Source organism: Carlito syrichta, unplaced genomic scaffold (assembly GCF_000164805.1).
Source record: "Carlito syrichta isolate Samal-C Ts95f unplaced genomic scaffold, Tarsius_syrichta-2.0.1 Scaffold310954, whole genome shotgun sequence".
Taxonomy (NCBI): Eukaryota; Metazoa; Chordata; class Mammalia; order Primates; family Tarsiidae; genus Carlito; species Carlito syrichta.
This window is the reverse complement of record NW_007255050.1, coordinates 406,146-527,062: the sequence shown is the minus strand read 5'-3', so window position 1 is coordinate 527,062 and position 120,917 is coordinate 406,146. Positions and strand designations below refer to the sequence as shown.

At 40.6% G+C, this 120,917-nt stretch overlaps 1 protein-coding gene across 1 annotated transcript; it reads left to right on the top strand.

Moving 5' to 3' along the window:
- Positions 1-54,414: 54,414 nt before the first annotated feature.
- Positions 54,415-118,114, top strand: PCP4 (Purkinje cell protein 4). Its single transcript, XM_008068449.1, has 3 exons — positions 54,415-54,608; positions 87,121-87,172; positions 117,710-118,114. Exons 1-3 carry the CDS (start codon positions 54,600-54,602, stop codon positions 117,835-117,837), a joined length of 189 nt encoding a protein of 62 aa, XP_008066640.1. The 5' UTR covers positions 54,415-54,599; the 3' UTR covers positions 117,838-118,114.
- The last annotated feature ends 2,803 nt before the right edge of the window (positions 118,115-120,917 follow it).

Here is a 120,917-nt window from a genome sequence, read left to right as displayed (position 1 = left end):
TGTAGCGCATGCCTGTGATTCCGGCTACTTGAAGGTGAGGCGGAAGGATCACCGGAGCCCAGCAGGTCGAGGCTGCGGTGGCCAGGAGCGGCCACTGCACTCCAGTCTGGGTGACAGAGTGAGACTCCAACTCAAAAAAAAAAAAAAAAAAAGAATATGGAAATTTTTGCAGTGTTGCTTATGAACATGCCCTTACAATATATCTTAGTCCAGGAGTTAGGCTCCCTAAAGGGTTCTCCAGACCGGTTTTTATTTCACAGGACATAGATATGTTATTTGAATAGAACCATCTAGAAATGCACTAACACCAAAGCCACATAGGACTGTTTTAATTTAAATTAAAAAAACTTCTTTTTGAGTCAAAGTCTTACCCTGCTGCCCAGGTGGAGTGCAGTGGCACAATCACAGCTACTGCAGCCTTGACCTCCGCACTTGTCTAATATTTATTTATTTATTTATTTATTTATTTATTTATTTATTTATTTATTTATGTAAGACGAAGTCTTGCCATGTTGTCCAGGCTGGTCTCAAACTCCTGGGCTTAGACAATTCTCTTACCTTGGCCTCCTTAAGTGCTGGATTTACAGACATGAGCCACCACCTTTGGCCATAAATTTAAAAGATTTAAGTTAAATAAAATATGAGATTCATTTCCTCAATCAAACCAGACACATTTCAAGTACTCAGTCGACACATGTGACCAGTGGCTACTATATTGGACAATGCAGATGATAGATTTCTATTGTTGTAAAACATTCTACAGGACAGGGCTTATCTAGAGATAGTTACTTGGAAATGACCTTGATGTGTCAAGGATGGGCTCTTTTACACAAACACACAATCTGTGTCTTATTTGTGTACTCAGGCAGTTTCTATTTAGGAATCCTGCAACCCCCAAGGCAGCTCTCAACTGAAAATGGTGTTTTGCTGATGTGGTGCATTCTTCTCTCACTTCTGCAATGCCGAGAGCCACGGCAGGCTCAGGGGGGTGGGGTGAGAAGAGTCAATCACAGCAGAACATCATGGTCAAGGTTGTTTTTTAGAAAGGTAGATGCAGCTTTCTGCTAATGAATGGCTGATGAGGCTGCAAATCTATTTAAACAAAACCCACCAAAACCCTGCACCATAAATTTCTAGCTAGGGAAACAACACCTGCCCATCTCTCCCAGGGTCTTTGACCTTGGTTGATCAGTCAGATTTCAAGACTGCTCCATGAAGTCAAAGATCTTCTGTAGTTTACTGAGGATAAGACGCAAGTGGTAATGTCAATACCTCAAAGATAACTAGAAGAGCTTGAATAGAAGTACTTTTTTTGCTTGGTGTGGCCCTGGCCTTGGAAAAATGGTTAGGAGCATTAAAATTTGGTTGCATGTTTCTAAGAGTTTGAGGACCTAAAAGGTCAATAGATACAGAGAGCAAATGAGATGCTGTGCCAACCTACAAGCCCTGCCACTTACATGCTTGTGATGTCTTTGGGGGAAAACACTTCACCATGTGTAAAGATGGAGGGGATAGTCCTCCCTGTTGGACAGATGAAAACTTGAAGAATTCAGAGATGAGAAAGTTAGGTGAGAACAGGACAGGAAGCAAGGATTTGGGAAAAGGTAGAATAGGATAAGATATTGAGAAATGGGTGGTCCAGTAGGGCTGGAGTCGTGCCCATAGGCCTGAGGAGTGGTACCATTCATTGAACCTACTGGCAGGGAGCGATTGATGTTGACTGCTGCTGTAGCCAAACCGTGGAAACCTGGTGGGGAAGGAGTCAGTGTCAAGACATCAGTCACCCACTCTATCTTCGCAGTCTCCTGCTTGTGCCTCCTCTTGATCAATCATACCTAACCAGAACCCTGAGGTCCCAGGAGCGCATTGATGTGGTTCATATGGGTCAGTGTCCTATGAGAAGGTGAAAATGAATGAGGAAGAGCAAGCAGAATATTTAGGAACCAGAACTGATGAATGGAGAATGTGTTTGTAAAGTCAGAAGGAAAGACATTTGCCTCATAGCATTCTACTGCTTTTTTTCTTTGAGAATGAAGCCATTTACTGAGAGAAGTATAGGGGCCAAGGGCTTAGCCTTCTGAAGTTTCTTGAAAATCACTGACAAGATGCAGATTAATAGGAAAAAATGCATACAAGTTTACTTAACGTGCATACATAGGGGTCTTCAGAATGAAGACTGAATGGTACAGGGGAAATTGTATATTTTTATTCTTAGACTTAACAAAGTGTAGATAGCTTTGCAGAAACATGAGTGGATAAGAAGGCTATGATCCAACGTCAATGGACTGAGTGGGAAAACTCAGCAAGGCCTGTCTATCTAGACTCTTCTTGACCTCTCTGAACATGCATTACTTCTTTCTGAGTGTGGGGCTTCTATCTGGGTCTCTGGAATGGATGTTTTATGATCTATAGTTGAACAAGGTGGGTCAGATCAGTTCTTTATAGCCAGATTTTACATAGAATATTTTTAGGTTTTCTGGCTGACTTTTGTTCTGGTTCCTATGACCTGCTTGGAGAAGAGGGATTTTAGTCTCTGTGGCTAAACTCAGGAGAGAATGAGAGACAGGAGGGCAGGAGAAGGTCAGAGAAAAACTTTTGCTATTGAGGTTGCTCCTGAGGTCTTCAACTTGGGGTATTGTTTTCTGAGCCCCAGCAGAGGGCATCTTTGGGAGGAAAGGAATTTGACTTCATTGAACTTGAGTGGATCTTTGGTGCCCAGTTCCATCTCAGCAGAACAAAAGAATGGGATAGTGGACCCCAGAAGTTCTTCTGGCATTACCTTCATAGAAATGTACACACACACACACACACACACACACACACATACTGTCCTCCCCTGGCGTTGCCCAGCTGTAAGGACCAAGGACCGAACCTGCTCCGTCTGTGTGCGTGCAGGCATCTCTCGTCCCTGCTGCCTAGGGGAGGAGCTGTGTTTTGGCAGATGGTAAATATTTAATTCTCACCTAGCACAGCCTGTAAAACATGCCTCAGATAGTGATGGCTTTCGGGGGAGGAAACTCACTCTCCAACATTTATAACGCAGGTGCTCTGACCTCGCAGCCCAGACTTTGACAAAACACAGAGTATGAGGCTGCAGGCTGGGTCCTCAGCTGAAAGGAACCCCATAATTGTCTTTCCTCTTCTCTTGGAGGCACCGTGTCATTTCTAAAAATACAATGGGATTCTGAACCTGCGGGCTGGTGGGCAGATTTGTGAGAATTATGGCCCAATCAACGACTTCAGACTGAGACATTCGTGCCCTGCTTCATAATAATACTGGGCTGACACAGTAGAAAATTGATAAGGTTCCAGGAAACTATGGGGAAAACTAGCAAGAATGTATTGATTGTATTTCTCTTCAGAAAACTTAAGAATGTATGCCATTTCACAGGGTAACTTAATTTGGGAACAATTGGTAATACGATGCTTCAATTTCATGGATAATAAAGTCTGAGGTAGTTCAAGTAACAGCAAATTATTGTCTAAATCAAACATGAATTTAAAAAATCATAATTGATTTTTTTTTCTAGAAAGTACAAATAAGACTGGAGTAGATGAAAGGCAGTCAGCCTGAAGTCTCCAATCGAGGCAGCAGCCGGCAATGGAGGAATATGGTCACCCTTCTGCCTCCTCACAGTTTCTGTGGTGTGTGTGTGTGTATGTGTTTATGTGTGTATGTGTGTTTATGTGCATGTTTGAGTGTGTGCTTCTGTGAGTATTACCTGTGTTTATGTGAGTATATGGTATGCATGTGTGTGTCCATGTGTGTGTAATGAGTATTGTGTATACATCAACTTAAGAAAAAACACAACGTATACACTTAGAAAAAGAGAGAGGAGACTTCATTTATTATACAGGGTTATGGCCTGCAAGGTGGCCATTCCACAGACTGGGAGGTGTGGTTCTGACCAAGACCAGAAACAGGTGTGACTGACCTCCCATCCCATCATGGCCAGGAACTCAGTTTTAAGGTTTTTCTGGTATCCCTTTGACCAAGAGGTGGGTTCACTCAGTCTGTGGGGAGTTTAGGATTTTGTTTTTAGTTTACACTGTGTATGTACCACATATAATAGTATGTATGTGTGTGCATGGTGTTTATGTGTATGTCTGTGTATATGATGTGCATTGTGTGTATGTGCATATATGTGTGTATACATGATATGTGTGTTTGAGTGTGTGACTGTGTATGTTTGCATATTGTATGTATGGGCATGTATGTACATATATGTTATGTGTGTATAAATGGTGTGTATGTATCCATAGGTTTGTGTGACTCTGTGTGCATATATAGTGTGTATATGTATGTGGGGATTTGTGTGTTTGTGAATTTGTGTTGTGTCTACCACAGCCCACAAGCCAAATGCAGCCTGATGCTTATTTTTATATGATCCACAAACTAAGAATGGTTTGTGCATTTTAAGTGGTTAAAAAAATCAAAAGCAGCCGGGCTCGGTGGCTCAGCCTGTAATCCCAGCGCTTTGGGAGGCTGAGGTGAGTGGATTGCCTGAGCCCGCGGGTTCGAGACCCGCCTGGGCAGGTGAGACCTTATCTCTACAATAAATCAAAAATTAGCCGGGCGTGGTAGCTTGCGCCTATAGTTCCACCTACTGGAAGGCTGAGGCGGAAGGATCGCCGGAGCCCAGCAAGTCGAGGCTGCGGTGGCCGGGAGCGGCCACTGCACTCTAGTCTGGGCAACTGAGTGAGACTCCAACTCAAAAAAAAAAAATCAAAAGCAGAATATTTAATGACATGTGAAAATTATATTAAGTTCAAATTTTGGTGTCTCACTAGTGAAGTTTGTGGGAATGTGGCCAGTGCTCATTTCTGGGTAGTCTACAGCTATTGCCATGAGATAGCAGCACAGTCAAGTAAATGTGACTGAGATTGTATAGTCTATAAAGTCTAAAAATGGACTTTTGCAGAGAAGTGTGTCCCCCACACAAAACTTTTCATGGTTTATCTCACTTAATCCTCCCTTAATCCTGTGGAGCTTTTTTTGCCTCCATTGCACCAATAAGTGAGGTAAGCTCAGGGACCTGTGGTCACGTGGCTTTTGGCCCTGGTCTTTCTGAGTCTAAAGTGGGTGCAGTGTCTAATCTTCCTGCCAGGTAACACTTTCCTCTGGATCTCCATCACTCTTAAGATAAAATCTAAAGTCCCATTGTGGCCTAGGAGGCCTAACTGGGTCTTGCCCCAGCCCTCTCCTGGCCATGCTCCTTTCCCTCCCAACAAATCATACTCTAACCCCTGCAGGGCAGAAAGTTCCACTGGGCTTCATGCCCAACCTGTCTCAGAACCTTGGCACATCCTGACACTTCTACTTGGGCACCTCCCATTCCTCTACCTCCCAGCTGCAAAGGCAGCAGCTCATCCCCAGCATGTCTTATGATTGTGTGAAGGCTAATTCCTAGCATAGATTCCTTACTTCATGTCACTCATGCCATTATGCTTCCCTGGGGACTCTCACTGATGTACCCCTCATCCCTTCCCAACCCCATACTGTGTTAGTGCCTCTGTTAATCTGTCACCTTAGACTTTTTCATACTGATCACTGATAACATCATTGTTTGCATAATTATTGATTGAATGTCTATTTTCCTATTACATTCCATGACAGCAGTAGCCTCCATGTCAGCCTTTTCCCCTCGTTGCCTTGCAGCTGCTTAGATCAGGGCACATTCCATGTAGTCAATATATATGTATAGAATGGATGATTTATTCCAAAAGCAGAGAGAGGATGTGAAAATCAATTTTGTTGTTAAGCAGTCATTCACATGGCTTTTAGAATCTCTAGCCTGTCCAGGCCCATTGACAAATATACATTAGTGTCCACTTTCTACTCCTTGACTCATCTGGTGCCATAGCATCTTAATACAGTGGAACTCAAGCACTCACAAGTGGCAGAAAGACACACCTGCAGGTGCATCATGATTTATTTATTTTTTTTGGTTAGGAGACCACTGTAGAGTGGAGTTTCCCTTTTTGGAGTTTGGAATCCTCCAAAAACATGATATAAAGGAATGAGCTAGAAAGAAGAGACTGAGCTTCATTTCTATTTGCTGTGTGGCTTTGGGTACGTCACCTGACTTGCCTGAGCAACGGGCTCATTGGTAAAAAGTCTGGCTCTTCTCCTAATTGCCTGTAGGTGCTTACGCTTCTTAATGATTGACAGTTGCTTGTGACTTTTAGTTGGCAGGAGGATTTCTGGATGCTCTACAATATTTAAGAAAACCCTACAGGAATTTCATCCAGAATTGTTTGCCATTTTGGAAAACTATGTCACCAATAGCACTGTCACCTGTAGTCTTTGAGTTGACAAAAGGACACACAAAGATCCATTTGAATTTATAGCTGTTACATTTCTATTCTGGGTATACATTTGGTGACTTCACAGATCTGCTGATATAGTCCTACTGAGCATTGCATTTGCTAGATCATAAATAGCCTCCCTTGTATGTCTCTTTTATATCACTTATAGGGCATCGTGCTGGAGTTTTTGGTATACAGGTACATTGAATCATCTATGACTTTTATTTCAGAATAGTAAATTGGGCGTTGCAAAATAACTGTGAATCAAACAGCACTGCATTTGAAAGAGTTGGAGACTTTAGACTATCTGATTGTGAATATCCTTTTAGCTTTAAAACATTCCTGCCTTTTCCTCATTCCACAATGCCCCTTTTAACTTTTAAAAGAGATTTAACAAAGGGAAAAGAGGGAAAATCCAAAATCAGCACGCACAGGTATTGATTTATTTTTCTTCTATCTGTTCTTCCTCTTAACTGAATATTAACATTTTTTCTAAAAATTTTTTAGAACAATGGAGTATCAGCAACATCAAAGCTTCATGGTAATTGTATGGTTGTGTTTACATTGTCTTTTTTGCAAAATAGATTTTTCCAGGTGCTAAATATAGCATTTATATGCAACCAAACCTGCCATTTAAAATGGAATATGCATTCTGCTTCTGCCTAGGATGTAGAAAAATGGAAAAAGCACCACTCAGACTTTACTGAGAGGAGCCAAATAAGCTACCAAACTGTGTTTTTTTCTGAACCCCTCAGAGAGCCAGGGAGCTGAGAGCAAGAGGAAGTCAAGTAGCTGGACATCTATGAAGGGGAGTCTCTCCATGCAGAAAAGGCAGTGCATAAGCACCTGTGCCATAAGAGGGTTTCCAAAAAAACAGGCTAAAATGTTATCTACTTGCTAAGGCCTAGTGTTACTAGCAGGATAATAGAGAAAGGCAGCAAATGAAAATTCTTTATGAAAGTTGTGATATCTGTTTATATCTGTGTGTCTCAGTGTCTATATGTCTATATGTGGTGTGTAAGTCATTATATTTGGTAAATAAACCTAGTTTTAAAATTGTTGATAAAATAAAATAGAAATTACATCAGAATTTTCAATTAAATATGATGCAGACATTTTTGCCTGAGTCTAATAGTTACACGAGTTTATGTAGTCTTTGATACATGTTTAAAGGCTATAAAACTGCTACTTCAGTAGTATTTTTGATACTTGCTTAATTTGTCTGTGAGCTTGTGCTTTTGGTTTTGAACCTCTGGGTTCTGAGATCTATATGGGTGGCCATGGTGAGGGCTAGGAACATGTTATCAGCACCCAGAATACCAGCTGCAAGGCAAAGTGAAACCCAATATAGCCCCTTCATCTCTGGTCCAGCCTTGCCTCCTAGCTGTTCCGGGAGAGGTTTGATGATACAGGCATCATCTTCACAGCTCTGTCTTCTGTCTTGAGTGCTACACCTGATATGTAGCTTCAGAGTCTAGACAGGCACTGCCCTTCATAGTTGTTTTAGGTGTTGTGTGCCTACTTGAGACCCAGTATGACTGGAGAAGACAACATGTTTTTATTTGTAATTTAAAGCCTTAAAGCCATGTTGTGTTAAATTAAGCAGTAGATATTCATAGAATGTTTGAGTTCTTTGTAAGTAAGTTAAAATACTGAAACATTAATTATTAAACACAAGTTTAAGTTTATATACTTTGGCATCTTATTTTTATATGGTATTCAAAAGTTAAGTATATTTAGATTACTAATAAACAAAAATTTGTGGAAATATCTTTCTAAAAGATTGTACAATGGTTTTTATCCACAAATACTGATATAAATCAGTTCAAAATTACTTCCTAAAAATTAGGGTTACTAAGAGTTAAAAATTGGAGTCAATAAATGTAATTAAAACTGCTAGATATAAGAAAAACAGAGTGTAAAAGCAAAAGGAAGATAAGCTTTTAGTGAGGAAAGTTTTAAAGGCATGAAAATGTGTACTGAGAAAAATAATTTTGTATCTTTTAGGAAAAAAAAGCTACAATAATCAAAACAACCTGGTATTGGTATAAGAACAGGCATATAGACCAGTGGAATAGGGTAGAGATTCCAGAAGCAAGACATCAATTTTGCAACCAACTCATCTTCGACAAAATCTCCACCATCAACCACTGGGGAGAGGAGAACCTACTCAGTAAATGGTGCTGGGAAAACTGGCTGACCACATGCAGAATATTGAAACAGGGCCCCTACCTATCACCATACACAAAAATCAACTCTAAATGGATTAAAGGCCTAAATGGAAAACCTCAAACTATAAGAACCTTAGAAAATGCGGTAGATACCCTTATGGAAATTGGAACTGGCAACCAATTCCTAATTAAAACTCCAAGTGCCCGTGCCATAAGAGATAAGATAGACAAGTGGGATCTCATCAAACTGACAAGCTTTTGCATAGTTATAGAAACCATTGAGAGAGTGGGGAGACAGCCCACAGACTGGGAAAAAATATTTGCCAACTGTATATCTGACAGGGAAAAAATATTTGCCAACTGCATATCTGACAAAGTCCTAACATTTAGGATCTACAAGGAACTCAAACGTGCCAAAAAGGAAAAAAAAAAAAACAGCCCCATTACAAAGTGGGCAAAAGATATGAATAGACACTTTTCAAAAGAAGACATACGAGCAGCCAACAGATACATGAAAAAATGCTCAGCTTCACTAGTCATCAAAGAAATGCAAATAAAAACCACACTGAGATACCACCTAACTCCAGTCAGGATGCCACTTATCAATAACTCAAAAAACAACAGATGCTGGAGAGGATGTGGCGAAAAGGAAACACTCCTACACTGTTGGTGGGAGTGTAAACTAGTACAGCCTCTGGAAAACTGTGTGGCAACTTCTAAAAGATCTAAAAATTGACCTCCCATATGACCCAAAATCCCCTTACTGGGAATATACCCAGAGGAACTCAAATCACTCTATGAAAAAGACACCTGCACATTTATTGCAGGTTTATTGCAGCATTATTTACAATAGTAAAAACATGGAACCAACCATGTTGCCCGTCAAAAGAGGACTGGAATTTTAAAAATGTGGTACATATACACTATGAAATGTTATGCAGTCATAAAGAAGAACAAAATTATGAACTTTGCAGCAACTTGGATGGACTCAGAGGCTATAATACTGAGTGATCTATCACAGAAACAAAGAACCAGTTTTCACGTATTTTCACTCGTAAGCCCACCTTGAACAATTATAATAATACTGTAAGAAAGAGATTGGCAATAGTGGGAATCTGCCAGGGTGGGGGAATACCTCGTTAACAAGGGTACCTGCATAATGAACATTTGTATTCCTAATCCTGAATTGTACCCATATTTAAAATTAAAAATTAAAAAAAGAATTTACTTAACAATTATTTCAAATGGAAAGAATTAAAAATATAGATAAAACTAAATAGAGAAAGTTGGGAAGAGAAAGAATAAAAAAATTGTAAGAGATTATAAAACGTTTATGGAAATCTTGTGTGGTTAAAATTGACTGAGATTGGATAAATTTGTTTATAAGATTTTATTAAAATTGGCTTTTGCATTGGTAATACACTAATACAAAAGTAAAATTTTTTTTTTCTCTCATTACTAAAAGCTCTGCTTTCCATGATTCATCATAGAAGAGATAAAACAAATCACTATATATATGGGTGTGGTGACTGTTCTATATTGCTAAAATGGTTTATGACCAAGATTTGTTTTATCAAACCCATAAGCCTGGGGAGACAACCAAAACTTCAGGTATATTTCTGTCACCTGATAGACCATTTGAACATTTATAGAGGGGTTTCATTCAATTTTCATTTTCAGTGCTTTTGTTTTTTTGGTTGCACAGAAGCTTTCCAATGCTAGAGGGCCAATGCTATAACAGTAGTTAAATGGTTATTAGGCAATGTGTTTCTCTCAGAGGACATACCTGGAAAAATATCCAGTGGTAAGTGGTGCATGTTTACTTGGATAAGTGGTAAAACAGTTAAATAAATTATTGTGGATATAATAGCATTAGGCAAAGTTAACTAAATTTATCTATTTGATTTTAGTTGGTTTGGTTCATGCCTAAGGAGCATACTCTAAACTCTTGGTATTATCCTTTTGAAAGTCATTAAGGTAGTCTCCCTAGTGTGCTATATTTTTTCAAAAGTTTTAAATGTTTGCATGCAGCTATCTGTAAGAATGTAAAATGGTCTCTCTTTTACTAAAACAATAAAACTCAAAGAAATGTGTGCCATGAGAGTCTGGTAACCTACCCAGGATGTGCTGAGACTGGAAACCCAAAGTGATGGCAACTGAGAGTGGCACTAAAGTCTTAGGTTTTGATCACACTCTCACTTAAGTGAGTACCAGATCAAAAAGGAAATTTTTTAAACACCAAATTATGAGAGGCACTAGGCCTCATGCACTAGGCCTCATCAGACCAGACCAAACCAAAATAGAGTCACTCATGGTAAATGTGATGTAATTAAACTGAAACTTTAGGGAAATAGTTCCTAAAAGAGAACAGGTTTTGTTTTTCTCCTGAGAATAGGTGATTACAGCACAAGAAGATCCCCTTTACTCTAGACCTTAAAAAAATTATCTGAAATCTTTGTTTCCACCTTACAAAGCCTGTTCTTCTATTTTCCAGTGGGATTTGAGATCAAATACATTTTTGATGGTGACAGAGTGACATCAATGCCTAAAGTTTTAGCCAACCTCTTAGACTGTTACCTGCTTGTTTATCAGTCACTGAGTTTTATCCAATCGAAGACAATCAACAGTTCAAACTATGGTCAAATAAGGCAAACTCCAAGCTGTAACCAGTCCAGCTGTTTCTGTAACTTACTTCCTTTTTATGTATCTCACTTTACTTTTTCTGTCCACAAATCCTTTCCCACCATATGGCGGTACAGAATCTCTCTGAACCTATTCTGGTTCAGAGGAGGCTCAATTCAAGAATTGTTATTTGCTCAATTAAACTCTACACATTTAATTTGTTTAAGATTTTTCTCTTAACACCATGACAACCAGCAGATGCAGAAAAATACAGATACAGAGCAAAGTTTTTTTTTTGTAAAGGAAGTTTACGTTTATAGATAAAGTTTCCATTTGTAAAACCAACTTCTTCTGCCTTACCAGGAATAGAAAGACTTTTAACAACTTATCAAGGAGAAGACGCTGATTTAAATTTTGCTTAACAAGTCTTTATTAAATAACACTTGTTTACCATACTTATCCTAGTCATTTTTCCATAACTTGCCACCTTTCCTCTCCCCAGATGTCTGAAACTCATTTTCCTTTGTTTAACCTAAGATGGTATAAACCTCAATAATCTGGTGTCTTCTTGACATGCATTTTTTCTTTGTGAACTCTCAAGCATACATTTATAATTAAAAGTGTTTATTTTTTCTCTTGTTAATTTGTGTTTTATCAGTTTGATTCTCTGGTCCCAGCCATTGAACTAGGAAAGGTAGAGAGAAAAAGATTTTTTCCTCCCTACACTGCACTCTTAGGTTTTAAACATACAAGGCCATTATCTAAGATTGATGCAGGACTAGGACTACAGGGATTTCTCTGCAACCTACCTGTAGCCTACCAAGCACTGAGTAACAAACAGCAGTATCTAATGGTGAGGAAGAAGCTGAACTTGAAGAAATATCCTCTGTGGAAGAACAGTTCTGGAGGTTGGAAATCTGAGATCAAGGTGTTGGCAAGGTTGGTTTTCTTTGTGGCCTCTTTCTTTGTCTTGCAGATAGCCATCTTCTCTCTTTCACATACCAGGAAACATACACTCAAACAAGTCTCAAGCCTCCAAACCAAAAAAACTCCTAAAGTTACCAAAAATCATGCATAATCTTTATAAATATTTAAACATAGATATCTTCCAAAGTTTATTTATATGTATCTTAATACTCCCAGAATGTTATTTAAATACTTGTTGCTATGAAATAATTTGTCTTAGTTTAAAAAAGAAAAACTTCAATAAAACATTCTTCTATCATTTGAGTCAGCACATACTGTGAGTAAAAATCATATAAAAATTAGAAATGAATAACCAAGGAGAGAGTTACCATAGTAGGATGATTTGATCTCTAGGTAAACCTTTGATTCACACTAGGATATGACCTCTCTGGGACCATAGAAGTATCTCATAATAGGAAGGCCAAATTTGCTTCAGAACATTTATTTGTTGTCTTTGATAGAAGCTTCAAAGTCAGGCAATAAACATTAGTTGATTTTCCAGAGTTTCTTAGGGCACAAAGAATAAAGTGCTATCCTCATAGAATTTTTAAGTTATTGGTCTGTCAAAGTGCTGTTTAGGGTTGAATGCTGATTACAATTTTTCTCTGTGGACTCTCATTTGAGTTCTCACATGAATTAATATTATCTGAAAGAGAGAAACATCATTGCTTATCAGATCTGTCTATATTTCTTCAAAGACTTAATTCTATGTTGCAGACAATGAGCAGTTCATAACTTTTTAAGGTATTTGTAAAATTTTTAGAAAATCCAAAATTGTCACTGCCTTAGTGTATTTTGTGTTGCTGTAATGGAATACATGAGACTGGGTAACTTAAAATGAACACAAATTTATTTGGTTTATAGTTATTGAGACTGGGAAGTCTAAGAGCATGACACCAACAACTAGTAAGGGCCTTCATGCTGCATCATCTCCTGGTGGAAGGTGGAACAGCAAGAGGGGAAGACAGTGAGCATGACAGCATGCCTGGAAGACACACACACGCACACACACACACACACGCACATGCACACGCGTACACATACACACAAAGAGAGAGAGAGAGAGTAAGAGACGGGGGGGTAGACAGAGGAAGAGAAAGAGAGACAAGGGGGAGAGAGAGGAAGAGGGACTAACTAACTCTTTTATCAGTAGCAGTTATTTGCTAACTAGCCCATTCCTGTGATAATGGCATTAATCCATTCATGAGGGCAGAGCCCTCATGACTTAATCACCGCTTAAAAGTCTCACCTCTCAACACTGATGCACTGAGGATTACATTTCCAACATATAAACTTTGGGATACATATTCAAACCTTAGTAGTCACTTAGAATTACAGTTGGGTCACAAATTTAATTACCTCACCATTCAATTTCCTGACTTTATGTATGACCCAGTAGTAGCAAAATTGATAGAGATGATTTTGGTTTTGAGTTTTCGTCCTTATCAAAAAGGATGATTTCAGGAAGCAGAAATTAGGGAGTAGAAAGAATGAGACAGAGAGGGCATAAAGGCCAGCATGAGTTACCATATGTTACCAATGTAATACATAAAGCAAACGGGTTGCTTCTGTGGACAATGGAGGCCCACATCTGGTGAAGCCCCTGCAAGGAGTATGTAATGCCTTCAAAAAAGGTCTACTTGAAGGACAGGAGGCTGAAGCATTTATTTATCTATTTCCATTCCCACTGATTGGGGATATCAACCTCTTCCTCCCTCCCTCCCAACTATTAAGAAGACTCTAAAACCCAAAAAGGAAAAGATCCAAGGTGACCACCTCATGTGGGATGCTACAAAGTGCCAGATGGGTTTGAGCTCACTTCAAACTTTTCACCATGTCTGGGGACATTGAGTCAAGTGGATGAGACTTGGAGAACCAAAGGCATCTGCTTCAGAAAGTGTCACTTCCCCCTTCCCCTTTTCCTGTTTGACTCCTCTATCACACAAGCAAATATCAGGGGAAGAATAGAAGCAGAAGATTTGAAAAACCCCAAATTTTGAATACTACAACTTCTGGCACCAATAATTGACTTCTTTACATCTTCCTGCTTGGGCAAACCACTGAGAAATCATACAGTACTTGAAGCTACTCTTTAATTATGATAACTATAAGGAACCAAATTAATCTTCTTTAATATTGGTATCTGGGGATATCAATGAGCATTCTTCCATTGATATTGGTATGCACTGATATGCAATTGGCTGTTCTCTTACATAACTATAGAAATAGCTAGACTTAAAATTAATGTGTGCTACACACTTTAAACTTATTTATCTTTTCAGAGGAAATGTGGGCAAATACAATAGTGACTAGCAAAATAGAAAATAATTTTAGATTCTGGAAAATACACAACTCTAAGTTTCTAAGACCAAGACAAATTGTAGCAAGAGTATTGGCTATGGTTGGCCATATTTTAGGATAGCATCCACATACTCTTTATTTTTTGTTTGATCATGAAGATAAAAATAATTATTCACATCTGAGTGTGACACTACATAAAATAAAGCTGTGATTTATGTATTTTTAAAAGCTTAAAATATAGAACAGATCACTGAGGTGAGAGACTAAATACTGTAGAGTCAAACGTGTAAACATTTGTATGAATGTTTTAAAAAGTGAACTATTAGCATCATTATCAAATAGCAAGGTAGTTAGTATGGTTATTATATTTCATGTTCACTTTGGGGAGGGTGGCTGGGAGATTTTGCTATTATTGTCATATAGTAGTATGTTTTCTGGAGAGAGTTGGGAGACAACCCACAGAATGGGAAGAAATGGATTTTAAGGACAGTTTAAATTTAGGAAAAGATAATGATAAGAGAAAGGACTGGGGATGAGTAGATTGAAATCCCAAAGATGATTTGTAGGTGCAATTGTGACAAAGTGCATTGAGTGCATTTTCCAGAGGAGAATTCTAGGCATTTTAGAAAGTTGTTACTCTTAATAATGTAGAATTAATGAATAAAGAGAGATGATATGCAAAATGAAGAAGCCCAGGGAAGGCTGGAGAAATACATCGAGGTGATAGATTTTGTACTTATTCACTATGGGAGGGAAGGACATTGGAGAAATCTGAGGGAAAGAAGTTACAAGAAAAGGAAGAAACAACACCAGGAGTAAGAGTATAGCTTGAGAGAAGGTCAAACAGCAGACAAATGGTCTACTGAAGAATAGGTTTCAATGAAGAGCAGAGATGAAGCAGAATAAAGAATAAGGAAAATATTATTAAAGACTTACCCTTGGGCTGATTCTTTGATCATTAATGGGTAATGTGTTACTGTGGATCTTCTGAGGGAGTGATTTTGAGTGACTAGATTCTCTTCAGATCACTTTTACCATAAATTATCTTCCATTATGTAATCAAAGAACTGAGTTTCGATTCCCATTTTCTTGGTTGTAAAAGCAATTATTGATGACCTGAGTAGAGTCCGCATGGAAATAGAAAGAGACTCCCAGAAAGAGTCTCCTCAGTCCTGTCAAATGTACAGTCAATGATTTACCCAGGAAAGACTGCTTCTCTCTAGCACATGTCTTGCTGAAGTATTTAAAGGGAAATAACCCACAGGACACAGTAATTTGGGTAGGACTTCTTATTCCCTAGCATCTCTACCTCTATCAGCTGCCTGAGAATAGATTTAGAGCCACTAGCCCACTTTCTCCCAAAAGACCATTAGGAATAATATTATCACTCTGTACTTCTCAGTCGCCACCAGAACACCAAGTCTTTGAGATGGCCCTTTTCCACCTTGACTTTTGCCCTCATGAGGTTCTTTATATTCCTTAATAAAATTTAATCTTTTACTCACTTCTTGTCATTCAAAATTTTCCACTATGTTCACTGTAACAAAACTACCATCAGCAAAATTCCCTGTACTTTCAACATCTTCTCAGAAAGTCCTTTTTTACTTTGAGATTTGTTTTCCCCTGGGGACATACTCTCTCCTATAGTTCTCTTGAATCTTGGCTGTTTCCTCTTCCATTCCCCATAGGGTACAGAGCTGGGAAGTGAGGTAGTTATCCTTTCTGATTTTCATGGCCTCTTCTCTCTTTCCTAAAAAATGCTGGTTCTTTGAGGTAATTGTGATTACAATATGCATTAGTCTGTGTTCTCTAGAGAATCAGAATCAATAGGATATCTCTATCTATCTATCTATCTATCTATCTATCTATCTATCTATCTATCTATCATTTGTCTATCATCATCTATTAGGAGATTTACTATAGGAAATTGACTCATGCTATTATGGAAGCTAAGTTTGAGATCTATGCTTAGCAAGCTGCAGACCCAGGAAAATCAATGGTATAGCTCCTTCCTATGTTGGAAAATCTGAGAATCAGAAGAGACAATGGTACGAGTTACAGGCCAAGTCCAAGGGTCTGACAACCAAGAGAGGTAATGGCATAACTTTTAGTCTGAATCCAAGTTGGAAGGCAGAAGACAAATGTCTCATCTTGAAGACAAGTAAGCAGGGAGAAAGAATTCTTTCTTAGTGAGCCTTTTCTATTGAGATGAGGCCCACCCATGTTATGGAAGTTGGTCTCTTTACTCAGTCTGCCAATTCAAATGTTAACCTCATCCAGAAATACTCTCACAGGCTCTCAGAATCAGGTTTATACAAATATCTAGGCACCCTGTGGCCCAGTCAAGTAGAAATATTAAAGTTAACTATCATACACCATAGTTGTCACAGTCCTCATTTCATCTTCTGGTCACTTTTCATTGTTCACTGAAGTTTACAACACTCAGGTCACTCTTACTAGCTGGGGAATTGTATTTTTAGTGATTCTGAAGTTAGGGCATTCTAAGCAAATTTTGTTAAAACTTGGGATTAGGCTTAAAGAACGAGACTTTAAAGCTAAAGAGTGATTAGAGACTTTCCAGAGTGATTTACCTCCCTGGAAGCATGTGTTTACATTTTAAGGTGGATGGGACACAGGACAGTGGGCTTATTCCTGGGGTCTCAACCTAAAAGTGCTATTCTTCTCTTCCTCCTAGAGATATTTATTCACATTCCAAAGGATGAAATTCCCAGGGTCCAGGAGAATTTATTGAACTAGGGAAATTAGTTTTATTTCCCTTTCTCAGAAGGGGACCGGAGGTACTCTGTAAGTCATCCTATGTAACTACTCAGGTGTATATTGCCAACCATAGTATATGGAGGGTGACATCTGATCTGACTTTCAATGCACCACTCCAGGGGAAAGAATTGGGCATGGGAGGAAAAGGTATGGTTATTATCAGTAAATAATTATTAATCTGTTCTTGCTCTGGAACTCATATGTATTTTCAAGTTATTATGAACAAATATAGATATTAACACTGTACTTTGTTTTCGCTATTCCTAGCATTTTTGGTGATTCAATATTCATTCAAACCACCACAATGGCTTTCCCATTTCTTCATTTCCTCACTGATCACACACAAGTTTTTCTTTACTCCACCTCAGCCATGCCCCACTCCTTTGGTCATTCTTCTCAGACTCCCATAACTTTTTCTTCTATTTCTTAAAAAAAAGTGAGTCATGGTCTCACTCTGTCACCTTGTCTGGAGTGCAGTGGCACAATCACAGCTCACCACAGTTTTAACCTCCTGGGCTCAAGTGATCCTTGCACCTTAGCCTCCTGAGTAGCTGGGGCTACAGGTGCATGCCATAATGCCTGGCTTATTTATTTATTTATTTATTTTTTAAGAGATGAGGTCTTACTATGTTGCTTAGGCTAGTCTTGAACACTTGGGCTCAAACAAGACTTTAAAGCTAAAGAGTGATTGGAGACTTTCCAGAGTGATTTATCTCCCTGGAAGTAAGTGTTTACATTTCGAGGGGGATGAGACACGGGACAGTGGGTTTATTCCTGGGATCCCAATCTAAAGGTGCTATTCTTCTCTTCCAGGCATGAGCTGCCACATCTGGACAAGGGAGTTTACTTCTTATCTACTTATGTTAGTCCTTTTTTCCAACAATGCTTAGTCTACTTTGGGAACATCAATTTATCAAATATCCTTCTTTTTCACTTATCATTACCTCTCATGTCTGATCTTCCTTTTAAACTCTGTTTAAAGTTTGTGGCCCTTAAATATAATCACTCTTTTGCAAACACCCTCAGCTGAATCCTTTATCAGACTGATCACCACATCAGTGGACTTACTGCGTAAAGGGTCTCTGTAGAGCTGTGAAAGATAGTGGTACTGGACTGGGCTGTTGGTACACTATGCATCCCCCAACATGGCAAAATCAAGGCCCAAGGGATAAGTCAATTGAGGAACCTCTGATGGGCTGGTCAGCTGCTGCCTCAGGGCTTTGGGGATTCGGGGGTACACAGGTTCATGGCATTTTGCTAATTCCTTTGGTTTTCTGCTGAACTCACATACTTCTTGAATGTAATAATAGCTGGAAGAAGTTTTTCTCCTCTTCATCTTCACAAAATAAGCTCTTCTCATGCTATCACAATCTGGAAGAGAGGTCACTGAGCATGACCTGATTAAGTCATGCATCTAGCATCTCTCATTTATGATGACATCACTGAAGATTTGTGATCACCTTGACAGGGCAATGATGGAAAAAATACTTATTCACAGAACAACTCCCTTTCTTTAGAGAAGAGAGTCCAATAGGTGAGTCTTTGTGCCTATATGACAAGGAGGACTTTTCAATCTCACTGCCCACTTTGTCCCTCCCATGCTTCAGGAGCAGATTTGAACAGCAGGACTCAAGCTTGTGTAGACTTCTCCTTTGTTCATATCATCAGTTTGAAAGTTTGACCAAACATTTTTTCTATGACTATAAAATAGAAATTTACTTTACCTTTCTTTGATAGTTGCTTTGTTCTGGTCAAATTCTTTTGTTGCCACCCTTTTTCTAAATGAAGTAGCATTTTGTAGTGCACGTTGACTTTAGAATTTCTATCTGGAGTGATCTACAATCCAGAAGTCATGTGAAATTGCATACAAGAAGTGTCTTGTGATGGCTAAACATAAGCTCTAGCATTTATTGAAACTTACTATGTGCCATGTTCTGTATAAGAACAGCACTTTATACTCACAATCCCTCCTCCTCCATTCTCTTTCCATCCACTTCATTCCAGCTTCTGTTCCCATCACAGCATCGAATCAGTTACTACTATCTTGTCAGGATTTAAGAGAACCATGTGGATTCCCTCTCTTGTCTATTCAGCAGCGTTTGATTCAATTGACCACTGCATCTTCTGAAACTCTTGTGTTTTTGGCTTCTATGTTGCCTCATTGACTTGACTTTCCTGCTATTTCAAATTGTCTTCTTTACTGCGTGTTTTATAAGTTGGTATGCTGCAGAATCCCCATTCTTTGCCTTCTTTCCCTCTTTGTTTGCACTCTCTCATTAGGTGACTTTTCATGATGCTATAGCTTTACATCTATCTGGCCATGATTTCCAAGTTTATCTTAGCCTTTTATATAAAATGCTTCCTTGACATCTCTATTCATATGTCTACTAAGCTGCTCTAACCAAAAAGTCCAAAACAGAACTTTTGGACTTCCCCCATCTACAAGATATGGAAAAAAGTCTGGAAGCAGTCCTTGACTCTTCTCTTCCAATAATTGTCGCATCCAGATCCATCAGAATGGCCTACCAACTCTGCCTTCCTCATTCTTGACCCATTCACTTGGCTCAGCTCCCACCCTGGTCCAAACCACCACCACCTCTTGTTCAAACCACCACCACCTCTTGTTCAGATAACTACCCCGGCCTCTTTCTGGTCTGCTTGCTTTCACTCTAACTCTAGTATGTGACATTCTCTTAGGAGAAAGAATAATCTTTAAAAATGTAAATTAGACAATTTTTAAAGGTTAAAACCATTCAATGGTTTCTCATTATACTTAAGGAAAAAAAATTCTCTAAACTCTCTCAACCTGACTTTGCCTTATTATTCTGACTTCAGTTGGCTCCTCCTACCCCTGTCCTATCCATCACCACACAAAAACACCGGAAGATCATGCTGTAGTCTCTTGGACCTGCATTCTTTAGTTTAATGTTACTTTTAAATAATCCTAGTAGGTATTGGTTGAAGTAGAAATATCTAAACCTGATGACTGACACCATCATGGGATCAGGATTGAACAGGAAAAGACCAAAGGAATAATAATGGAAGAGTGGATATTAACTCTCTTGTTAGGTCATTTTGGTATACCTTTTGAGTACCCCAATATCCCAGGGAGAAAAAAAAGAGAGGAGGCTCCTATTATGGGACCAGGAAAGAGGATAACTACATAAGCACACTGGAACACCAGCATAATCTTCAGTGCATGCACTAAGTTTAGAGTCTTCTAAAATTCATGACCATTTAGAACACATGGCTGTGACCTTATTTGGAAATAGGACCTTTGCTGATGTGGTCTAGTTAAGGTGAAATCGTTAAGGTGGGCCCTAAATCCAATATGACTAGTTCCTTGCAAAGGAGAGATTTGAATACACAGACACACATACAGGGAGAAACCATATGGAGGCAGAAGAAGCAGTGAATGAAGTGATACATCTATAAGACAGGGAGCACCAAGAATTGCCGTCAACCGCTAGAAGCTGGAAGGGGCAAGGAAGGATTCTCCTCTAGAGACTTCAGAGAGAACAGAGCCCTGCTGGCATTGTTATTTCAGACTTCTGGCCTTCAGGACTGTGAGAGTTAACAAATGTCTCTTTTTATAAATCATCCTGTTTGTGGTAATTTGTTAAGGCAGCTCTAGGACACTAATACACTAATAATTGACCACTATTAGGTGCTTGCTATGAAGAAGCAAAACCCAGGATTCTCTTACTAACAAGTTGTGAATTTATCCTTACATGTTTAAATGTCAGGAGTACTCTCCATGTGATGCATTGCACACATTAAGATGTTTTTTCCATTGCTCAAAACATTTTTTGAACTCGTCAATTTTGATGCCTTTTGGTGCTTCTGCTGTTTTTTGTTTCACCTCTTATAATTTGGTAAAACATTTCCTTTGAGAACTTTATTTTTTTCACAAAAAAGAGTAGGTTGGGATGAGATTGGGTGAATAGGGAGGGTGGGACGTGAGGGTCATGCCATTTTTGGTCAAAAACTATTGAACACTCACTGCGGTATGGGCAGGTGTGTTTGTAAATCACCCATCATGAAATGGGCAAATGCATTGAAAGAATCTCCAAAAAAAAAAAAATTCACTAAAGTTAAACACAGCCTCTCATAACAACGCTAGCTGGTTCACTGATGCTGATAGTTCCTGAAACATTTACCTAGCAGGAAAAGCTTGTACTACAAGAGGCCTGCTCTCCAAAAGATAATTCATTTTGGGGGGCGGGATTCCCCCTCATATAAGTACAAAATTCCCTATAATTACTTTTTTTGTTGAAATCGCTTATGTTTATTTTTAAAAGTAGTTTTAAAAAATCTGTATAAATAGACAATGCAATCACACAGTTCCCAAATAAATACTAAGCAGGGAAAGGCATGAAAAGCCTCCCTTCTTCCCCTGCCCCCATTTCCACTCTTCATAGTCAATATTTTTATTAATTTCTTGTGTATTCTTCTTGGATAACTTTGTGCAGCTATGCACGGTCCAAGGAAATATTCTCCTCCATTTTAAAAAACACAAATTATAGCATTCTACACTCTGTTTTGCACCTTGCTTTTTCTTTCCACTCAAGTATATGTCTTGGAAAACCTTCCATATGAGTATATAAAGAGCATCTTAATTCATTTTTACAGTTGCAAAAACTTCCACTGCATGCGTGGAATGATAATTTATTCAGTTGGTCTTCTCATGAAGGTCTTTTAGGTAGCTTCCAACATTTTACTATTATAAACGAAGCTGCAACAGATAACCTTATATACTCAATGCTCATTGACTTACCATGAGGCTATGTCCCAACAAACCCATTGTAAGTCGAAAAATTGTAAATCAAACCACAGCAACTCAGTGACTGTCTTATGTGTTTAGGATTTAAAATGTAAGAAAAATTCCGCAAAAGAGAAATAGAGCATGTAAATTTATTTATTTTATTGTGGTAAAATATTTATAACATAAATGTGACATTTTAAGGGTTTTTAAATCTTACAGTTCAGTGTTATTAAGTATATTCACATTATTGTGCAACTATCTTCAACCTCCATCTCCAGAACTTTTCTGTCTTCCAGATTGAAAGTCTGTACCCTTTAAACACTACTTTCGCATTTTCTTCCACCACTCAGTACCTGGCAACTATAATTTTACTGTCTGTCTCTATGAATTTGACCACTCTAGATATCTCCTGCAAGTGGAATCACATAATATATTCCTATGAGTCTTGCTTATTTGACTTAGTATAATGTCTTTAAGTCTCATTCATGTTGTAGCAGATGTCAGAATTTCCTTTTTAAAGGCTGAATTATATTCCATTATTTGCATATACATATCTTATTTATCCATTTATTCATTGATGGACACTTGAATTGTTTCCACCTCTTGGTTATTGTGAATAATGTTGCTAAGAATATTAGTACAAATATTTATTTCAGTCTCTTCTTTAAATTCTTTTTAGTATACTTCCATAATTAAAATAACTGGATCATATAGTAATTCTATTTTTAATTTTTTGAAGACTCACCATACTGTTTTCAAAGTGGTTATACATTCCCACTAGTAATGGAGAGAGCTTCAATTTCTCTACATCTTTGCCAATATTTGTTTTTTTCTATTTTTAAAAATAGCATTATTAATGGGTGTGAAGTGGTTTATTGTTATCTTGAGCTGCTATAACAAATATACCATAAACGATGTGACTCAATAAACATTTATTTCTTCAGTTCTGGAGGCTGGGACATCCAAGATTAAGGTGCCAGCATGTTTGGTGTCCTGGTTTACAGATGACCAGCTTCTCTTTGTATTCTCACAAGGCAGAGAACAGGGAGAGAGAGCAAGCTCTTGAGTCTTTTCTTAAAAGGGCACTAAATCTATTCATGAGAATTCCACCCTCATGGCCTAATCACATTCCAAACATCCTACTTCCTAATACCTTCATATTGGGAGTTAGTATTACAACATATGAATTTTCAGGGGACACAAACTTCCAGTCCAGAACACATCTTGTGATTATGATGTGCATTTTCCTAATGATTAGTGATTTTGAGCATCTTTTCATTTGCTCATTCATTATTTGCATTTCTTTTTTAGAAAAATTTCTATTCAAGTCATTTGCTCATTTTTTGATTGAGATTTTTGTTGTTGTTGCTGTTGATGAAATCTCCACAATTGCTTTTTACATATTTAAACTTTACAGTCTTTTTGTGCTATTTTTGATAAAAAATTATGATAGGCATTTACTATTTTTCTGCCTTATGCTGAATATAATTTATCTTTTTATTTCTAGTTCAGAGATGCCTCAGTTATTCTACTACTCTGTAATATGGGGAAAACTAAGAAGTCACCTGTAGTTCAAATATCTGTTGCTATTGTTAAGCCAATAGTTCTACCTCTTGGTGTAAAATTTTCAGTTCATTTACTTAATTAACATTGTTAATGCTAATTTAATGTAGCAGGCATTGTTCTCATGGTTGACAGAACAAAAATGAATTAGAAATCATTACTGTCTCTGCAAAACTTGCAGATAGATGATCATAAGAGTGTGGTAAGTGTTGTTATGAGTGAACACAGAAAAACTTCTTGGACATAATTTAAATCAGGAATTTCTTGAACTCTATTGCATGAATCAGAAGACTTAGAGAAGTATCACCCTATTGGATGATTGCAAATGTGAATCAGAACAAAGGCCATTTGCAATCTGTTCATCCTAAGGTCATAACCTTCCCATAGATGCTTCAGTTGCAAAATGGCACAAAAGTGTGGCATGAACCTCATAAAGTGAACATTGATAGAATAGAGACTAATCAATCTAATTAAATTTTTCTTGAGCACTGACCGTATGCCCAACACTGATCTCCTCTGATCTCCTCCATGTTAGCCCTGTAGTAGTGTTTACCTCCTAGGGAAGGATGGACAAAATATGGCATGTGGCAACAATGGAAGACATCACTAATTGATGGCGGCCTTTCCACTCAGTCCTGTAGTGTCTTTCCAACATGTGGCTTGAGTAGAACATTACCATTCAATAGGAGTTGGCACTGGAATTTGAACCCACTAGTTATTTGGTTGTAGCAGGTCTCTATGTATAATAAAAATTGCAGTGTCTATTAATATCTACTGCTTGGGGGAAGAAAAATTTGGGGTTACAGGGAGTGAAATCAGAAAACCTGCTCCCCTCTGGGCCTGGATACTGGTGAGGCAAGGCTGCACTCTCTTTTGTCTCTTCTTAAACTGACAATTTCTTTCTTTCTTCATATTGTGCTGTAAGTGAAAAATTCAATACGTTTGCTCCTGAAAAGAGACAGTTGTTGGGGGTAGGTTTGATTAGACTGAGCTAATTTATATGTGTTCTGTTTGTCTTTGTCTCCCCAGCTCCTGCCATAGTCCTTGAGGCATGGGAAAGATTCAGAGAATGGGAGCTAGATGAATTAATGAATTTACAAAAAGCTCGAGTCTTGAATCTACTCACTTGGTTAAGTAAATATCCAGGTAAACTGCAGATTCAGCTACCAATGTTAGGTAAGGAGAAAAACTCTCAGGTAGGATGGCTGCTTGGAAGTCATTCACTCACTCATTCATTCATTCATTCAGCAAATGCTTATCTTTCATATACTCTGTGGTAGGCTTAGGTGCTGGGTTCCTAGTGGCAGACAAAAAGCTTGATCCTCTTCCTCGTGGAACTTCTATACAGTGGAGAAGACATGCCCTGGACAAAAAAAATACATAACTAAAAACTATGATAAATGTTAGGAAAGCATGCAGGAAGAACATAGTTTATTTATCATCTTGTAGTTGGTCAAGATGCTCTGCTCTGACATGCCTCTCTGGGGGAAAGACTCCAAACCTGTTTGTCAGCTGCTTATGTGGTATCAGAGGCCCCCGAGTACTTGCAGCAAAGTTCTCCCCACTGTGAGCACGTGGTCTGTCATCCAACACGCTCCACCAGGCAGAGCCCGTAATGTCCTAGGGAGTCCTTTCTAACATCATTAAAGTCTGAGCAACTGAAACTTTGGTTCCAAAAAGGCAATAAACTAAATATTTAAGAGAGCTCAGAATTAAAATTGACGGTGAGACCCAAAGAAGTCTCCTGCTTTGTAGTTATAAAATTTAGCACAATTTCCACTTCATAAAAATGTACACTCAAGCAGGGCTTAATAGTTTTTATTTTCTTATGGTTAGGTATATAAATGGCTTAACTCAATCTGAGCCCTCAGAGTTTGGATTTCAAACAATTTCATAAAAATAGTGACTTCATTCTGTTCATTTTAAACCTTTAATTTCTTCCCTCATTTTATAAAATGATGGGCTGGATTTCAAATCCTAATAAGACCCTGGAATTCTTATTTTATTCCTATGGATTTCTCTGTTGAATGTTTTCTCTCTATTAATCTCTTGCTCTCTCTCTGCAAAATACAGAATTGAAACCCTAAAAAAGGTTAGAATCTATCTTTTCTAACATGCCTCATGAAGTATCTAGTTATCTCGAGGATAAGACAAAGAAGACCATTTTAGAAACTTTTCTACCAGTAAGGATATTACATGAAGTAAGTGTTTAGATATTTAATTGTTAGTAATTCTCCCTTCACATGAGAATGACATTGAGCCCAAAACATTCAATATTTGTACAATTAATTCTGCCCCTTGTCCATTTTTCCTCCCTGATATCTGATGTTTGTGGTTCACTCATTGCTTCGTTGACTCTGATCATGTTTCTTGGATGCTCTCACTGTTGTCTTTGCAGAATAAAAAAGATGTGTGTTCCTGGGATTGTGGAGGCTAACCAAAGCCCAGCATGGCTTACCAAAAGCACATTTTTTATGACATCTCATGTTTTAGCTTAACATTTTGCCTGCAATTTGTGTTCTAATCATATTCCTACTTGTTTTAATACAAAATATCTGTTTCCCCCAAACTTTTAAGTTGCATTGATGCCTTGGAGTGCTGCTGTATTAAGCACATTTACTGAACAGTTGGATGTCCAAGGAATGTGAAGCTATATAACCCAGAAGAGCTGCACGGTACCAAGAGATGGGGTTCATGAAGCACATGTTTTATTGAGCACTCCACACATTAGGGCAATGACCAGAGCCTGACCCTCTTAAGTTGCCTCAGAAGCCTAGCAACCTATTTCCCTGATTATGAACACAGTTCTAGTTTCACCTCCTCCTCCCGTATGGCTCCTCACATGAGTCCATACAAATTAGTGGATGTGAACGAATATCTGGGGAAAGGAAGACACCTAAGCCCAGTACAACAAGGACATCCCATTTGGATTTTGAGGGAATAACTGTTTCCCAATATAAAGCATCAAATACAACTTTTTAGGTCTTCTTCCACATCTCCAAATGCTATCTCCTTCCCAAGGTTTCCTTCATTACCCCAGCAAGAGATGGAGTCTTACTCCCCTTCAATTCAGATGACTTAAAGCCAGGAATTTGAGATCAGACCAGGTAACTTAGTATGACTTTGTCTCAACAAACAATTAAAAAAATTAGCTGGGCATGGTTGTGCACAAGTACAGTCCCAGATACTTGGGAGGCTCAAGAGGGAGGATCACTTGAGCCCAAGAGTTCGAGGCTGCTGCAGTGAGCTATGATCTTGCCACTAAACTCCAGCCTGGGTGACAGAGTGAGACCCTGTTTAAAAAAACAAAAAATCCATATGGTGAAAGCAAAACAAAACAACAGAAGGAATTAGAAAGAAACTGATGGAATGAGATGATTATTAATTTGTAACTACCACCGTAACTGAGTCAGGTGAAAAAATCATGGAATGAACAACTGTTGATGAACAGGATAGCCACATAGTCTCAGAGTATCACTCCCCAAGTTATTTATTAATTACAAGGAAAAATGTTCTTTCCCAGTGGAGAGGACTCGACAACACTTAGCATAGCCATCTGTCGACATCATGGTCACAGGAGAAGCTGACGTCATGGACCTCCTGCTCTGATGCAAAAGGAAGGGCACAGCATCAAATATTTAACATTCTGACCCGAAATGCTTAACCTGAATCTAACAAGAAGGACACAATCCAACAAATCCAGACTGAAGCACATGCTGTAGAACAACTGGCCTGGACTCTTAAATTATGTGTTACAACAAACAAAAACAAAACAAACAACAGACAAAGGATCTATTCTAGGTAAAAGGAGACCAAAGAGATAAGATGATCAAGCACATTGAATTATCCTTGATAGGGCCTTGTATAACTAGGACATCTGAACATGGACTGTATATTTGATAATATGACTTATTGTCAATGTCAAATTTCTTGGATATGATAATGATATTCAAGTTATGTAGGAAATGTATTTTTTCTTAGAAACATTTGAAGATGAAGTATTACAATGACTGCAACTTACTTTCAAATGCTTTAGTGAGAGAGAGAAGAAAGGGAAGGAGGGAGAGAAGGGAAGGAGAAAGCAAATATGAAAAAAAAGTTAATTGGTGAATCGGGATCAAAGGCACATGTGTGTTTATTGTAATCTTTGACTTTTTTCATAGGTTTGAAGTTTTTTGAGCTTTTGCAGAAAAACATTCATATAGCAAACTACCCACCTACAACACTTTCTTGGCAATGTTAATCTTGTACTCTTGTTATTTGTGGGTTCTACTTTCCCTAATTTGTGGGATGCTGGCTTTTCTAGGATGGGATCCTATCTCCTACATTCTACAAGCACAGAGGTTAGTGCTTGACTTTCCACATAATATGCATTTAATAAGTATTACTCTCAAGAGTGCTAGGTGCTAGTATCTCATACCTGTGCATTGAGTGGGCCTTTACCCTTGCTGGAGTAGTAAAGTGGTCTCTCCCTGTTGAAAAGGGTAAAGAATTTTAAACCTCATGAGTCATGAAGACCTTGTGAATCTTTCTGGTCTGCAAGTCCCACATCTAGGATGCTGGACTTTTTGGCCTTGTGTGAGAAAGTTATACTGATCAGTTCAGAAAGATGCACTAGCAAGGTTTTTATAATAGAGGAGGAATGCTGCACAAGACTTTGGGTGATAAAGTGTTTATGAAGTTATGTTCTAAGGATACAGGACACCAACAATAGGAATCAAGAACATATTTAAGTTATGTATGTTTTCCAGAACTATGTATTTTTTGTTTAAGGTTCAGGGACATTGTGTATTTTTCTTATTTTCATTTGATTTGGGAAGCATGGATTTATCTTATAAAGGGGTTTGGTGATGGTGAGGAGAGACCTGCAAACTTTGCATCAAATCCCAACAAAGTTTCTGGAGCTTTTACCATCTTTTTCTTGAGTATCTGTGGTGTGTTGTTTTTCTGAACCCATACTAGATGGTGAAGGAGGTATGCAGAGCTTTTTTTTTTTTTAATGGAAGAGTTGGGTTGATGTGAAAGAGCAGGGCAGGTGGGAAGAAGGGAGGCTGAGATTTTGTCTAACTGGGACTTTGTTTTTACCTGCCATGGGAGAGCCTTGAGGACTTGACCTTAGAGAGGAGGCTGTCCAATGTGGAGATCCCTCCCCCTTCCTGCTCCCCATTTTTATAACACGGACCTCTCATGAGGCCTTCAACCCAATGCACCCACATTTCTCCTGGAGGCTTCTGAGTTCCCCTTACAAGGACTGGGTTGCTTCCTTCTTGTAGTCCCCTCATGAGTCTTGATTTCTGAGTGCCTTCAGATTGGGCTAGATGTGGCCCAGGCCCCAGGTGGAGGAGTCTATGCTGTTCCAGGGTAAGTGAAACAGATGCTCCAATTGCAGTTCAGTCCCACAACTAGCCAGATGGGCAGCTGACCGCCTCCTGCTCACCTGCGAAGTAGGCACACCTTGTCAAGTGAGCACTGTTTCTTCTTGGGGATGATGCAGTCAGTGTCCCACAATGTGAAAGGAATATCACTCCTGTTCCATGACCTTGACATTGTCCCTTGCAAACCAGAAGCCCTGGTATCACTGTGCCCTGGAGCTTTTGGTGCCTTCCAGGACGGTACCTCCTCATTGGCTGTGAACGAGTCTCTCTTTCTCACCCAGGGAGGAGGACATTGCTCTAAGATTGTTTTACCACCAAACCTTCCCTAGAAATCAGAGCAGTGGCAGTGTTTGTCAATTCACATGCTTGCAATGTATTGGGGGTGTAATAAAGTAAGACCCTATGCCACCTTCCATACTCAGTACTGCTCTTTGATTTTGTTTTTATATTCTAATTTTTTGATTATTCACTGGGGCATGGAGAGATTCTCCCCTCTTCCTTTCATGGACTAAAGGGGAAGGGGGTAGATGGATGCAATTTCACAAGACTTACTCTTGTCTTTGTCATCCTGGATCCCATTGGGTCCCAATGATCGACTTATTGGAATATTTTAGCTTTATATTAATTTTTTGAACAGGGAACACATTTGCACGTTTAAGAATTACAAGCAATATAAAAAGTGTATGTGGAGAGATTCCATGACCATCTGTCTCCCGTTGGCCCTGGGCTGTGATTTCCTCCTTGTCCTCCATATCCATTCTCCACCCTCTGTCACCTGCTCAGCACAGGAAGTTGTTCTCATGGAGTGCGTGGATCCCACTTCTTGGGCTCCGTTTAGCCAATGGATGATGTTGATGAGGAATAAAGCAGAGTGTGAAAAGAGAGAGTCTAGAGTGCTCTAGAACTTTGGGGGTGGCTGCGTTCTTGCAGTCACGGCTTCTCCAGGGTGGTCTTTCTCAGTCAATCTCTTTCTTATGGGACTCAGGTAATTGTTTCTGCCCCTCAGGCAGGCGTGGGATGGGAGGAGGCAGGGGTGGTGAAAGCAGCGTTCTGAAGTTATTCATCTGTGTCTGTTTAATTTTCTCTTCTGTACTCTTAATCTTGCCTACAGGATTGGTATGTAATCTCTACATTAAATTGGTATTAATTGGGTGTATAATCTCTACATTAAACTCTTCAGTTGAAGACATCTGATTGGGCCAACAACTTGTGATCTGACTCTGAATGATACATAGATCATTCTGTTTACCCTATAGTTAAGTGCTGTTACTAGTTTCTGTTTGTGTAAATATGAAACATTTACATATATCTTCTTATTTCCCCCTTCCTTAGATGAAAGGTAGCATACTTTTCCCTGACAATATATCCTGGAAGTGCACTCATATCAGTGCATAAAAAGCCTACTCTTTACTTTATCACTCCTTCCCTCCCTTTTTGACAGTTGCATAGTGTTCCAGTTTGTGGATTTATCATTGTTTACTCAATAAGTCCTCTGTTGATGAGCACTTCCCAAGTTCTTTTGCCAGTGCAAACAATGCACAACCTTGTACAGAGGGATTTCACACGTGTGTGGGAATAGATATGGTGTCAGTTCCCAGAAGTGGGAAGATGCATTTAAGGTTTTTTTATTGTTGAGTCAGGGTCTCACTCTGTCACCCAGGCTGGAGTGCTGTGCCACAATCAGGACTCATTGTAACCTCGACCTCTTGGGCTCAGGCAATCATTCTGCCTCAGCCTCCCAAGTAACTGGGACTACAGGCATGCACAACTAATTTTTTTATTTTTATTTTTTGTAGAGATGAGGTCGTACTAATGTTACTTAGGCTGATCTTGAACTCCTGAGCTCAAGAGATCCTCTGCCTCGAACTCCCAAAGTGCTGGGATGACAGGTGTGAGCCACTGTGTCCAGTCACGTGCCTGGCCATGAGGCACTTAAAGTGTTTTCTTAAAATCAGCACTGCCAAATGCTCACCATTCCTCTGCTGACATCTCTCCCACCCTTTAAGTTTGTCTTTCACACTTGCCAAGATAGTTTCTCCTTAAAATACTTCAGAACAGTCAGTGATTGTTCCCCAAGTTGCCTTCATGAGAAGTCATAGGTGATGGTTTTCTCCCCCTGATTCCAGATTCTCTTTTCAATCTGAGTGGCTTCTGCCTCCACTGTGCACCAGGGCCTCTGCCCCTAGAACTGTTGGAGATAACTGAACACTGGGGTTGTCAGTCTTCCGTGTCTTTGGTCACTGTGGTCACCGTACCTGCAATTTTCCTTTCTGTTCCACATCTTTCACCTTATTCTTCCTATATTTCTAAATAACAGAATACAACATAACTCTGTAATAGATATTAAACATATTAAAATACCATGTAACTCTGGATGTCTCTGCACCCCAGCTCAGATGGTCAGGTTTCTGACCCTTGCAGGACATCTGGTTGTTCCTTAGCCCTACCCTGTTATAATGCCATCCAGATTGCACTTGTTCATCAGTACATGTACTGTCCTCAAAACCTCATGTGAATTCATAAGGGAAACAATGGAGGCTTATTCTCATTTTCTAGCAAGGAGTCTGGCACAAAGTAGATGTTCTTGAAATTTGTTTTTTCTTATTTGGTTGTTTTTCAAATAGTAATTTTTTAAACTGTTATCTAAACTCTTCATTTTCAGAAAAACAGAGACAGAAGTTAGAAAGACATGATCTAAATAAGAAGTCAAAAGCTGAGAAGAAAACCTAAGGTCCCCAGTGTTGTCCATCTGTGTGGAGGGCACCATAAAGCTCTGGGGGCCTTGTTGGTCTAGGTAGTGGTACAGCTCCAATCCTTCTTGAATTAAGTGTCTGTTCTCACCTACTCTCTGTGTGTATGTGTCAGTGTGTATGTTTTGTCATTTAGAAGCGTAGGTTGGAAGTTTGTTGCTCTGCTCTTGTGGTCCCACTTGGTGACCAGAAAAGGAGTCTCTGATCAGGTGTGAGTGCTCCCAGATTTACCATCTTAGGGGGCTCAATAGCAGATGATTTGAGATTCACAGAGGAAAATAGATTGGGAGAGTGGCAGGCAAAGAGGGAGTGGAAGGGGAGTGAGATGGGAGGGAAAGTAGAGGGGAGGGAGAAGAAAGGGGAAGGAGTGGGGCCTTATATAATCACCACTCATCTGGAGTGTTATCCATGATTTGGGGGTTTAGCAACTGTTTTAGTGGTGCCGCAACACAGAGGAACTTAGAATATGAGGTTTTTCTATTAAGGACCGGGATTAGGTACAGAACATGTTTTATTTTTTAACACACCTGAGAAAATACTCCTTTGCACTGACTAGGAGACACGTGTTCTATTTAGCAAGAGAAAAATATGAATCATATACAGAGGGTACCAAAAATATATAAACATTTTAAGAAAGAAATAATCTATTGAAACTGTAATAAATATATACCCATAACAAAAGATGAGTACAAGTCACCTTTGACTTCTGCATTTATAAGAGGTGCTCAAAGTGGTTACAATTAGCATCCAGACACTTCTGATTACAGCAAACTACTGCAGGACTTGCTGCTGTGTTAGGGCTCCCAGATCTTCCCTCATGAACATCACACACAGTACAATGCATCTCAAACTTATCACAGACGTCTGCAATTGTCTAACAATTGTGTTGGAGGCTCTGTTGCACACTCATCCCGCCATTGTCGTTGTACTTCCACAGCGGTCTCAAATTTCAAATACCACTTCAAAATGGTCTTACACTCCTCGAATGACAACTGTGCTCCTGCCATTTTCTTTGATTGTCTTGCCTATCACATGGTGATGCTGGCATTCATTTGATTAACTCCATCTTTTGAGTGAACGTCATACTTTATATAGTTACTATAATTCAATTCAACTTTGAAAAATAATACATAGATAACATCTCTTAAAATGTGAATACTTTTGTTGTTGTTGTTGGCACCCCTGGTGTGTGCTTGATAAGCCTAGAATCAAGGCAAAGTGAACTGGATCATTTTATTCAATATTCTACCTGGGATTTTCTTTGTCGTCTTGAGACGTTGTGGTTCTGGATGTATTTTTTGAGGGTTTGGGTGGGTTCATTGATTGGGTCTTTACTAAATACACTATCATGTGTTTGATCAGTTCTTGGGACTAAGGATACAGAGATGAAGTGGGCATGTTCTCAGGACTCGAAGTGTGGGGGGGAAGGGAAACTAAGATGCGTTGACTCTCTGCTCTGTGGAAGTTCCCTTGATTCTCCTATGTGGTTAATATTTCTAGTTCTGGTTGACTGAAGGGAAGAAGAGTGGGACTCAGAGAGGTCACACAGATCCCCCAAAGTCACACAGCTCCCAAAGTCCAGGAAGTCCTGTATATCTGACTGACTCAGACTTCTCCCTCTTCCTGAAGATGGCACTGAGGGGAACAGGTTTGTGGGATGTAGCATGGGAAGGCCTGTAATCCAGAAATAAATCCTCGTTCTGGTGCTGACTTGGTGGCGATGTGAGCACCTCAGCGAGAGGCTGCAGCTCCCAGTTCTTTGAGGAGGCAGCGGTGGTGATAGAGGAGGAGGAGAGAACACTCGGGTAGGCGTTAGATACAGTTGGACCAGGCTGAAGGAGCTGCTCATGTACACAGAGGCCCTCATTTGTTTGAAATGCGTTTCTCCTCCGTCTGAGGAATGAGTATCTTTGACAACAGGGGTTTGATACTGTCTTTTACTTCACTTTTGCAAAACTTCCTCCTCAGCCCTTTGTCCTGCAAGGGAGTCCTCAGTTCCGTGACCTCAAACTGTGCTTCTGGTCTTGTGGAGGGGCTAAAAGACCAACCTACTTTGGGATCTTTCAAATAAAAAAATTTTTTTCTTTGTTGTGTGTGACCCAGGTTTTAATTTATTCATGGGAGATGACCTCACAGTGTGCTGCCCATCTGGCGTAGCTATCTTGGAGCAATATTTAATCCGAGGAGCTTAAAGCCTTTGATCTCCCTTCTACTTTCCATTCTCAGCGGCTGAATAATTCAAGCAAGACTTACCAGTTCAATTTTCCTTGCAAGGAAAGAAAGAAAGGAAAGAAAATGACCTTTCTGGAAAAAAGTGGGAGAATATCTCAGAAGGAGGTTTTAGGGGTGGAGGGGGGAGTCACAAGGTATAAATAGCTCAATAAAAGCAATAGGAAATCACTGTCCTCCACCAAGAAGCTCTGTCAATGTACTAACTATAAGGTCATGATGATAAGAGAATCTCCTTTTTTCACTTCCTGAGAACATTTTTCTTTGAACTCTAGAAAGTTTTTGAGTGTGCCAAAAATCTATCTTGACTTAGAGGTGAGCAGCAACAGCCATTTTTACCTGCACTTGGAAAGCCAAACTCTATGGGGACCAGGCAAGAATAAACTGCAGAAGGGTGTCCTTTGCAGAGTCTAGGCTTACCAAGACAAATAAAACTGATGGTGATGAGTCTGCAGACACCTTCCCTTTCTGCTGCATTTATAATGTGGATCTTAAAGTCAGAGTCCTGGCAAACAGGTGCTGGTTATGGCTGTCTTTGCACCAAGTTTCCAGAACTCAGAAGAGAAGAATGAGGGGCAGAGGTATATTTTTATCTTCCCCCTGCTTTTCTAAACTTCAAGAAATAATTATCAAGGACTTAAAAAACACATTAATACCTTTGTCTGAATAGAGATTGAAATTTATTAACTGATAATTAATGTCTCTTTTGCCATTTAATTAAAAATTAACTGCCAGTGGAAAGTGCCAAGGAAAATCTTTGTGCTGTACCTGAATGGTTCATGGACTTGGTGCTGTGTTGGTTCACTGGGGTTCAGAACTGGAGCCAGTGGAGGGTCAGAGGGTGGTATGTATGTAAGTGACAGGTTAGAGACTTGGGGAGCTTGAAATAAATGTTATTTCTTTTAAGCAAAATTAATGGTGAGGCTGAAACAATGAAAACTGAACAAAATCAACCACCCTGTCAGCTACCAATCTCTGTCCCCCACTTCCTGCTTGCTGGAGAGCAAGGCTTTGTGCTGTTTTTCTGGGGATGACTGATGAGTCATAAAGCATAACTACTTTCTCCAGTATCTTTCTTTTTTCTTTTTTTTTTTTGAGTTGGAGTCTCACTCTGTCGCCCAGACTGGAGTGCAATGGCCGCTCCCGGTCACCGCAGCCTCACCTGCTGGGCTCCGGCGATACTTCTGCCTCAGCCTTCCAAGTAACCGGAATTACAGGTATGTGCTATCACGCCCGACTGATTTTTGATTTATTGTAGAGATGAGGTCTTGCTGCCCAGGCAGGTCTCGAACCCGCGGGCTCAGGCAATCCACTCACCTTAGCCTCCCAAAGGCGTGGGATTATAGGATGAGCCACCGAGCCTGGCTTCTCCAGTATCTTTCTAACACAGGAGACACCAGGCACCAGGTTCTATGACTCCATTGGAATGTACCTACTTTTGCCCTTCTTGTGGCCATTCAGCTGCCTTTCTCTGAGCTGTCACATATGGCATTGAATTAAAACTTCCCCAAAGGATACTTTCTTCCCACTATTGTTTCTACCTTCGTTAATGTCATGGACTATGTCTGCCCAAGGCTGGGGGTGGGTGTGGGAATACAGTGCTCTTAAGTAGAAGTTATTTTTATTTTTATTTTTTGAGTTGGGGTCTCACTGTATCACCCAGGCTGGAGTGCAGTGGCTCACTCATGGCCACCCCAGTGTCAACCTGCTGGGCTCCAGTGATCCTTCTGCCTCAGCCTTCCAAGTAACTAGAACTACAGGTATGCGCTACAATGCCCTGTTAATTTTTTTCTTTTTTACTGTAGAGATGAGGTCTCACCAAGTTGCCCAGGTTGATCTCAAACCCGTGGGCTCAGGCAATCCTCTCACCTCGGCCTCCCAAAGTGCTGGGATTACAGGCTTGAGCCGCTGCACCCTGCCTAAATTATTTTTTTATTATGTTTTGCACAGTCCATGGTGTTTAATTTGCATCTTTGTAGGATTCATATTTATCATTTATTGAACTCTTACTGTGTGCCAGGCACCATGCTAAAGCTCTTACATGTTTGAACCATGTGAAATTGAAGATGTTCAACTGACCTAAAAAGCAGGCGCTTTATACAGTTCAATCTAATATTTGATTTCACTTAATCTTCACAATAAGTCGAAGAAAGAAGTATTATTAAATTCAGTTTTTGGATGGTGAACAGCCACGGTTCGTGGAGGTTAAGATATTTGCTAATGTCACAGGCGCAGACGTCTTATGCTAAATGGCTTATGCAGCACTGCACCTTGCTCTGAGTCCTGAAACCCCCACCCGTGCATTTCAAAAGGCTTGGACTAAAACCTAGTTCTTTTCAACAGGATGCAATACTGTGCTCTTAGGAGGTACTTCAACTGAAGTTGGGCTGGTTTGGTGTCACAATGACTGGGGAGGGGATCCTCTGACATGTAGTCAGTGGGCTAGAGGTGCCAAGCATCCTGCACAGTGTGGATCAAGCCCAACTGATGGTCACTCATTCTGCATTCTGCTTCAAATGCCTATTGCTTCCTATTTAGGAACATGGACTCACTTAAACCCCAGGTTTCTTCGGACAATAGAATCCAGTCATTCAGAGACTTCACTGAGCTCCCAGCTGACATGGGAGCTTCTCTTTGTGGATTGCTAACCAATTGCCTGAGCAACCCCTTTTTGAGGTCCTGCTGGTCCTGTCAGGCTCAGAGCTGGCTCTTGAGCCATGATTCTGTTGTGTGCCCACATCCTCCAGGTATGGTCAATCCAGCCATAGGTGGGTACCTACCCAAGCCTGGCTAATTTTAGGAAAATCTGACCACATGTACAAATGAGAACCACTGCATGTAAACTTGGGGGTTGTGTGTAGTCGTCTTTTATCTACTATGTGGCCTTGAGTGGCTGAGAAGGCCAGTTTGCAAAGAGGGTACAAATCCATAATCAATTCTTCCTGGTTTCCTTGGGGTCTTCCGGTCCCAAATCCAGTCTTCCTTGTTTGCCTTCCTGTCCTTGGGATCCGAGAAGCAGCCCAGCCTCCCTGAGATCACTCCTCTTTGATTTAAGCCAGCAGGGAATGTTTGCTGTTTTTGGAAACTAGAATAAGCCTAAACAAGAGAACTCTGTCTACCCTTGCTCACCTATGAGTAGAACGTGAAAAATGAGCCACACTCCAGACACCCCTTTAGAAAATAAAGTTATACTTAATGCAGATGTGAAGATGCTCATTTTAATTTGACTCCACAGGAGGTTAATATTATTAGAGTAGAAAAATTTAGCTTTCATTGTTCAAGGTGAATTTTCCATAATTAAAAAAGAAAATTATCTATGAAACTAGAAACTATTATTAATTAAAACAATTTCAATAAGATAATTTTCTGGCTTCCCAACTTTTAAGATTTTTTTCCCTGTGAACCTGGTCTTGTCATATGTCTTGAAAATATTTACCTATTTATTGTGCAGCTACTATTATTAGCATGGAAATGTCTTATCATAATTGAACTACATTCTGAAGTTAGAACCTGGGTGTTTCTTATGTCAGATAACTATTACCTGTGAATGCTTTTCAATTCTGTATAATTTTCATGGCAAGAACAGCTATTTTCCTTGTATTCATATCCTCATTGTTTAAATATTCCAGTCTAATTATCTTTTATAAAAGTCATTGAACTACTTGGAAATAATAGTTTCAGCATTGACTATAACAGAATTACACATAAAAAATTTTCATTCTCTGATGCTGAAAGGAATCATGACAACATTAGACATCTACACTACCCTTTTTTATATTTATAATTCTAATTATGAAATCCCATCATGTGGAAAAATAATACATTTAATTTATTAGGAAAAACTGTGTCTTTGCACAATAAGAATCAGATTATCAACTCATCAAACACGTAGAGAAATTCTTTGAGATATAAGAATTTCCTGAAATTTTTTTTTTGCCAGGGTTGACTTTCAAGGTGGGTCATCCACAGTCTAGATAACTTCAAGTACTTTGGAACTATAACCCACCTTTTGCAGAGGCCCCTGCTGTACTCCAGGGCTCAGTCTGAATTATTCATGTCTGAATCTTCTTCATTCACTTAATCGTTTTCCTTATACCTCTGGGGGCCAAAAGAAGGACTTATTTATTAGAGTGTAAAGTTGGATTTCTTGTGGTCCAAAGCCTTATGTTGCCAACGTGCATGTGTAGGTGTGTATAGGGAAAGGGGGGGGGGGGGGAGAGAGAGAGAGAGAGAGAGAGAGAGAGAGAGAGAGAGAGAGAGAAAGCAGGAGAATAAATGGGTATAAAAGTAACCTATGCTGGTGGCTCTCTCTGCCCAGAAAGTCTGATGCACCATATCTATGCAGGTACCTTCTCAAGCACCAGGCATTTTAGCTGTTGTTAGATTAGCTCCTTGTTCTTTTGTTTCTGAGTTGTGGGACTTGGGTACTGTAGTCAGCAGAATAATGGCTTCCTTACATGTGACCACATATGAATTATTGGAGCCTACGAATATGAGCCTTTACATGGTAAAAAGGGACTTTGCAGGCGTGATTAAGTTAAAGAGATTAGGTGACAGATTTTCTGGATTATCCAGGTAGGATCAGTATAATTACAAGGGTTCTTTAGATAGAAGAGGGAAGCAGAAAGGTCTAGAGGAGATGAAACAGCAGAGGCTGATGTCAGAGTGACATAAGCAGGACCCAAGCCAAGGAAAGAGATGGCATTAAGCTGGAAAAGACAAGGAAACAAGTTCTCTCCTAGGGCCTCCAGAATAAAGTCAGGCCTATGGATACATTTTAGGCTTCTGACACCCAGAACTAAAAGATAATGAATGTGTGTTGTTTTAAGCCACTACATTTGTGGTAATTTGTTACAGCAGAAATGGAAAACTTGTATAGACAGTTCACAAAACATCAGCTTTTTTAATATTTAAAAATGGGATTAACTATGCCTGAATCATTGTGGGAGTCAATGTCATAAGACATATGAACGTGATTTAGAAATGAAAGCAGGATACCTGGCAGCTACAATCTTTACCGTGTGCTTTTTCTTTGATGCCAAGAGATCATCAGGAGTAGTCCTGGAATCAAATCATGGGACGTTGATGGTGTAATGGCTGGCTTCCATGTTGGTTTAGTGGAGCTTAAACTACATTCAAAAAACAAGCAGGCAGGGACAAAGACAAACAAACACGCAAAGACTGCAGAGGCTGAGACAGGCTGAGGCAGAATCACACAGTGGGGAGCTGAGGCCTCAGAGCAGACTGCCTGGCCTTGAAACCCAGCCCCACCCACCAGCTCTGAGGCCACAGGCATGATTACCAGCTTTGAACCTCGGTTTCCTCTGTAGGAAGCGCTGAGTGCAGAAGATACTCCATAGGAACTGACAGTTTTTATTACCTATCCCACATACATCCTCTGCTCCAAGGCCCTCACTGTCATTCCCACCCTCGCCCGAGGTTTTAAGCACCACCTTCTCCCAATTCTACTGAACTGGAGGCTATGGGGGTGGCTGGGTGATGAAGATGAAACGGTGTCACCAGCTCCCTCAGGGGAATGGTTATCCTCTTAGTGTGCATCACAGATGTGACAAAGAAATGCCATCCTGCCGAATAAAGCTAAATAAAACCCAGAGCCCCCAGGACTGACATTAGAAGAATAAAGTCATATTTCCTTTTTCAGAAGAATTCATCTTTCCTTGAGATCTCCAGCAGAATTCCAACTGCCCATGCAGGTCTTTGGGCACAATTTGTCATCTGTAGATTAAAAAAAAATCCTTTCCTACAATCTCTGTTGCCTCTGTTGCAGGAAATTAATGTTCAAATGATTACTTTAAAAGGCTGGCAGATATCATAATGGGAATAAACTCAGAAGGACCAGGAGTCTACCTGAATTGTGAGACAGGTAGGACCTGCCCATCCCCTATGGGATTTGACCTCATCTATTCCAGCTCCTGGCCTGTGCAGAAGACACAGACATCTGAGGACTCAGCAGCCTGGGGCTTAAAAAATGATGTCACACCCCCTTGCAATGATCAGTTTTGATCACTTAAGTCCTGCTGGCCTCATGGCTAGACGTGAACAGTTATCCACGTGTCCTCCAGGAGTTCCTGGGAGTCTCTGAAGGGTGGCTTGGATGGCTCATGGCTGAACAAGTTTATGCATCTGTTCTTCCTTTCCTCTCTGGCTCTGGCTCACTCCTGTCCACAACTGCCACCTGCAATTCATGTATGTGTCACAGGTTCACTAAGGCCACCACCCACCACAGAAGGCAATTTTTAAGCTAAGGAGATCTCTCTCCAGATGCGTTAAGAAGCTCATTCCCTTCAGGTGCTGGCTCCACACCCAGGCAAGAATGGCCACTGCTCTGGCTCTGAGTCACTCACTGTTATCCAGCTCCTAAGACAGCCCTGCTCTGCACTTAGCTTCATCAAGTCTCCTTTGAATGGGTGCAGCCGATACTGACTCTCCATTGCTCTTTGTCTAGGATCCCACCAAGACAGTTCATGGGGAAGACGGTGTAGCTCTTGGGGATGGTGGTGCAACTGAATAGAGACTCTCCTTGATCACACTCTAGTCAGGCTTTCTGAGCTCTTATCTTGAATAGGCCTCAACCTTGGCCTATATACTGCAGCCATCCAACAGAAATGATTTCATAATCCCCAACCACTAAGACTTAAATAAACACTAGCATGGTTCCTAATAATTCAAGGCCATGTCCCCTGGCATGATAACTCCAGCTCCCTTAAATTCCTGACTGGGAAAGCTTAAGGCTGCCAAAAGAACTTATTATTTTTTCCAACCAAAACCTGGAGCTTGGCAGTTGGGCCCCTGAGCTCTCTCTTGGAATAGTTACTTTAGAAGTATGCAATTGTAAATCCTTTCTCTGCCCCTTTGAGATGCAAATCTTCTACAACAGAGAACTGTGTTCTTAATGACCTGGGAGTTGACTCTTGGAAATGTAAACATTCAGGGAGATCACTCACTCCCTTCCTGATCTCAGTCCCTATAAGAGGGTGATGGCCTGGTTTTGGAGCGCACCTTGCTCTAATGTGTACCACTGGCTCAGGTCTCAAAGACTAAACATTTGTGTGTCCTCTGGATAAGTGCCTATGAACAAACCAAGGTGTCCTGATTACAGGGACCAAACCACCCTAAACACTCCGCAGCACACTCCAGCCTTTACAAAGACACCTAATAATTGCTCTGGCAAAGTTGGGCTTAATTAAGGCTAGATGTCTTACCCATTGAAATGTTTTTACTGAATAAAATCTACCTTTACCACTTTAACAACCATTTGGTTTTGTTTATCCTTGACAAGTTCATGGAGAAGACAGTGCAGTTCCATCAGTTTCTGGCTCCTACACCACTAACCCTCAGATCTCCAGACCTGACAGGGACAGACTCATACCACATTCTTTGTCCAGAGCCACTTCTCCTCGGTCCCTCCTCAACACAAAAAGTCTCACTCCACTTGAAGCTTCAAACCAAAGCCCCTTCACATGTGAATAAGGTGAGCATACCTTAGTCACTGTGGGAGTGAAGGTAAGAGCTAATGCAACCAGGCATTCATTATCTCCTCGTTTCCTACGCTTCTGGGTCCAGAGGTTCCTTTTTGTCTGCTCTGGTAATGCAGTCTGGGTCTCATGACTTCCTGGATGAGTGGCACCAGAGCTACGCTGGTATAATATGATAACCACAGCACACATTCTTCTGGAGTAATAGGATAGCCAGCCACAGACGACTCATTTTTCATCCAATCATAGATATCTAATTCTTAGCAGATGTCGCTGGGCCAGCTCTCAGCCAGCCAGTACCAGTGTCCATGGATTCCTCTCCCTGCCCCAGTTAACCCAGCTTTCTCTTGTAAGAATTCTCCATATCTAATAGGACAATCCAATGTCTCAAAGGATGAAGCTCCTCTTCTTCAGATCAAAGTCCCAAATTGCCTCACTTCTACTCCTCACATTGCAACTTTGTCTCCTTCCTTGGAGATGCTGACCTACTGGTTTTTTCCCTTACTCCTCTCATTTAAAGTATAAATGAGATATTACTCATAATCTGAGATTTTTCTATGTCTTGACTTTGGGTCTCTTTTCCTCTTCCATACTCATTGATTCTTGGAGAGACTTTTTGGTAATTTCCCCTGGATATTTCCTTTCTTTGTCTTGACCTAATGCTTCTGTCAGTCTCCTATTGTCTTGGGTCCATCCAATGCAGATTTTACATAGGACGAGAACCACTGGCCATCCACAGAGCCTCTCTCCCTCTCCACTCTGGAGCCCTTCCCTCTTCCCAAGGGTAAATTCCCTTCTTGTGGCTATTCATGTATTCCTTGGTCTTCTAGACTTGTATTCTCAAATGTTTCTGACCCACATCTAGAGTAGTTTTAGTTTATTAGTAGTTTTGGGTATTTTTCCATGGTCCTGGAGATCAAGGGATACACAGGACCCTGAAGAATTACATGTCCCTGTGGACCATATTAAAGGCATTACGAGTATTATTAGGGAATGTGTGTTTATGGCAGAGTGGGTAGCGAGCTTGTCTACACTCTAATGTCTCAGATAGGGATAATGTATAGATGACATTCTGGCCCTTAGAATATTCAGGCCCAAATAGTGCCACTGGATTGAATGTTATCATTCTCAGTATCTTTGAGTAATACTTGCAGGTAACTGGTTGCAAACGCTATTTCTCAGAAGAGAATTATGTTTGTTTGTTTTGGCTAATTTATCTTCATGATGAAAATGATTTTGAGGATACAAATATATAATGGCGTTTATGCATTTTTAAGCTATGTCCTTCACAATTGTGCCTTAGTAGAAATATCCCATTTACGAGGTTAGTAATTTTGTCATTGTTCTGGTAGGAAGATTGCTGCAAGTCTACACTTGAAGTTCCTCACCCCTCAGCTGCTTAATTAGGGAATTAAATTTTTCTAAAGACTTTGAGTTCACTGAATTTAATTGACTGAGAATTTTTCTAAATCAGTAATACATTCTTCAGCATAATTTAGCATTTGGAATTATTTAAAGCAAGTATTCATATTAACTGGAATGAACTTATTACTTTAATCACTTTATATGCTAATGTTTTATAGTCCTGAAATAGCTAAAATGATATGAATGTTTTGCAGGACATCAATTTTGGATATCATTTTTGCTTTTGTTCATTAAGGTGTTTGCGTAGTTTCACAGCGTTTTATTGATGTATGTATTAAGCCCAGATAGTGGCAACTGTTTATAGTTCTTTTGTGACCCATTTAAATGCTGTACAATTTAGTACAGTAGGAGGTGCCATTAGGGATATATTGTGATTGTTTCCATTTTATCTACCCCTTTCTCCAGCTTCTACCCCTGATATACACACAAACACACACACACACACACACACACACACACACACACACACACACACACTTCTGTCTTGTTTGCCTGGCATAACTCCTAATAAAGGAAAGGGTCTCTGTTACAGAATATCTAAGAACAATGTTTTCCATCACATTAACATATGCAAGAGGGGGAAAATGATAAAATTAAAAAAAAAAAATTAACACTCTCTCTTGGGAGAAAATAGATTGTCTGAATTTGGGGGATTGGAAGTTAATATTGTGGGTAACAGCAGTCAAACCACCTGTTTCACTGGTATTTTAAAATCTTGGGTCATTTGGGATCCTCGTATAGACCTTCTTTTTGAGATGTGACCCTCTATTTGTCTCTCATGACCCACACTGCTTTATCCTGTATGCTCTTGTGACCATGGACTGAGCGAGTCCTTAGTATTTATAAATTATTTTAATTCCTCTATAGTCCCTGGACTTTTTCTTTGACACCAAGTGGTCCAAGACTATTATCAAGTGTGCTGCTGTGCAGTCAAACATACACACATTGGAGTCAGACTGCTTGCCTCTGAAAACAAGCCTTTGCAGTCACATACTGGGATTTGGGGCAATGTACTAACACTTGAACCACGTGGTCTTTATCTGTAACAAGAAGTTAATATAATTACTTACCTCATTAAGTCTGGTGTGAACACTAAGCATAATCATGCACAGAAAGGGCTATAGGTAGGCTCCTAGGAGGCAGAAACTACATCAGTTTTTTCCCCCCAGACAGAATTTAACATGAAAATTGATAATGAAATATAAACTTGTTGACTAGTTGACCAAAGTGGCAAAAATATAATTTTAAGCTACCATAAAGTTAGATATTGCAGGAAGCAGCTACCACCCTTTGGGATGGGGAGATAAGAGGAAGAATTGGGTTATTAAAATGTAGACACTGGCTAGAAAGACCTCAGGGAGCTAAAGTACAGACTTCTGAAGTGGCAGTGTAGTTGGGCTGGTGCTGGTGTCTCTAGGGCAGTGTCATGAAGGCTGAAGAAGTGCTGCCTCCGACAGCAACAGGAATCAAGCAGGAAGGAGCAAGAATACATCAGGAAGAAGTAAAACTCGAACAGGGAGAAACAAGAAGACAGCAAGGAGCAAGAGGAAAACAGGAAAGAGCAAGAATCAAACAGGAAGTAGTAAGAAATCAGGAAGGAGCATGCCTCTCCTTCTTCCTCCAGTCTTGAAGATTTCCTACTGAATCCTTTCTTCTAGCAAACCTTGGAAAGGAGTGTCTCTCCATGCAGAAACATCATTGAAGAGTCCCAGATCCAGGATCATAGGGCAGAAGTATAGGAGGGAGTTTCATTCTGTCTTCTCAGCCAATAGTTTTTATGAAATAAATGGATTGTATTTTTTTCTTTGTTTTTCTTTCCCTCTCTCCTTCCCTCCCTCCCTCCCTCCCTTCATCCCTTCCTTCCTTCCTTCCTTTCTTTCTTCTTTCCTTCCTTTTGCTAGTCATTTTTAGATGCCAGACATTGTGAAGTTCATTTTTTATTGTAAAGAATAAAAAAAGTAATCCAAGACTCTTTAAGAGAGTCTTGGATTACTTTTCTGGGATGTAATTAAGTAATTCATGGATCAGTCTGATTCTGTTGTGGTTTGATCTTAGGTTTTGTGTAGAGAGTCAAAAGTTGCCTTTATTCTAGGACTAAATCAACCCTAATATGAAGGCAAGTAGGGCCTCTACTCAATGCCTGAGTGTTTTGAGGTTGATCTACTTTGGCTGATGGAAACATGAATGATTTCCAATTCTGTAGGAGCTCTGGGAATTCACTAGGCTTTATTTCTGGCCTTTGGAGGTTTCCTCCACTTTGGCTTCAGGGAGTTTCCTACCATAGATCAATATTCAGTTAAGGACTCAAGGGAACTTTCTTCAGATCTCTGCGGCTCTCTCTATACCTCCTTTTTAAATTAAATTAAATTTTTTTTTTGCTCGGTCTTGCAAACATTAGTCTCCTTGGTTCCTGAGGTGAAGTTGATGCCTTAACTACATTTTCCAGACTTAAAAGGTATACCCATTCTACCACACCCTCTGTCATATCTCTGTTAAAATGGGACTCTTGGTCCAAGGTGATATAATACAATATCCTGTGTCTGTGGGTCAAACACTCTTTAAGCCCTGGATTTGGAGAGACAGAGGCCTACAACTGAAAAGGAAACTCAAACTAGAATGTATGTCATTTCCAGCTAAAATGCATTATTGTGTCTTCCAGGGTAGAAGGTGTTTATTGGCCTCAATTTGAAACCAAATGCTGGTCTCTTTGCAAGCTGGTGTCATATCAAGGTCTTATACCTTCTGCTCTTCATTCCTGATGATAAAGGAAAAGGAGTTATTTGCCAGATCAGTGACCATATGCCACGCACCTGAGGCCATGTTGCTCTCCTCTAGCGAAGATACCACATCTGGCACAGCAGATGCAATTGAGGCTGCTATTTGATTGAGTTGAAAATATTTTACTGACAATCTCCAGGGGGCTGTCTGGTTTTTGTAGAGGCCAGACTGGTGAGCTAAATAAAGATAAGTTGGAGATCACCACTCCAGCATACTTTAGGTGTTTAAGAGTGGCATTGATCTCTTGCTGTTCCATTGGAATTTTGTGGGGGGTTTTTGGGCAGAAATAGGGGCAGTTTTAGAACTTCTACTTGGCCTTCCCAACTAATGGAGCTCTATGGCCCATGCCATAAATCCAGTATGTAGATTCTGCCAACTGCTCAATATGTCTATTTTCAGCAGATCCACTTGATGTTGAACCTCTGCCAGGATCCATTTACACTTGGCTGTGTGCCCCCACTCTAACGGGGATGCTAATGCTTTGGGTCCCCAATTTCCACTTGGACTCCATAGTCAATAATCTTTAAAATGTTTGGGTGTTCTCCTTTCCTAGTGTACTGTTACTCAAGTAAATGGCTATGGGTCCTTTTGAGGAATAACCAGGAAAATAAATATTCCAGGCAGTGGCTTTGATGTTGGTAGCTCCTTTCTTCTGGGAACTTGGCCTTCTTTTCAATCAGTTGCTTCTGGATCTGAAAACTGGCTCAGACCTTAAAACTGAGCAAGGAATCTTGACTTTTTATTGAGACATCTGCCCTTGGCCTCTGATTATTCAGCTTTTTTTTTTTGTATAGATTTATAAATTCTTGTATAGATGTGTTTGTATAGGCAGGGTTTTTCAGTCTTGGTGTTATTAGCATATATCCCCTAGATAATTTTTATTTTTTGCAGTGGGAGGCAGTTCTGAATATTGTATAATATTTAGTGGTTTCCTTGGTCTCTATGTACTAGATGTCAGTAAAACCCCCTCCTTGCTCAGGGTTCCACAACCAAGAATATTTCCCCCGGTTGTGACGACACCAAATGTCTCCAGACATTGCCAATGTCCCCTGGGTGCGGGAGGGGATGGGAATCGCCCTACTCCTTCTTTGAGAATCACAAGTATAGATTGAGGGCTATACTTGTTGCCTGCCCTCTATCCTGTCTTTGTGGGTCCTGTGGTCCACTAACATCTAGTAACATGGTGCAGTGCAAGTCAAGCCTACTGGCTGCCCTCAGACTTTTCTACTCACTATGCTTATTGCATTTTTCTTGCTTTTTATGGTTGATTGTTACCACTCGGCTTCTGTTATTTATAGTTACTCCTATTCCTGATGCTATCAGCATGGTTTTATATTGGCTTCCCCTACCACCAGTCCCAGCCTGTGGAGAATGGACACCGCTGAGTTACTCGGTAATTCTGGGGCCCTTCTCATCAGCACGTTCCTTTTTGCTTTGGTATAGGTGATGCCTTCACTGCGTTTTTCCACACTTACATGGCATGTCAGCTCTGGCATGCCCTCTATTCTCAGCTTTTGGCTTCCTCTCCCACTTTTCACCTTTGCAGTTCTAGCATTTCTACCTCAGTCAGTGTGGGACACCAACTTCTCCAGGGTTCCAAAAGCAATCTTAGCAGTTGTTGGTATCATCTTCGGGAGGCCTATCTAGAGTACTAAGTCACATATCATAGGATAATTTTCCCATATAACTTGCTGTTGTTCAACTTTATTTTCTGCTCCCACCCATGCCTTCCTGCCTTGATCCCAATACTCAGAATCTACCCCCATACAAATTCTCACGACTCTGGCCAGTGTATGTCCTGTAGCAGCTTTGGGGAGAGCCCCTTTCTTCCCTTCTCTGTCTTTGCACATTTCTCACCAGTTTAGGTGGTAACTTAACCTTAATCCTGAGGGGAGGTGGAGCATCTTCTGGGATAGAAGTGAATAATTTAACCAGATAGATGCCTCTACGTCATCTTAAAGCACCAGGGGACTAGCTTTCAATAAGGGGAAGGAGGCCAGTCCTGTAGCCCCAGAGGAACCAGAGGCATCTGTGAATTCAAGATCTCCAAGCACAACCACCTAAGACTCACAATCCCTTTTCCTTTCAATCAGACCCTGACCTCGGCATAGTTTACCTGCTGATGCTAAGCATTTAGCTTTGTCTGGAGTTCTACTCATGATTAAGCCTTAGGCCTTCCTTCAGCTTTGACTGCATGAAGCCCATAGAAAATGAGAGTCCTCTTCTTCTTTGTCTTTTAAATTTTTTTATATGCTCCACAAAATACCCTTGGTTTCATAATTGGCCTTGCATTCCTGATTAACCACTCTCAGCTTGCCCTTGTTTTTGTCCATAGCCTTGACTTTCCTAGCAGTAGCTGTCCCATTACTTTGTCCTCCTAACTAGTCTTTCCCAGATACTTCCCGGGTGGCTGACATGTGTCTCCTATGCTATGCACTCCTTCCATAGGCATACCATACCACTTCCCTAGGGGGAGTGTTTTAATATTTGCATGCTGCTGCACTTCATTGGGTTTCCATGCTGCACCTGAGGGGTCCACACTGCCAGCTGGCTGGCAGGTGATTCAGCTCCAAAAGCTGTGCTAAGGTCTGCTTTCTCCCACTGCTCCTGGTGTGACTGTGTCAGGTCAGCTCACCTGGAGGTAGGCTCTGAGGTAGAGATTAGAATGAAGAATGCCAGCAATTACACCCATGTAAGAATGAAAGGGGCATGATGGGACAGAGAGAGAATTTAGGTCAAGATCCAGGTAGAACAACACCTCAGTTGATCTCATAGGAAGCTTTGGAGCTGAGATGGTTGATCTTGTAGAGTTAACCCAAATTAGAACAAGGGGGTCAGGACTATATTGAATATGAACAGCTCTCTACATGGTGATGTTGAGCAATGCAGCTCCCTTCAGGTGAGAATACTCTTTCTGTTGGGAATGAATTGAGAGTTAGTTCATCACTCACACTGTCATTAGCTGAGAGAGTGAGCCCTTACGTCCCCAGAGCATGGGGGATTTGGGTGGTCTACTACAGTGTCCACTATAGAAACCAACCTTAGCTGTTGTCCACATCTTAGTAAGCTCGGGATGCCATACCAGAATACCACAGACTGGTTGGCTAAACAACAGAAATTTATTTTCTAACACTTTTGGAGGCTGGAATTCTGAGGTCAAGGTGTTAGTAGGACTGGCTCTTTCTGAAGACTTTCTCCTTGCCTGTAGATGGCCCTCTTCTCCCTGTGTCCTCACATAGTCATTCCCCTGTGTGTGACTGTGCCCTCTTCCTGGGGCTTCTCTCCCTGCCTGAGATGACCCTCTTTTCCCTGTGTCCTCACATGGCCATTCCTCTGTGTCTTCAACTCCTCTCCTTATAAAGATACCAATCACAATGGATTAGGGCCCCACCCTTGTGACCTCATGCAATCCTAATTACCTCTTTAAAGGCTCTATCTCCAAATACAATCAGATAGACAGGTTAAAGCTCCCACATATGCATTTCTGAGGAACACAGTCTAGTCTATAGCACCAGATGAGCACACTGGCTCTGCAGAAAGAATCACGGCTCTGAAATTTTGGGAACAATTGCTGGAGAGTGAATTGAAGGATTTCACCTGTGCAGAAAGTGGGGACAGGGAAAATAATTAAGGACTTGTCAAAGCACAATTCTGAAAGTTGTCAGGCTGCTGAGAATCGGGAAGTCCTATCAGTGAACCCACAATGTTGCCTTCAGTGCCAGGCAGAGGCTTCTTGGATACAAATACCCACTGACCTTTTCATTAAAGAGAGGGGCTGCAGAGGATGACACATGGGCTCTGTGTGCAAGCCAGACAGTCCTTATCTGCAGGATAGGCTTGGATGTTTAATTGGGCTGGAAAGGACTGCAGGTTGTAAAATGACCTTTTCATCCACACACAGGGAATAATATAAACCTTAAGAATAGCATTGGCTTCAGATAAGACTGTAGCTCTTGGAATTAAGAGATGAGACAAGATGGAGGACCACAGAACTATGGTGGGTGGATTTTACTTGTCACTGTCTGTCTCCCATCATTCCCTTCTTTTCTGTTAGCTGCTGCTTTTTAGAAGAAAGAGCCACCTCATCCAGTAGCAGGTTGGGATAGAAGGTGCAAGCATAAAACACAAGTTATTTGGGAGACATAGATGTGAATGGGAGAAGGGGGTGAGAGAGAGAGAGAGAGAGAAGAGAGAGAAGGGGCTGGGGGTGGGGGGAGAGGAGAGAGAGAGAGCACACAGCTCAAATATATCAAGTTTTCAATAACTTTAAAAATTATAAAACCTACACATCTATTATATGGAGTGGCCAATTAAGAGTGATTAATAGCATGGAGAAGAGATGGGAGCAGGAATGGCAGCTGTGCAATATTACTACTGCCAAAATCCTGGAAGGCCAAGCCTAATATTTCTGTTAATTAATTTTTTTCTTCAAAAAGGCTGTGAAACCTAATTATTTAGGTTTGAAACAGCTCATTATGCCAGAAATTTTTTTAATGTTTTAGAAAGCTGGATTAACAGTTGACAGCAGAAAGATATTTGAAATACCCTTCTTTCTCATTTTCAAAAGAGAAAGAAAATGCTTACCTATTGGCATTGGAAAGCAAATCTAACTTTATACAAAAGGAGATTTATTTTTTCTTATAGCAATATTCACAATGAATGACCACTAGGATATTTATTTATTCAAAAGTAGTTTTGGGTGCTGGCTTGGTGTCAAGCACCCTGCCATGTTCGGGCAATGAAGGAATGAGGGGTGGTGTGGCCTGACCTCTCCCTCTCTCCCTCTCTCAAGGGGCTTAAAGTCCAGGAGAGGAGAGACAAGATGAGTAAACAAGTGCATGCATTAATGCATCATGAAAATAAATCAGTAAATCCTTCCAGGAAGGGTTATGAAATTATGCTGCATGTCCACATACATAGCTAGAACCAGGGTCACCTCTTGGCTTGGGGCCACATCAAACACAGCATGTTTGAGAATTTGGCTAGAATCTGTAGGGAAGACTCAAGTTCAAAGCAGCAAAAGAGTCAGGCTCAAGGAGGTGCAGTCAAAGACAGGAGCCCCTAGGTTCACTCATTAAAGAGGGGATTGTTAAGGCTTGAGGGGGATGAATAGACACTCAGAGTCTATACTTGACATCTGTTTGGAGAATAGTAGAGGCAGAAAATAGGGAGGAAGCTGGTCACTGAGGCTGGGCTGTGCCCTCTCTCTTCAAGGAAGGATGACCACATTCTCCGTCCTTGTGGAATTATGACAACACGTGATGAGCACCAGGGGCCATGAAGCCTGAGGAGGCATAGCTACAAAGGTGAAGAAATGAAGCAGGAAGAAGATTCTTTTTAAAAATCCCACAACCCTGAAATCATACACAAATGACACATTTGGTGTAAGAACTGATGAAAAGCCCAAGGTTCATCCATGTATAGTGTCCCTATAAATAATCTCAAAGGTTGCCTGGCCCAACTCTGCACCTTCAGGCAGGATCAAGCTTCCAAGAAGAAAATAGTCTGTCCATATTATTTATACAGATTATATATATCTCCATATATATTTATATCCATATATATTTCCATAAATTATAGAGCCACATATCTGTCTTTCAATTCAGCAGGGCTGAAGTATTCCCTAAGATCTAATATATGAAGCTGTAGATCTAATTCTCCTGAAGTTCCTTCAAAATTTATTTCCCAGCTCAATATATTTAGTGTATATATTTTTGCTTAGGTTGGCAGATGCAATGCTTTAATATTTCTATTTTACCAATGGAGGAAATAAGACACTAGGAAATGGAGAGAATTTGCCAAGGTCATACAGAAAACTCTTCCTCACATGAAGAATGCAAGTTCAAGCTTCTGGTTCATGATTCCATCTACCATGCAATAGAGTTATAGGCTTATCTGAGGAGACTTGTGTAATGGGGCATGTTGGAGCTGTTTAGATAAGATATATATATGCTTTATATCTTAAAAAATATTTAAGTGTATTATATATGTAAACAATAGCCAAGCAGACCCTAAAAGGAAGTAGTAGAAGGGGAGAGAGTGTGACTGCGTCAAGTAGGGATTCTCAAACTTGACTGCTTATTAGAATGATACCGAAAGGTTTAAAGGCCACACATTTATTGGGTATCCTGGGAAGAGGTCCAGGTGGTCTTTGCAATTCTTGGTCTGGTGGCTGGTCTTGTTGGGGGGCACGACTGCCCCAAGAGAATCGATGGGGCTGAGAACTGTGGTCCGAGGACCCACCTGTCAGGAGATGATGAAAGGTTTATTCAGGCCAGAGTGCTGCACACACAGCTTTGCAGTCACCACATGTGGGATTGGGTGGGGTGCTCACTCAGACTTGTTCTGTGTCACCCATGAACGCCAGTCTCCCAGGTCAACTTGGTGCTCCCTTTGTGGTCATACTAAATATCTATTTTGTGTCTTCTAAAACAAGACAACTTCATAACTCAGTAATGGGAGATTGTTATTTTACTGTAGATATCTGGGGGAAATAAATAGGGTTCAATTGTGTGCTATAAGGCAAACATTGAGGAAATTCCCCCTAAGGCGCTTTAAGTCTCTCTCTGAAATACATCTCCAAGAACTTGCAGTGTCATTTGTATTAGTTTCCTGTGGTTGCCATAACAAAGTACCAAGAATGAGTGGCTTCAACAACAGACATTTATTCTCTCACAGTCCCAGAGGCTAGAAGTGTGAGGTCAAGGTGTGTCAGGGCTGGTTCTCTGAAGCCTCTTTCCTTGGCATGTAGATGCTGTCTTCTTCCTGTGTCCTCACAGCATCATCCCTCTGTGTGTCTGTGTCCTCATCTCCTCTTTTTATAAGGACACCACTCACATTAGATCAGGGTCCACCTTAGTGACCTCGTTTTAACTTAAGGACCTCTTTAAAAACCCTATCTCCAAATGAGGTCACATTTTGAGGTATTGAGGGTTAATACTTCAGCATATGAATTTTGTGGGGAATGTAAGAAACCCAGGGCATGACTATCTCTCCCCCATAGCTTTTAGAACCCTCTAGTTAGTTCCAAATAATTGCACACTCTACTCAGCAAAGCTTCAGCCCAGCCCAGCACCTCCAATCTTGGCCTCGCCCCTGGGACCCCCAGCACTGTTGCAGTTTCCCAACCCCAGGTTGCTGCAGACCTGTTATGTTTCTTTATGTTAATAGAAAATTCAGGTCTGTTCCAGGGCCAGTCAACAGAGCATAGGCTGCTTCTCTATGTCTTCTTAGCTTGTCTCCTCTGCACAGCCTGCAAAACCACATCTGGGACCCTGTGGAAGTTACCCCTTGGAGATTCCATCATATACCTCAAGGCACTGGTTGCTCCAATCCCCAACAAGACTGGTGTCTCTAAGGAGGGTGTGGTCCTGCTCCTGAGAAATCACAGGTTTCTCCTACTGTGGACAAGCAAGTTCCCCTTCCTCTGGCCCATAGTACATCTCAGATGACGCTGTGGTTCTTGTTCCTGACCTCGGCCCTCCTTTTCCTCATCATCTCCCACTTCTAATCACCCGGGATGTCCTAAAGGTGTCCTGCCTGGACCTTCACAACTGTGACACAGGGCAGAGAGGAGATGGGGAGTAGGATGATACCGAGGATGCTGCCTTTATTAGTTTGCAAATGATATGTGTGGTCAGGCTATATAAATATATAGCTTATTTACACACAATGTTTATATTTACATACATAATACACATAATGTTCATTTGTGTTGCTCTGTGAACTATGAGTTATATTATAATAACTCATGTACCAAACTTCCCGTTGGAAGGGGCTCATCTGTAGCCGCGATCCCATGTGACATAGCTGTAAGTTGAGAAGATTGCTCCCCACAGGAAGCCACTGGAGACACTCAGTCTTGCTGCCTCGAGTTCACACTCTCTCTGACAAGGGCTCCTGGCCTGTGCCTCTGTGGACAGCCTGCAATCACTGGTGCTTGTTTGGAGTGTGTGGCCTTTCACTCACTGTCCGAGTTGGACTAAAAAGGTGGCTGCAATGCCAGGACTGGGCTTGGAAGGAGTGTGGTCCAGGGGAGGAGGGCACAGTAGATGTTGAGTTGGGGAGCAGAGAGGATTGGATGGCTGGGGTCAGGTGGCCCGCTCTATCCAGGGAGAAGAGAGGCCCCAGTGAGGGTGTCAGGGGACACTTGAACCTTCTTGCCAAGCTTGTCAAGTCACATGCCAGGACTAGGTAATAGGATGCGAATGCTCCTTGAGTCTGTACAATATCTCCCATGGGAAGCTAGAGAGTCCACTCTGATGCCCTGAAGGCTCTTCAGAGTCTCACGAGCTCAGGACTGAGAAAGGACTGAGCCTCTTCCCAGAAAGCCTGAGCAGGGCTGAGGCAAGGAGACATTCAGGGTTGAAGCTGAGACTCCTTTTCAGTGCTGCTGTAACTGTGAAAAGCACACACCAATAAAGCTGACGGTTACTTTCTTTGCTTGTAGAAATCATGAGAACTCAAATCCATGCCCAGGTCTGTCTGCTTATGTCCTTCCAGCTCAGGGCACAGACAGGCTCACAGATTCAAGATGGGGGAGAGGGAGTGGAAATATTAAAGTCTTAAGGCTGAGGTTTGTGTCACAAAGGGCAAGGAAAATACAGCTCCTGTTTTCAGAACCCCTCTTCCTTAGAAAAGCAAACCTCCTTCCGATTGTAAATCCTATACCACTTGAGAAAACACACAATGGCATTCCTGTGATGATCTTTGTGCCTCTGCCTTTTCCTTCTTTACATTTATTTTTAAGACAGGGTCTTGCTCTGTTGCCCAGGCTGGAGTGCCTTACTTTATTATTATTATTATTTTAAATCTAGCATTTCTTCTCTCCCTGGTGGAATTTGGAGCAGTGACCTAGAGTGCCGTTCTTCTCTGCACCACTAGGTGGCCCCTGGTGCTCTCAGATGTATGCCAGGCGTTCAGACAGGTGAATGCATCTCATTGGCTCACGGGAGGCATGATGCTACCCGGCAGCTCTTTTTAAGAGAAAAGCCAGGACCGGTGGAGCATCGACCCCTGAGCATTGATCTCTGTGCTGAGTCGCCGGACCGAGCTGTCGAGTTTGAGCCAACATGAGCGAGGTGAGTGATGCTTCAACCTACTCAGGGAAACTTGGGAGCGAGGAGAAAGGACCTCTGTTGCACGGTTAGAATAAAAAAAATGTGAAGGGTTTAGCAGAGGCGCTGGAGAACAAATTAATGCTGCAATTATTTGCTCGGAGGACTGTTGCTGTTGATGGTACTGCTTTGAGCATCAAGTGCAGAAATTGGTGGAATTTGCAACTTTTGAAATTAACCTTAGAAAGGGAAAGAGCTTTGCTGTTTGTTTCTGATTGGATTGGGACGTTGAAAAGTACTTTGGGTTGTAGACCCTAGAAGAAAAAGCCAACTGTTTTATTCATGAAGGTTTGTGCTACCTCTGTCAAGCGTGTGTGTCTTTGCATGATTCCCTTAGTGAAACCTTTTAGGGTGTGATCATTTAGTGAGAGCAAGCCTTGGGAAAGATGTGGAGATGGTGGGGAAAGGATTCTATGTTGCGCGGCATTTCATGGCCCAGACTTGTAGAAGCATTGTCTGTGCAAACTACACCTGCAGTTCATCAGAGCATTGAAAGCAATACAAACAATAGTATGAACCTGGAAAAATTCCCATGTCTAGATATGTGGCTTTAAAACAGGAGGTGGCTTTGGTAGGAGAGGAGGAGCCACAGTTTCAAATAGAAAGTCATTTCTCTGAATTTGTCTATACAGAATGTGTTTTGTTGGGGCAAGCTGATAGTTTGTTTATTTTTAAAAGGATCATCATATCTCTCTTTCTCTTCTGTGAAGCAGATTTACGATTGTTCAACACCATCCTCTAATTCGACTCAATAAACGAACCAAGTGCATATTCATTTCCTCTCAGTTGGCACTTAAATAATTACTTTTAAAAATCTTTTATCTTCTTTGTATTTTTTTTGACAGATGGGTGATCCTTTTTTTGGAAGTCTAGAGTAAAATTAACAACTTCAGAAATAAAATGCCTTCTCATTGCTTTTGTCTGTGAATTTTGATATAAACATGACAGGAACAAGGGCAAAGCACTATAAAATTTAGGAATGAGATCTGGGACAGAGCCAAAAGCTTGAGGTAGGAAGAGGGTAACTATAGGATAGATGAGGGGATGTCTCCTGACAATACCACCAATGGTAATTACAACATCTGCCAACATTTGCCTGATGGTCTAAGTACCAACATGGTGTCTGGTGTTCTCTACTCCTGTCACCTTCTTTGAGTCTCCCAACAATTCTGTGCAGTAGGTGGCATTATTATTCATAACTGACAGATGAAGAAACAGGTACAGAGACATGAACTAACTGATTCAAGGTCATCTGAACAGCAGAGCCAAGATTGGGCTGCAGTGGTGGGTGGTCAACCACCAAGTGGATCTCACTGTCCAAATGTGTATGGAATTTTCTGAATAGTTGGGAACTGGGGGTTGGGAGGGCAGGAGGAGGGTAAGAGGTGAGGAAAAAGAATTGGGACTCAGAAATAGAGATGACGCCATGAGGACAAGGTCTCTACTTACCACACACTTGGGTTAGGGGCTTTCTGCTGAACTCTACAGAGATTTTAGAATTCCTATGCTTGTGTTCATTCACCTTGCTTGCAACAATGGCCTTGTGGAGTGGTTATTCTTTACTATAATTTTGTAGTTTCCTGTAGAAGGATTTAGAAACCAGCATAGCACTGGGGAGCTGCCTCTCTTGGATCAAGTTAGCTACCCTGGGATTCTGGCTCAGTCACCCCGTTTCTTGTTGGGGCTTCGTCCAGAGAGGTACTCATGGCTTTCCAGGGTGTTCGGCTCGGCCAGGTTTATTTGACTACGTAGATCTCCTGGGACAGAGCATGTATCCCCGGGCTCACCCACAATAAGGGTCACAGCCTTGTGCAAAGAGTATTTAGGGCTGCTCTGCAGTTATTGTCCCAGCCTGACACTTCTCAGACACATTTCCAGGCTAGTAGACCAGACCTCTCTCCTTGGTCTCCCTAATGTGGATAAAAGCCCACAAGATACAGATCTCACTCATTTGCCTCCCCTTTACAAGCCCCTCCGAATTCCCCCCTTCCTCCTTCATGCACTCACCCCCCCTTCTCATCACATGAGGTTTCTTCCCTCTGACCATGGATGTGGCCACTGCTTCTGGCTGATCTCCTAGTTCTTGGGCGTGTGTTCCTTGGAGAGTAGGAATTTGTCCTAAAACTTAAATCTGCTTAAAACATTTAATAAAGTGGAACAGAAGCTCCTTTCTAGGTAGAGAACTGGGTTTCCCTTTACCGCCACCCCCCCATACCCCAGGGTTTTCTTGAGTTGGATGAATTAAATGTGGCTTCTAGTTTTAATACCTCTCATACAGGAATGGATTTCAGATGATCCTTTACTTGCTGGTGTGCCTTGTTACCAAAGAGGGCCAGAGCACCGGATTTTCTCAGACTCGTCTCTTAACCTCAGGATTTGTTTGTGTTGGGTGGTCAAATAGTACCTGTTTAGCTATGGGGGCTTAGTGCCCACTGCAGAAACTCCTGAGCTCAGGCTGGGCAGAGGGGATCCCAAAGTGTCAACTGCTTCCTGGGGTAGGCTCTGCCTTTTCAGGTCTTCTAGCCTTTAAAAGAGATTGGTACAGCCAATGGAGCTCGGCACTGTCGTGAGCCTGGGCAACTTTACAATGCTCTGTCTTCTTCATCCCCTGAGGCAACATTTTTTTGGGGAAATGCCACGTGATCAAAAAGAGCAGCTCAAGTATAACGAGGAAAGTAAAGTCCAAATTTAGGGCAACGTGAGAGAGTGGAGGTGGTTTGTGGGGGTGTCTAATTTACATTTTGATATTAAAGTATGTCAGATGTGCCTGGAGCAATCTGTGAGATAAATTGGTAGATGATTTAGCAGAGATCAAAATGTAGGCTTAAGTATATTAGCTGAGTCAGAAATCCTAACCACTATGACCCAAGTTTACAAAATGCATCCTCTTCTTCCCACATTGGACTCACCATGCACAACCTAATATGACTTTTGAAAAACAGGGTCCTAGAAACAATGACAATCAGTTCCATATTCTCATGTAGGTGTCTGTTTTTAAGTTGTTTTTTAAAAAGAAGTCACTTAGGACAGCTGGGAGCAAGACTTGACGGCAAAATGACAAACATCTGGAGAATTGATTTAAAACATTGCCCTATTTGGGAAAGAAGTGGGAGACATATCCAGCTACATAATCAGGTGATAGCTATTAACTGGACTTGAAACCCCTTTGGGAAAAGCCTCCTTGTAACACTGAGTTTCACGGCCACGAGCTCTCTTCTTGTTTTGGCTTAGATGGGATGATAGAACTCAGTGCCAGGGCTGTAGGTCTCTTTCACTAGATGTTGACCACAGTGAAAGGACTGTGCCTGTCAAAGACATGGTTTGAACAACATTGAGAACATTTAAGGGAAAATCTGTAGATATACGTCTGTCCTTAACACTGAAACAGAATCTAGTCTGTTTAATAGCATGTATACATTAAAACATACAATGATCACCAAGGAAAGCAAAAGCAGTGAATGGCATTATTCTGAACAGAGACTCTTAAATGGAAGCTACATGCACTTAAATCATGGGATGGGGGCATAGAAAAGACATTAATTAAAAAGATTTTGTCAAGAGTAACCATTGATTAAAATGATCATGGGTCATTGGTTTGGGGCTGACATAGTTAGTCATTGTGGTAACCCAGTAGAGAGACAAATGATAGAATGCATCAATCCTAAGATAAGAATTATTATAGTTTTAGGCTTTTTGTGATGTAATAGTAAACTGAAACAGATACTAATGGATGGTGATTAGATTTGTAAGGAACTTTATATTTGAGACCAGTTAAACACAGATTCTGAGGGTAAATGCATAAAATGTGGATTTTGCAATTGGCTCTCAAAATGCAGCAACAGAAGGTCAAATGACAATTCAATTTCTTATGTAATTTTAACTTCATTTGGGGGTATACCTGCAGCAAAGATATGGAAGCATTCAGCAAGATCCATTTGTCTTTGTTGGACAACACTATAATAGATTCTTACTGCTCTCATTGGGGATGTTAAGTCTAGACAGACACCAATTACAACTTGGGCTTGAAGTCTGACTTTTACTAATAGAGAAGAAGCCAAAATTAAGAATGACTATGTGTTTATTGAGCTGATGAATGTAATGAATTGCTATAAAATTTGTTTCCCTGATGCTGCATTTTATAAACTAATGCTGAGATTAGAGAAGTCTCAACTTTTCTCTTTTGAATTCGAAGAATGATAGAATGCAAGATGTATTTCTTTTCAGAAAGAAAATAGGTGACTTGCAACTCATTTTACTAAAGGCTTAATGGAGTAATGTGATCAAGATGAATAGAAGACATGGGGGTTTTTTTGAGTTGGAGTCTCACTGTCGCCCAGACTGGAGTGTAGTGGCCGCTCCTAGCCACTGCAGCTTTGACCTGCTGGGCTCTGGTGATCCTTCCGCCTCAGCCTTCCAAGTAGCCGGAATTACAGGTGCGCGCTACCATGCCTGGCTAATTTTTGATTTTATTGTAGAGATGAGGTCTTGCCTGCCCAGGCGGGTCTCAAACCCGCGGGCTCAGGCAATCCACTTAACTCAGTCTCCCAAAGGCGCGGGATTACAGGCTGAGCCACCGAGCCCAGCTGTTTTTGTTTTTTTTTTTATAATGGAAAGTCTCTTACATTTATGATGAACACATTCTCTGCACTATTTTTTAAAGTTTTAATTTCTGCACTCAGTGCTTTATGAGAGATGTTATCATAGGTGGAAAACATTCACAATCTGTCTAGGATTCCTCTGTTTTTATCCACTGGGCACATGGAACTATTTGAGCACACGGTTGCCATCATGAACCCAAGCCTGGGGCTTTTCATTAATTTAGAATGACTTTCTAGAAAGGGCTTTATGCTGGGGGGAAAAGAGGGATTTTAGGGATGCATATGCACAGGTTTCTTTTATATTTGATTATTATTTCTTATAAAACAAAACATTAAATATCTTGCTGTTAAAGTAATGTAGGTCATACTTTATTAATTTAGAAGTATCCTACCTAGACTATGAACTTCCCAGTAGGGACTGCTGGTTTGGTGCTTGGTAAATGTCCAGTTAACTGAATGAATGGTGTATGGATTTATCAATTGAAGAAACCTACAGACCAGGAGCCCTCTTTTCTAAATGTTGAGATTTGTGGCTGGGATTCATTTGGAGAGAACACATTCCATCTTTTGTTCATTATTTCTGGTTTGAAACTTGCGTTTGCCATTTAAATCCTTTTAAGTGGGAAATGGGTGCATTGTTATATACTCAGAATAAATGCGCTCATGACAGTAAAAAGAAAATGAGAAGTGGGAAGACTCTCAACAGAAAGAACTCTTGACATTTAGGAAAATGTCAGGGAAAATATGAGAACTGAACGAGGGCCATAGAATTCTAATATCCTACGTTTTGGTGTTGTCTCCACTGAGACTTTCTCACTTCAGATAAATTCAATGGAATTCAAACAAAAGGGATTATAACCAGAGAGGCAGAGCCTGTGAATACCTTGAAAAATGGTTTGCTGCATTGAAATAGAAAACCAACTTGACTGTGATTAGAGGAGAATAATCTAAGCAGATCTTTAGTAAGATATCTCCTAGGGCCGAATCACAATCAGCCCGGTTATAAATTCTGGCATGTCATTGAAGGTAAAATCTATCTGGCATACAAAAAGCCAGGTCCATATTGTTGTAAGTAAATCTTTTAATTATCATTTTAAAATTAACTATCAACAATATAGTCAGTATTAAGATAAATATTTAACTTTATACTTGAATATTTTAAATAATTTATTTTTGAAATAGGAACATATGACAACTCATGCACAAAAAGAAGCCATTGTAAATTTATTCTCCTGGGGAATATGAGATTGAATTGAGCATCTACAACCCTGCACAATCTGATAGAATCTCCACTTTCCTATCATCTCCAGGCATAAGTTATTTACCATTCTTCTTCCAATCTTTCAAATGAAGTGAGGAATGAACAATGAATAGAGAAATGTGTTTTCTATTCACTTGAGTCCAGGTGCCTTTTGGGTATTGATATGAGAATGCTCAATAGGTCCTTGTTTTGTGACACAAACAAAACAAGCTTGCCATACTCATCAGTAGCCCAAACCTATAAACTCAACGTTCACTGCCAGGCTGTTTTACGTGAACAATTCAGCATAAGTTACACACTCCAGACATCAATCTTCTTGTATATTGTTTGTGCCTTGCAAATAGCTCTAAATTTATGCTTCAGAATCTCACCGAATTACTTCTCATTCCATTTCTGGAAGGGAGACGCTTGGCCTTATTTATGATATTACCAGTGGAAAGATCAATCACCCACTAAATGCCATTATTTCATATTTTACCCTTAACCCGCTGTTTTAGAAATAAAAGGAAGACAAATTAGACTCATAAAGCAGGAAGGTAATCACCCACAAATTGAACATCCAAGGGAAAGGAAGCAGAAACTGTGAACTGTTCGCACCATTCAACTGAGGCAATTTTCCTCACAGAGGAACCAGAATAGAGAACAGAGACAATCTTGGACTTGGACATTCTAAACCGTCTCCAGCCACACATATTTCAGACCTCCACTCAGTCATCTGCAAGACAGGTCTTCTGAAGGTTAAGTATTGTTTACAACTATTTGATAGCTAAATTGGAACCCAGATTGGCTTGAGATTACACTATTCCTGGTATTACAATTCAAACCTATTGTAACGTGGCACAACAGAAGAAATAGTTCTCTGCCTATCTCTTATAGATGTGACCCGGTCAGTAACCTAAGGAAGTGACTAGTTATTTTAATTTTACACAACCCCTGAAAAAAGAATCCAGAAGTTGACAGTTCCTCTTAACATTTGTCTTAATCAAATAAGGGCAAAAATATAACAAGAAAATATGAGCAATAATATAATTTTCTCCCTTTCCCCAAGGTCTTATTTTACCAATACAAATACCTGTTCATCACATGGCTATGTTCCAATATTAAATATATACCAATTAAGGAATTATACTTGTTTTAAAATGTCTGATTCAGCTGGGCTCGGTGGCTCAGCCTGTAATCCTGCCCCTTTGGGAGGCTGAGGTGAGTGGATTGCCTGAGCCCGTGGGTGCAAGACCTCCACAATAAATCAAAAAATCAGCCGGGCGTGGTAGCACATGCCTGTAATTCCGGCTACTTGGAAGGCTGAGGCAGAAGGATCACCAGAGCCCAGCAGGTCGAGGCTGCGGTAGCTGGGAGTGGCCACTGCACTCCAGTCTGGGCGACAGAGTGAGACTCCAACTCAAAAAAAAAAAAAAAAAAAAAAAGTCCGATTCTTGTTTACAGTAGTTCCCACTTTTCCTCTAATGATATGTTTCAAGAACCCCAGTGGTTGACTGAAACTGTGGATAGAACTGAATGCTATACAGACTGTGTTTTTTAGATCTGATAACTGAAAAGGGTACTTACACTATACTCCTAGAAGTCTGGTAGTGTAGACTGTGTGGATACACTGGACCATGGGATGATTCACGTCCTGGGCAGAACAGAGTGGGACAATAAGAGATTTCATCATGCTACTCAGAAAGGCATGAAGTTTAAAATTTATGAATTGTTTATTTCTGGAATTTTTCACTTAACATTTTTGAACTGCAGTTAACTGCAGGTGACTGAAACCTCAGAAAGTGAAACCAAGGATAAGGGAACTACTCTATATATTGGGCAGGGAAGGGGGGACAAAACAAAAGGGAATTATTTTTTAGTGGGCAGGCCCTTTGTAGTACAGGCTTCCCCTGCTAGGTAAGTGTTCTAGGAGCCCATCAACATCAGTGTACCAGTTAGTATTGTTGTGAGAGGCTGCGTTCGGCTTCAGTGAATGTTTTTGGAGAGTCCTTCAATGCATTTGCTCATTTCATGATGGGTGATTTACAAGTGAACTACCCACACTGTGCTGAGTGTTCAGCAGTTTGTGACTAAAAATGGTGTGACCCCTGTTCCCCACCCTCCCTATTCACTGGATCTTATCCTGAGATATGTTTTTTTTTTCCCCGATGAAAAAAGTCCTCAAAGGGAAATATTTGACCAATGTGGAAGAGGTGAAACAAAAAAAAATCAGAAGCACAAAAAGGCATCCAAATTGATGAGTTCAAAAACTGCCTTGAGCAGTGGAAAATCATCTCGATAGATGTATTGCGTCAAATGGAGATTACTCTGAAGGTGACTGAAGTTTAAACATGGAAGAATAAATACACAATTTTAAATATTTTTTATAAATAAATTCTGGGTTCTTTTGGATCTCCCCTTGTAATTTCCTTATTAAGTAGTATCCACTGTTTCATTAGAGAATATTAGGAAAACATCACTCTATTTTTTGTTTCCTTGAGCCTGGCAAGAGGACTAATTGTACTTGAGGTTTTTTTTTTTTTTTTCTGTCAAAGTCTCACTCTGTTGCCCTGCCCAGGTTGGAGTGCAGTGGCATGATCATGGCCACCCCAGCGCCAACCTGCTGGGTTCAGGAAATCCTTCCACCTCAGCTTTCCAAGTAGCTAGAACTATAGGCGCTCTACCACACCCAGCTAATTTTTTTGATATATCGTAGAGAAAAGTTCTCACCAAGTTGCCCAGGCTAGTCTCGAACCCCTGAGCTCAGGCAATCCTCTCGCCTTGACCTCCCCAAGTGCTGGTATTACAGGCTTGAGTCACCGCACCCCACAGGTTTTTTTTTTTAATTATACATTTTCTCACAATTTTTCATTTTGTCACAGTTTTTTGATGTGCAAAGAAATCCCTGATGCCTTGAACTGGTCAAATTTTCAGCGTGAAAGTGATTGTGTTAGAGCATCCTTGGTGCTGGTCTCCTCATCTCTGAGAGTTGAGAACACATCAATAGACACTAGCGTTGACACAAACCTGTCCATGTACAAGATGGATATCGTTTGGAGGCTTCCTTTAAAAATCTACATGTTTCAAAGAGTTTTAGATGGCAGTAGCAACAGGCGAAACTTTAAACCATTATGCCAGAGTGAAAACTTCTCAAAACAATTAAAGGTGATTTGACATTATTTTGCCCTCTTGCTTGCAAAACCATCATTACTCTTTCCCTTCTCTTCTATGCCTTTTACACAATTAGCTGTCATAGTTCTAACAATGTCTGCTTCAGCATATCAGTTTTTTGGGAAGTGTCTCCTCAATCTTCCCACAGATTCATGACAGAACAATGGCTACAGTGGCGACAGTGATCGTGGGTATCAGTACTCTGCAACAGAACCTCTAAAATTTTTGATAGTGTGCCCTAGTGGGGGAAAAATGACCACGTACTCACAACACATTTTTATTTATTTATTTTAAAATTATGTATATGTACTAATGTGCTAGTATGTTAAGAGTTAATTGTTAGTAGAACAATATGAAAATCTACAATAATTCCAATAGTCTTTTGGTAGCTACACTTTTAAAAAATAATCTAATTTGATGGCTGTTTTTTTTTTCTTTCTCTGAGTTATGTCTCACTCTATTGCCCAGGCTGGAGTGCAGTGGCATGCTCTTCCTCCTCAGTCTCCTGAGTAGCTGGGAATACAGACACATGCCACCATGCCTGGCTAATTTTTAAAATTTTATTGTAGAGACGAAGTCTTGTCATGTTGCCCAGGTAGGTCTCTAGATCCTGGGTTCAGGCAATCCTCTGGTCTCTACCTCCCAAAGTGCTGGAATTACAGGTGTGAGCCACCAGCCTGACCGGCTGCAGTTTTTAAGCTTGTGTTAGTGTTCATGAAAACATCCTTTTTAAAAAAATTTTAAAGATGTGGGGTACAATTCAGGAATAGGTATACAAGAGGTCATGATACTGGTAAAGTTTGGACCTCCCTTTGGTCCCCACTTTGCCTGGTTTGAGATCAGGTACCCTTATTGATGTTGTGTCCACCCCACCACCCACTCTGGCTGTATCCCACTACTGCCAAACCTTTTCTTATACCATTGTGGTAAATGTTCAGGGTCTGCTTATGAGTGAGAACATGTGGTACTCTGTTCTTTGTTTCTGTGATAGATCACTGAGTATGATAAATTCTAAATTCATCCAAGTTGCTGCAAAGTCCATATGTTTGTCCTTCTTTATGGTTGCATAATATTCCATCATGTATATATACCACATTTTAAAAATTCAATACAGTTTTGATGGGCGCCATGGTTTATTTCATATTTTTGCTATTGTGAATAGTGTTGCAATAAACATGTGTGTGCAGGTATCTTTTTTGTAGAATGATTTGAGTTCCTCTGGGTATATTCCCAGTAGGGGATTCCTCATTCATAGGGAAGGTCAATGTCTATTTCTTTTAGAAATTGTCACACTGTTTTCCAAAGAGGTTGCACTAGTTTGCATTCCCACCGGCAGTGTAGAAGTTTTCTTTTTTCTCTCCATCGTCACCAGCATCTGTTGTTGTTTGTTTATTAATGATGACCATTCTTACTGGGATTAGGTGGTATCTCAATGTGGTTTTGATTCGCATTTTTCTGATGATTAGTGAGGCTGAGCACTTTTTCATGTGTCTGTTGGTTGCCTGTATATCTTCTTTTGAGAAGTGTCTGTTCATATCTTTTGCCTACTTTTTAATGGGGCTGTTTGTTTTTTTCCTTTTGGTACGTTTGAGTTCCTTATAGATCCTGGATATTAGGCCCTTGTCAGATATACAGTTGGCAAATACTTTTTCCTATTCTTTGGGTTGTCTCCCCACTCTCTTGATGGTTTCTTTTGCTTTGCAGAAGCTGTTCAGTTTGATGCAGTCCCTCCCACTTGTCTATCTTATTTTGTATGGCATGGGTACCTGAGGTTTTGGTCAGGAACTGGTTGCCAGTTCCAATTTCCATAAGCGTGTCTCCTGCATTTTCTAAGGTTCTTATAGCTTGAGGTTTTACATTTAGGTCTTTGATCCATTTAGAGTTGATTTTTGTGTATGGTGACAGGTAGGGGTCCTGTTTCAAACTTCTGCATGTGGTCAGTCAGTTTTCCCAGCACCGTTTACTGAATAGCTTCTCCTCTCCCCAGTGGTTGGTGGTGGAGGCTTTGTCAAAGATTAGTTGGTTGAGGAATTGAGGTTTTGCTTCTGGAATCTCTATCCTGTTCCCTTGGTCCATATGCCTATTTTTGTACCAATACCAGGCTGCTTTGATTATTGTAGGCTTAAAGTAAAGTTTAAAGTCTGGAAGTGTGATACTTCCTGCTTTGTTTCTTTTGCTGAGGATTGTTTTGGATATTCATGGTTATTTATATTTCTATATGAATTTCTATATTGTCATTCCTAGGTCTGAGAATGATGTTGGTAATTTAATGGGTATTGTGCTGAATCTGTAGATTGCCTTTGGTAGGATGGACATCTCAACAGTGTTGATTCTTCCTCTCCATGAACATGGAATATTTTTCCATTTGTTTGTGTCTTCTTGGATTTCTTTGAGCAGTGTTTTGTAGTTTTTATTGTAAAGATCTTTCACATCTCTGATTAGGAAGATGCTGAGATCTTTCATTTTTTTGGTGGCTGTTGTGAATGGAATTGTGCTTTTTATTTGGTTCTTTGCCTGCTTGCTGGTGTATAAGAATACACACACACATTGAATGAAAAAAAAAAGAACAAAAAAGCAAAAGCAAAAAAACCTAAAAGATGAACGTTCAGTCCTTCATGTTCACACATAAACAGAAAACACAAAATGAAATAACAAAGAAAGAGGGAAAAAAGGGTCAGAAGAGGATGCAGATCGAACCCTCATATATCCATTCATGCACAAAGGAAAACTTTGGAAAAAATGAACAACAAAAAAATCTGTCCTCTTGTGGCAGTTTCTGTAATTGTTCCTCTCAGCTGCCCCTCTACTGTTTCCTGCAGAGTTTCATCCTCATTTCAGTCTCCCCGGTGTCAGGCCCAGGGAAGGAAGAGGGGGATGTGGGACTTTATTACTTCCCTCCCACTTTAGTATTGTCAGGGGGATTCCCTCCAGTGAGGAGGTGTGGGATTGTCTCTTCCCCAGGTACTGGGGGGCTGCCCCAGCCAGGCTTCTCCTGGAGTGGAGTCTTCCCACTGCAGTTGACCTCCAGGCTCCGCCTAGGTTTGTCCTTCTCAGTTGTGCCCCAGCCATGTCAGTTTGACATTCAGAGGATTGATGGGGAGTAGGGGGTTGGAACAGCCCAGACTCCCCACTGATCTCTTTGAAGGTCTTCTTAATCCTTTTCTGGCCCCACACATTGTCTCATACCCCAAGGGGGTGGGGTGCCTAAGGCTCAGCACTTGTCCTGTCCCTCTAGAGTTTGTGCTTTCAGAATATTCCCTCTGGGTCACAATCAACCCCTAAGTAGTTAAACTGCTGGTCACAGAGATCCAGTTGGGTCTGTCACTCCCTGGTGAGCAAGTCAGAGCACTTCCCTGCTGTTTTCAAGATGATGGAAAGGTGCCTCTTTTGTCTTCTCCAGTGGTGCTCTGCCTCTGGGCTCCCTCACTGTGCTCCCTCCATAGCCCTTGCTGTCAGAGTAGGGCCAGGTGCTGCAGTGGTGAGGCAGAGCCTGAAGCTGGTAGTCTCTGCCGGCAGCTTCTTTCTGAGAAGGACTTTGTTGATTTTAAAAACGTGGCACTCAGCCGGGCTCCGTGGCTCAGCCTGTAATCCCACGCCTTTGGGAGGCTGAGGTGAGTGGATTGCCTGAGCCCCCGGGTTCGAGACCTGCCTGGGCAGTGAGACCTCATCTGTAAAATAAATTAAAAAATCAGCTGGGCGTGGTAGCGCACGCCTGTAATTCCGGCTACTCGGAAGGCTGAGGCGGAAGGATCGCCGGAGCCCAGCAGGTCGGGCTGCGGTGGCCGGGAGCGGCCACTGCACTCCAGTCTGGATGACAGAGTGAGACTCCAACTCAAAAAACAAAAACAAACAAACAAAAAAAAAAACAACAAAAAAAACACGTGGCACTCAGCTTCTACTCCTCGGGAAGTGCTAGGGACCAAGCAGAGCCACTATGGTGTCAGCTGCTTCACTAGGAGATCCTTGGCCACTTACTTCTGAGTCCATAATCAGTCAGTCACTCACACGCCCACTTACTCACCAACATGTATGCAAAGTTTTCCATACTCTAACTCACTCACACTGAGACTTACTTAGTTCAATTGGTTCTGCTGCCATCTTCCTGAGAGTCTCCTATGGTTTGCCCATGAAGACATCCTAATTATAGAAGTGTTAGTGCTTCTGATGTTTCTTTTGAAAACTTTAGTATTATTTTCAATCTATGATTTTGTGCAGACATTTTTTTACTGTGGTCAGAAACACAAAATTTTTAATCTTATCCATTTTTAACTGTGCAGTTCAGCAGTGTTAACTATATTTACATTGTTGTGAAACAGATCTCCAGAACTTTTTCATCTTGCAAAACTGAGACTCTGCATCAATTAAACAATCTTACCCCATAACCTTCCCCCTCAGGGAATGGCAACCACCATTCTACCTTCTACTTCTATGAATTTGATTACTTTAGAGACCTCATATAAGTGGAATCATACAGTATTTGTCTGTTTGTGACTGGCTTAATTTTACTTAGCATAATGTCTTCAAGGTTTATCTATGTTGTGGCATGAGACTATATAGGAAATTTTAAAGGCCACTTACCCACTGTCAGAAGATTAGTTACAGGTAGATTGTATAATCTATAAATTCTCCTAATGAAGCACTGTATTGCAGGACATGGTGGTATTTTGAGAGCAAGTCAACAGTGAAGGTGTTTAGAATAATTCCCACTTGTTCTTTTAAAAACAATTTTTAAAAAAGTAATTCTGAAGACTTCTATAGACTCTCACTCTTTCATGCCCCTTAGTTCAGGTATTAATTATTAATGAAACCAAATTTTTAAATTGGATCTTAGATCCTGAACAGATAGAAATAGAAATTCTAAAGTTTTTTTCACCATGTGTGGTTGCAACAGTGAAGCACTTCACAGCCCCAGAGGTGCCATTTGCACTGTGGTCTGTGCCAACAGCGCCCCCTGAAGTTGTGCTGTGCAAAACCTGTACCACTGGGCATAGTGGCTCTGTCCCACTGTGAAGTCAGCCTACCTAAGGACTATTGACCTGGAGAAAGACTGGCGTTTCTATACTCCCACTTAGAATTTAGGAAATTGAAGGATGTCATAGTTGTCATTTCATTCAAAGCAGTCATTTTAAAATAGGAGACCGAGTGCCCAAAGATTAATCTAGTTCAAAGTCACAGAACTTCTTAAGAAAAAGTCAGTCTAAGTTTCACTTCCACATTTCCTGTCCTATTAAATTTATCATTGTTTTTCACAGTCTAAATACAACACTTTCTTTTAAATCTGCCCAAATTCCAATGGACAAGAAATATATTAAAAGAAAAATTTCCTGGATATTTTTATTACTGTTGACTTTAAGAAAGAATTGCCACAGAGATTTTAATAAGGCCATTATTTTCTTCTTCAGGTCTTCAACTCTATTTCTAGAGATTACAATTTTAACCCTGACACCCTTGCCCTCCTGTCTAATCACTCATGGAGAAGTTGATAAATGTTATGCCAATCACCTTTATGCCTTTCTTACTTTCCAGGACTCTGTTTGAATAAGAAAGAGCATTCTGAACCCCAAATTATAGGAGTCTTAGAGAACATTGGCCCAGAAAATGATGGATCTTTCTATGGTCAAACTAATGTATGTATAATCAGTAATCACGTATTTTGTCAATTTCATTCTTTTTTGTCTTTTAGATTATAAAATCTCAAGAAGGAGGAAAGGAGGGAGAGAGGAAGAGAAAGAGAGAGAGAGAGAGAGAGAGAGAGAGAGAGAGAGAGAGAGAGACAGACAGACTATGTTTCCTGCAACTTTTCAACTTCCCAGCACTATTCCACTGAACTCACATTGATAGGAAATCTCTTATGTGTTGGACCTTGTGCTAGGTCAATGAATAATAAGACATGGTCTTTACCCCTTGAAAGAGTTTCTAGGATAGTGGGAAAGATAGAACCACATAAAATTAACGCTACTGCAGTGTCCATACAGAGTACAGGTCTATTGTCTGTATAAACCAAGTGCTAGGGAAGCACTGGTTAATTTGCCATTGTGCAGGACTGGGAAGGAGAGGAAGGGAAATACTCAGGATAGCCTGCCCAAAGGAGCCAATGCTTATAGAAGTAGAGGCTTATATATATTAATTGAAGAATAGCACTACAGTAGCTTTCAGTTGACCTTAAAAATCATACATATTAGATCCATATGAAAATTTCATCATTTTCAAGTTCAATGTGTAGATATATCTATTATGATATTATAGTTGGATTTGAACTCCTAGTGATAAAAATTGCCTTAAACATGTCAGACATTTTCTCATCATTATCAATGAATATTTGGGCTCTGCTGACTTACATCTTTCTTTAAAAGTAAAAATAAAACTCTTCAGTATAGATTACACAAGCACAGTTATGCTTTTGAAATTGTACACTTTTTTACTTTAAAATTTGCATGTTTTGATTGCAAGAAATGTGTAAGTGAATTTAGATATGTCTGTCATTTACAGTCTACAAAAGTATCTATCAGTGTTTGTTCATGGTAGAATATCATTGCCCTCTGTAGCTTACAGCTTCTAGGGGCTTTTTTTTTAAAAGCAGGATTTATTGAGAGGACAGAAAAGCTCCCACAGTGTGAGGGAACCCAAGGGGGTTGCCCCCTGGTGACTTTTTAACCATTATTATTATTTTCTTCTCTTTGAAGTTTGTTCAAGATATGAGTTCATCTCTATATTTATAGCTCTATTCTCACATATGCATAAGTCCTGTCAAAATATCTAGATAATACAGTGCCACATCTCAAATATTATTTCTGGCAATGTTCTATACCTCAGAACTGTGGGCTATTTTACCTTTCTCAAAGAAAAATTTTTAAAATAGATGTAACAATTTGTCAAGCACCTCTACCAAATACCTCTTTCAAGTCCATAGTTTTTTTTTTTTAATCTAGATTTAATCTTTCCCATCTTTAAAGCTGATTCATTTCATTTTTTTAGGCACTATTTTATGAATTTCCATGTCATCATTTTTTTGCTGAGTTCTTGCTGAGAGCCAGATTTGGCTGAAATTCATATGAGAGTACCCCGCAGTTGAATTTTGGATGAAGGTTTCAAATTTTCACATGACAAAAAATAAATGCAGCTTAACGTAATTGTAGAGGTACAAGCAGCAGCCTTAGGGGACCTTGTTCTGGCTCCTCATGTCCCTTTGGTTTCCCAACAGGGAAGTGAGACATGGGTCGAAGAGTCAACCACATCTTGGGTAGAAATGAGGCAATTTAAAAACCAGTCACAGTTCTGTAATCCTTCCCTCCTAGCCACCGCTGCCTTAAACCTCTTTTGAGGTTATGTAGCTGAGGCAGAGCTGGAACACTCGAGAGAGCCTGTGGAGGGGGGTACGGGTAAGACCAGTGACACAATTTGTAGGCCTAGTGAAAAGTCAGTTTGGCGACCCTTGTTAAACATTATTAAGAATTTTAAGATGTTGACAGCAACGCATTAGACCAAGTGCAGGGCTCTTCTGAGCATGGGCCTGCTGCAACTGCTTAGGTCACTCTCCCATAAGGCCAGTCCTAGGTCCAGGTAGGGAGTGGCTTGATTGCTTTTTAGTGGGGGGAAAAAAACACAAACACAAAAACAAAATGGCAGAGCTGATGAAACAATTCCATCATCTTTGAAATGTCTGGAGATATGTTTGTTTGTGTGTGTGTGCGTGTGTGTGTGTGTGTGTGTGTGTGTGTGTGTGTGTGTATGGGGGCGGGCAAAAAAACCAGAATTATCTTTTGTTGGGTGGACTAGTAGTACTGGCTTCCCCCACGAGGTAAGTGTCCTAGGAACCCATCAGCATCAATGTACCAACTAGTGTAAGAGACTGGATTTGGCTTTGCTGAAATTTTTTTGGAGAGTTTTTCAGTGTGTTTGCCCATTTTATGATGGGTGATTTACAAGCACATCTGTTCACACTGCACTGAACGTTCAGTAGTTTTTGACCAAAAATGGCATGACCCACGCTCCCCGCCCTCCCTTTTCACCCAATCTCACCTCAAGTGACTTTTTCTTTTGTTTCCCTGGATGAAAAAAGTCCTCAGAGGGAAACATTTTGCTGATATGGAAGAGGTGAAACAAAAAGCAGCAAAAGCACTAAAAGGCATTGAAATAGGTGACTTCAATAACTGTTTTGAGCAGTGGAAAAAGCATCTCAACAGGTGTATCATATTAAACAAAGAGCACCTTGAAGGTGACTGAAGTTTAAACATGAAAGAATAGATACACAATTTTTAAATAAATAAGTTCCATTTTTTTGGTCCTCTCTCATATGTGTATGTATGTATGTATGTGTGTGTATATATATATTCCCTGCCCAAGTTGGAAGCTTTGAAATAGCCTAAACCTGACCATCGAGTTAGGTAAATTGTTGAATTTAGGGTCTTTCTCCCTTATCTAGTAGAACTTGGAGACTGGCTTTGAGGCAGCCCACCTAGGGACATGCTTGAATAAGAAATGGTTGATCTGTGACAGCTGATTTAGGACAAAACATTCCCTTTCTTCCAAAAGTGTACAACTTCTGGTTCTACTATTTTCTGAAGCTATTTTTGTTTTAGTTGAGTGGAGGAAAAAAACCCGGCTGTTTCTTTATTACCAAAAAAAGAAAGTCTCTAGTTTCTGAAGCTCGGAACACCCCCTCTTGGAGAAGCAAGTTTAACAGTACACAGTGCCAAATACACATCTGCGTTTCATCACAAGAAGTAATTGCGGGAAGATCGGGCATTAGCTCTCATAGGAAGGGTTTTCGTATGAGAGTCAAATAAGCAAGTTAAATGTGTGAAAAATCAACACCTGGATAGAGTGAATTACAAAGCAAGGACTATTTTCATGGCCCTGAAGCCCTGTTCTCACAGAGGCATGAAACATACACCTGCAGATCTGGCTTCACAGCAACTCTGGACAGTGAGTGATGCTTGTCAGGTTCCCCCTGACCATTTTGTGAAATGTATTTGCTCCATCTTTTTCCTAAAATGCCTCAAATATTTTCAAACCTTGTAGGATCTTATAAATTTCCACAATGTTACTTGGAGGGGCAGGATGTATCCCCACTCTGCAGTCAGATGGACTGAGGCATGCAATTGATGTCTGCACTGTTGATGGCAGAAACGATCATCAAAGTCAGGTCTTTCTTCTTCCAAGCCAGCACCTTTCCCCTTGAGACAGTCAAGATTAAGTGGCAAGGGCTCATATTTTCAAGTCCATCTGCCTGGATTTAACTTCCATCCCCACAGCCCGTCACTTGGCAGTGACATCCTTGGGCATATTCCTAAAATTCTTTGTGTCTCAAGTTTTTTCTCTACCCAACTGGGGTAATGGTAGTATCCACCTCATAGGGTTGTTTCTATGCACGTGTTAAGCTATTTCTTGTAAGTGAAAAAATGTAGCTGCTGGCATTTGCAAACAGAGTCTGTGCCTTGGTACAAAGAAATAAAAAAGTCTTTGCCAAATTGGAAGCGTCATCTATTCACTCAGCTCTAAATATGGACTTCTCTTGGATAACAATGCATTTGTCTTGCGGCCTTTCTTTTCCTGCACACCTTTTTGTTCACTGAATGAGGAAGCTGAGTACAGCAGCAGATTATGATTGACTCAACTGAGATAGAGCTGGAGTGGCCATGGTGAGGGATCATTTAGGATGGATGACTGCTTAGCGACTGGTGGGGTAAGATTCTTCCGGCCATTGGGACAGCCTCATTCTGTAGTCTGGCCATTCTTTGGCTTTCATTTGATTATACCCAACACCACATTTTACTTACTGTATTGGGAAGGGATGGAGGAATTGAATGTTGGTGTTACTGCTAAAAACCAAGAAAAGATATGGCTTTCTCTGTGGCCAGTTTTTATAATCTGGGGAGACCACATGTAGATTTTCTGACCTCATGTCTGCTTCTCTGGCCTTTGAAGTATAAAAGCGCTTGAAGAATCACATCATTCTAGGAGGGATTGGCCAGCTTGGTGTTCTCAAAATGATTACATTATAGGTTTCCTTTAGTTCTAGAAAACTGTCCTTCCTGTTGTTTTTTCCCCTAATCATCTGTGTAAGGAGGACTTGCTGCTCATTACATGAGTTAGTTACAGGCCCAGCTCAGTTCTGTCATTGCATTGATATTGACAGTTTTCCACCCTCTTTCTTTGTTGTGGCATCTGACTGGTCAGCCACAATGTCTAGAGATGGGAAGAGAAAGCAAATCTTTTCTGCAGCTTGTTCTGAGAGCCCACCATTGCTTTTTTCCAGTCACAGCAGCTGTTCTGGCTAGCATTTGGCCTTCATACCAACTGCCTTTATGCTGACGCTAATCTAAGGAATTGATACAAATTCAGGCGGACACTAACAGAAGTGGGATAGACAGAGAAGCATTTCTTTGGGTGCAATTCAGATGTAGAGGTGGATAGAGAGTCATGTTCATGCATTGTTCTAGCACCTTACAGATCTGTGGGGCTTCCGAAGATAGCAGAGCAATGGGAATTCTTCTGTTGATGAAATAATGGAAGATGGTTGTGTGATGATTGTTGTGTCTTTTATCCAACCACAGTCTTGGCGAGATTTTGCAGATTGGTTCAGATGCACACACATCATAACAGGGCTGCTAAGGTCTCCCAGCCTCCATTTATATTTTTTCTTTGGTTATCAGTGTACCCTTCACCTGTATCTTCCCATTCGAGAAAAAAGATATGAACCATATTTTTACTAAATGCACAAAATGACATCCACCAGAAGTCGGGGAAACTTCAACTATAATTAAAAACTTCATAGCATAGGTAGAGGCTACATCCTTTATGAGAAAAATGATCGCAAATATTAGTATTCTTTCTTTGGATTATCATAACAGCCATGTGAACTACATTTTCATTTCATTTTATTTTATTTTAATTCATCACAAAAAAGAAACTGGCCAGGCGAAGAAGCTGAGGGTCTGAAGAGTGAAATCATTTATTCATGAACATTCAGCCATATTGGAGTCCATGGATTTTTTCTGGTATTCAAACTACTAAGCTCAATGCACTTTTTTCATTACCTTAACCATAATTCAGGTTAAATACAACAGAAAAGAAAAGAGACATATCTCCTTTTTAAACCCGCTTTTACTATTACTTTGCTGTCTGGTTTTTGTTAGGGACCAGATCCATTCAATGTGGGCATTTTTGTCTCATTTAACTTTCACACTCCAATGAGGTAGGTATGTTGTTATTCCCATTTTACAGAAGCAGAAACTGAGGTTCAGAGAAGTTAAGTGATCTGCACAGAGTCACACAGCTGTTGCGTGACAGGTCAAGGATGCTGATTCTATACTGAGCAGTCTGATTCTAGGACATCTTTTTTTGAAGTCAGGTTTATTAAGGTATAATTTATAAATAGTAAAATTTGTCCCTTTTAGTTGTATGGTCAGTGAGGTTTGACCCATATAGTTGAGCTATAGATTATGCTATCACCCTAAAATATTCCGTTGTGTGTCTGTGGTGTTAGTTCCTTCCTTTCACTCTTAGTTCTAGAACCCACATCCTTCACCAGCACACCCTAAATGAAAATAAACCCAATTGCAATGCATGGTATTTACACTGTCTTGAAAACAGCATGATTGTATAGGCAACAATTCTAAATACTGCTTTATAATGGATAGCTGAAGTATTAGAAATATAAAGAGAGTGACCCAAGTTTCTGGTCCTTATAAATCATTCCAGGGCCTCAGACACCAGGGCAGGGGGCATTCAGTGAGTGGAAATGCTTAAAATGGTTTTAGAGCCATTCTTTTAAATGGGTTTCTGTCTTGCTCCTACTTACCTGACATTCAGCAAACACCACTGGCTCCTGCTCCAGGAGGCTTTTCAACCATGTCCCGGGAGAGCAAGGATTATGGAGAGGAATCAATTGGTGCAAAGCAAGCAGAAGTCAAGCCTGAGGACCAGCTGAGCTCCCGACAGGCTGCCATGAGTCTGCTCTGACCACAGCTTGTCCCCTAAACTAGGCGCTGCCCTCACAAAGAGGCTGGCAGCTGGAGAAACCTTTGACTCTGGACTGGAAAAACAGTTCTGGGCATGTGGCTTAAGGAGGGTACATCTCTTCTTTCTAGGCCCAGGACAGTGTTCTGTGTCCATGTGGTTTGGGATTCAAGAGAGAATTCAACCCATGCCCACAGACTCACAACCTCCACAGATGGCATATACCTAAGTAACACAGGAGGAGGATCCCTTCCCGAGTTCCCTGGGCCTCAAGGCCAGGCACTGTCTCCTTTCTGTGGTATGAGATGCCAGGGCAGGCCTCAGGTCCCTCAGAGAGAGGCTATGCCTGGCTTTCTTTTCTGAGCATCCTTTTATCAGCCCATGTGGAGAAGTCTGTTCCTTCACACATTGCTATCTGCATGCATTAATTAGTCTCCTAGGGCTGTCGTCACAAAGTACCACAAGCTGGTGGCTTAAACAACAGAAATTTATTCTCTCACAGTACTGAAGACCAGAAGTTCAAAATCAAGCTGTCAGCTGTGGTTGGTTCCTTTTGAGAGCTGCAAGGGAAGGATCTGTTCCAGGCGTTTCTCCTTGACTTATAGACAGCCATCTTGCTCCTTTGTCTTCATTTCATCTTTCCTCTGTCCATGTCTGTCTCTGTGTCCAATCTGTCCCTTTTTATTAGAACACCAGTTATGTTGGAGTAGAGTACCTTAAAGAATTCATAGTAGCTTGATTACTTCTGAAAAGATTCTGCTTCCAAATAAGATGACATTGTGAGGTACTGAAGATGAAGACTTCATCATACAAATTTAGAGGGTCCCAATGCAGCCTACGACACTGCAAAAGATGTTGTTGCCTCTGTCCAACTTCAGTGACCATTCAGAGACTCGTATGCCATTCGTTTTCAAGAGACTTGACAGCAGCACACAAGTCACTGTGACTCTTTGTTGAGCTGAGTTGAATTTTAAAAGGAAAAGTGATTTTATTGACATGTGTGAGTTATATAGAATTTGAAAATTTGAAAAGTTAGGGGTAACTCCAACATAAACCTGTTTTGAAATTATAGGTATGGCATATGGTCATTTTTCTAAAACAGAGACTATATTTATGTATGTCCACACAGAAAAAAGATTGAAAGAAAACATTCTGAAGTATTAACATGGACTAACTCTGATTAGTAGAATTATAGGTGATTTTTTTGCTTTCTTCCTTATACATTTATTTTTCAAACAACTTTTGCAAATAGAAAACATTGTTCTTTAAAATGCAAATTGGCATAAGGAAAGTTTTTTTAGAGTATAAAATACTGATTTAAAAAATATGTCTGTGGGATAAAGCTTAAATGAATTTTAATAAAAATAAATAATGAATACCTGAAAATGATGGTGCCCTCATAAATAGTTTGCCTAAACTATGGTGATGGTGATTAATTCCCTCACCATAAAAGTCAGCATAAAATGCTAGGAATAGAATATAGTATTTGAGGCAGAACTTCAGCCTTGGGTCTTTTAGAGGTGTGAGTGAGAATAAAAAGGAAGAATTAGAAAAGTTTAATGTATTTTTTGTTGTAGATCCCATCACTTTTTAAAAACCAACTTAAAAAAAAAACCTTTCTAGCTGAAGTTTCCTTTTGATATTGCTTTCTAACTCCTTTAGGAATTAAATTAATGTTCGGTTTTTGGAATACGGTTAGAAGAATTATAGATGATTTAAAAATATCAGTGGCAAGAAATTAAATCTATTCTGTCCTTATCACAGAATGTTGGTATAGAGGCCCCTTCTGCTCTTCAGACAAATTCCGACTTTGATTTGGAAGGTGCCTTTAATGATGTGCCTTTGATATTTCCAAGAAGCCATTTGCTTAATGATTGTGGTAGCCTTGAGCAATCATCAGCTACCTGCTGGTTTGCCCTGGCTGTTTATGCCATTTCATGTACAATCACCATAGCTTTGCTCCCCTATTCATTTAAAGACTGATCATCTAAGTTTTTTTGTCCAAAAAAACACTCAGTATAATGCTATAAAAACATCACCTTTTTGTTTCTTTATAAACACAGTAATAGAAAGCACACAAGAAACTCTTAGAGGGGTTTACTGGGATCACTGGGGATAGACCTCCGTTGGCTGCCACTTCTGGGTGGAGTATTGATTCTGCAAAGAATGTGCAATAACCTTTATGGTGCTCAAGTGTGACATATTCCAAAAACACGCAGATTTGTGTTTTTTCTCTTGTTTATGACCCATAAGAGGAACTGCTTGTCGACATACTACCATTTCAGGGGCGTTAAAAGCACCGAAACCATTAAAAATGTGAATATCAGGATGCTATAGCATGAAAGGAAGACAGCACCATGGAGAAAAATAACTTGGGAGAAAATGCATCCCAGGGGATAGATGGCATGAAGTAGCACTTGCTAACAAGAGCTTTCAAGCACCATGTGGCTAAAACAAATCCTACCTTCCTTCATTTGCGAAATCTCTGCAACCACTTGGTAGATGGAGGCAAACAGAGGCCAGATATTAGGAACAGAGAACAAAATGCTAGAGTGCTTGGAACAGATACTTTCCCTTCTCTTCGTACAGAGAAGCTGTCCACTTGACATCACCGAGCAATGACTCTTGTGGAAAACACGGTCATTGATGGACAGGTGAGGAGAGCATGTCTACTGGGCTGAAGTCCCTTAGATGTGGCTAGTAGGAGTCATGGATTATCATTCTTCCTCCCACCCCAACAGGGAGAAGACTGAGATTGTAACAAGGGATTTCCCTAGCAATACACAGCTTGGGGGTACAGTCAGTGGCTCTCATGCCTCCCTCAAGATCTGACAGCTGTGCGAGTTTGGGGCCCTTCCTGGTGCTCCTGATCTCAGTCATTCTTGGGTTACAGCTCCTCCCCACTTTATTGAGATGGTTGCTTTATTCTCTGTTTGCCTCTCCAAGGTTTAAACCAATCAAAATTGGAGCATGTGACCTTCTCCTCAGGACCCTTAGGCCTAGCCCAGGGACTGTTTCAGCAAAGGCAAAAGCAAATAGTCCAGTAGTGAGTCCCCTCTCCTGGTTAAGTCTGGGCATCTGACACTGTGCCCACGACCTTCTCTGTTGATAGCTTTGCATATTGGTAAATGTACCTAATTTTGATAATCTGATTTTAAAATAATTTTTTTTTTTGAGTTGGAGACTCACTCTGTCACCCAGACTGGAGTGCAGTGGCTGCTCCTTCTGCCTCAGCCTTCAAAGTCGCTGGAACTACAGGCGCGAGCTACCATGCCCAGCTAATTTTTGATTTTATTGTAGAGATGAGGTCTCACCAAGTTGCTCTGGCAGGTCTCGAACCCGCAGGCTCAGGCAATCCACTCACCTCAGCCTCCCAAAGTGCTGGGATTACAGGCTGAGCCACTGAGCCCAGCAATCTTTTATTTCTTAGCCCGGGTGACATCACAGTGCTTTAGCTGGGGATTTTTCTTAGGCAACAGCAATGGGAGGCTGACTCTAGGACTGGCAGGAGCCCACTTCACTTCTCTTTCTGAAGGGCTTGACAGCGGGCTGAGAAGAAGTGCCTTTGTGAACCAATGGCATCTGTGGGTCCCTTTGCCCTGTGTACCCTGTGAACTAGGCTGCTTGAGGACTATCTTCTTTTCCCTAGTGTTGCCAAAGCCAAATTCATGTATAAAGCTCTTTCCAATATTTGGTGGCTAAGTGGACAGGTCTACTGGGGAGATGGCAAAGAAGTGGTGGAGTATGGGTTGGGGCCCTGGGAATTTGAGGATGATCTGGGCTCTGACTGTTCAAGAGGCACCTTGTTCCCTTACCCTAAGGGGCTTTCAAAAGTGGTGATGCTTTAGTTGTCACATCTCACCAAATTAAATATCAAGCCAAGTTCTTAGAGTGAATACAAATTTATCCATTAAAATAGTATAGGTGTGGGTTTAGAACATATTCTTGAGCTGCTGTTTGGGTCCTCTGTTTCACCAGCTGGAATTCATTTCACATTTCATACTCTTCAGCCCCTGGAATGAAAAGTAAATGTCTTTTAATGGGAACTTGTGTTTCATCTAAAGATGGAACAATATGTACTTGGCTGAATGATTTTTCAAATAGGCATGATCTGTCTCATGTTCTGGGTTAGGATTAATGATGAAATGGGTTTTGGTAATTTGGTTTCTTACCTGATATATAAATAGCATACGCACTTTATGAATTTAGACATTATATAGGAACCTTCCCCTGCAGTATTCTGGAAATCACATAATAAACAGTCACACACACACACAAAATCCCAAAACAAAACAGTCACAAAATGATGGCATGGATTCTTAACTCATGATGTAATGAAAAAGTTTCAGTGACTTCAGGTGAGGGGGAGGGCAAAAAACTGGGATTTAGTTATAAGAAATTGTGTATTTATTCTTACATGTTTAAACTTTAGTCACCCTCAAGGTACTCTATGCTTGATGCAACATACCTATTCAGATGCCTTTTCCACTGTTCAAAACAGTTTTTGAACTCGTCAATTTTGATTTTTAGTGATTCTTCTGGTTTTTTTTTCACTTCTTCCACATCAACAAAATATTTTCCTTTGAGGACTTTCTTTTTTTTTTGAGTTGGAGTCTCACTCTGTCGCCCAGACTGGAGTGCAGTGGCCGCTCCCGGCCACCGCAGCCTCGAACTGCTGGGCTGGGGCAATCCTTCCGCCTCAGCCTTCCGAGTAACCGGAATTACAGGCATGCGCTACAACGCCCGGCTGATTTTTTGTTATTGTAGAGATGAGGTCTCGCTGCCCAGGCGGGTCGCGAACCCGCCGGCTCAGGCAATCCACTCACCTCAGCCTCCCAAAGGCGTAGGATTACAGGCTGAGCCACCGAGCCTGGGAGGACTTTCTTAATGGGGAAAAAAAGTCGCTCAGGGTGAGATCAGGCAAAGGGGGAGGGTGGGGCACAGAAGTCATGCCGTTTTTGGTTAAAAACTGCTGAACACTCAGTGTAGTGTTAGCAGCTGCATTGTCATGGTGGAAGAACCAGTCACCTGTTTGCCACAACTTGGGACGTTTCTTCTGCAAATCATGATACAACCTTCTCAAAACTTCCAGTTCAAAACTTTGGTTGACTGTTTAATCTGGAGGAACAAATTCTGAGTATATACAAGGGGTCCACTCTCTAAAAACATAAATCTGGTTTTTTGGGGTCTCTTCTTGAATGTTAGAATGATGTTTTAAATCCTTGGAATTATTGGGTTTCTACAATCTTTTTCCTGTTCTAGGAAAATGTGGTGATGAGTGCAGGATCAAACCACACTAAAGTCAGAGGCAGAAGGAAATATCAGTAATTCCAATCCTGTCTTTATTCAAAATTGTAATTCTTTTTCATCATGATTTCTTGTAGCATTTTTTATTTTTTTAAATATTGCCTTAAAATATTATTTATCTTGATCACTGAGTTTCTTGCCTTCTTATATTCTGTGCTCTAGGCAAATGCCTTGCTCATCTGACTGGGTGGTGACTCTTTCAAGAACACAAATTTTTAAATAGATTTCACAAGGAGGAATAGTGGACTGAGAAGTGACCAAGACCCTTATTTTCAAAGGAAGTGCATGTAGGCTTTTTAATAGACATGTTGTCAAGTTGTGTGTGAGTCAATTAGCGATGTTCAGGATGTCAGCACATTTTTCTATTAAAGCCCCACTGTAATTTTTCTATTAAAGCCCCATTTTCTATTAAGCTCCACTAGGTATTACTGATGTGTATACAGTTTTTACTGCAGCATAGACATGGTCAGATTTATCTTTATGTCCACTCTTAGCTCAAAGTAAGAGAGACATGGGCCCAAGAAATGGGCATCAAATATGAAATCATTGAATATGACTTGACTAATCAAATCTGTGATTTTGTAACTTGGTTGAAAAAATAAGTCACCCAGCCACATTCATGTGCTGGCTCAGATACATCCCACATGTCACTTCAGACCCTCTCTTAGGACCCTCATGAGTAGCCAACTTGGCATGGGCTCCACAGACTTCAAGTAGGTGCATGATGACAGCATTTCATCTCCTGCCCACGTCAATCACCTCCACCTTCACTTTCTGCCCTGGGACTTTCTCAGGGACCCAGGCAGATGTCAGGTGCAAGACCTTGCACAGGCCACATGTGTTGGCAATCGGTGCTCTGTAGAACATCCTGGATTCATCAGAGGCTGGTGGATAACTTTTTTACTTTCTTTCCTCAAGGGTTTACACAGCCCTCAGGGCCACCCTGCAAAATCAGCATTTGCTTGCACCTAGCAATGGCCAGTTTGGTACAGATTCCTCATTGTAGCATGCTCTGTCTTCTGCTTCCTGTCCTTTCTCCCTCTTTCCTGACATCGCCCTAGCCCTCTCTAATAAAGTTAGTGCAACCTGCAGTTGCCTCAGGCTCTGCTTTCTGGGAAACCCAGACAAAGACATATTCTTTGTTATTTTCCTGCAGACCTCGGTGCAACAGGATTGTCAGGAAACATTGCTTCAAATATTATACCTTTAAATTTCTCTCCTGCCTTTGTATGGATACTTGGCACAGACTAGATTATTAGAAGAAACATTTAGAGGCACGAAGATCTTTCATATGCTCATTTGTTATTTAGCTTTCTTTTAATTGGGGCTTTATTAAATTCTGAAATGTCATATTTTTATTAGTGAACACTAGCGAGAAAGGAAATCTCCCTTTCTGAGACAGTGTGAGTTGCCTGGTGAGTGTCTGAGGGTTGATAAGCTAGAGTGGCTCCTGCCTGGCCATGTGTGACTTGGTTCTCTCTGTCTCTTTGTTGTTCCTCAACAGGGTCCACGGCATGCACACCACCAACCTGGGCTAGAGCAAAAGGTTACTTTATGCTATAATGTTGAGTTCTTGTGATGCATCCTTAGATGGGTAATTTAGCATATCCTGATAGTGAAATAGGACAATATTGAAAGAGGCCATTTTGAGGAAAATGTATCTGTGTTCTAAAGAGCCAAGTTGTTTTACTACTTGTAATCATAAAGATAAATCCGAGTGGAATACCAGTGGGCCACCTGTCTCTTGAAGAGGTCTCTGGGGATAACAAAAGGACATTACTTTAACATGTTTGAAGAGGGAGGATCACTGTCCCCAAGGAGGACAGACACAGAGATGGCTTGAGCACGAGGCACGGTGATTTCAGACAGCTGGAGAAGGAAGGGTCTGTCCTTCAGTCTAGACATCTCGGTGGGCCTGGAAGAAGATGCTGTGTCTGTAGGGGAGTGAGGTGCTGCAGAGGGTCCCAAACAAGAGCATTTCATGAAAGGGAAGTTGGTTAGGCTGGGGATGCAGCTGGAGATGATGAGGAGAGCACCTGAATGAGAATATCTAAGTTGAGTATTATGATGCAGACTGTAAGACTCGTGACAGAATTCTCCTGAGAATGGAATTAGGCGATGGAATGGCTCTGGTTTAGCTGTGGTTGAAACTGATGCTGAGTTTTCCCCCTTTACTACCCACCCCACCCCTGAAAGAAAAGATAAATAAAATCTCATATGGATCAACTTCCTTTTGTTCTTAGTGATCATGACAATTAACTCATTCTTTAGGTCTGTTGGAAAACATCAAAGCTGATATCTACTGACTAAAAGATATTGAATACCACATTAATGAAGCTTTCATATGCTCTGGTGCTTAGTTTTCTAGATAATTCTGACAACATATTATTCACATCTGTATTAACCTAGTAATTGTGGCTGTGTATATTTGGTCAGAGAACTTATCCTGCATGAGAACTTATGCATGCCTTCGTATATTAAGTTATATGGATACCTACACTGAATTAAACTGAATAACACAGTGGTAGTATTCATAGCATTGAACCATTTTCTGAAGTTCCTAGGAAAGAACTCAGAATTCCAGAATCTCATATCAGAGTTTACTCGGAAGTCAATGTATTGTGCCGTTTTCCTTGGACACTTGGCTTTATTTATTAGTTCAATTACAATAGAAGATACTTTTGAGCTGTGTCTACTTTTGTTCAGTAGGCAGTATAGGTTCTCAGGATGATGAACTTGTGGTTTCAGCTGATTTAGGGCAAAGGGAGGAAGTTGGGTCCTTTACTCACTTGGGGGTGAGAGTAGGAAGGAGAGAAAAGACAGCCTCTTCCCCAGGAGGCTAACTCCTAACACTTCAAGAAAAAGAGTCTTTTTCCTAATGGTCTTTTAGAGAACAGCTTACCTCCATCCGTCTGTCTGCCCATCCGTTCATTCGTCCGTCCATCCATCCATCCATCCATCCCTTTATTTATTTTTGCACAGCTTAGTTCTGGGTACTTGTGTAATTTAAGCATTAAATAAAAAAAGATCTTATAGCATTTCTACCACTGAACCCTCAGCTGTTGGTTTGACTGTTTCTTCCTGTAAGCCAAATGTTCTAAGAACTCTTAGCCTGTGGTGCAAATGAAGTCACATTAACTTTCAGACCTGAATCTCCCTGCCTCATTACTCCCCACCTGCTGATAGAGGTCCTCAGGAAGGTCGCAGCACAGGATACTGAGAGATTCTCAGGCACGGTGGTTAAGAGAGACCCCCAGAGCCAGCTTCTGGGATTCGAATTCTGGCTCTGCCTCTTCCCAGCTGTATGCGCTTGAGCAAGTTCCTTTCTCTGCCTTAGGGTACAATTGGTAAAGTGGGGCCAATGAGGGTATCTAGGGAGGCTGTCAGAACTCAGTGAGTCAGTCATGCTTGAGAATTCTTGGGGTCCTGGCCTTGGAACTGTGGACCGTGATCACCTGACACTCAGCCTGGCATAGACTCTGTCCACCTTCAGTTCAGTAAAACTACGGCCATCTGGCATGGGTGCAGTGGTGACACATTTATGTGTGAGAGCCAGACCCCAGGAATAGGGAAGCTCTTGGAGAACTCCCCCTCTACTCTCAAACTTCTCTTGAAAGTGCCAAAAGAATTTTGAAATGAGATGCTTCCGATGACTAGTTCTTTTTTTGTCAGGATCATTTTCTGCTCTGAGACACCATCTTCTATGACATCAATCAGCTTTATTGCACTTCCATTAAATAAGACCTGACACTAAAACCCTGTCTCAAAAATCTTGAAAAAAAGATGACTCCTTTCATTTTGGTTTTCCTCTGGTTTCTAAAAAGTGATCTTTTATGAAACTAGGTATTCATGGCATTTGAAAGGTATCCATGATTAACGCATTTAAATACAGTGGGGTTGAGCATGCATTTATTTTGCACTTATAATCCATTTAATTTGACTTCATTTTACTCTAAAAAACTGTTCTTTTATTTCATGGAATTTTCTTTTTTTCTGAACTGTCTATGAATTATGCAGGGAAAGACACAGGATTTAAGTGCTGGGAGAGTTCAGTCACCCGGGATGGCTCTTGGGGTACTCTGTCCAGTTCAGTCGTAGTCAGATAGTGTAGCAAAATCAACCTTGTGTATAAAAAAAGAAGGCATCAGGATAAGGCAAGATGAAAGAAGCATTCTTACTTGCAAATTTACTATATTTAAGAAATATGGGCCAGGCACAGTGGCTCAAGCCTATAATCCCAGAACTTTTGGAAGCTGAGGTGGGAAGATCTCCTGAGGCCAGGAGTTTGAAAATAGCCTAGGCAACATAGCAAGACCTTGTCTCTACAAAATGTAACAACAACAACAACAACAACAACAATAATAATAATTAGCCAGGCATGGTGGTGTGTGCCTGTAGTCCCAGCTACTCAAGAGGCTGAGGTGAAAGTATCGTCAGGAGTTCGAGGCTGCAGTGAACTGTGATTGTGCCACTGCACTCCAGCCTAGGTGACAGAGTGAGACCTCAAATCAAAAAAAAGTTATCTGGTTTAAATAATTTCACATTGACTAGGATAGAGGGTAAGGGATACTGATGATAAACAGGTGGCTTTACTTTGTTTCTCTCTTGGGTTATCACCTGAACAAGGGAATAAGCATACACAGGATTGGTTCACTTTGTTGGCATAAGTCTTTATCATTTACTCTACTTATTTACACACATCAGAACCTAAAAGCAAGATTGATGATTCACAATCTGGGAATTTCTTGAAACAACATTGAACACTACAGGGAATTAATTATTATTTTTAGAATATTGGGTTTCTTTGAATTTTTTGTTAGACACAAGGTCTCACTCTGTTGCCCAGGTTGGAGTAGAGTGGCATGATCATAGCTCACTGCAGCCTTGAATTCCTGAGCTCAAGAGATCCTCCTGCTTCAGTCTCCCAAATAGCTGGGATTACAGGCAATGTCACCATGCCCAACTGATTTTTAATTTATATATATGCAAATTATTTAATATATATATATTGCAGAGACAAGGTCTTGCTGTGTTGCCAACTCCTGGGCTCAGGTGATCCTCCCATCTCAGCCTCCCAAAGTGTTAGGGTTACAGATGTGAGCTATTGTGCCCAGCTTATAATAATGTGTTTAGGTTGAATTTCCAGACCCAGCTATAAGTTTTGATGGTCTCCTAATCCCTTAGTGGGGTCACATATAGTGATTTTTTTTTTCCTTGTTTGGAGATCTGCTTCTCTTTCTAGAGTTCCATTCAAATAGTTAAGTCATGATAGCAACACTTGAGGGCGGGGAAATTCAGGCTCTACTCTTGACTCTGCCACTCATTAGCTACATGGTCTTGGACAAATCTTGCTTTCTCCTTGCCTCATTTTCTTCACTTTATAATCATTTCAATCCTTCTACAATTGAAGCATATTTTCTCATAATGACCAAAAAATTGGATTGATAAAATACTTCTTTTTCCATGGACTAGAATAGTTTCGAACTTCATGTTAAGCTTTGAGAAAACATGCTTTATGTTTTCAGGCGTAATGCATTTCACACAGCTTCAAAGGCCACACTCCCAGAGCATCTTGCCCAAAGAGTCAAGTCTAACCATACAATTCTTCATACTTTTAGTCAACTTGGTGAAATGAAAATGCACAGACTAGGCATAAACAATGACAAGAGATTATAAATAGGAGAAACTGCTCTTAACAAGAGTTTTTTAGTTGATGAACGTGTATTTTTTTTTTTTTAAAGACACTGGACATAGTGATTGGGATGAAAATATGGCAGTGTGGTGACCATTATTAACATAGGTTGCAATTCTGTTCTTTTTGTAATGAACTCAAACCCTTGGATGTTGCTCTCATGTTTTTGGTGACATTATGCACAATCTACAGCAATCTCCTTCCTTGTTTTCTTTGTTAGGGATGAACCATGCTCATAGAACAGTAGATAGAGATGAGGGCATTGGTCTCTGCAAGTTCAGTAGATCTTTTTTTGGCTGATTCTTTCCTGTTCTCATGAACACTGTGCTAACATGCTGGTCTTGTGAGTACTGTGCTCATGAGAATTTCCTGGTCCCAGGATCCATCAGAGCTCAAGTAACAGAATTTAATATAATGCAGAAATATTTGCAACAATAAGAGAGATAAACATAATATCGAATATATCTGATAACAATTTCTTTCTTTCTTTCTTTTTAATGCGTCTAGCGACAAGGTGCTGGGGCAACCAACGGAAAAGACAAGACATCTGGAGAAAATGGTAAGAGAACACATTAGTCCAACTCTTTCCTCTCTTCCCATCTGCAGCCCTGGGCACAGAGCAGGTGTAGATCATGCCTTCCCTCCCAGTCAGCTTTCTGTATCTGTCTGTGTTCCATGTACAGTGGATTTTAACGATTCACAGCAAGCACTGAGGTCTGGTTTTACAAAGAAAACTGAGCTAGCTAAATACAGTGGTAAGAACAGTTTCCCTCCCAAAGGAGGACTTCCATTTTGGGCAAGAGGATAATTACAATGCAAATATAGTTCTCTGCTTTCTTCATTAGGGTTGGTGAGAATCATCCAAGTTGTTGTGAGGATAAAATGAGATCAAATGAGATAAGTGCTTTGAAAGCTGTGAAGTGCTCAACTCTTGAAAGTATGTTTTAAAACTTGCTTCAGTTCTCTGGAGCGCACAGCACACAGGGCTGGTCCTAGGGAAGGTGCTGAGTCAGTGAGAGTCACTGCAGAGTTTCTCCAGCAAATAAAAATGATAGCAGTGGCAGGAATATTGCATCCTGGCTCTCTTGTTTCAACCACGACCTTAAATTGCAGGAATGATCATTACATTTTTATGGATCAGAGAACTGAGGATTGGTGTTGGGGCTGGGGTGTGGTCAGGAACGAGAAGAACATGGATCCTGAAAGAAATAGAACTGGCTTGAACCCCAGATCCCAACTTTAAAAGCTGTAATGAAGGACAAAGCATAATAAAGGAAAACCTGCCGTGGGATGCACTGAGGGTTAAGTTTGCTTCTGGTCAGGTTAGATTCTGGGTATTTTCCCTTTTATTCACTCAAAATGAATTTTCCATTTGTGGGAAACTACCCTTGCTTACACTAGAGTGAAATTTATGCTGGTGTCCATTAATCAAATTGGGGATAATGCCTTCGTGAATACCACATGTAAAAACTCTGTGGGGCCTGACAACCCCTTTGGAACCTCTGTGGTGAATCTGAGCTGGGGCTTGAGCAAACTCAGATTCAAGAATGTTCCCCTATGTTGCGCTTTCTGCAGATTGTTGACACTCTCACCCATTTGGGTCTATCCCATTGGTCAGGGTTGGTGTGGTGACCCCTGGGGTCAAGGAGCCATCATATCAATAAATAGAGAGGTGAATCCCTCACAGTGTCCTAATCAGAACTGGGAGTCTGGGGGAAGATGGAAACAAGGTTTTTCATGAACATGATGGTGCTTCCTGTGTTGCCCAGGGCATTTCCTGTCTCCTGTGTGTGAGTTAGGATGGGTGTTTGGGGTATTGGCAAGTCAGAGAGCAGAGGAGGGAGCAAATGATGGGCTTAAAAGGAGGAGCAAAATTATAGCTGCTGAAAGGGGGAAGGACTGACCGTCACAAGGTGGTGTCCTGAATGTAGGGCGCTGTGGGCCTCCACTGATTTCCCTGGTTCTTACGTTCATAGTCATCTATTCACTCAAGTTCATTTCCATCGAACTTCACAACCTTAGAATCAGAGTTTTTCAATCAAAAGACTTCTCAGAGACCTCTACTGTAGTAGTTCTCAAACTTCTGATTCTCAGAACTTCATTCCATTTGACAAAATTCTTGAAGACCCTAAAGAACTTTAATTCGTGTTGGTTATGTTCCATATTAAAAATTACAGTGGAAAGGTTTTTTCAAAAGGTTCACTTATTAATTCATTAAAAATAAAGTAATAAACTTACTATCTGTTAACAAAAGTAACTTTTTTTCCATGAAAAGTAATTATATTTTCCAAACAGAAAAAATAATTAGTGAAAACAGTGGCAATTTTATATTTTTGCAAATCTCTTTAATGTCTGGCTAAACAGAGGACAACTGGATTTTCACATCTGCTTCTGCATTCAATCTGTTATATCACATGATGTGTAGCCTATGGAAAATTCCACTGCTCAAGAGTGAGAGAACAAGACTAAAAAAGCAAATAATATTTCTTAAGATCAAACTATACTTTTATACTATCTTTTATAAGATCAAAAGTGATTTTGATCTTTTGGCCCCCTCAAAAGAGGTAGACACCCCCTGGGGTACTTGGTCCATACTTTGAGAACTAGTGCAAACCCCATGTCAAGTCTGAGGAGAAGAAAGCCCAAAGGCAGAGTGGTGGCCACACCAGGATTAGGTTCCAAGATGTCTCTGCTCCTTTGCTTTACCCTGGCACCCTATTAGTCCTTCAAAGCATTGCCTACATGCTCGGTGATTTGCATCAAACAGAATTATCAGTATTTCAGGTGATGCTACTGTCTGCCATTCAAAAACATGAAATTTCTTTTAGCCGAAAACTGGCCCACACCAGTGGAAACTGAGTGAGTCTTTTATGAAGGTATAAAAATTAATTGAATGGAAAAATTCAAGAAGCTATGAATAAGGGTTTTTATTATATAATTCTAGATATTAGAAGATATTCAGTTCTGAGAAGAAAAGAGAGTTAGAGATTATTTGATAGCTATAGAATAATGGCACTGTATAAATCTAAATTATTATTAACATGCTATGCTTTAATTTCAGGTAAAACTACGTGTATATGATATTTGTACATGATACTGTATTACAATATTGAATTTGTGCTTTTGTCTCTAAAAATGAGCAGAGATGAAAGTCAGAGCAGCCTAAGAAAAATTAGGGTAAAAATTTCTAAGAGTAGTCTAAAAGGATTTTCATAAATCATCTAAATTACTTGATCTTTTATTCTTAAATTCCTGATATGAGAAGATTATCTTGGAATTTCTGTTTTAACCTAACATTCCATTCCATTGAAATCTAAATTATTTTACTCTATCAGCACAGATACTTGGGAAGATCTATTATGTTAATGAATATTCCCTGTTAATATCAAATGCAGTTGTCTACCTGTATGGAAGAAACGAGGACCCATGAGAATAGAAATATAAAATATAAAACATCAAAATGTTATGAGACTTGGATAGTAGTCATTTAATCATAAAATGAACATTCCAAAACTCCATTAGCTGTCCACGCAAGTCAGAATGTTTTTATCCTTAATATTACAAATTAAGTTGAGGCTTCCATTTAACAATAGACAATAAAGACTGGGAGTGAACTATGTGTGCCTCAGTATTATTTGGACCACAAAAAAATCACAAGTCAGGCATATTAAAACTTCAGAAGGAAGGTATTTAAATTCTTGGGCTTTCTTGCAATTTTGTTACATTAAGTATTATCTTGAGAGTGCCATTGGCCAGGAATCTGTTTTCTTGTAATTCCAAGATTTATTGTGTTGCTATTGTTGTCATCATTATGATATTTGTTGATGTGACATATGATATATATACACTCTATCAAGAATTTCTCTGAAATCCTTTTTATTCTTTTAAGATGTCAACCTCTGTACACACATCCCAGCAAACCAGATGTTCTTTCTGTCTCTAGATTTTGTGGTATCATTTGTGGCAGGAAGATGAGTTTTTCAGAATTAATAGGATTATAACTTTTTAAATTAAAAATTAACTTATCAGGATCTGGGTGGTTTAAAGATATGTATTCTTATGCAAACAAAGTGCCTTCATTATTTGATCAGTTAGGCCAAAATTTAATTTATTTCTTGATAACACGTTCTACTTGGGTGAAGAAATAGTTAATAGCTCCAGTCGCTAATCTCTTTATCTGGTTTAGATGGCTTAATTAAATTCAAACATGTTTATAAATACAGATACAACAATCTGAATCTAGATTATTCACCATGAATTTCTAATTTTGCCAAAATATTTTTCGTGGCAATAACATTGCTGGATATTTTGATTCATATCTTGATACTGGTCGTTCAGAGAGACTCCAAGAGTTAAATTTCTTTATTGACACACAAAAGTAGAATAATACTGGAAGGAGTGTAGCTGCTGGGAGCTCTCCAATCTAAAGGAAAGATTTATGAATACTAAGCCTCCTGATGGAGCTTACTTTCAGATCTTGGAAGCTTACCCAAGCGAAACTGAATTCCTAAAACTGGAATGAATTTCTCTTGACTTAGTGAGCTGTAATACTTTTGTTTCCAAAGGACTCTGTCTCTGAGGGTGAAAGGCATCTGAACACACCTGATTTTAGGAAAAGAATTCTCTCAAATCCAGGCTGTCGCTAATTGTCCCAAAGGAAGTATTATTCTTTAACTGCCTGTGATACTTGCTGCAGTTGGGATTTCTTTGAGTTGTGACTAGCCTTGTAAAAGTTCAGGCTCCATACTTGAATAGCTGTGCCCCTTCTTTGGGAGAGAGGTTGTGGCTTGAGAAGTTTCTAGTAGATGTGGAGATATTCTAGGAGCACTTAAAATTTAGATTTGATATGCTTTTATGATTGCTAACAGAGAATAGGATAAAATGTTGGTGCACTGGATACTCTCTTCTTGTTTTAAATAACATGCAAAACACAGTAGTTTACGGTTATAGCACCTTTGGATTTGGAGGAAACACACAGAGTCAATTTTTTAAAAATTTTCTGCTATCAAGTAGGTAAACAGAGAGATTGACTAATATGAATCTGCATTTATAGTCAGATAAATACACTACCATTAATCTGATTGTGATTTTTCAAATAAAAAATAAAATTTAAATATGTATTCTCAAAGCAATTTTACTATCCTCTATTTCTGGCCCTTTTGGGCTCCATGTCACCAATTAGACACCAAAAAAGAAAAAATCTTGGTGTTTTTGGTGCATGATGATCTTCCAAGACCCACGTATGAACTTGAACAGATTTTTCTAGGATACATTGACTCAATAGCCTCTCCTTCATTTGTGGAAGTGTGTGGAAGGAGACCTGTGTGCAAGGCTGGACATCACCTTGAAGTAAGAGTGAACCAATGTTGTGCCTGAAGGTGACTGAATGTTCAATATCGCTCCCAAGAGAAAATACGAGTTTTGGCAGATGACACCGATCGGCTAATTCTGTTCCTGTGCACAGGATGGCTGAGATAAAAGGCAAGAGGAAGAAATGCCATTTCTAGAAAGGTTACAAAGGGGCAGACCATGTCCCACAACTGCCTGCAGCAGTGATGCAGCTGTTTTGCTACAGGCACTGGATGCAATCAGATCAGAGTTTGAGGATGCTTAGAGTGAAGACCTAGCAGCCTGAAATTCAGGTTTTTGCAGCTCCTGTGGGCTGGTATGTCCAGCTGTTTGAAATCCAGGGGAATGTGAGACTCGAGTTCACACCGGAGGGTGTAATATGCCAATTCTCCATAAATCTCAATAGTTTAGGTGGAAGCTTATCAAGCTAAGTTAAGCCTCTTGGAAAAGGAACAAAGACAACTGAGTATAGAGCTGCAACATGTGTCAGAAATGTGCTGTTTATAACTTTCACAGATGGCATCTGGCTATGGAAAAAAAGCACCTCCCTGGAGTCATCACTCTCTAAGGTGTGCAATACTTCCCAGGCCAGAAAGCTCTAAATATGCCTCCTGTTAGGGCAATAGATGCGCGAGCTGCAAAAAGCTCAGAATCTACCACACTGAGATAGTGAATGCTGCTGTGAATACCAGAGACACATGGAGTGTTCAAGGTGAGAAACCAAACGACTCTGGTCCCCATCTGGGGTCTTTTGGCCTTTATCTTCTTTTTCTATATTTGAAGCAACCGGAAAAATGAAAATCAAAACAAGAATGACTGAAACACAGGAGAGAGAGACAGTCCTTTGTGCCCTTGGATTCAGACTCTAAATAATCTATATTCTATAGAAGGACAAGTTGGATACATAAAGTTGCTTCTGATATTGATCCAGATGGGGAAATAATGAAATGTAATTTGCTTATGAGGCCAGACCTTTAAACCATCAGCGTCTCCAAACAAACCTGGTCAATGGGTAATATTGTTCAACAAGTGAGTCGATGCTGTGTGAAAGGAATTAGTGCTGACAGGGATTTATTACCATCCAACTCAGTTATAAGAATGACTTTTTGTTTGTTTTGCCCTTCAGATTGAGCATTATAATGACTTCATTGAGCAGGCAACACCTTGAATGGATATGATGCTTCTGATTACCGCCTTTGGCGTGAACATGCTTAATGCACTGTCAACAGAAGAGGAGATTTGTATCCGCCCCTAGTTATAATTCTTTGCATCTGTATGAGTTTACATAGTTTAAAAATGTTTTCCTATTGCTCTTAATCCTTTGATTCTAAGGCAGTCTTGCGAGGTAGGTGGGGAGCCGACCTTAGGCAAGCTTTCTGGTAAAATCAGGGGATGTCCCCAAGGTCACATACATAAGAGGAATCATCTGGTCTTCCGGCCCACAGTCCAAACACACCAGGTCGTTTCCATTTCCTCTTTCTCCTGAGTTTCCTCTTGACCAGGGTCTTGTTTGTAAACCGGAAACTTGGGTAGGCTGTGGTCTGAGCCATGTGGAATAGAATGAGGTTCACAAGCCTACATCCTGGCCAAGCCTGAAGCTATAATCTCAATAGCACCATTCTCTAATCAGTTTAGTTGACTAACCTCTGGCAAATATGTGTGATTGTAGACTAATGACAGGGACAGCCATGTTAATTTTCAAAATTAAAACATTAAAGCAATATACTCACTTAGAGGCTTATCCATAGTTAACCTCCCTTCTTTCGCTTTTCCTTCTCTTCCTCCCTCCCTCCCCCACGTCTTCCCTCCTTTCTTTCCTCCCTCCCTCTCTTCCTTTTTTGGGTTGAGATTGAACATTGGATAACTTTAGAACAACTGAAATAGAATTTATTCCACGTCATATTTAGAGGGAGTATATATCCTAGCGAAAAACTAAAGTTATAAATTATGCTGAGAGAATTGCCCTTTAAGAACTTTTTAAGCCCATGAAGTAGCTTGTACCAGAAAAATGTCAGTCTTCCCATCCTTTGGAATTCTGTCCCAATCAGGAGTTAGGAATGTTTCAGTTTCTCCTTATCAATTATTTGCATGGAAATAACATTTTTTATGTGCTTGAAAACACTTTGCTCTTTTAAGTAGGTGAAACACTCATAATCTTATTTATAGAATTAATTTGCCCAGCAGGCAGTTTTTCAGAAGCAATAACCAACCTGAATTTCAACCTGGGCTAGATGATAAGATGATTTAAATTTATAGGTTTCACATTAGTCAGGTTCATCTGGGATCACAAAATCCTGTAGAAATGCTAATATTCCACCTTGAGAAAGAATGTTCTCAGTAGATAGAGAGGGTCGAATTGTCTTCAGAAAGTAGATCTCCCTCTTACACTATTTCTGTTCTCCCATCCGCATTATGCAGAGGAGAGAAAGCCTGACTACCCTGGGCATGTCTCCAGGATAAACGTAGAGCAACCTCAGAACCTACCTCAGAACCCAGGGCAAAAGTCTCCTGGGGTCACACAAGAAAGCTCTCTTCAAGCTAATCTAGAAAATAGCTTTGGAGAGAGCAACTGGGGGTTGTTATGTGCTTATGTAAATTTCACTCTACTGATTGATTGGTGTCTTCCAGGAATCTTAATGAATAACTAGCTGAACTTTCCAATCAATACTAATTAATTTGTGAAGATTTGGCTCTATTCAATCAAGAAATGATGCTATTTTGCTCCAAGGATGGTATTTTATTTTCCCCTAGATTGGACTCGCCTTAGTTGCAGGAAGTGACCAATTTCATTAATTTTAGGCAAGCTGAGAACATATTTGGCTCTGAATCATCTTTTAAAGATTATCTAAAGAGGTGATGTTGAATTTTTTTGGCCCTGCACTAAAACACAGAGTAGCAGACTGGCTGGTGTTCCTGTGGCTTGCCTTGAGGTGGGCAGGTGTGGGCAGGTTCCACAGGGGAGCAGAAGCCTCAGGTCACCACACATCAGAGTTTGTCTCTAGATTAGAGCAATTTCAGCCAGTCCCTGAGCTCTGGAAGACAAGACTCCAAAAAACTTATTCCTAATTCACTACCACTTTCCTTTTTAACTGCCCATGAGGGACAGAGTAGGCTACATCATTTGTAGGATTCAGTGAAAAATAAAAACTCAAGGACCCTTGTTAAAAAATTACTAAGTCAAACATTAAACCAAACCCTTCTGACCATGGGACCCTGTGTCCTGCCCAGATTGCCTGCCCATGAAGCTAACCTGTGAAGCGTGTCACATACAAGCTTTTTATTTTTAGGCAATTAAGTAAGTTCATTCGTTTCACAATATATATTTTTTCATCTTTCTTTCTTTTTTAGTTTTACCGACATAGCCTCACTCTATTGCCCAGGCTATAGTTATCATTGTTCACTGCAGTCTTGAACTGCTGGGCTCAAGAAATCCTCCTGCCTCAGCCTCCTGAGTAGCTAAAACTGCAGGTGACCACACCTGGTACATTTTTAAATTTTTTTGTAGAGATGAGGTCTCACTGCTCAGGCTGGTCTTGAAGTCTTGCTCTCTGGGATTGTAGGCATGAGCTGCTGCACTGAGTCTGTAATACATTTTCTTTCCTGCACCTCTAAACTGCTATCCTGTTTTAAGCAGATAATTGGAAACTTTTTGGTGTTAAAATTGCTTTGAATCTAATTAATTTCCAAAATGGAGGGCATAAAAGTTCCCTGTTCTCTTTATTTTTCCTTGCTTTTTCATAGGCCTAGCTAACGTTTTTGGATCACTTCATATATTGGTTATAATTTTTATACTTTCTTGTTTTGGATCATACTTTGCAGTGGATGGTGGCTACAAATTCTTTGACACCTGGAGAGGAAGTTCTAAGGCCCTTCTTCTCGCATCTGGACAGACTTAGTGATTCTTTAGGTTAATAGAAAGTAGCAGAGGAAATGCATGTCAGTTTCTGAGCCTGGCCTTAAGAAACTGGTAGCTTCCACTTTCCCTCTCTGGTATGCTCAGTGTGGAAGAAGCCAGTTGCCATATAAGTCCAACTACCCTGAAAGCATCATGCTGTGAGGAAGCCTAAGCTAATCACGTGGAGCAGTCGCATAGAGAGATGCTCAACCAGCCACCCTCTGTGCCAGCTATCCCAGCCCACATGCCAGACGTCTGGGTGAAGAATCCTTCAGATGGCTCCAGCCCTTGGCCCATCTGACTGCAACTGCATGGGAGGTTCCAAGAAGCAGTGCCCAGCTGAGCCCAACCCAGAACTGCGAGAGTTCTTATGTTTCAGTTGCTATGTTTTGGGATAATTCATTCTACAGCAGTAGTTAACTGGACATACCTAAAGTTCTCTTCTTTGCGAACCCATCTGTTCTCCTGGACTATGTTCTATTCTTCTCTGATTAAAATATAATCTTTTCAGGACGCAAACCTTTAGGCACTTAATAACCAAAAAGGATGTTGCAACACAGAATAGACTATCTTCTTATCTCTCATTCATTCATTCAAGAAAGATTTGCTGAACAAGAAATATTTGCTGACGATGAACTTTATTAAGAGAGTAGTGCCAGAAGAGTGGGGTAGGAAGTCCTTGATGACAAATGTATCAGTCTTGGTCTTGGGAGAGAAGAAAGGACCCACTCCAGCTGGATAATTTTAAGAGAATTTATTGCAAAGGGTCTGTTTGCAAAAGTGTGTGCAAGGTTTAGGGAGTGTAGCATCTGAGACTAGTAATGGCAGGGCCTGAAGGGGAGGAACCAGAATCCCAGAGGGCAACATCTGGAGGGGCAGCCAAACGGGGTCTTTGGCCTTCTGTTGGCAGGCACAACTGAACTGTGGCAACTCCACAGAGACTTGTAGGGATGCTAGATTTAGCAAATAATGGTGCAGGATGCCCACTTCAATTTCAATTTTCGGTAAACAAATTTTAAAAATAGTGTAAGTATATGAGAGGGAACTCCAAAAACCCAGAATTAATTTTTGAAGGCCCCTTGTAGTACAGACTTCCCCCACTAGGTAGGTATTCTAGGAACCCGTAGACATCAGTGTACTAGCTAGTGCTGTTGTGAGAGTCTGCAGTTGATGTCAGTGAACTATTTTTGGAGTCTTTCGGCATGTTGGCCCATTTCATGATGGGTGATTTATGAGTGCACCTGCCTATACTGTATGTTCAGCAGTTTTTGACCAAAAGCAGCATGATGACTCCTGTTTCCTACCCTCCCTATTCACCCGAACTCACCCCAAGTGACCTTATTTTCTGTTTCCCTGGATGAAAAAAATCCTCAAAGAGAAATGTTTTGTCGATGTGGTGAAACAAAAAATGGCAGAAGCACTAAAAATCATCAAAATAGATGAGTTCAAAACTGTTTTGAGCAGTGAAAAAGGCATCTCAATAGGTGTGTTGCATCAAACAGAGAGTACCTTGAAGATGACTGAAGTTTAAGCATGTAAGAATAAGTGCACAATTTTTTATCAATGAATTCTGGGTTTTTTGGGGTCTCCCCCATATTCAATGTTTGGGATATAATTATACATGTTTCTTAAATCTAAAATTTAAAAATTAAATTAAAAATTCAATGTTACGATATAGTTATATAAGTTTTTTAAAATATAAAATTTAAATTTAGCTGGACATTCCATACTTTATCTGTAAACCCTAGTGGAGAGGGAGGCCTTCTGATCACCTCTAGGGCTACTCACTGGATGATCCCAACCCACACCACAGAGCAATGGTTTGGTGGAACAGGAAAAGGGTGGAGGGTGGATCTGGAGAGGCCAGAGATGAAACACTACATTCTGTCAAGGGCCTATTTTCAGTTCCTGCTAATGCACTTCCCTTACTGTTCCTCTGGGTCGGGTCACCCTGTGCCCTTCTCAGTCCCCACTAATTGAAGAAATGTAGTTTATCCTACTGTGAGTGATTGATTGCAGCTTCACAAAGACAAAGTAGGAATGATTTTTATATACAAATTCTGAGTTGGCTTCAGAAAAAATGAAAAAGAAAAAGAAAAATGGTCCATTGATGCCCATCCTTTTATTTTAACTGTGTATTGTCAGATTGGCTAGCTTAATATTTCTAAAGAAAGGAAAACTGTCAGATCTCTCTTTTTTGAAAGATGGCACACTTGACATTCCAGGAGCGATGAGGCTGTCCCTGTGAAGGTTAATGTGTGTTCTCCACAGTCAGTTCAAACCTCTCATCCCTCCTCAGGTGTCATTAAGGGAAGCAAAGGAAGGTGTCCAAAGAGGAGGGGAACATAATTGGAAGGCAGCCAGAAAGGGGGTGGTTGTGAGGGCAGGTGCAGAGGTGTGCATATCTCCACCCAGTCTGAAGGGAAAGCCCTGATGGACCCTGGACCAACTGGGAAATGGGGAGTGGGCAGAGCAGGTGCAATTCTCCCCAGTATCCCAGGGTTGTCAGAGCAGGAAGGAGGAGAGTGGCTTCCAGCCTCTTAAGACTTGGGGCCACCAGGAACCAAACAAGAGTAGGGTGTGTTCAGGCAACTCAAGTGGCTAGAGCTGAAAGCTCCCATATACCATGCTGCCAGGCTGTCTTCGCGGGGGATCAATGGGAGCCCCAGACTTTGCTACCACCAAGTCCAGTCTCTGGATGACTCACCTAGCTGCCCTGGCCCACAGGAAAGGGGGAAGGGCAGCTAGGTGAATCATCCAGAGACTGGACTTGATGGTAGCAAAGAGAATGAGAGCCCCAGTAGCTCCAGGTGTTCCTGGGAGACTGGAATAGGTGCTGACCCTGCTTAGGTCTTTAAAAAATAATTAATTTAATTTTTAACAAGTTCATAGATTTAAGAGGTACAAATGTAGGTGTCTTACATGCACACACTGCTAGTGGTGAAGTCTGTTCCCATCACCTGAGTAGGGCTCATGGTACCCAATAGGTAGTTTTTTTTAACATTCACTCTTCATGTTTGGAGTCTCCAATGTCTGTTTTTCTACTCTCTATATCCGTGTGTACCCACTGTTTAGCTCCCACTTATAGGAGAGAACAGCCTGGATTTTAGATGCTGATCTGGGATGGATGCAGCACTGAGTTCTCCCCAGTCAGTCTGTCAAATAGGAGATGCTAAATTTGGCCTCCACCTTCATGGCAAGGCTTCAGGGATGTGACTTGCTTCCCTTGAGGTCTCTCTCTTGAATTCCTTGGCTCAGAATCTTGAATTAAGCTTCAAATTGGTGACTGCAAAATCAGCCACTTAAAAATACAAGAAACAATCATCTCCTTATTTAAATTAAACACATCTCCTTTTAATTTCATCCCTCTCCATCCTCACAAAACCAGGGGAATTGTTCTTTCTTGTGCCGCAGTAAAGAAATGGGGATTAAGACCCCTTCCATGTAAAGTGTATTCTGAAATTCCAAGAAGGGAGAAGAATAACCAATACTGTGGGATCAATGAGTTAAAAAAAAAAGTAGTAATTTATAGACGTCCCTTTTTCTGGTATTGATTTGCAGGAGTATTTATTATTATTATTTATTGTTGTTTGCAGAATCCACAGCTTGTTATTCTGGCCTTTTCCTATGGCTTCTCTACAGGCAGGGTTCTTTAACCACCCAGGCCAAGTGTGGCCCTCCTTTCAGTCTGCTGTTTTGTGTCGCAGCTCTGCTTTTTCTAGCATGCTATTTTCCTCGTTCTTGTCATGGGGAAGAAAGCGAATTATTTGCATATGACTAGATTTAATTTCTTAAGACATTAGAAATTACATTTATCTTTAAATATTCCCCTTCCTCCTAGCAACTAAACAGTAGATACTTCCTATCAACTTTCTACTTCTCCTCTTGGAATCTGGAATTGTGTAGATCAATGATCAGCTGAAATATATGTTGATTGGATAGACCTGGATGGAGGGCCGGGGAGAAGGGGCAAGTGGGAAGACAACGATATGGCCTCCATCACAATGTGTATAAAAACACTCCTTTCAGTAATCTATGATTATGAGAAGTAGAAGCTTGTGACTGTTTTTGTGCTTGACAAACGGCTTCTTCAATATTTCTAAAGCATATTTCTAAAGCATATTCTTCTCTCTCTCCCATTCTTACCATCCCAGACCCTGAAGATAATTGAAAATTGAACCGTGCTCTGATGTTCATTTAGAAAGCAGTATCCTCAGATGTCAGAGAGATGCTTTAGTGACTGGCACTGATGTGAACCAAGTAATTCTCACTTCAGCCTCCCCTAGTGCAGCGAACTCACAGAATCCAAGTGCAGCAGCCTGACATCTCTCTGAGGGCAGGCCTCATTTCTGCAGCTCAGTAATCACCGATGATGCTAGTCACAATGGGACCATGCTCCTCCTTGCCTTTAACCTTTCTTAGACTTAGCATTTCAATGTTTCAATACACTCATAAAGCTTTGGGCAGCTTGAATTGATGTGCACTCACCAAAATTCAATTTCCTACCAATTTTGTAGTGTGCTTTGAAAACGGTCTGGGTCATGAGAAATGGCTAGTTGATGATGATACTGATTAGGGAAAATGCTCTGAATGATCCCCCAGGTAACTCTGAGCTCAGTAACTGTTTCATAGATATTTCAGAAGAAGATAGAGACGTGTTTAGCATCAAACTTTATTATCTGATACAGTACCACCTCCTTGTCACCAGTACTTGGGCATTTTAGTTGATGGCTTTTAAGTTCTTTCTCACTTTTTAGTCATTCCCCGGACTGTAACATCCCTGAGCTGCTTGGCCCAAAGACCTAGACAGTCAGCAGGCCAGGCTCACCTGCAGGGAATCATTTCATCACTTTGAGTTGTAGTGTATTCACTATGTGATGATATTGTCTTTAGGTTCTTGTCTAATTCTGACACTTTATGATACAGTGACTGTCTCTTCCCAGGGCACATAGGATATTTGGCATCTTTTGATTTTATTTTCTGTACACATCAGGGGAATATTGTCGATGAATCCAAAGGAGAAATAAGATGATTTTTCTTGGTGGAGGGGAAATAAGGTACAATGAACAGAATCTGAACAGGGTTGTCACTGTCTGTGAACACATGATAACAAGTAGCTATTTTTGTTGAAATAACAATTTCAACAGAATGAATGAAAATGGGAAAATTCAGCCTTTTATCTGGAAAAACTGCATTTCCAACCAGCTGACTGCCAAAACAGGGCTTTTTTTCCTGATGTTTCTGTAGTGTGCCTTCATTTTGCAAGGAGGATGTTGGACCAGTGACTGAATCCCAGGTGGGCACAGATGTAGACAACAATGATATGCTCAACACAGAAATACAAAAGAATGAGTGCCTTCCTTAGGCAGCTATTGACATACTTGAAATTAAATTGGCACTACAATTTTGCACCCAGAGAGTATTCCAATTTTCTTTAAGAACTTTCTAACCATTTCGCTTTTGGGCCTAGGTAATGCTACTTGGTGCTAAACACTGCTGAAAACTTGCCCAAGGTTCTCTTCCCCAAGATTGGCTCTCCCCAGCCCTATGGCAAAGGAATGTTAAGTTACTGTTACCTCTTGAAACATTTTCACCTGCCTTTTCTGTTTTTTTAACACCTGCTCAAATGTATTCTTTTTACAAATAACAGACCAGTTTTATTTAAATAAAGCTAGCTCCTTTTTCAACATCTTTCTCCATTTGAGTTAGTAGTAGTGAAGGCTGATTTTATTGATAAACTATTTAAAAAAAATTTTCCATCTTTATTTTGTTATTTTTTAAATTTTAGATTCAGAGGTACACGTGCATGTTCGTTACATAGACATATTGTGTAGTGGTGAGGATTGGGTCTCAGGTGGTCCATTCCCCAGATTGTGAACACTTTGGCTCATAGGTAATTTCTGAACCCTAACTCCTTGCCCTAAATCCTCCCCTACTGATGTCCCCAGTGTCTATTATTTCCATCTTTGTGACCACTTAGCTCCTACATATGTCACTTTCCTTTTCTCTAAATCTAGCCTATTAACACCTCACATGATAGCTATGTATGGAGGCGTTAAAGTATAATTTTGAAATTATGAGCCAGATGAGTTTGTGGAAGACTGGAATAGGCCTTAGGAGACATGATGAACTACGTGCAGAAAAAATGTTCAGTCTTATTCTGTTCACACATCTCAGAATTGAACAAGCCTGTAAAATCTTGCCAATTACATACCTGGGCTGAAAACTGCCTATTAGTTCACCCTGGCCATTCACAGCTGGTGAAATATAACTCCCTGTTGTATATTTCCTCAGTTCAGCTTAAAATGACTTTAGCAAAAGGTCAGATGCTACTGCTTCTGGGAGATGCTTGCATTCTCTAATAGACTGATGTTAGATATTTTTTTTTCCTAACATTCTTTCTAAATTGGTTTCTTCCATCAGTTTCTAGACATCAGCCTCTGTTAATGCTCCCTTGAGCTACTGCAGCCAAAAATGGATATTTTATCACTGCTTAAATTTTTGCTCTAGACAGAAATGCCTCTACTACCTCTATTGATAATTAGAGTGCTTCAAAGGATGATATTTCAATGTTGGGCCTTTGAAAAAAAATTTTTTTAACTATTTCAAATTGAATAATTTTTGAACAAGTCACTAGACACTGGAAATTTCTTTCTGGCTTTGAATTTTTTTATTTTTAAGACATGAGGTCTTGCTATGTTGCCCAGGATGGTCTCGAACTCCTGGGCTGAAGCTATCCTCCCGCCTCAGCATCCCAAATTGCTAGGATTACAAGCGTGAACCACTGCTCCCGGACTGTCTGGAATTCTTGAAATAAATAAAAATATTCCGCTTTATTTTTTTGTCCTGTAGGAGCTTTTCGGATAGGAAGACTTTGATGGCACCCACAAAGGGCAGGGACCTTGATCTGCTACCACAGTGTCACATAAAACAGGCCCTGGTTAATTGGCCATTTAATCAGCCCATGTCTGAATTCTCCCCAGATATCCATCCCCTCGAATTAATATAAGACAAGTCTGGAGCTTCAGAACTTTCACAACCTGAAAAGCACTTCTTATTTCATTTTTGAGGTGATTAGTTGTCAGAACATTATTATTTGTTGCTTAAAACTAAAACCAACATTTTACTCTATTTAATCTTCTTGAGTCCAGGTTGCTATATTTCATTCACTTATCTAGTCCAGAATACCACATAATTTTATTCCTTCTTGGGCATTTAATTTTATTCTTTAAAAAAATAAATATGTGAACTCATCTTCCTGGTTAAGTAGAAGAAGAAAATTCAAAGGTTAAGGTGACCCATCTCTAAAAATGTCCTCCCAACAAATCACCAAGTGCCTGACCATGAGCTCTTAAGATTGTGCCGTTTACAAAAAGCAAATAGAAGCGATATGTCTTTGCTTCAAACATCCCAGGAGAAGGGATGTGGGGATGTGACTGTGGATCAGGAAACCAGAGTGTGTGAAGTTTCACTGCTTAAGGGCGGCAGTTCCTGGAACTCAGAACACGTCTTTGTTCAGACATAAATATACATGAACACCGGTAAAAGCCCTCCCTGTCATTATGACATTCCAACATGGAACTCTCTGTCCTGTTCAGAACATTTGAAGGGTATTTTAAAACATGGGAAATTAGCGTACAGTGATGTCTATTTCTGCTCCTCTGTTTTCCCACTACACATGAAAAGTGCAGAGAGTGAAACAAAGCGCTTGACACACTACGGGTTTGAGGCATTGCTCAGAAACAGGCATTCATCAGCTCGACTGCGGCTAGACCCAGGATGGACGTGGTCCTGGCTTTGCTTCACAGATCCCCTTTCAGAGTTCCCAGCAGAGATTTGTATCCAATGTTAAGTTTCATATATGACAAATCCATCTATTGAAAAGCCTTGTGCGTTTAAGAAAGCTTGTAATTCCTGAAAATATGCATAGGAAAACACCTGTATGCTGAGATTAGAAGCCCAGGCTGAAAAACAAGACGGAGTGGAGAAGTGTCTCATGGGGCAGCACAGCCCAGAGCTAAGTTGATGGCCAGGCTGAGGAAAAAAATGCAAAAATGTGTGCCAGAGAGGAAGCCAGGAGGCAGGTCACACATTGTTGGAGAAAAGCAATTCAAATGAGGCAGCATCAAAAAAACAGTGTTGGTCCCTTTCTGGTGCATGTGATGATTTCTCAGTCGTGCTGCTGTTTGTTTTTCACGTCTTTCAGGAAGCTCTGGGGTTCTTGCTAGCCTTTTTCTTCCTTCTGCACTGGTCCTGGAATGCATTTCATTTGTCTTGGTTTCTCCTTTTCCTCTTTAAAATAGAATTTTCTCTAAAATTATGGGGGAGAGGAGAATTAGAAGAAACTCCGTGAGTTGAAGTGAGGTTTCTCTATTAATTAGGCCAATTGATGTTCCTTTGAGATGACTTTAAAATGTCCTGTAATGATGATTGCATTTGATTTTTCTTTCTACTTAAAACTGGAGAACTTTATGAAATTCTCTACAGTGGTGAAATTCATAGAGTTTAATCTGTTAAAAGTGATATTTGGAAGTTTAGAAGCTAGGGACACACGTGAGTCCTAGAAGGTAGTAAGCATCCTCAAAAGAGTCAGTTGATACCTGGTAAAATCAGGTAATATATAAAATAAAGAGGAAAACCACAATTATTCCAAAGCTATGTTAGCAAGAAATAAATGAACCTGGTGCAGAATGAAGGCAGTGGGCTGAAACTTGATTAGGGAGAACACCTTCCCTAGTGCTGTACTTGCTTACATTCATGTCTTATATTTTCAGGCTCTTGAAAAGCTACATGCTTCCAACAACTGGAAAGGGAAGGGTGTGGAGGGAGAAGGTGACATTCCTCAAGGAAAAAAAAAAAGATAACACAATGCGGGAAGCTTCAAAGTGATGGTTGCCAATGGCTATTGAATATAAAGGAAGTATTTCTGTGAAAAAAAATTTTTCTTTGAGCCAGGGTCTCACTCGGTTGCCCAGGCTGAAGTGCAGTGGCATTATCATGATTCACTGCAGCCTCAGTAACCTGGGCTCAGTTGTTTCTTCCACCTTAGCTTCCTGAGTAGCTGGGACTACAGGCTTGAGTCACCCACCTGGTTATATTTTTTAAAAATTTTGTAGAGATGAGGTCTCTTTATGTTACCCACACTGGTCTTGAACTCCTGGGCTCAAGTAATCTTCTTGCCTTGGCCTCCCAAAGTGCTGGGATTACAGGTGTTAACCACCAAGACCAGTCTTATTTGGGGTTTTTAGGTATTGAATACTATGAAGGAATGACTGCCCATATCAGAAATTGGACAGACGTTTACAGCATAAGAAAAAGGACGTAGTTCGGGGAAGAAAATGAACTCATGCAATGCACAGTGATATATATTTAAATTTCTATTATCAACTTGAAATGAAATGTTTCTAGATGAATTTTACACTGATTGAAACATATGTATAGGTAGATGAAGTTCATCTATAAGAAGCTGAAACCCCAAAGTAACAGCAGCTCAAACAATAGACAAGTTTCTTTTTCTCTCGTACAAAAGGAGTCTGGGGGTAGATAATTGAGGGCAGTCAGGGTAGTTTTAAGGAGCATCAGGCATATATGATACGGTCTTGCTTTTCTTGGCTTAAGACTTTAAAATTATGGTTCAGCGTGGCTCCTTGAGCACCAGTCATTGCACCTACAGTCTCAGCCAGCAGAAAACCAATAGGGACAAAGGGAAAAAAGGGCAATGGATGTCTGTCAACTTCATTTTAATATTTCTTTTTTTTCTTCCTCCATATCATATTGGCAAGAATCTAGTTGTGTGGCCACACCCACCAGCAAGGAGTATGAAAACTGTTTGTCTGAGCACCCATGTGCTCAGCCCCAAACCAGGGGTTTTATAACTAAGAAAAAGGGGGAGAACAAAGGCAGTGAGTGAACTCAGCCACAGCATATTTCTGTTCCTGGAATTTATTTGGCACTTACACACCTGGTTATTTTGCACGAAGGGCTGAAGGTCAGACAACTCCTTTGTTGTCTATACCCCGCCCCATCAGGCGGAAGTGAATTTTCATTGTCAGAGCATGAAGGAGGGCAAACTGTGGCTTTTCTGTGGTTTGCTGTTAGGCTAGCTAGCTGCTAATTACCGGGAAGGAATTTCAATGCTTACCATGTGCTCAGAGAGGAAGGAGGTATTTGGTGTGTCATTCTCATCCCCAAAATGTTCTATTTTGCTCCTTTCCCTTCAAGTTATTCTCCAGTAAGTATTTTCTAGGCAAACAAAATGGAAGCTTGCAATCTGATTCCTAAAAGCACAGATATATTATATTCTTTTTTTGTGTGTGAGTTGGCGTCTCACTCTGTTGCCCAGACTGGAGTGTAGTGGCTGCTCCCGGCCACCGCAGCCTTGACCTGCTGGGCTCCAGCGATCCTTCTGCCTCAGCCTTCCAAGTAGCTGAAACTACAGGCATGCGCTACCACACCTGGCTAGTTTTTTTATTTATTGTAGAGATGAGATCTCACCAAGTTGCCAAGGCGAGTCTCGAACCCATGGTCTCAGGCAATCCACTCACCTCAGCCTCCCAAGATGCAGGATTACAGGCTGAGCTACTGAGCCCAGCCATATATTCTTTAATATAATACTCCTCTCCTCCCCCAGCCCTGAGGTAACCTGGTCATGACTGTAGGAGATGGTGAAGCAGACAACAGAGTCTACTCTTGCTAGGTTCGGCAGAAAGGGCTTCACTATCTTTAAGGATTTCTGAGAGGCAGAGAATCCAGCCTGAGAACAATGAGAGTGAAAGATACTCAGTCACACGATGGATCTTTCTAGTAGGCTCTTCCACTGTTCCTAACACTGCATAGCACACAGTACCAGGCATTGGGCAGTGGGATGTCTCTACAGTTGCCACAAAGAAATTCAATCCCTCTGCCTTAGTGCTTGCCAGAAGTGGGGACTTTTCATGTCTGGTGGCCACCTGGCTCTCACTTCTGCCTTTGCAGATCCTGTCTGTGCACCTGCCTGGCTGGACCTACCCTAGGCAGCAGACTTATACTCCTGGAACACCAGGAGATGAACTTCCTCTGGCTTCTCAGCCTCAGTGACAGAGAAGCTGGAAGGGGAGGGTATTGTGAGAGCCAGGTTGCCCATTGGCATCTCAAGTAAGAGGTCCCTGTATTTGGGGTAAACCCTGACACCTTACAAAGCATGTCTGTGCACCTGCTCTCCTTGTCCTGCTAAAAGACCTCAAGAGAAAAAGAACCCCAGGCAAGGTTTTGAACCTCAGGAAGGCAGATCTGACCACAGTCAAGTGTCAGGACTAGAATTCAAGCTGTCCCTACTGAAGCTGTTTCTCATCATACCTCACTGATTTCATTTTTTTTTCTTTTTTTGCTTGAAAATGTCGGCATTTTTGGCAACTCCCTTGGGTCCCCTCCCACTGTGGAAGCTTTTCTGTCCTCTCAATTAATTATGATTTCTAAAAAAAAAAAAAAGGCAAAAGAAAATGTAGGCATTTTGACTGGTGTTATGGGCTGAATTGTGCCCCCCTTGTCCTCCTCAAATTAATAAGTTGAAGTACTAACATTCCACACGTTAGAATGTGAGCTTATTTGGAAATAGGGTCTTTACAGGAGTGATTAAATTGAAATGAGATCATTAGGGTAGACCCTAATCCAATCTGACTGGTGTCTTTGTAGGAAGAGGAGATTAGGACACAGACATGTACAGAGGGATGACCATGTGAGGACACAGTGAGAGGATGCCTTCTTGGGGCCTGAGAGAGATCTTAGGAGGAATCAGCCCTGCTGCACCTTGACCTTGGCCTCCAGTCTCTAGAATAGGAGAACATAACTTTCTGTTGTTTAAGCCCCTCCACCATGTGGTACTTTGTCATGGCAGTCTGAACAAACTAATACAATTAGAAATGAATTTTGCCTTTCTAATAGAAAAATTATTATTTTTAAAAATAACATTTATGTCTTCTTTGTACTCTTCCTCAGCTTAATGAATCTGGAGGAAGGTTTGATCTTGTCCTCAGTGTTCATTCATTGCCACTGATTCCCATGTATTTGTATTTGATTATCACAGTTGAGCATTTTATATAAGCAAGGATCCATCTGGGTGGGAGCCAGAAAAACAGAATAGTTAGAAGTAGATGACCTTGTTGACCAAATAGTTGACCAAATTAGGTTTTGAATTAACCAGACTCAATTCGAACATTCAAAGACTGTGGGTTTCAGGATACCTGTATCTTAGTACAAAAGGGAATTGCTTTCTCTTGGAGAAAGCTCTAAGTACCAAAGAAGGTACTGACTTGGTAAGTAGAAAACTAAAAGAAATGGGAATTGTGTTTTTATTTGATTTAGATAGCACAATAGATGCAGAAAGTCCCTTTGCCTGGTACTGTTAATGCCTGACTTCGCATTAATCTCTGCCTCTTAGCAAAGACCTGGAAAATTGCAATTCTCTGCACCAGCAGCCTCTGTTCAATAAATACGAGCCAGTGGGCAGGAGTGAGAAGTGGCCCTAAGCTTCAGGGCAGGCTTGCTGGAATCTCACCTCCTCCCAGCTGCCTAGGGCCTGCAACTCAGGACCTCAGGTGGGAGGACACTGTGGCTGTCTGGGTGCTTTGTTCCCAGCTTTCTAAAGAACTTATTGTCTTTGTTTTTTACTGGCACTTCATAAAATGTGATGATCTGTGCCAGTATTATTATGCACAATGTGTATGAATTTATTTTTATTTTTTTTTCTCCTTGGAGGAATTGACCTTTTCCCCAACACTAGATGCCTTATTCTCTGAGTGTGTCTTCATCCAATTTGAGATGTCAGGGATACGAAATCCAATCCTTACTTGGTTTTCTTACCGGTCTCTTTGGCTTTCCCTTCCTCAGTGGAAAGGATTTGGATCCTCATGAAAGAAACCACACTGTCTCTCCTTGCCCAAGAGGTGGCCTTGGTGTGGGGGAGGGGATCCCCAATGAAGAGGGTTCTGGGAGGGCAAGTGGGCAAGCCCTCTGTGTCAATTAGCTTAATTGTATCAAGGGCAACACAATTGACAGATGTTAATTCTTTCAAAGTTAATATTATGCTTTGAAAGAAGGTAGGACTTCTTAGAGCCTTGCTATTAAAATACCCCATTTGCAAGGCATACTTAAGTTAAATGACTGTTATTTCTTTATACTGTGCTAAAATTTAGGTCCTTTTATAGTATGCTATGTGCTGTGATTCCTAATGAAGGAAAACTCCTACTCGGGACAATTATATCCCAATTTACTGCTTACGCACAAATTTCTGATCTACAGGATTAGGCCTTAAGAGGTAATTTGCTTCTGTCAAATAAATCTTAAAATATGGGGAACTGTAAAGGTGTAAATGAAAGCATTTGCCTTTGTGTGTATGTGATGTAGTGTGTGTGGTGTATGTGAGTGTCTGTGGTATAATGTGTGTGAGTTTGTGATATGTGTATGTGTTATGCTGTGATGTGGGTGGTAGGTGTGTGTGATGTGTGTATGTGATGTGGTGTGTTTTGTATGATATGTGATGTGTGTGGTGTAATGGTGTATGTGTGGTTTGAATATATGTGTGTGTGGAGTGTGTGCATGTGTACAGTGTGTGCATGTGTATTATATGTTTGTGTGTAGTATGGTGTGATGTGTGTTTGTATGTTGTGTTTGTGTGTTATATATATGAGTGTATGTGGGGTGTGTGTTTGTGTGTGTGGTATGTCGTATGTGTGTGATGCTGTGTATGTAGTATAGGATGGATATGTGTGTGTGCTGTGTGCTTGTGTGGTATGATGTGTATGTGGCATGTGTGAGTGTGTATGGTGTGTGTGTGTGTGTGAGAGAGAGAGAGATATGGGTGTGTGGTATGTGTGTGTATGTAATGTGTTGTATGTATGCACATGTGTATTAAAACTAAAAGTTGCTGTGTTCATGACTTACTGCCAGTATATCCAGGTAATGACCTTGCATCATCATAAACTTGGAAACAAATACATTTAAGAGTTTCATTTACCAAACTTAGGGGTTAATATGATATATTTTATGCTTCCCTTTTTATCCTCTCTTGGGTTGTTCAGGATCCCTGAATAGCTCTGTCATGCCCTCAATGACTTTTCATGTCTGTTAATTTCTTAGGAATTTATGATAACTATTTGAAGTCTGCCACTTAGGCTGTGTATGCACAGCTGAAGAATAATTTTTCAAAATGTGTTGTTTCTTGCCATCTGTGAAGATCCCTTGCTTCAGGCTCCTCTGGGGGAGATGGGTTTTATACACACCTTGGGAATGTACCCCCTCCCAGCATTTTTTTTCCCGGGGGCTGCACCCGACAACCAATCTCTCCAGAGGAGCATCCTGCTTTGTTTCTGGAATCTCTGAAATTTTATTACTTATTTGTGCATTTACCACTCTGTTTCTATTTCCTCAGGAGATCGGGGACTTGGGTGTGTTCTCTGCTATCTCCCCAGTCCCCAGTACAGTGGCAGCTGTCCTAGGCATTCCAGACCACTTGCTGAATGAATTAATTTGGTATGAGTTCTTCAGAATTGCCTGGTAAACAAAAGAATTTTGCAAGCTGGTTGCATGTTCAGACTTGGACCATGTAAGACATATTTTTCCCGAGAACTACATGAATTGGTCCATACAGAAGTCTGTCAACTTGGCCTAAACCTAAGGAGCTGAAAGTAGTACAATATGGCAGAATGAAAGCAAGATTTTGAAGAAGACCTGGATTTTGAGTCAGCCGTGGCCAGTATTCACGAGGTGATCTTAGGAAAGGCCCTTATAGAATGGGGACAAGGGGAACAAGAAATGTTTCCTGCAGTTCTCATAAATAATTACAGAAGTCAAACAAGGCAAAGAATCCAAAACTACTTCAAAGCTTATAAAGCACAAACATTAGGTTAGGTGCTGTTATAGGCTGAATAGTGTCCCGCACTCCACCCCCCGCAAATTCATATGTAGGAACTCTAACTTTCTGTACCCCAGAATATGACTGTATTTTGTGATAGCATCTTTAAAGAAGTGATTAATGCTAAATGAAGCTATTAGGGTGGGTCCTAATCCAGTAGCATTGGTATTCTTGTAAGAGGAGATTTGAACACACAGAGATCCCAGGGATGTGCGCCTCACCATCTGAGGATGCGACAAGAAGACGGCCATTTGCAAGCCATGGAGAGAAGCCTTAGGATAAATGGGGCTGACACTTGGATCTCAAACTTCTGGCCCCAAGAACTGTGAGAAAATAAAATTTTTTAGCTTTAGCCACCTAGTCAGTGATGTTTTGTTTTGACAATCCAAGAATACTAACACTGGTACTCGGTAAGTACCTTTGATGGACTGCAAGACTGATTTGAGAACCTCTACTCTGGTACTAGACTCTGTTTATCAGATAGATACATGCAGATGGAATTTTAGTACAGCAAACTGTTTTTCTGTTCTTTGAATTTTCATGACAGTATCAGAGGTCTGTAATATTCATTTGGGATTATTTTCATCTGGCAGTAGTTCCTTACTTTCATATTTATGATTCTCTATTTTACATTTTCTCATCAAATGATCTGTAAAAGAAAATCCACTTAAGTATACAAGGGAGGATCTATTTAATGCTCAATAAAGAGTGGTTTATTACAATTTTATCTTAAGGAAGGGCTACCTAAACTTTCTCTTATGACATCATAAAACACATAATAGCAGAGGGCACTTTCAGTCTCAGTTTCTGCAAAGAAAAGGCAGTATTTCAAGAAAGGAGCATAAGAAATATCTACACTAGTGCAAAGTATAAACTCTAATAGGACTGTGTTGCGTTCTAGAGGAAGGCTATGGCAAAACTGAATCATGAGACATTCTCAGCCTCAAGGAACATCATTTCTTCATTATGCTGGGGCCACTGGCAGAGCTCTGTGCCAGGTCCTGGTGGTTTAATAAAGTTTCCATTGAGGCGGAAAAGCCTCATTGCTTGGGATCATTTTGTAGCTGTGTTCTTTGCTGAAAGGGATTGTGGAGAGGGAGGGAAGGAGAGAGGTAAAAGGGAGGGAGGAAGGGAGAGAGAAAGAAAGAGTGCACCATATGATAAATAGGTAGGCAGATAATGCAGCAGTTAATGTCAACTGCCCAGCAGGGTAGATTTTGATTTTCACTTCCTTTGAGGCAAGGTCTTCTAGGTGATGGACTTGGCAGAGTTGGGTAAAGTCAAAGGACTTGTTGGGGAACCTGGCCCATCCAGGCACACAGGGCATTGCAGTTATGGGAGCCGTTCTTCTAAGCTATAAGAAGTTGGGTTTCCCCCACCCTCCAATCCATCTTCTTATATCAAATCAGTGAATTGATATCTTCTTGACTTTGTAGTCAGTTTGAGAATTCCAGAATATCTATACAGAGGGGAAATGGTGGCATTCCAGAGCTCTAGACATGTACAAATAATAACTATGCAGTACTGGACAGTGTTTTGGTGAAATATTCATTAAAAGGAAACGCTTTAGACAAGTTAAATTTAGCAGTTTAGTTGAGCAAAAGACCATTTGCAAATCTGGTAGTCCTCAAAGCCAAAACATGTTCTAAGAACTCCAGTCTGCAACATGGTCAGGCAGCATATAAGGACAGAAAACGAAAGTGAGACACAGAGACAACTGAACTGGCCACAGTTCAGCATTTTGCCTTGTTAGCATCAGTTAGCTGCCTGTTAGCTGTCTGTGATTGCCTGAAGATTGACTTCTGTAGTTGACTGAGACTCAGTTATTTGTTACTGGAGTATACCTGTGCAGTACTCCTAAATTTGATTTCCAGCCAGTTTTTCTACTAAGCTAGGTTTCTGTTCTTTCCTCAGGCCAAATTTAGTTTAATTTAGCCTAGTCCTCGCTCACAATGACCAAAAGCCACTGTCAGTACTAGTGGCCAATGTGCTTTCCCAATTTGGGTGGCAGAATCCTGCATTAAAATGTTAGAGAAAGCCCACTCAGTCCCATTATAAGTCTTCAGACATCTTTAGGAAGCAACAAAAAGAAATAGAAAGGAAATGGTTTCACTGTAATCTGGAAGTGACAGACATCTGTCTTATCTGTACCACTAATTTAGGCATCCCTCTTGCTCCTGGGTACAGAAGCTATGCAAAGGTTCCTAGCATGGGCAATGCTCTCCTGGCTATGGAGATTTTCTTCTGCATTGTTCAAGCTTTATGATGTGCAAGCTGTGGACTGTACCGGTTGGCAGGGGGTGGTCTCTCTTTTGAGCACCTTTAAAGTGTGTTCTCTAAGCCTTGTATAGCTGAGCTGGGTCCATCCCTTTTATAAGCCTAGCAGACACAGCTACCCATATGTCACTTTCAGGTGCCACTGTTTCCATCTTCCTCATGGTGTCATCTGTGGACTGTGTTCCTCTGGCTGGTCCCACAGTGGCTTTGCCAGGACACCTCCCAGCCACACTCCCTTGGAGGTCTGTTGAGATTCTCATGACAATGGCAGAAGAAGTGAAGGCAAGGATCTACCTCACAGATGGAAATTAAATGGTTACCATGGAGGGTAATGCACATGTTTAGTCCTTCAGGTTCAAATATGCACTCAGCAGCTGCCTATCATGTTAATTAATGGACTCATTTGTAATCAATGTTTTATTTATTCATTCACGCACTCACTCATTCTGAATTGGGGTCTTACTCTGTTGCCCAGGCTGGAGTACAGTGGCACAATCACAGCTCACCACAGCCTCAACCTTGTGGGTTCAGCCTCCTGAGTAGCTGGGACTACAGATGTGTGCCACCATGTCCAGCTAATTTTTTGATTTTTTGTAGAGACAAGTTCTTGCTGTGTTCAGGCTGGCCTTGAACTCCTGGGCTCAAGAAATCCTCCTTCCTTGGCCTCCCAAAATGTTGGGATTACAGGAATGAGCCATCATACCCAACCCCAGATAAATGGTTTTAGCTGAACATCTACTGTGTGCTGAGCCTGGAGTAAGCTGCTGGAACAAGGCAGATGGAATCCCTGTCCTCCCAGAGCTGACACTTGTTGGAGAGATGGAGGACAAACCAGGGAAGGAAAAAAAAAATCAAATAACTGGTAGTGACGTACCATAAAGAACTGCGATGCAGACTGAGGTGTAGGGGATTGCTTCATAGGGGGACATGTTCAGGGAATCTGCCTTTCTAGGGACCTTTAGTCTCTCAAGGAGGCTAAGGGCTTCCCTCTGGGTGTCAGCAGCAGACAGGGCCCATTGGTGCTGTCGGTGGGTCCCTCACCTCTGCCGGGAGTGATGGGGCTGGAGAGGCTCTCCGTAAGGCCACCCTATACCCTGTGCCCTTGTTACTGTTACTGGGGTCACTTGAGGAGAACCTTGACAGGCTCTGAGGCTCTGAAGAGGGGCTCTGGGTATGGGTCCCTGGCTGTGGTCCCTCCCCAGACTTTTCTGCTTTGCCTGCTGAGTCTGGGGTGTTCAGAGCTTCCCTTTCTGGCTTAGGACCACATCAAGCCATCTCCAGACACTGAACCCTGTGCCAGTGGATCAGATTAGTTGTCTCTTCCCCACTGCAGTCGGGTCCCTTGTCCTCTGCCTTACATACTCCTGTCTGGTTCAGGGGAAGGAGTTGCTGTCACTCCTGTAACAGCGGCAGATTCTCCTCTGCAAAAAGCGTTTTACTCCAAGAGGTAAACAGAAATCAGCAATTCCTTAAATAGTAGTGGTTTATTTTTCAAACATTGTAATATTCTTCAAATGAGGTAGGAATCAATAAATCACTTTTGGTCAAGAGATTAGTTTAAAATATAATTGTAAAATTGATTTTTATGATCCTTCCTTATTGTTTCATTATATATTCCCTAAATATACATAATTTTCTGCATCTTCATTTATCATTTGTCAAAAAATAATATTGCTGTTTTCTTCCATTATTATAAAAGGAAAAAGATGAATCAGGCCCTTCAAAACCTTCAGATTGCAGCAACATTTTGAATCTAAAAGAGAAGTCGCCCATCTTACTTGGAATCGGAGTGAATATTTTCCCCTTTACAATCACTATAGAGTTAATGCAGAGATTCCTCTGGAAGTAGAAGGATTTAGGACTGCAAACCATCTCATAAAAAATGACAATTCCCAGTGCTATAGATGTTACCTAGCCAATGGTATTATTGGTACTAAAGGGTTGATTGCTATTAACATAAGCACTAGAGCATTTGTATTTCGGGTTTGCTAGATGACACCCTCTGGTTCTATGCTCATGTGATAACATTAATTAACAGTTTTAAAATATCCAAGTGAGCCACAGGAAACTCCTACACCTCCCAATGGTCCTACCCTTTAGTAGTCCCTGAAGAAAGGGCCCCTACAACCTGGTGCAGTAAGAAATCACTTGCCCTCTGTATCCTTTTGGGCTCTTATGGGTTAAAAAAATGCCCTTTCCTCACCAAATATTCCTCAAACATTGGGGCACTCAAGATTCCTGTTTTTATGAGGGATTTTCTTTTTTATTGGCAGCAAATCTGCAATTAAAACAAACCAAAAAACAAGGTTTGCAAAGGCAGAGCCAGTGTCCTCTCCTCCTAGATGAGGGTGTTATTGGAAGGCTCCAGATAGAAGCTGCTTAGTCTCTAGGAAAATTGACAGGAGCCTGCTTAAGGACTTTCAAAGAAAATGTCACCCAACCAGATACATATGAAATAAGTGTTGATTCTTCTCTCTATATATATTTAATTGTCTATCATTTATATCTATCTCTTATCAATCTATCTAATATCTGTATCTACCATCTATCTATCTATCATCTATCTACCTACCTACCTACCTACCTATCATCTGTTTATATCTATCAACCTATCTAATAATCTATCATATGTATTATCTATCTCTTATTGATACCATCTGTATCTTTCTATCTAGTCATCTATCTGTCTAGTCATTTATTTATCTATCTAATCTGTATCTATCTGCATCTGTATAACTATCATTTGTATCTATTTATATATGCATCATCTATATCCTATCTGTCTATCATATATTTATCTATCTTTATCTATTGACCTATCTATCTAATAATCTGTTGTCTGTATTATCTATCTCTCATCAATCTACCATCTGTATCTTTCTATCTAGTCATCTATTAGTCATATCTTTCTATCTATATCTATCTATCAGCCGTGTCAGTATCTGTATATCTATCATCATTTGCATCTATCTATATATCTATCTCTCATCAATCTATCATCTGTATCTTTCTGTTTATCTATCTAGTCATTTGTTAGTCCTATCTATCATCTATCTATCTATCTATCTATCTATCTATCTATCTATCTATCTATCTATCTTCTGTATCAGTTTCTGCATATCAACCATCATTTGTATCTATCTATCTATGCATCATCTATATATCTATCTAGCCATCCATCTATTGGGTGTCGGAGGCGGGGGGGAGGACAGGAATGACAACAGAGCAAGCAGGAGAGAGTAAGTTGCCCTTACTTCAAGTAACCTCAACTTCCTCTCCTCTCAGATAGAGCTGGTGCCTGTGTGTCATTGTGCAAAGTCACTGAAAGAGGAAGTGAATGGACTACATTTAGGTTGAATGATGAGCTCAGGATGCTTGGTGATAGTCAGGAATAGAGTCCACTCCTTGCTCCTGGGTTGGGGCTTTTGTTCCTGCCTCAAAATGCCCCAAATCTCCGGTCTCCCAGCTGGATGTGCGCCTCACGCTGCTGGCATCCCCTGCTCCAGGTGCAAGCCCAGGCACAGCAAGTCTCTTGGCTCAGGTCCCAGGAGAGGTGGGTCCTGTCCCCAGTTCTAGCTCAAGATAACTACAGGGCAATGCTCATCACTTCACCTGTAGACAGGGAGTTGAATTCCCAACTCTGGTTGCACCTGGAGCCTTTTTTAAAATGTAGATTTCTGGCCACTCCCTAGGGACATCGATTATCAAACTCAGTCTTCTCTCCAGAACCATTCCCACTGGGCAGGGTAGGAAGACAGCCCTGAGTCTGGGATGGTGCCCCAGTGTCTGCAGTTAAAAATAAAAAAGGGGAAAGAAAAAGATGCTTTTGATGATTCTGATCTGTAGCCTTCACTGGCTGGAGGATTTTAAAAGATTTTCCCTTCCATGATTGGACAATTGTATTGATTTTTTTGGTTTCGCTATTTGCCTGCACTCTGCACATGGGACATTTGTATCTATCTATCTATGCATCATCTGTAAGGTATACAGCACAAAGGGAACATCAGCCTGAACCTTCACTTCACTCTGGCTTACATCCTATTTTCAACAATGTAAATTGGTTAAATCCTTCTGCCTTTGCAAACAAATTGCTAATCCTACCTTGTAGGAACAAAATATGAAAATGGTGAAAGTTCAATTTAACCGTGAAGGTCAAGTGGTTATTTGGTTATAAGGATGATAAAAATTGAAACCCTGATTACAATAAGCAAGTCTCATAGGAAATAGAAATATACACAGAAACCTAATGAATTACTTTGTTACCTCTGAGCTGTGCTGAATATCAGCTACTACTGGGCCAACACCTCTAGCACTATCTAACTTGTACCTACATGAGATATCAGAGGAAAATAACAGCACAGCTAATATTTTAAAAACAATATATAAATGATGGCCTTTGGGGACAGAAAATTATGTACAGAAATATATGAAGTGTTGAGACTGTCCTTGAGTTTCACTATCCCTCTCAGGTATAGAGTTTGGGCACCCAGAAGATGGTGGGTTCTGAACTCTATCCAAAAGCTCACCGGGATTTTTCTTTGCTAACAACCTCTCATGCTGGGGTCTCCACACTCAAGCTCTGAGTGTGCCCCTTGGTGACCTGCCCGACTTTGCTTATCTAATGCTGCTGTCTGCTTTCCTATTTTCAGCTTAGAGATTGCCTTACATTTGTGTTTTTCTTTCTACAGATGGGCAGAAGAAAGTTCAAGAAGAGTTTGACATTGATATGGATGCACCAGAGACAGAACGTGCAGCGGTGGCCATCCAGTCTCAGTTCAGAAAATTCCAGAAGAAAAAGGCTGGGTCTCAGTCCTAGTGGAAGATCTCCATCCTGATCCACCTGAAGACACCAAACTCAACCATCATCAGTCAAGAAATTAAAAGAACAATACCCTAGACAGAAGTCATTCACACACAACCCACACATGTGCAGCAAACCTACAATGCATGTACAGAAACTTGTGATATTTATACCCTGTAGAAAGGTGTAGACATTGAAATTGTGAGTAGCTTAATCTCTGTTTATCTCCATTCTCATTCCTCCTGCAACTATTTTCCTTGATGTTGTAATAAAATGGAGTTAAGATAAGTGATTCAAGTGTGTGCCTTTGTCCCTTTCTTTATATTAATCTGGGAAGTTACTGAGTGTTAGAGGTGACTGCAAGCCGCATGTCTATTTTCTTCTTTTTTTGAGTTAGAGATGTAACACAGTGCCTTCTGCAGAGGAGTTTTGGTGCTGAGAGTTAGAGACCCATTCTCGGTCAGGTCTGCCTCATCTGAAGAGTCCTAACTGCTACCTGGCAATGGCATTGTATTTTCTTCATATGATGGGAATAGAGTCCTGTATCCTGGGGTACTGGAGATGGAGAATTTTCACTGGGGGATTATGACTGATTCTGGAGAACCAAAAGGGGGAGGGGGAGGCAACTGTGTTTGGAGGATCTCAAGATTTACTCAGCATCTCCAAGGGGAACAACCCACCCTGTTGAGGGCCATTTTGCAGCTCTGCTGCAGTCCTCTGCACTGGTGAACTCCAAGGGGCAGGTGCCTGCTCCAGGCTTTCTGAGCTCTGCCATGCTCCATGCTGTGACGTGCTGCTTCTTAGGGTTACTTATCACAACCTACAATTTGGAGAATCTTTCAGACTTCTCTCCCACCACATTTTCTCCCCTGTATACTTCACAGATAAACTGCTTCACACACCCCACAGCAGTTTTGTAAGCAGAGAGGAGATCCAAGGGGTGGGCTCAGCCCATCAGAATCTTTCTCTAGTAAGTCTGAACTAATTGTCATGGAAACTGAGCCAGTTAATGGACAGAGAAGTTGAATTGGGGACAAAGCTGGTGTAGTGACAGGTTAAAGCTGCAAATAAGATCTAAGAAAACATTATTTTTTTCTAAGACGCTGCAAAAGCCCATGTGAAGAGAGATGCAGGTAGATGCAGGAGAGAATTTAAGGCTCAAGATACACGGGTCCACGAAAGATGGATGGATAACCTGAGTGGAGTTAGTCATTTGGTTGTAATGAACAGAAACCCACTTACACTAGTTAACAAAAAGAGAATTATTAACAAAAAAAGAGAATTATTCAGGTCTCACAGACATCTAAGAATAGAACATTCAAGACACTCAAAAAAAGAATAAAATGACATGAACAGGCAGAATTGTATTCAATTTATAAATAAACTGGGGCACAGTGGGGAAGAATTGACATCTTTATATTATTGTCTTTTTAATATTCTATGACGTTCAGTAAAATTTTATAGTTTTCTTCATATAGCTCTTGCACATTCTTTTTGTTCTATTTCTAGGTGCTTTGTAGTTTTTGTTGTTCTTCTAAGTAGAATCTTTTCCCAAAACATTCCATAGTTTATTTTGCTGTCTAAGAGAATTACCATTTTTTGTAGTTTTAACTCTGTGACTTTTCATCTTACTGAACTACATAATACTGATTGTTTTTCAGTAAATTTTTTTTGGTTTTCAGATAATCTGTCCTATCATATGCAAATGACATTAATGCTGTCTCTTTTTTTTTCCACTACATCACATTCTTTTTTCCCTTATTATCCATTCTTGAATGTTGAGGACAGCTTAAGGATTATTTCAGTCTCAACAGTTATAGTGACAGACCATCTCATGGGATGGTCACTTGCCTGTGTCATCTATTTTGGATTGATTGATTTTAAATTCATAGATAATATTTTCTTAAGTCTTGTGGGTTTTTTTTTTTTATTATACCTTTGAATGCACAGATTTTATGTATCCTGAAGATAAATCTAGATACATTAATATAACTGTAAGGGGACAATGGTTTGGAAGAAAGAGTTTAGGGATAGAGCTTGTTGGAGATTCATGTTTAAGATGAAAATTCATATTAATGCCATGTTTAGGATATTTCACTTGATTCCAATTCACATCATGGATGATAGAGGTGGGATACTTTGGCCACTCTGTAATGTCCAGTGTGTTAGTCAGCTAGGCCTATTATAACAAAATGCCATAGACTCATGGGTGGCTTATGCAATAGTCATTTATTTCTACAGTTCTAGGGACTAGGAAGTTCAAGACCAAGGTGATGGAAAACTTGGTCCTGGTGAGGGCTTTCTTTCTGGCTTGCAGACTGCCATCTTCTTGCTATGTTCTCACATAGCAGAGAGAGAGAGAGAGAGAAAGAAAGAGAGAGAGAGAGAGAGAGCGCTCTGGTGTCTCTTCCTGTTCTTATAAGGGTACTAATCCCACTATGGGACCCCAACCCTCTTGACTTCATCTAAGCCTAATCCTTCCAAAGGTCTCATCTCCTAATATCTTGGAGGTTAGGAATTTACCATATTAATTTTGAAGGGACACAAACATTTAGTCTATAACATTCAGCTCACCCTTGAGCTTCATTTTTTCAATTTGATCTGACTGAATAATACATTGGACTTTATTCCCTGCCCAACTGATTTACTGTATGACATGGATTTATGCTCATTGCCTGACACTCTTCCCTGCTGGTTGTTGCTTGAAGGTGGGCTCCGTTTTCCTCAGGATTATAACAATGCACTCCGTTCAGTGCCACATTGCCCTTTTGGAAGTCGTTTGCTCTTTTGTTAACAGTCACTTAATTGAATAAGAATTAAGGGTGAGCAGAATGCTGCTATGCTTTATGTGGCCTCCACAGGAGTTAGGCCTCTGCAGAGCAGGTATAATAATGGGTTTGGGCTGACACACGTGTCCCAATGCAGCTGAAGGGCAAGGTTCAGTCAGGCTTTATGAATAAAACAACCAGGGGATTGTTAAAAGTGGAACCACTGGACTTCTTGGTCTCTGCTCTATAAAGCTGATTTGAATGTGAAATTTTTGAAACCCAAAAAACTAACCACTTATTACTTCTTCTTTTTTTTTTTTTTTTTTG

Excerpts from the sequence above, each read along its gene's own strand:
- PCP4 (XM_008068449.1), top strand. Across the intron at positions 87,173-117,709 it reads CAAGACATCTGGAGAAAATG|ATGGGCAGAAGAAAGTTCAA; the intron begins GTAAGAGAACAC and ends TTCTTTCTACAG.